Source organism: Equus caballus, chromosome 1 (genome assembly GCF_041296265.1).
Source record: "Equus caballus isolate H_3958 breed thoroughbred chromosome 1, TB-T2T, whole genome shotgun sequence".
NCBI classification, from domain to species: Eukaryota; Metazoa; Chordata; class Mammalia; order Perissodactyla; family Equidae; genus Equus; species Equus caballus.
Window position 1 is genome coordinate 170,856,191 of NC_091684.1, and position 144,179 is coordinate 171,000,369.

General features: G+C 41.9%; 4 protein-coding genes, 2 long non-coding RNA genes and 1 pseudogene across 24 annotated transcripts; 3 read left to right on the plus strand and 4 right to left on the minus strand.

Annotated features, from left to right (window-relative positions):
- Nucleotides 1-1,974: 1,974 nt before the first annotated feature.
- On the plus strand, nt 1,975-17,146 carry RNASE6 (ribonuclease A family member 6). 2 transcript variants are annotated; one of them, XR_001379085.3, is made up of 4 exons: nt 1,975-2,081; nt 7,901-9,375; nt 9,758-10,558; nt 15,469-17,146. XR_001379085.3 is itself a non-coding variant. In XM_005603185.4 (2 exons), exon 2 carries the CDS (start codon nt 9,763-9,765, stop codon nt 10,225-10,227), a length of 465 nt encoding a protein of 154 aa, XP_005603242.1. In that variant the 5' UTR covers nt 9,236-9,375; nt 9,758-9,762; the 3' UTR covers nt 10,228-10,553. The 2 variants fall into 2 exon arrangements, 1 of the variants encoding a protein (XP_005603242.1); XM_005603185.4 differs by lacking the exons at nt 1,975-2,081; nt 15,469-17,146 and having other exon boundaries at nt 9,236-9,375; nt 9,758-10,553.
- Nucleotides 17,147-28,429: 11,283 nt separating this feature from the next.
- On the minus strand, nt 28,430-71,709 carry RNASE1 (ribonuclease A family member 1, pancreatic). 14 transcript variants are annotated; one of them, XM_070264825.1, is made up of 5 exons: nt 71,644-71,698; nt 67,737-67,899; nt 37,956-38,044; nt 30,043-30,116; nt 28,566-29,317 (listed from the first exon to the last, which is right to left on the minus strand). In XM_070264825.1, the coding sequence occupies exons 2-5, from the start codon at nt 67,836-67,838 to the stop codon at nt 28,818-28,820; spliced, it is 765 nt and encodes a 254-aa protein (XP_070120926.1). In that variant the 5' UTR covers nt 67,839-67,899; nt 71,644-71,698; the 3' UTR covers nt 28,566-28,817.
- Nucleotides 71,710-74,452: 2,743 nt separating this feature from the next.
- Nucleotides 74,453-76,739, minus strand: EDDM3B (epididymal protein 3B). 2 transcript variants are annotated; one of them, XM_003363535.5, is made up of 2 exons: nt 76,583-76,739; nt 74,453-75,265 (listed from the first exon to the last, which is right to left on the minus strand). In XM_003363535.5, exon 2 carries the CDS (start codon nt 75,245-75,247, stop codon nt 74,810-74,812), a length of 438 nt encoding a protein of 145 aa, XP_003363583.2. In that variant the 5' UTR covers nt 75,248-75,265; nt 76,583-76,739; the 3' UTR covers nt 74,453-74,809. The 2 variants fall into 2 exon arrangements, with proteins under 2 accessions (XP_003363583.2, XP_070095893.1); XM_070239792.1 differs by having other exon boundaries at nt 76,561-76,737.
- Nucleotides 76,740-82,745: 6,006 nt separating this feature from the next.
- Nucleotides 82,746-85,424, minus strand: LOC100072691 (ribonuclease 4-like; annotated as a pseudogene).
- A 5,274-nt stretch (nt 85,425-90,698) lies between these two features.
- LOC106782198 (uncharacterized) lies at nt 90,699-132,730 on the minus strand. 4 transcript variants are annotated; one of them, XR_011427803.1, is made up of 5 exons: nt 132,479-132,730; nt 130,222-130,559; nt 129,125-129,698; nt 121,967-128,729; nt 90,699-93,297 (listed from the first exon to the last, which is right to left on the minus strand). It is a non-coding gene; the product is annotated as an uncharacterized lncRNA (long non-coding RNA). The 4 variants fall into 4 exon arrangements; XR_011427802.1 differs by lacking the exon at nt 90,699-93,297 and adding an exon at nt 121,074-121,340; XR_011427801.1 differs by lacking the exon at nt 90,699-93,297 and adding an exon at nt 121,074-121,381.
- On the plus strand, nt 108,523-109,167 carry RNASE2 (ribonuclease A family member 2). The gene is given in 1 exon segment (XM_023635782.2): nt 108,523-109,167. A coding segment is annotated over 1 exon segment (474 nt). The 3' UTR covers nt 108,997-109,167.
- On the plus strand, nt 132,013-143,689 carry LOC138918411 (uncharacterized). The gene is made up of 3 exons (XR_011427804.1): nt 132,013-132,251; nt 142,654-142,798; nt 143,022-143,689. It is a non-coding gene; the product is annotated as an uncharacterized lncRNA (long non-coding RNA).
- Nucleotides 143,690-144,179: the final 490 nt, after the last annotated feature.

Consider the following 144,179-nt stretch of genomic DNA (forward strand, 5'->3'; position numbering starts at 1 on the left):
ATGTAGCATTTTCCTTGCTCATGGTAGATGCTCAGTCAATACCTGTTTTCTTCCCTTCCAATCCTTTGGCTGGTACTTTAATTTGGACTTTGATAAAACAAACAAGACCAGTGCCCATGGATCATCTCCTCTCCTTGGCTCCAGAAGATGGGAATTTCTAATATAAAAATACAGTAGCTGTCATCTGTATAGAAGCTATAAATTCCCAGGATTAAAAAGGACTTTCTCTATCAGCCACAGACTGACAGAGGTCCCTACTAGAGTCATTCATTAAGAATGTCTCTAAGTAGGCTAATGCATTTTAGATGGGTTAAGGCATTACCTTTCCTGAGGAATAACACATTAAGTAGAAGATATTAGTACAAATGAGTTTATCTGATAATAGCTGTTTTCACTTAGCAAAGAAATAGGGTGGGGTTAGACATCTTTAAAATGCAACTCTCCTCAAGAATGGAGCTTAAGATAAATTTTGTAAGAGGGAAGGGCAAGTAAATTGGAGATGGAAATGTTGAGGACACAGGTTCACAGAGTCCGTGAGAATTCTGTTTGCTAAGTGCAGGAGAGAGATACAGAGTAAGAGAAACATTCGCTTCACACAATTTGCCTAGTGCAGGGATGAGGAGAAAGAAATACTAAACATTAAAGTACCTTGTGCTTCTCAGCCTCCTGCCTTGTTGAATGACTCCAGCCTTGAAACAATTCGAGAAAAGACCAAGGTATCATCATTTTCAATTAAGTGACTGCACACCTTCCTAGAACTCTGACCTCAATGAGTAACCAAAAATCTAGGTTGGTCATTATGTTTCAGGGGCAGCTCCGTAGCTTTGCAAGTTTTCAGTACACCTGGGAATGAATAGACACCTGGGAGATGATGACCTATACCAACCAAACTCACAAGACATTAATGTTAAATCAGTAGTTCTTCATCAAAGATCAATTTACACATAGGGAATACTGATATTTTTTCTCACATTAACTACCGCTTCAAAATGTAGTGTAGGACAGGAAAAAAATCTTTTTCTTCTACCCTTCCAGGTTCTAGAGCAGAGAGTGGGAAAGGGTGAGACAGCAAATTTAAAGTTTTCTAACTGAATTTATTTTCAATTATACCAATTTTGGTATAATCGTAATTTAACAATTATAATAGAATGCAATGAGTATTAGTGGAGTCTGAACAGATTAAGGCTGGACAGTTGTTCTGTGCCTAGAGAGGGGGAGAAGGTAGAGGGAAAGCCCAGAAGAGAAGACATTTGAGCACAGCCTTGCAAGATGGGTAGGAAACCAAGCTGACTAGGTTAGAAAGGCTATTCCAGGAAAAGGAAATAACACCTGTAAAAGTATGAAGTGTTAAAGTATAATTTTTTCTAAATGTTAAAAATGTGACTATCATGAAAGTTTTAAAAAATGAACCCATGATATTGAATAAACTCATAAATAAATCCATTTTATTCAACTCATTCAGTAATGAGGAAATCAGTAATATGTTAAAACCATTTCCAATGTAATTTTGGTTTACAGAAATTTATATCCTCTGCCAGGCAAAACTCGTTTGCATTGCTATGAACAGCAAACATCTGGGTTGTTATCAGTTTTGTATGATTTCATTTCTACCCTGCAAGTTGATCAAAGGTATGCTCCTTGGTAGTGTCTGTTTATCCCCAGTGGGTCTGCAAGACAACATCCATGAAGGGACATCTGGTAATCTCTTTTGTCTATTTCCAAGTCTTGGACAATTTTTCCCTTCAGATGGCATGGAAACCTTATGACTTGTGCCGGAAATTATACAGAGCTTCTCATAACTGGTGTGGAAAGGAAGAAAGGCATTGTAAGAAATAGTATGATGTAACAATTAGACAAAAAAAAATGGTATCACATGCTCAAGTTAGTCAAAGGGCTAAGGATTGGGGCCATTTTGAGTTTCAGGCCTTCAGCTCTGCAGAAACAAGAAAATTAAACCTCACAAAGGAACCTAGAACTCATCACTTAGCATCAGCCTCTGACTCACTGTTCTGGCCACTCATTGGTCAGATGCCTGACACAGAAATACCTCAGCAACCATGGAAGAGGGAGTGTTCTAAGAGGTCTGAATATGGTTCATAATTGTTATAAATAAGTAACTGTTTGGTTAAAGATATTAATCTTCTGTTACTTCAGTGACAAGAGTTTGGGACTATTACTTTTGCAGTCAGCAAGCATATAAAGATCTAGGGAAAGGAATAGACCAAATGGCAGGCCTTAGACCTAATCTCTTCCAGCCAAGTAGGAGTGTGGAGAAGACACAGGTGTGTTTAAATAGAGACTCCCTAATGGACACACCTCATATGCCTTGAACTTGCTTTAGAAGTGTAGGACTGGCACAAGGGCCAAGCCAACCACCAGGGTTCATTCCCTACACAGCTTCTGACTGCACTCAGGACATCCTACTCCAGAATATGGCACCTTGACATATTGACTATTTCAAGCTGAAGGAATTTGAGAAATGGCAGGTGCAGGAAGAACTTTCTCACCTTCCCCGGAAGCAGGTCATAAGATCATTGTGTGAGAGGTGCCCTCCCTATCCAGAGGAAAGGCGCATCCTTATCTCCAAAGACGGAGAGATGCTGAGGGGAATCTGAACAGACAGGCCTTGCTAAGTTTCCCCCAGTTTGTTACACTTAGCTCATACCCTTTGTTCTAGCACATCTTTCCATGACTTTCTACTCTTCATCAAACCTAGAATGAAAACGCTCAGATTTAACTGCTTCTTCGGGTCTTCATTTCCTTAGGAAGCTTCCTGTGTCATGTAAAACACATTAAATAAATTAATATGCTTTTCTCGTTAATCTATCTTTTGTTACAGGGGCCGCCAACTCAGAACTTAGAAGGGTAGAAGGAAAACATATTTTTCTTCCCCCACAGTTCCAAGATTTGGGATAATTTAAAAGAGATAGATAAGAGAAGTAAATTCTCCCATTCATGCCCTCCTCCATCTGTCTTGCACCTCACTCATGGTGGCAAGACAGGAATTCACCTGCCTGAATTACGATAAAGTGGAAATTTCATCTCAGGAGTCAGGCAGAAGCCCAATCTTGAGAACTTGGACATTGGGTGAAAATCAGTGTCAGACAAGAAAAATGATTCTCAAATAGGAATGGATATCAGAATCACTGTTCTGGGGTTGGCCCCATGGCCCAGTGGTTAAGTTCGTGTGCTCTGCTTCGGCAGCCCAGGGTTTGGCCATTTCAGATCCTGGGCGCAGATATGGCACACTCTTCAAGCCTTGCTGAGGCAGCGTCCCACATGGTGCAACCAGAAGGACCTACAACTAGAATATACAATTATGTACTAGGGGCCTTTGGGGAGAAGAAGAAGAAGAAAAAAAGTTTGGCAACAGATGTTAGCTCAGGTGCCAATCTTAAAAAAAAAATTCTAAAAAAAAAAATCACTATGGAGCTTATTAAACATGGACATGCAAAAACCTCACACCCCAAGATTCTGATTCAGTCGGCCTGGGATCCTGGCATTTTTAAAAGTTCCACGGGCAATTCTGAAGTGAGGCCAGGGTTGAGGCCCCTACCTAAGGACATGGGTGACTTGAACTGTTTTCCTCTGGTAGTGGGCTTGAGGTACTGTCAAGTTGTGGAACTGCGGAGAGAAAGGGGACTATTCTAAAACATCAAGCTGTAGAATAGTATATATGAGCACTAAGCAGACAGACAATTTTTTTTTAATTAATAGACATATTTGTTCAGAGTAGTTCCAGGTTTACAGAAAAATTGAACAGAAAGTACAGAGTTCCCATATGCCTCTTCTCCCCTCCCTCCTAACCACAAGGCACACAGTTTTCCTGTTATTTATGTCTTGCATTAGTGTGGTACTTTTGTTACAGTTGATGAACCAGTATTGATACATTATGATTAACTAAAGTCTACAATTTACATTAGGATTCACTCTTTGTGTTGTATGGTCCTATGGGTTTTGACAAATGCAAAATGTCATTGTAGGGGAGGAAAAAGTTTTCCTCGACCCTCTTAGGGTCCCTGACTGGGTCTGAAAATTAAACTGGCAAAGACAGATTAACAGGAGAAAAGCATATAAACTATTAAATTTTTACAAGTACATGGGAGCCTTCACAAGAGAATGAAGACTCAAATAAGTGACCAGAGCAGGAAGATTTTATACCTTTTAGACAAAGAAACAATCAATTTGTAAAGAATTGACAAGACAAAGGGGTTTGGTCTATGCATAGCAGATGGTGAAGAAGTAGCAAGGTTTGTTTATACGGTCTTCTTGGCCCTAGATTCCCTGACTCTGGTGATACAGATGCTTCCCTTCCTCCTACAGGGAGGGTACCTTTCACATGGGAGATTTATCTCCCGCTTTCAGGGAAGAAGGGCAAGGGGGGGATGTAAGAGTGACCTTCCTGTTTCTGCTGTTTTCTTAAACTCCTTCAGCTTAAGATGTTCAACATGCCAAGGTGCCATGTTTTGAGGTGGCTCATCCTGAACCCCATCACCATGTTTCCGCAATTACAGTATCATACAGGATAGTTTTGTGACTCTAAGAATCCCCCACGCTGTCCCTATTCACCCATCCCTCACACCATCTCCCAACCCTGGAAAGCACTCATCTTTTTACCTTCTCCATAGTTTTGCTTTCCCAGGAAGTGAAATTATAAATAGCCATAGAGTATGTAGCTTTTCAGGCTTGCTTCTTTCATTTAGCAATGTGCATTTAAGGTTCCTCTATGGTTTTTTGTAGCTTGATAGCTCTTTTTTTTTTTTTAACGTTGAGTAACATTCCATCATCTGCATGCACCACAGTTTGGTTATCCATTCATTTATTGAAGGACGTCTTGGTTGCCTCCAATTTTTAGCAATTATGCATAAAGCTGCTATAAATATTTGCATACATACTTTTATGTGGACATAAGTTTCCAATTCATTTGTATAGATACCGAGGAGCTTGACTTCTGGATCTTATGGTAAGAATGTGTTTAGCTTTGTAAGAAACTGACAGGTTGTCTTCCAAAGTGGCTATACCATTTTGTACTCCCATCAGCAATGAATGAAAGTTCCTGTTGCTCCACATCCTCGTGAGCATTGGTGTTACTGAACCAGGTTCGTTTTTGCCCGCCACACGGTATGCCAATCACCAAGACAACAAGTTTGCAGCAGAGAAAGTGTTTATTCGTGAGACAGCCAAGCAAAGAGATGGGAGAACAAGTCTCAAATCTGCCTCCCCAAAAAAGGGGGATTAGTGATTGTTAGAGGATAGAGAGGAGGAGTAGTTTGAAGTGTGGAATAGACAATTGGAGGTAGGGAGAAGTGAGATAATTGATGATCTGTACAAGCATAGTCAAGCTTCACTGCTTTTCGTAGGACGTACGTTCACAAAATGGTGGTGTTAGCATGATAGGAAGGTGGAGTTTTCAGTCCCCTGATGTCAGATGATCACCATAGATCATTCACACAGGCCCGGTTGATGAGTCAGTGGTCTTAACTGGCCAGAACTGGACAAAGAGTTGACTCAGTTCCTGAAAAACTGAACCACCTGTTACCACGGTGACCCAAGCGTCAGAGATCAATGGAGTGTGCATTAGTAATGCATTATCTAACTACTTTTGCAAACAGACAACTAACTGAGTATAGTTAAAACAAGATGGCCTCCAGTTTTACTTGGAGTTGTCAATTTTTTGGACTTCAGTCATTCTAATAGGAGTGTAGTAAAGCTGCATTGTTGTTTTAATTTGCAGTCTCTAATGACATATCAAAGGGATTACCAGCCCACTAAAATGGTCTGAAAATTATTTTAAACTGAAACATCAGAACAGACAGCAGCCAGAGAAACAAATATTATCTGAACTTAAGCAGAACCCACAAACTACAGCTACCACTGCCCTGAGGGATTTTCCCGTTTGAAAGAAGACTGACTTTTAGCACCAGGAAGTGTGAATTCAGCAGTTATAAACTCCCCTATGGGGAAACTTTCAGCCAGGAAGAAGACAGGGTACCCCTTCCATTAACATCAAAAAGCCCAGGAGAACCTTCCTTACTTACCCATTGAAGCCCCTAAAAACCCTCCCACCCTTTTATTAAGTTGGCGTTTAAACCTTTACCCTCTGACTATCAGCTGAAATACTAAGTAAATAAACCTTGTCTTTTCTCCTGTTAAGATGTGTTTTTAAAAAGTTAATTTGCAAGCCACCCCATCCTTCACTCTTCAAATCTAATATGGTTGAGAAAAAGTTTTTCTCCCAAAAATGTGACTTTGAATATCTTTTTATATGCTTATTTGCCATCCGTTTGTCTTTGGTGAAGTGTTTATTTGGATCTTTTGCCCATTTTTTTTTAACTGGGTTGTTTGATTTCTTATTGTTGAGTTTTAAGAGTTCTTTGTGTATTTTCCTAATAGTCCTTTATTAGATATGTCTTTTGCAAATATTTTCTCCCAGTCTGTGGCTTGACTTTTCATTCCCTTAACAGTTTCTGTTGCAGAGCAGAAGTTTTTAACTTAAATAAATAAATAAATAAAGTTCAACTTACACAGTTTTTCTTTCATGGATTGTGCTTTTGGTGTTATATCTAAAATGTCATTGTCAAACCCAAGATCACCTAGATTTTCTTCTATGTTATCCTCTAGAAGTTTAATAGTTTTGCATCAACATTTAGATCTGTGATTCAGTTTGAGTTAATTTTTGTGAAAGATGTAAAGTCTATGTCTAGATTCACTTTTTTACAAGTGGGTGTCCAGTTGTTCCAGCACAATTTGTTGAAAAAAATATCTTTTCTGTATTGTATTGTTTTTGCTCCTTTGTCAAAGATCAGTTCACTATATTTGTATGGGGCTATTTCTGGACTTACTATTCTGTTCCATTGATCTATTTGTCTATTCTTTCAGCAATAGCACATTGTCTTAATTACTGTAGCTTTATAGTAAGTCTTGAAGTTGGGTAGTGCCAGTCCTCTTTCTTTGTTCTTTTTCAGTATTGGGTTGGTTATTCTGGATTTTTTGCCTTTCTGTATAAACTTCAGAATCAATTTGTCCAAATCCACAAAATAACTTGCTGGATAATAGTTGGGATTGCATTGAATCTATAGATCAAGTTGGGAAGAACTGACATCTTAACAATACTGGTTCTTCCTATGCATTGTAGGGGAGGAGAAAGATTTCCTTGACCTTCTTTGGGTCGCTGGTTGAGGCTGAAAATTAAATTGACAAAGACTAACAGAAGAAAAGCATACAAATGTTTGCTAAACATTTGTAAACTAAATGTTTACATATACATGGGAGGCTTCACAAGAGAATGAAGACCCAAAGAAGTGATCAGAGCAGGAAGTTTTAAACCTTTTAGATAAAGAACGAATAAATTTGTGAAAAATCGACAAGACAAAGGGTTTGAGCCAGTGGTAGTCCAACTAGGGCCTAGTTAGGGAAGATAAGGATTAGTTTAACAAGGGTTGTTTGGAGATTCCTTTGGTGCCATCTCTGGGCTGATAAGCGTCTATCTCCAGGAAAAGGAGAAGTTATTTCCTGCCTTTAGGCAGAAAAGGGGAAGCTTTTTCTGCATCCACTATTTCTTAATTGCCTTCAGCTCAAAATAATTTTTATGTCAAAGAGCCATATTTTGGGGTGACATATTTTGGTTTCATTCAGCACGAACACAGAATATCTCTCCATTTATTGAGATATTGATTTCTTTCATCAGAGTTTTATAGTTTTCCTCATAGTGATCTGGTGCATATGTTATTAGATTTATACCTAAGTATTTCGTTTTTCTTTGGTGCTAATGCAATTGTTTGTGTTTTTAATTTCAAACTCCAAATGATCATTGCTGGTATATAAGAAAGCAAATGAATTTCATATATTAACCTTGTATGCTGCAACTTTGCTATAAACAGACATCTTTTTTATCCTGTAGATAATTAGAGCCATTAAAAGCACTGGGCAAGAGTGTTCCACTATTATATTGATGCTCAAGGAAGACTAATCTGGAAGTTATATATAGAATGAATTGGAAGGAAAACAGACTGGAGTCAGGCCATGCATGGAGGAGGCTTTCATGTGAGCCCTCCATGACAGAATGAGGTTTTGAATAAGGGTATTGCAGCACCAATGGAAAGGTAAGAACAGATTCAAGAGGCAAATGCATGGGTCTCTTCACATACAGTTCCCTCTTTGGGATGTCCTTACCATCCTCTTCACCTAACTTCTAATTAATCCCCAAAACTCAGTTCAAGTATTATGCTTCCAATCATCTTTCTTCTCTACTACCTCCTCACAGTTTCCTGTAGTTTCCTCTGTCAATGGAAAATGACCAATAACCATTCTATAGATAAGAGAAATAAGGTGAATTTTACTTGAGCCAGAGTGAGGATTGTAACCCAGGAAGGCTCTTTCAGAAAGGAAGAAAGTGTTCTGGAGAAGCGTGGTTTTCAGTACAGTCTTAGATCTTTGTAGAACAAACAACATACATTAAACACACCCACGATACATTTTCAAAGTTTCAAAGAGGTAGTTAGTTGCAAACTAGCGGGTCAACATGACCCTGATGTTGCAAGAGGGACTAATCTGGTCGTTACCAATAGGTGTTACCAATAGGGTGTTAACAATAGGGTGTTAACAATAGGGTGTAGGAGGGAAAGTATATATTCTTATCTTAAGAGAGTGCATTCTTCACTTTAATGGTTATAGCAGATGTACAATGTATGTTTGATAGGCAAAAAGTCAGGCTTTTTTGGTTCAGGTTGAATCAGTTTTGAACCCGAATAGTTATCCCGTATACCTCAATATGTGAAAATCTTTTGACACCTCGGACACAGCTGTAAGTGCTATTAATATTTATTAATATGTATGGTATTTATACATTTACCAGATGGTCTCTTTCATTAGATCATGAGCTCCTGAATCTGAGTAACGCAGTATCTGACTCAATAAATGTATGCATAAATGAGTGGTTCATTCAACTTTGTTGTTGGAGCTCACAACATTACCAAGTATATTGCAGCTGTTATATCAGATTTACATGGTATGTTTTCTTCTGGGGAACTGAAGTCATAGAACTTCAAAAAACTGAAGCTTCAGATCAGAAAGGAAGTAACTCAGATCAGGAAGTGATCAGTTCCTCAAAACTGTGGGTTTTGAGTCACATTTTTTCTGTAAGTAGACTATTTCTTCCTGTGTATACAGCAATATTGATTCTATTTTAAAGAGCAAGCTAAGAGTCTCATCAACACTGTGCACAAGAAATTCATCCGCCAAGCCCTAGGTTTCTGTTTCCTCTGCTACACGCTGGCAGCTCTAGTATGCCTGGGAAAGAAGCAGCAGACAAAAGACTTTGAGCCTGGGACTACCTCCCTCTTCTGTTCTCAGCAGGAGCCTCAGCACAGAGACCTGGTAAGAGAAGAAGCCTCAGGGCTGGGGAGATTAGGGCAGTGAAGGTGGCTGGGAGGCCCAGGTCAAATAGGTGGAGGGTAAATATTTCAGGAGGGAAGAGGGAAGAGACAGAGTTTCTGACATGGCCATCAAAGGCATGAGTACAGGACATAGAGTAGAATGGGATCTGCTAATCAGAGGAAGGTTTTCCTTACTTCGTACTCCTCCTCACTGGGCTTCAAGTTCTTCATAGAATGGTGAGACTCAGTGAGAAAGAAAATGGTTTAAAAAAAAAAAGAGCGAAGAAACCTTAAGAAGAACAAGGAAAATCTAAATGGTTACAAATAATGATTTTGCACTTATTGGTCCTATTACCACAATTATGTTCCTTCTTCCCACACAGAAAAGATGGTGCTAAGTCTCCTGGGACGCTGTCCTCTGTTCCTATTGCTGCTGGGACTATGGGTGCTGGTGCATCCACTTTGTGCTTGGCCTAAGTCTCTCACCCAGGCTCGCTGGTTTGAAATTCAGCATATACAGCCAATCCCTCTCCAATGCAACAAGGCAATGAATGGTGTCAATAATTATACCAAGCACTGTAAACCTGAAAACACCTTTCTACATGACTCCTTCCAGAACGTGGCTTCTGTCTGCAATTTGCGCAGCATCATCTGCAAGAATGGCCAGAAAAACTGCCACCAGAGTTCCAGGCCTGTTCACATGACCCAGTGCAGTCTCACATCAGGGACGTATCCTAACTGCCGCTACAGGGATGCTGCCCCATACAAGTTCTTCATTGTTGCCTGTGAACCCCCTCAGCAGGGTGACCCTCCATATCACTTGGTTCCTGTACACTTAGATAGTATTGTTTAAAGTTTCCACCATTTTCCCCTCACTTGGCACAGGTTCTCTTATAATCTCCTCTGCTTTTTTTTTTTTTTCTTTTATTGATTTTCCTGGTTCCCATAGAAGAAAGAAGGAAGATATTGGGAAAATTAGATTGCCTAAGACACCAGACCAGAGTTGGGACAAAAAGAAATGGGATCTTTTCTGCTTTGGAGCTTTGTGTGTTTTGAAGGAAGGCAACAAGGAAGAGGGCAAAGAAAGATCCAGGACTCTGTATTTTTAACCTTGGAACTTCTGCCAAGATTTGTAGCTCTCTGTTCACAGCAATAAAACTACTTTCTTCTGCATTCTAATGAGTGTGAGTATGACTGTGTTTGAGATCCCTTTCACATCGTTGTCAGCCTGGAGCAATCTAGGCCTACATTTGCCAGTATTCCAAAGAAAGCTATTTTAGCTCTGGCAACCTTTGAGATTATTTTGTTCCCTGGGGCCTCTGCTACTTCCCTTGCCCTTGTGTCTTTGGGACTTTGGAACAAGAAAGTCCTTCATCCCTTCAAACTCTGCTCATGGCTTTATATATTTCCCTTGAAACCATTGTCTATTGTGGGGGACTGGAATTAGCCACCCAAAGATATGTCTCTTTGGCATGAGGATTATTTGGGGCTCCTCACTTTTAAAAAACTGCAGACAGGAAAGAAGCTCTAAAAAGTAGAATTTATTTAGCCTTTGTTAAGAGACATTTACATTTGTAAAGGAAATCTCCATCTGTAAAGGTGTCTCCCTCTCTATACCAGGAAGAAGGAGGGATGACCTTATCTCTAGAAACTCTTAATCAATGTGGAAGGCAAGCACTGTAGACTGCATAATAACCTGATTTATGTTTACTGTACTTTTCTGGTAATCTCCCATAACTGACTCCCTCCACCCCCAACATCCTTCTTTGTCTTTAGCTGAGGATAGTATTTAAGATGAGGACTTCTGCCATTTTGGCAAGTTGCTCTTTTTGCCTGAGCCTCTCCCATGTATACATGTTACAAAGCTTTGTTTAATTTTCTCCTGTTATTCTGTCTCATGTGAATTTAATTCATTTTCTGGCAAGAAGGCCCCAGAGCAGGTAGAGGAAAGGTCTTCTTCCCCTGCACTATCTTTAGTTAGAGGTGGCACTGGTACCTCATAGAGTGTTAATGGAACATTCACATCCAGATTCCAAGACTTGCAGCTGAGGCATCCTAGATATTTACTGCTTGTTTCTACATTTAATCAGATAATGTTTTAAATATAAGTAGTAGTAGGAATAGTGATCCACAGTAGCCTGAGAGTTAATTCGTCCATTATCTATTGGAATGGGTGAAAAGCATAGATCAAGAAAAAAAAACCTCGAGAAACTACAAAAATTCTTGGCCTGCCTAAATAATGAAATAGCACAGAGACATTGGGGTTTGGGAACAGGTACTGAATCTATAAAATGAAGGACTAGGATTAAGAATTTGTCAGGGATTAAGAATTTCATTCTTAGGGGCTGGTCCCGTAGCCAAGTGGATAGGTTTGTGTGCTCTGTTTGGTGGCCTAGGGTTTCACCAGTTGGGATCCTGGGCACAGACGTGGCACCACTCATCAGGCCATGCTGAGGCAGCATCCCACGTAACACAACCAGAGGCACTCACAACTAGAATAGACAACTATGTACTGGGGGTATTTAGGGGGAAGAAGAGGAAAAAAAGGGAGATTGGCAACAGTTGTTAGCTCAGGTGCCAATCTTTAAAAAAAAAGAAAAGAAAAAGAATTTAGGTCCTAGATATAAGGAAGGAAAAATAATTTTCCCTCTACATTCTAGGTTCTTGGCTGAGAACCTCTGTAACAAAAGGACAGATTAACAGGAGAAAAACAATTTTAATTACATACATACATACAGGAGCCCCACAAAGATATGATACTCAAAAGGCAGCCACACAATTGAGGCTTCTTTACCACCCTGAGCTAAGGAAAGGGATAGGGGTTTGGGGTTTCAAAGTGGGGAAGACAATTCACAGGAAGATGAGAAGAGGAAATACAAAGTAAACAATGTTTGCCCCGCCCTGCAGATTAGTCTCTCAGATGAAAAAATGATCTCTGGTAATAGCTCTTTTTCCTGGTACAGGCCTCTTTTCTAATGTAAATTTCCCTTACAAAAGAGTGACTTCCATTCTGTTTTCAGAGCTTCTCCTGTGTCTACAGTTTCTCAAAATAATTACTAAGCCAAAGAGGCCTACGAAGGGGTGGCATATTCTGCTACCCTTCACAGGTCACTTTCACAGATGGAGTGTCAGTTTCCTTGTCAACCTCTAGAGTTATTGGGTTAATGGTCCATCGTAAGTCAAAGTGCTTTGTAGAGTGATCAGTTTTTGAGTAGCAGCCAAAGACAACGCGCATTGGACATGCCACATATTGAAGTAGTTACAAGTGTGTCAGTTATCTGTGCCACAGGATGGTTCTTTCCAAACCAAACTATGCCTTTAATAGATGTATTAATTAGGCTCACCTCCCTTCATGCCACATATTTCTGTCATGTCTTAGGAACAAAGAACAGAATATGAAGTTTCAGGTTTTAGGAGCCTGGATTCCAGGCATGATAGATATTCAAGAGGCCCTACCTTGGGAAGAGATAAGCAGACCAGGGCAACTTGGCTCCTGAGAAGGTAGGTACCCAGTAGGGGAAACTCTATGTTGGGACTTGACTCCTCCAACTTAGAGCAGCTTTCAAAAGTATTCACCTTTAAGCTGTGTTGCATTTATGTTTTATAGTTTCAGAGTGTTTAAGTAAAGTCTGTGGGGAGTTGACAGAAGGATCTGTACTCATGTTTGATGTGAACAAGTGTGGGAAAGTAGCAGCATTCTCAGGGAAAAGGGCCTTCAGATGGCATTCTTACTGAGCAAGGGCTCACAGCCTGACATGCATAGAAGCCAGTACTATGGCACTGACTTTTGAGAAAAGAAAGAGCTTTATTGCAAGGTCGACCAGCAAGGAGACAGGAGACAGGGCTCAAATCTGTCTCCCTGACCCAGGGTTTGGGGTAAAATTTAAGGGATTAGGGAGGCCAGGCTGGTATGCAGAAGTATTGGCAGGACAGACTTCATTGGAAGGACTTTAAACAAGGCAATTTATGGTAAGGTATGAAAACGAGCTTTAACACTGGATCTTCCTGGACAATGGACCCCTTGCTTTTGAAAAGGTCCCAGCTTTTGAGTTCCAGTCATGTCCTAAACCTTTGGTTCCATGGAGAGGAAGAAACTTTGGTTCAGAGTGTTATTTCAGGTCAAAATTTCCTCCTCTGTGCATGCTTCAGCTATATGACTTACAGTTTTGGCTTGTCACTCCTGTAAGATAACTTTGACATTCTGTTCTTGATGTGATAAGGCCAGTTTGAACCAGTCCTATGGTTATGGTCCTGAGTTGATCTGAGTGGTAAATGGATTTATGTATCATATAAGTAAAACCTGGAAATTTCCAGAAATTCCTGGAGAAATTAACCCAGTAAAAGATTGAACTTTCTTTCATCAAACAACTCAATTACTCATACTATTGTTATTTATTGATTAAAAGGAACTAGTGGATTGAAGAAATCTGTGCTACAAAAATTTTTGAATTGTCAGAAACATTAGAAAATATAAAATAGTACTTTAAAATAATGAAATTCATTGTGAGGTGTACATTGTATTTCATTTTTTTCTGTGACCTAAATATACCGCAAATATTTTGCAACAAAAGGTTAAAAACAAAAACACAAGTGTCGTTTTCTAGAGAATTGCAGCAATATCTAACCTTCTTCCTCCTCCCCTCCACCTCCCCCTCTCCCCCAACACTGTAGTCACTTTTTGTCGCTGAAGAACGAGGGAGCAAAAGGGTAACTTTGGGATGATATTTTACCAAATTCGTAGGTGTTAGTTCTAAATAAATGGACTAGGCTGTGATGTAGACTCTCTCAGATTTCTTTTCTTTTCAACATGCAGTTATGTATTGTGGGAGAGTAAAGATAACTGACTAAATCAGGAGTTCATTTAGCTATATTCCTAAATCAGCTTAAACGACCTGACAAACATTATAGAATGATTCAAAAGTAGGCAAAGCTTAGAAATCAATTCAGTAAATGTTCCAGCAGCTCTCAACTCTGGTTTCATATTAAATTCATCTGGGAGTTTTCAGAAAAATATCAGTGACTGGATCCCTGTGAGATAATAGAAAATATATATTGGTCTCTGCTCCCTGTTGCTGGCACAGAGCTCCTGAAAGCCTTGTAATTTACCAAGTGATAGGAGCACTAGGAGCATCTTTCGTTCCAAGGAGACAACTCTAGATGGGCTCCTGGATGGGGACTGGTCACCAGAAAGACCAAGCCATGATTAGAAGCTTAGAATTTTCAGTCCCACACCCCCATTCTCCAGAGAGGGGAGAGGGGATGCAAATGGAGTTAATAATTGATCCTGCCTATGTGAGGAAGCCCCATAAAATCCCAATAGCAGGGGATTTGGAAAGCTTCCAGGCTGGTGAACACATCTACACTAGGAGAGTGACGCTCCCCAGCTCCACAGGGACAGTAGCTTCTGCACTTAAGACCCTCCCAGAGATACCCTGGGTATCTCTTCATCTGGCTATTCATCTGTATCCTTTATCATATCCTTTAATAAACTGGTAAATGTAAGTGTTTCCCTGAGTTTTATGAGTTGCTCTAGCAAATTAATCAAACTAGAGGAGGGGGGTGTGGGAATCTCAGATACATAGTTAATTGATCAGAACTGCAGGTGACAACTTGGACTTGCATTGGCCTCTGGAGTCAGGTGAAAGCAGTCTTGTGAGACCAAGACCTTAACCTGTGGGATCTGATGCTGTTTCCAGGTAGGTAATATCTACCTGGATATTAGAGCTGAGTTAAATTGTAGGACACCCAGCTAGTGTTACAGAGAGTTGCTTGATGGAGGAAAACCCCCACACGTCTGAGGTCAGAAGTATTGTGAGTATGGTAGTAGTGTGAGAGGAAAGGAGAAACACACAAGTGAGACTCAATCCCATTGAATGAATTTTATGAGCATTTAACAAACAATTAAATGAATTTCTAGGAGTGAGTCCTGGGCATTACGGGATGTTTTTAAAGGATCCTCATGTGAATGTAATGGGCAGACTGCAATGGGAACCACCGGAGATCTAGGAGTACGCAAAGCTATACCCTGCGGAGTGTCTGGCCTGAAGCCTGTTTTGGACTGTCTGGAGCAATATCGGTTTTACATTTTCAACAGGAAGAAGAAGGAGAAACAGGAGGAGCAGAAGAAGCAGATGCAGAAGCAGCAGATGGAGGAGGAGGAGAAGAAGGAGAAAGAGAAGGAGAGGAAGGGGAAGGGGAAGGGGAAAGGGAAGGGGAAGGGGAAAGGGAAGGGGAAGGAGAAGAAGAGAAAAGAAGAGGCGGGGAAGGAAGAGGAGGAGGAAGGAGAAGAGACAGAGACCATGTGTGGCCCACAAAGGTGAGATATTTCCAGAAAAGGTGTGCTGACTTCTGGTCTACCAGACTGCTCAATGGAACTCGTCCTCTGGCTGTGGCTGAGGCAGGGGCTTGGAATTCAGCAGGAGGGAAGATACCCCGCAGGCTGAGAGTTTTTAGCTGGAGCCTCAGGAAAGTAATGGAATCAGGACAGGAAAAATATTTGGCCTTTCTCTGTCTCTCGTTAATCTTCTTTTCTGTGCATTATTTCAGTCCTTCTGCAACATACTCGTTTTCCTCTGCTTTTCTGTTTCACACAGTAAGTAGACGTTCATCTCACTTTCTATTTTTCTCTTAAATACAGTTTATTGGTGAAGGGTATCTGACTGACCTACCTGGATCAGTCAATCATACACTTGGACAGAGTCCAATTGCACAAAATAGATCTCAAGAGGCTTTTGTTTTTTTGTAAACCACGCAGAATATAGGATTAGAGACAGAACTGCAAGTGGAGTCTGCCCTGGCAGACAACTTAGGGACCCCCTCACACTATGGAACATTTTTTAAGCTTTCAACATTTTTTGTCTTCCTGCAGTGGCTTAAGTAGGCCAGGGCCAGCAGTGCCTGGACTGAGACCTACATGGGCTGCCATCCTGTTTCTCCTCTTTGACATTTTCTCTGATCCTCTACCCTCCCTCCCAGCACAGGAAGTCCTGAGGAACTTCAGGATCCATGTCTATATTGGCATCTCTGGGCCACTTTCCACATCTGGTTCCGGGAGAGTTAGCCCTGGGTTAGAGATGTCGGTGTTCAGAGAAAATGAGTTGAATAGACAATTCAACACAAGTCCCATACCCACTCAGTGTGGAAACAGAATTTGAGTATCAGTCCAATGACTGTACTTTTAAAGAACAAAAGGAAATTTATATTGACTAGAGATGTGGAGCCAGTAAAAACATTATGCCACTCTACAGTTTTACTTACTGTCTTAGGTCAATACTTTAATTAGTTCCAGTGGGGGAAAAAAGTATATAATCTAGAGCTGTTTCTATTCTCTAATTTAATACTGTGAATATTTTGCCTTCAAGTCACCTTTTTAATTTGTAAAGTTATTTTTGAAAATACCATACTATCTAGGCCGTGCTAATAAAAATAGAGAAACTGTTGTGTGTCAAAGTTTTCCTTTGAGAAAAGCCTGTAAACAAAAGCCCCGGTGTGGGAGTGGCATAAGCAGGGCCAAACAGCCTCTCAGGACAGGAGAAGCAGAAGCTCATGAGGACAGGAATTCTTCTGGAGCTCTTCACGCTTCCTGATGGATTTTATAGAACCTTCCTCTGGCCCTCTCTCATGCGCTCATTTCATTTTTAATGTGATTAATTACTTTTGAAAAATTAAACGACGTAGATAAATACAAACCAGTATACATCACTCAAAATAAATAAGTATTGTTTATCATATGCTTAAAATTTTTAAAGTAAATAAAATATAAAAACATTGGAGTCCATTTTCTTCCTCTCTCCATTTTCATGCCTCTTAACTCTTCTCAGATGAAATCATAAATTTGGAGTGTGTCTAGTCCTATCTTTACATTTTTACTTCATATATAATATATTTACAAACAAAATATAGTGTTTCTGTGTGCAATTTTAAAATACCTTTATATAAATACTATCATATGGTACAAATCATTCTGAAACTTGCTTTTTTGGTTCACTCAACAGGGCTTTTAGACTCATCAGTATTAAAATACATATTTCCTATTTCCTTCTGTCCATGGATATTTGGAATGTTTTCAAATTTTCACTCTTACAAGCAGTGTTGCCATAAATATATTTGTCCATTTCTCTGTGTGCACATGTGGAAAATTTTTACCAAAGTATATGTGGATGTGGAATTGCCAAGTTGTGTATATTTTCAGTTTTATCAAATATTGCCATATTTTCTTCAAACTGATTTTAGCAGACTGTATTTTCCAAAGATGTTACACCAACATATCCCAGTTTGTATGCTCTTCTTATAGTGTGGTGTTGACTCTTCTCTACCAAAGGCAGGGTCTACGTTCCCTTTCCTTGAGTATGGGGATGTCGTAGGAACTCACTTCTAATGAACAGAGTGGAGTGAAAGTGACACTGCATGACTTCCAAGGCTAGGTCATAAAAGGTGATACAGTTTCTACCTGGCTCTCCCTCTCTGTCTTGCGACACCCACTCTTGGACTCAATCATCATGCTGTGAGGAAGCCCGTGCCATCTGGAGAGACCTTGTATAAATATCCCAGCCAACAGGCCCAGCTGAGGTCTCAGCCGGTATCGACCACTCAACATGTGGGTAAATGAGCCTTCAGATGATTCCAGCTCTCAACCTCTGAGTCTTCAACTGCAGCCTCAAACATTGGAACAGAGACGAGTTGCCCCCACTGGGCCCTATCTGAACTCCTGGGGAGAGTAATAAATTATTGTTTTATGCCACCAAGTTTTGGGTAATTTGTTACACAGGTATAGTCACTGCAGCATTGATTTTACAATTTTACATTCTCAGCAGAAACTGTGGTATGTGAGTTTTTGTTTCTCTATGTCCTGTCTCTGGCAAACCATGACAGCGTCATGCTCCTACATTTTTGCCAATCTGATGGGTATGAAACAGCACACTATTATTGTTGAGTAGGCAAAAAGACAGATGTTTCCATTCTTAGATCCTCAGTTCCTAGCATAATGCCTGGCACTAGTGGGTTTTAATAAATATTTGTTGAATGTAGGAATTAATAAATGCCTACTGTTTGCAAACTCTAAGTGGTTTACATAATTTGTTTCATTTAATCTGCATACCAACTTCAATATGCATACTTATCTTTATTTTATAAATATTAAATAGTTTCCAAGAGATGAAGTGATTTAACTGAGGTCACTTTTGTAAGTTGCACTTAAATTGGCAGAACCTGAATTAGAGGCAAAGCCCCTGTGCCTTCCCTCTTACATTAATGCCCAGAGGAGCTTGCAAATCACATAACAATAGGAATTTTTTTTAATTTTATTTTATTCTACTTCCTACTTCATTTTTACAGTCCTTCACCAAATATTTTCCCTTTATGGATCAGTCAGACTGCCATTACACATTTCACATTAAAATTGGTCTGGAACTAATTGATAGCCCCTTTAAGAAACAAGCTAATTACGTATCAGAAGATTCTAGGTTTGTCTCTTGGCTGGCTGGAGGCGTACTTTTTGGGGCCAGCCCGGTGGCGCAGTGGTTAAGTGCGCACGTTCCGTTTTGGCTGCCTGGGGTTCGCAGGCCCGGATCCCGGGTCATGGCACCACTTGGCACACCATGCTGTGGTAGGCATCCCACATATATAGTAGAGCAAGATGGGCATGGATGTTAGCTCAGGGCGAGTCTTCCTCGGTGAAAAGAGGAGGATTGGCAACAGTTAGCTCAGGGATAATCTTCCTCAAAAAAAGAAAAAAAGAAACAAGCTGTTATAAGATACCTGGTTCCTATCATTTGAATGGTGGAATGGCTCAAAGCAGGCCAGTGTTTTTAAGACAGCTGCAAGTTTCATTTAATCATTTAATTCATTTAATCACTTATTCATCAGTCACTTATTTACTCAAAAACATGCCAAGTGATGATGATGTGTCAGGCTGCATTGGGTACTACTGATATAGTGATAGACATGTCATGGTCTGTGCTTTCATGGAATTTAGGGTCTAGTGGGGGAAATAGATATTAACCAAATAATCACCCAATTTGATGTATAACTACAAACTAAATCAATGCTAGGAAGAAAGAGTATACAGAATGATGAGACCGTTGACAAGGAGTTTGAGTCGCTGTAAGGGGTCAGGGATGACTTTCCTGAGGAAATGATGTGGCTTGATTTGAGACATGAAGAACCAACACTGTTGCTGGGCAGTTGTCATCATCAGTTTATAGATGAAGAAGCTGAGATTCAGAAAGAAACTTGCTTAAATTACAAAACTAGTAAAGGGGAGACCCGTGATTTGAAACCAGATCAGGTTGAATTAAAAATTCAAACTTTTTCCACATTTATAACAAAAAACCCCAAAGAAGGGAAATTTCTCACACCAATCTCATAAGCAAAATATTGAGCAATATAACAGCCTATGGCCCCAGTTTTTACCACAAAAGCAGAAATTTCTTACTTTCCTCTTCTTGTGGTCATGTTTTATAGTACCCTCCTAACAACAGTTAACTAACAACAGTTGATAAACTAACACTAGGCAAGATTTCATTGCAGGCTGTTACTCAGTGTCTGGAATTCCACCAATGCTACTATTTCAATCAAAGGAGCCCACCATGTGGAAGTCCTAAGTGTTCACTACCAAGGACAGAGTAAGGCAGGGAAGTGTTTTGGTTGTTTTACTTATTATTATTATTATCAAAAAAATCCATACTTGATTCAGATTTTCTTAGGTTTACTAATGTCTTTTTTCTGTTCCAGGGTTCCATCAGGATACAACTTTACATTTAGTTGTCATATCTCCTTACACTCCTCTTGACTATGACAGTTTCTCAAACCATCCTTGTTTTTGATAACCATGACAGTTTTGTAGAGAACTGGTCAGGTATTTTGTAAAAGGTGATTATCGTATTTTTAAACCAATTTCTCTTTAAAGTCGTCATTAATCATTAGGCCCAAGCATTCAGAATTTCTCGTGTAGGCAAGGGGGAGTAGTTGCTTATCGTACTGAGAAGATATGTAGTAAGAGTAAATAAGGAAATCTCCTTGGAAGTGGGTTTGAAGGTCTTTTAGTACATGCTTTCTCAAGGGGAGTGACAATCCCCCTAAGGAGGCAAAAATTAGTTCTTGAGGGGCAGAAAAATCTTACATATTTCTATGGTTGGTGACCCTTCAAACTCAACCCTACTCAACAAAACATTATGCCTTAATTTTTATTTCATAGGGTAGGGGGCATGTTTAGGAAAGAAATATCTAAAAAGAATCCATGAGGGACTGATAGAAAAACAAGATTGAGATATACTGATTTGGTAGAAACAGGAAGGCAATGCCTGGACTAGGCATTGTCTTCACCTATCTTTAGACTTTTCATGAGCATTTTTACTACAGATGCTGTGTATACATCTTTCCAATTAGAATAGAAAGTTTTAGGGGACTATATTATGTTTAATTCATTTTTGTATTGGCAACACATAAAGGCACGTATGTCTCATGATGATCACACAATAAAAGCTAATTATGTGTATGATGAAACTATAGGCTCTGCTACTGGGCTTGTCCAAGTCAATATTTTGATTTCTTTGGTGAGGACATCAATGGCATACTGATGTGGGGGATCAGAATTTGCCAACCCAAAATGTGTCTCTTTGGCTTGATAATTTTTAAAAGCAAAAGACTCAGAAAAAATTTGGACCTTCCCTCTTAACTACCTAAAAAAATTTAAGATAGAAAGCCTGTTCCAGGAGGGAGCTAGACCCTAAGATAACTATAGTATAATGTAAACTAGGTGTGGTAGACAGGGAGGAACTCAACAAGGGCCATTGGATCAAAGTCCTCTCCATGTGTCATTGTTTTTATAAGGCATGGTCAACATTTGCTTAACATTTGCTTTTCCATCTCCATGTAAATCGCCTTCCTCCCTTTTGAGATCCCAAAACACTACCCCCCAACATCTTCTTTAGTCTTTAGCTGAAGATGGCATTTAAGGTGGTGGCTTCAGCTATTTTGGTAAGTTATTCAGATTTCCTGGGTTTCTCCCATGTATACATTTATAAAGCTTTGTTTGATTTTCTCCTGTTATTCTGTCTCATGTCAATTTAATTCTCAGATCAGCCACAAGGATCTAAAGGGTAAAAGAATTGTCTTCCTCCCCTATATATTTAAAGAGTACAATTTGTTAAGTTTTGACATATGTATGTACTCATGAAACCATCACCATAATCAGGATGGTAACCATATCCATCCTCCCCCTAAATTTTTCTCCTACTACTTTGTATCCCTCTGCCTTGATTTACTGCCCCTGTCCTGCCCAAACGTTATAGTAAGTTTTGAAATCAAGTAGTGCTAGCCTTCCAACTTTGTTCTTTTTCAAAGTTGTTTTAGCTGTTCTAGGTCCTTTGCATTTCCATATGAATTTTAGAATTAGCTTGTCCTCCAGGGATTTTGATTAGGATTAAGTTGAATCTACAGATCAATTTGGGGAGAATTAACATAATAATATTAAATCTTTGGACCCATGAACATGTTATATCTCTCCATTTACTTAGGTTGTCTTTCAATTCTCCTGGCAAATTTTTTGGTTTTTAATATTGACAGGGTTCAGGCTGTGCTATCCCAAAATATGGCACCTTGGCGTAATGAAAGTGGTCCTCATCAACTTGTTCCCATTCCTGGGATGAAGAGGTAAAGGATGGAGCCTTCCCTTCTGTCCTCACTAACAGCAAGCTCCAATGTTTTAGTCCAAGACGTATCATGGGACAACAAGTTGCTTAGGAGATAAGGGGATAAAGGGTGGTACATAGAATGCTGATCCAAGAAATGAGAAGATTCAGTTCAAGAGAACTGGAAGAATTGGTGAGCAGCTGCACTAGTCTGCTAGGGTTGCCATAACACAATACCACAAACTGAGTGGTTTAAATAACAGAACTTTACTTTCTCACAGTTCTGGAGCCTAGAAGTCCAAGATCAACGCTTTGGCACATTCAGTTTCTTCTGAGGCCTCTTTCCTTGGCTTGCAGATGGCTGCCTTCTTGCTATGTCCTCACATGGTCTTTTCTCCATGTGCACCCATCCCTGGTCTCTCTCTGTGTTTTCGAATTTCTACTTCTTTTAAGGACACCAGTCAGATTGGACTAGGGCCCACCCTAAAGGCCTCATTTTAACTAAAACACTTCTATAAAGGCCCTAACTTCAAATACAGTCACATTCTGAGATACAGTCACATTTCTGAGAAGTTAAGGTTTCAGCATATAAATTTTGGGAGAACACAATTCAGTCCATAACAGAGGATATAAGGAGAAGGTTCATAAGAGCCCCCAAGGACCCAAGCAATGGTGTGAGGCATTCATATATTTCCATCTCTAATTGTGACTTGGCTACTTTTCTGAGGTGAGGATACAACAGATAAAGTTAACCTGTACCCTGCTCTGATGACAACTGTTCATCTGGGGCCTACCAATGGTATTGGGGATTTCACAGACAGTAGTTTTGTAAAGTAACATATTGAGGAAAGAACTGATGGTTTTACATCTCCGATTACCTTGGCTGATCACAGGAACCGCAAGAGTACACGGAGGTTGTAGAAACTGCACATCCTGGACATCACACTGCTGAGCTTAGGGAAAATATCAAGGCTTGCCATAGAGTGGGCCCACCATGCCCAAAAGCCCAAGAAAAGAAGGAAGAATTCTGGAAAAATGGAGCCACATTTGCTGTGAGAAAAAACTAGATTTTCCTCCTACTCCTGTGTGACCTGATCGATTATAACCTTCCAGACCAGGCAGTCAACAGAAACAAGGGAACTATGCACCCAATTATGCCGTCCTTTCTGATCTTGTTTTCTCATCCCTTTTTACCTCCTAGTCTCAACCACACTTACTTCCTTGACACTACATCCATAATTCCCTCTACCTTCCTTCTTCTAACCTCCTCTGCCTTCTTCATTGCCTGCTCTGTCCCAACCTCTGGGCTCACCTTTAATCAGTGTCTGGCTGAGAACAGATCTGACTGGTGAGTCTAGGACTTAGAAGAATATCGTAGGTTTCTCCACCGATACAGAGCTGCCTCTGTGGAGAGAGTGGGCAGGGGAAGGCAGATTTAGGGTCTGGAAGTTTTGGGGATTTTTTGCATATGGATATTCAATTGCCATTTGTTGAAAAGATTATCCTTTCTTCCTAGAATTGCTTTTCACCTTTGTCAAAAATCATTTGACCATATTTGTGTGGGTCCGATTCTGGGCTCTCTATGCTGTTTCATTATCTATATGTCTATTATTCCACCAATTCACACAGAAATAGGTACGCAGATGTTTAAAGCAGCTGTCTTCATAATTACTCAAAATGGAAATAACTCAAATGTCCTTCAGTGGGTGAATAGATAAACAAGCTGTGGGCATCCATGCAGTGGAATACTACTCAGCAATAAAAAGGAATGAACTATTGATCCACGAAATAACTTGGATAAATTTCAAAGGCACTATGCTGAGTGAAAAACGCCAGTCTTGGAAGTGTCAATCAAATACAAGTTAGACTTTGATAGACTTAAACAGAAAGAAGTTTATTTGAGGTTCCTTAGGACCACAGCCTGGGAACAGAGATTCAAGTGCTACCTGAATTGTGTTCCAGCCATTCACAGGCGAGGGAAGGTTTTATAGTTGTGGCTACCAAAGGTAAAGAAAAAAAAAGGGAGAGGAAAGCCTTTATAACAAATTCTAGGTGCAAAGTACTCATTGGGGTGAGGGTTGGTTGAAACCAGCCATTAAAACTTAGGAATGCAGAAGATGACCCTGACGGGAATGAGGTCTCTGTCCTGATAATCTTGTCTTCCTTGAGAAGACTTGCAGATGCATTCCAGGCATCTGATGAGTTCAGAGTTCATCCTGAAGGAGGAATTTGTTGACTATAAAGAGACATCATAAGGGGATTTGGGGGTGATGGAACTGTTCTGCGTCCTGGTTGTGATAATGATTATGCAACTCTATACAAGTTATAATTCCTAGAATTATACGCCATAAGATCAACTTTATTGTATGATGATTTTTCTTTCTTTTTTTCTTTCGTTTTTGTTTTGATGAGGAAGTTTTGCCCTGAGCTAACATCCATTGCCAATCTTCCTCTTTTTCTTTTCTTTTCTTTTTTTTTTTTTTTGCTTGAGAAAGATTAGCCCCAACTAACGTCTGTGACTGTCTACTTCTACTTTGTATGTGGGATGCCTCCACAGCATGGCTGATGAGTGGAGTATGTCCTTGCCTCGGATCTGAACCTGTGAACGTGGGCCGCCAAAGCAGAGCGTGCAGAACTTTAACCATTCAGCCACGGGCCAGGCCCTCATTATATAATTTTTTTTTTTTAAGAAAATTTGGAGGCAAAGCATAAAAGCTCACACTCCGGGAATCAACAGATCTGGTTTTCTTCATTCCATTCTTGGTTTCATGCTTCAATTTCTCTATCTTTAAGATGAAAGGTTTAGAGCCAGGCCACAAAAGGTCCTCCCTACTCTGATGTTCCTTCATTTCACAGATCTACAAACATTATCACATGTATATCTAGTTAGGTGCACACACACTCATGGTCCCATGCAAACAGATTTTGTCCCTATGTTACAATAGCCCAAGATCCCCTTATCCCAGAGCCCTCCCTCCCCTTAATCGTTCAGTGGTGTTTGTGGGACAGGCAGGAGGAGCTTGAGAGAGGTAGGGAAGAGAGGCTACCAAGCATGCTGGCCTGAAGCAGGGCCCAGCTGTCAACCTCTGTTAGACATGTTTCCAATGAAGCTCAGGGAATTCCTGATCCCTCCAGCATTCTCTTGTTGCTGGCCTGACCTGGCCTCCACATTCCTCTCCCCTCTCTGTGGGCTCTGAGCCAAGCTAAAAATCTCCATGGACTCTCAGGGTCCCAGAAGCCTAACAAGCTCTTGCAGAGGCTAGCTGCCAGCTTTGACTCTCAGAGGCGGTCTAAAGTTGCCTGAGAGGAAAATCTGACCTAGAAGAGTGTTTGAAGTCTGCTAGGATGATCCAGACCCCTAAACGTGGCTTTGTGTTGTGAGAAGAGCTCTGAACTAAACCAGATCTGAATGATGTGACTGTTCCAGAGATGCCTACTCACATGTAACCAGAAACTGCGTGCAACTGCCCAGCTCTGCTGGAAGGAGAGTAGATGCTCATCTGAAAAGTCATAACTGTAAGAGGACTTTGAGATTAACAAATCCATTCCCCTGGTTTTACAATTAGAAAACTATGATCTAGAGAGGGCTACAGACTTGCCTCAGGGGCTCAGGGAGCTGATAGTAGGGCTAGGACTAAACCAGGTGCCCTGGCCCAATTATCCACCCATTGCATACGCAGGGAAGGTGGAAAAGGAAGGAAACTGACCCTGAGTGTAGATCCTACCCAGATGTGTAGCAGAAGAAACTAAAGAATGACGTATAGGCGTGATGAGCTTTAAATACAGTCACCACATTCTGGTAAAACATGTGCAGTGTGACTCTGTCCATTCAGATGAACAAATCCTTCTTCATTGTTAATAAAGAAGAAAATAAGGGAGTGGAAAGGGACGTAAGCATTGAAGGGGGAAGCTGAACCTTCCCGCCTACACTTACTGCAAGCCACAAAGAAACCCAAAGTAATGTGAATCTATTGAGTGATTTGCAGAGGTACTATGCAGTTTGCCCCCTAGAAAGTGGAAACAGTTTTGAGATGCTTCCAGGTGTGCCACTATGTAGTCTTCAGGAGGTACAATTTCATTCTGCACCTTCTATGTAAATCCTCCATCATGAATCATGAATCATGCACGTGGAGGGCTGTCCCACCTTCATGATCGATTTCCAGGAGCAATGTTGGAGTGCTTTCCACCGTGGGTGGATAGACTCAGAGCCCCCTTACTGTTTGCATTTGCTCTGTGAGGTCTGAATCAGTCTAAGAAGGCAGGAGCGGGGATGGGAAGCAGCCTTTCATTTTACAGTTAGAGAGAAATCCCAAAGCACACATCCTGATGAGGCAGCACTTGGAAAGAAAGAGAAAGAACATGATGCCATTATCATTTACTCTGTTAATTGAAGGACTCATTTTAGGTGCAGATAACTGATCTGTTTGATGTGGGGTAGTGCTGGGCTGGGGGACTATTGGCGGCCAGCATCAAAGGGAGCATTTACCACAAGGAGAAGCAGGAGAGGATCAGCACGCCAGAAGAGGCAGAAGACACTATGATTTTGTCAGTATGCAAGCTTCGGGGGTAAAGGTGGAGCTGGGACACTAATATGTGTTTACCTGTCCATTGAGAATGCAGAATTCCTGAAGCTTGTTTGGTTTTAAGAATCTTCTGAAAATTAACCTTATCCTTCTTAGAAGAGTCACTGCATATGATCTTTTCTGCTTCCAAGCAGAAACCCATCTTCACATATTAACACCTCAATTTTAAGGTTAATCTGCCTGGGTTAGTCTCCTGGAAGGGGTTAGTACTCCTTCATTTCTGGGGTAGCAATAGTCTCCCTACCGAATAGAGACCTCTGATTTGTCTCCAGAAGACCGAAGTGTTTCACTCCCTGATGGTGCCTGACCCTCTCCAGGAGAGGACTCAGTCTTACCTCTCTTGGGGTCCTCCTGTTCAGACAACTTCCCCTCCCTACTGGCTCTCTGGCTGGGCACATCTGCGCCTGAACCATCCATCATCACCTATCGCTTTATTCCCCAGAAGGAGGCCCCCAGTGGTCCTGTGGGCCAGAAGGTGCGGGGAGCCAGAAGCCAGGGCTGGCGAACGTGCAGATAGAGATGAAGCAAAACTCCAAGTGAGTGTTCTCAAAAGCTCCACTAACACGTTCTCTTAGCACTAGCAGGAGGGAAAATGAAGAGTTTTGGGTTTGGGAACAAAGGTCAGATGATCTTAAGAAAAATTCTGGCTAAAGGAAACATCTAGAAACTTAAAGTTTCCCTTTGTTCCTCCTCCATCCTCACTGCTAGTAAGGAGTGAGAGCCCCGTTACCACAGAAATGCAGGGGTGAATGGCTGTCCTCACCTGCAGGACTTCTTCCTCACGCAGAAGACCCCGGGAGTGAGGATTCACTTTACATAAGAAAAACACGTAGCTTCCAACATTTATAAATGCAATCTATAAAGACAATGACAGAACTGGTCAAACTGGTTGGAAGTAGGACCTTTCTCTAGTTCTATGACCTTGTCTGGAGCCAGATGTGACTGTAAAGAGGGGGTCAAATGAAATGATTAAGTGATGACAGAAGCCAAGTCTAGTCTTTCCAGTGGCTGTAAGGAAGGGTCGCCAAGAACCGAGCAGACTCACAGGCCAAGCACTTTGGGAACCTGAGAGGGAGCTACCAGCAAGCTCAGGCAGAGAGCCGTGACTCCACAGCACTTCGGGAAGGAGAGAGACTGGGGCATGTTCTTCCTGACTAGACGCTAGTAGCAAAACAAACAATGAGTGGGGATCCAGGAGGCCAGGGGTCTAGTCCCAGCTGCACCACTAAGCAGCAGCGGCCCTGAGCCAGTCACCTAATGCTTCTGAGATTCAGGCTGCTCCTCTGTAAAAGGCGGGGTTACATTAGGTCATGGATGGCAGAGGGGTGGCACACACACCCTTACCTCTCTCATGCCTTCGGTAGGGGTTACGGTTCAACCACATCGCTGTTTGGAAGTTTTTCTACAGCATTCTAGGCAGGCACTTCCAATCAGAGTTGGTACACAAACTGAAATCTACTTATTCTCCCTCAATCTGATGATCTCAAAAGGCCATTCCAGCTCTTAAATTGAAGCTGGAAGGTTCCAACTTGCCAAGTAAGAGACAACCATTTATCTGATTTAGTCATAACTCACTCAAAAAAAGGAAAATGGAAATTTAGGGTCATACTTTCTTACACTTCTCCTCCCCACCCTGAGGTTGAGTAGGATCTTCCTGAGGTCACACTGTCCTTCTTTCTGCGCCAGAGATTTTCATAATTAAGCTTCGCCCTCTGTCAGTTCACCCAGCATGACAGTGTCCCAGACCGCAGCTCCCTTTTATCTAAAATAGCCCACACTTAAAAGCTTTATATTTGTCTTCAAGGAATCTACAAGGAAAAGAATTATCTCAGGTTACTAAAAGCCCAGAATCAGAAGAGGAGGCATTTAATGATTCCGTTTGCTGCTCACCAAAGCCAACCACATTAACAGTTCTCCGCCCTGGCAGGAAAGCAATGACACAAACAGTACCTTGATGGGGACAGCTTCAGGAATCCAGGTGGTTGCAACTGTGTTTTATTGAAAGAAGCAGTGAAGTGGTTAACATGGGGCCCACCTCACAACCCACCCCTCACCCCCAAACCACTACAGGGGCAAGCCTCAGGCCAGGGAAGCACGTGGTGGGGTGGGGGGTGAGGTGGGGGGGAAGAGAGAGAGTTGAAATTTGAATTATTTCCCCCAGGGCAAGGAAGGAAGAGGGGAGAGGCAGGTGCCACCATGATGAGGTGGTGGGGCATCTGCTGCTCCCGGCCTCAAGTGGAGACCTCCACAGAAGCGTCGAAGTGGACTGGCACATACGGGTTCCCCTCACAGGCCACGATGATGTGTCTCTCTTTCTGGCTGGTCTGGTATGCACAGTTAGGGTACTTGGAGCCGCTTGTGAGGCGGCAGTCTGTAATGTGCATGCTGGAGCTGCTCTGGTAGCAGTTGGACTGCCCGTTCTTGCAGGTTATGTTTTTCTGGAGGCAGATGGCCTGGACATCTGCCAGGGGCTCATGCACAAAGGTGTTCACGGGCTTGCACCATCCCTGTGTCATATTCCGTCGCTTCATCATTTGGTTGCAATAGGTGGGGTTACTGCTGGAGGTGCTGCCTGAGTCCATGTGCTGCCGCTCAAACTTCATGGCCGGTGATTCCTTGCCGAGGGAAAGCTGGACACACCCCAGCACCAGCAGCACCAGGACCAGCAGTGGGAACAGGATGAGAGACTTCTCCTGAGCCATGGTGGCCTCACTACCCCTGAGGAGCCTAGCTGGGAAAGAGAGAGGAGGAAAAGCATCGCCTTAGAAACAGAAGCTCCGCTCCCACCTATAGCTTCTCACCTTACAGTCTCCCTTCCACCTTCCAGTCAGCCAGAAAGACTTCCCTCTTCCTGCGTGCTTTTCCAAGTAATGAGACACTCACATGTACTCTTCTCCAAGAAGATTTGACTCCCACTCGCTACAGGGAGGCCATCCTCCCCTCCGGGGGTGACCCCAGATGTGACCCCAAATCCTGAAAGTCCTGCCTTTGAATACTGGAGGAGTTTTTATCGCAAATACATTTGAAAAGTAAAATATGTTTGTACCCAGTGATCAAATGTGTGCTCAAAAGTGCCTCCTTAGAAGATCCTTTTGAATAAACCATTAAATAAATAAGACAAATTTTGAATTGGCCAAACTACACCCCTGAGATACCAGCAAGTAGTCAATGAGGATCACGGTTGACAGAGCCCTGTTGTCCTACAACACAAGGGAAACTCAGCCCGGTGCCTGACACTGGCATCATAAAGGGACGCTATTGTATTCAAAGAGAGATGCTCGCCTCCCCCAACCTAGGCGCTGCTTCTTCTCCAGCGCCGTGGGTTCTCTGCAGCTCTGCCCGCAGCTGATGTTTGCCTGGCCCAAGCTTTCTCAGTTTTAGCCTCACCCAGCTGGCTCCCTCCTCTACAATCCTCAAACAGAAGCAGCTCCTGAGACCACTTCTTGGGCTGCTTACCTGGGTCTCTAGCTTGGTCTCTGAGACAGCTGAAAGGCCAGTTTCTGCAATCACTCAATCCCTGGAATGCGGACCTTAAACAGATTACAAAGGGGTTTGGCCTCCAAGAAGAGAAGGGTGGGAGGAGCATCTGGGGCTGAGTCCAGAGGAAAACAAGGCCATTGTGAGAAAGAGATAGGGAGTCACCCAGGCCACCCTCTTTTCAAGGCAGCTGGGGAGAGTGAGTCTTTGCCCACAGGAGCCTTTCTTACCATATGAATCTCATCTGTCTGCTGGTTCACAAGTAACAGCAGAGAAAGCCACTACAGCACCCATGTGTGAACCCCAACTGAATCCCTGTTACCTCTTTGAGGGCCATTTTCACCAAATAGCCCCTGGAGGTGTAGCAAAGTACACTTAACATGTGATCACAGGAGAGAGAGGAAAAGGGAGATCCTCTCTCTCCCCAGGAGTCCTGGAGCACCTTTGGCTGTGTTAATGCAAAATAACCAATAACCATTCTATAGATAAGAGAGATAGGTGAGTTTCACTTGAGCCAGAGGGAGGATTATAACGCCAGGAAGAACTTTTCCAGAAAGGAAGAAAGTGTTCCAGAGAAGCGTGGTTTTCAGTACAGCCTAATATCTCTTCAGAACAAAGAATATACATTAAACACACCTGGGATATGTATTCATCAAAGTTTCAAAGAGATGTTCAGCTGCAAATTAGCAGATCAGCACGATCCTGAAGTTGGGGGGTGGGAAGGGACAGACAGGGACAGGAGGATGGTGCATTCTTATCTTAAGAGAGCACATTCTTTACTGTAATGGTTAAAGCAGATGTACAATGTATGTTTGATAGGCCATAAGTCAGGCTTCTTTAGTTCGAGTCCAATTAGTCTTGAACCCGAATAGTTATCCCATATCCCCAATATGTGAACATCTCTTGTCAGATGGAATTCCACATTTCTCCCCAGCACCTCTCCTAGGGGCAGGGGGCAGGGGTGTCCAGCTGTCCACAGCTGGAAGGCTTCTCAGATCTGGAGGAGGGAGAGAGTGCCCAAATAGGGAGGAGAAGAAGGAAGCCTCCACAAGACATCACCCAGTTCTGGCCACCCAGTTCAGACCACACTAGTTCTTATCTACAGTGACCACTTATCTGGTAGGTGAGAGTTGAGTAGAAGAACTAAAGATAAACCAAAACCCAAATACCTTTTGGGGAAAGATAGAGAACATCATATTTCTCATCAGCAGCATCTCCTCCTAGAAAGGGATCTGTTTTTACTGGGTGACAATTTTGATACCTCTGGAGTGAGAATTATCAAAATATCGCCCTATGCTCTGGATTTAAGCTGTCTCAATTCAAATTCTGGTTTAGCACCTGAAGAGCTGGGCAAGTTACAGAACTTAATTTATTTCCCTGTTCCTCAGTTTCCTCATCTTAAAAATGGGGATAATAATATATACCTCTTAGATTTGTTTTTAGGAAGAAATAAGGTAAGATGTGCACAGGGCTTAGAATAGTGCTTTGAAAGCATCTATAAATGTAAATGCTGGGTCTCATGATTGTTCCCCCAGGGTGGTGTTGATGATGAGGATTTTTAGGCTGCTTAATTTTAAAATGGTTTATGATGAGGATTTTAGGCTGGTTACTTTTAAAACTACAGATGAGAAGCAGGCTCCGAGGACTGGAATTTTGCTTGCCCTTCTGAGAGACATTTGCATTTGTGAAGGAAGGGGGGGTAACCTTGTAGGGACCGGAAATTGGCCACCCCAGGATATGTCTCTTTGGCATCAGGATTGTTTTGGGCTGATTGCTTTCGATAAACTGGGACAGGGAAGGAGGCTCTGGAGAATGGAACTTGCCCTTGTTGGGACACATTTACATTTGTAAGGTAAATCTCTATCTGTAAAAGGTGCCTCCCTCTCTGTACCAGGAAGAAGAAGAGAGATGACCTTATCCCTAGAAATTCTTAATGGGGAAGGCAAGAACTTAAGTTGGTTGCTGTCTGGCAATCTCATGTAATTGGTTTAGGGTGGTGGCGTCTAACCTTTCTAACCTTTACTTAATCCAATTTGATTCTTGTCTAAAAGTCATGGGATCACCCAATGACCAGACCCCACCTGCACTGATACCATTTTAACTTTTTTTCATGTTCTTTCCTTTGTCTTCGTAAAGAGATGACTCACATACCTATGCCTTAAATTTAGCCCTAACCCTCAACTCGGGGCAGCAGCAGGAGCTCTGACTGCCCATGGGTCCAGTCCCCATGCACCAGCTCTGCCTGCCCATGGGTCCTGTCCCCATGCCAGCGGGGGCAGCAGCAGCAGCCCTGCCTGCCCATGGGCCCTGTCCCCATGCCAGCGGGGGCAGCAGAAGCAGCGGCAGCAGGAGCTCTGACTGCCCGTGGGTCCTGTCCCCACGCACCAGCTCTGCCTGCCCATGGGTCCTGTCCCCATGCCAGCGGGGGCAGCAGCAGCAGCCCTGCCTGCCCATGGGCCCTGTCCCCATGCCAGCGGGGGCAGCAGAAGCAGCGGCAGCAGGAGCTCTGACTGCCCGTGGGTCCTGTCCCCATGCACCAGCTCTGCCTGCCCATGGGTCCTGTCCCCATGCTAGCGGGGGCAGCAGCAGCGGCTCTGCCTGCCCATGGGCCCTGTCCCCCTGCCAGCGGGGGCAGCAGAAGCAGTGGCAGCAGAAACTCTGACTGCCCATGGGTCCTGTCCCCATGCTATTCTACTCTCTAAATAAAAGAGCACTGCTGCCAGATCTTAAGAGTCTAAGAAATCTTTCTTTCGACTCCTCGGCTCACCGACCCCGCATCATTTCAATCCCGCCAAGAAGTCTGTTTCAATAACACCGGGTGATCTCTGAATTGCTTTCTACAGGGGATGGAGTCAAGGAACTGCCGGGCTTTTGCTTTACTAAAAACCTGGGCTGAAAATAGCAGGCAGTTTTGAAGCCCTGGAGAGGGAAAGAGAGGGGAAGAGGAGAGAAGAGAGGGAGCTTGGAGGGAAGAACAGAATTCTTTAAAGGGAAATTTTAACATTGTTTTGCCATGCGATATCCAAGAAATTTTTAGTAAAGTAACATTATTTGTCAATGTATATGAATTTGGGAGAAGTGGGGCTAAGGAGGACATGGTGTGGCCGAGCTCTTAGTTTCATGTCCTCACAGTTCACCCACCACCCCACCCTCCATCCAGGTTTTGTTTGTCTCTTAGTCCTTAGATAGTACTCATATCATCTGGAGTGGTGTTGGGTGGGAAACTTTTCCTCTACCCACTTATGTTCTTGGTCAGGAGGCCTGCAAATTAGCTTACAAAAGACAGGTGAACAGGAGAATGGACAAAGTTTATTCACATGCATATGAAAGCACACAAAAAAAGTTGTTCCCTGAATAGCTAGGGATAAGGGTTTATATACCAACTTAATAGGGGAAAGAAGGGAGGTGGGTGTGAATAGGGGCTCTATAGAAAATAAATGGATTTTTTTAAAGAAAGATTAATGAGCTTTTAGGGGAACAAATGGGAGGTAAGATAGTTTGTGATGCTGTTTGTTTATGCAAAGGCGAGTGGTCAATATTCTTGCTGGCTGTAAAACTCCCAGGAGAGGGGATTTATGACAGCTTCACTCTCAGAAGACACTGCCTTTAGTCTTCTGCATCTGCATCTGCATGAAAAGGCTTCTTCTGCATCTACTGGGTCTCAAATGTCTTCAGTTTAAAATAACCTTCAATCGACTCTGGGGATCTGAGTAGGTCCCTACAGTGGTCAATTTAGAATTTGTTCATTCACTCATTCATTCATTCATTCAGCAGTGGGGGCACAGAGATAAATAAGTCACAGGGCCTGCCCTCAAGGTGCCTGATGGGACAGTTTGTAGTATTAGTCAGGTGAGTTCCACCAAGGTGTTGGGCATGGCTACACAAAAGTAGCCATTCTTTTGGTACCTTTCTAGTGTCAGAAGAATTTTAGGGAGTTTGTCCAAGAAGGAGATTTCAGAATCACAATTCAGATATGAATAGGCCTTCTGCAACCCGGATAAAGTTCTTCAATAGCCTCCTTCCCTCAGCGTCCCTAACTATAAGAAGCCATCTTGCCTATTTGTGCATGGCAATCCAGACAAGCCCTTGGGGTTTTAATTCACTTCAAGGGAACCATCAAAAACCCATCTTTACTAGAGCCTTACCCTTGACCCAGTTGCAAAGGCATGTCCCCCTTGTCTTAGGGCAATAGCTGCCACTGTGAAACGTATTGATGCTTCTGCTGAACTAGTTCTAGGCTGCGCGCTGGACTTCATGGTTCCTCATGCAGTGAGATGTTACTACTGACTGAGAACACACAACACTTTTCCACCAGCCAAGTAACCCCTTAGAAGATTCTATTACTGTCTCTCTCTCAAATACTGTCAATCTTGGAAACACCTGAATCCTGCCACTCTCCTGCTCCTACCGGAAGAAGGGGAGCTTCATGATCGTCTTATCACAGGTAGGGAAAATTCTGCATCTCACTCAGATTTATTCAAGACTCCTCTTGAGAAGCCTGACCTAATATTACTTGTTGATGGATCATACCTCAAAACTGAACCGAGGTTAACAAGTAGGACATGCTATCACTAACCTAAACTCATCAGAATGTAGTCTTCTATTTGAGGTAAATCAGCCCAGATGGCAGAACTTATTGCACTTACAAGAGCTTCTCAACTAGCCGAAGACCAGAGAGTAGATATATACAGACAGCAGGTATGCTTTTGGAGAAGCATCTGACTTTGGGATGCTTTGGAAATAAGCATCAAAATGGACAGCAAGTTAAGGAACTTTTAGATGCAGTCCTACTTCCTAGAGAGGTGGCTATTACAAAGAGTGAGGCCCACATTAAAAGAGATGATATGGACACCTATCTAATTCCTGGGAGGATTTTTTAATCTGCTTGCTTATAATTCTTATTATTTCCTATAGACCTTTTGTTGTCATCCACCCATAATGAGCCTTTTTCTTTTTTCTTCCTTCTTTATTATAAATGTTAGATCAAAACATACTCATTCTAAAAAGGTAAATATGTGATGTGATGGATATTTTAATTAACTCAGTGGGGGGAATCCTTTTACAATGTATACATATATCAAATCATCATGTTGTACACTTTAAATATCTTACAATTTTATTTGTCAATTATACCTAAATAAAGCTGGAAAAAAACCCCAAAAAGAACAAACTCATTCTAATGCTATTTTTAGATTATCCCAAACAGTAGCCACTGCCCTCAATCTTACTGACTGCTAAATAAGCCACCCACCACCAGATCACCATGATAAAAACCTCTGGGCAATTCTGATAGAATTAAACGAGACCCTAGGCAATCACAGCTGATGGTGTTTCCACTTTTGCACTTGCACTTACATGGACAATTGACTCTAAATAAGCCAACCTGTGACTTTGCCAGTATCCCTCTCTCCCAGAAATAGAGCCAATTATTACAATCTATTGTTCAGACCCTAATTCTAAATTTGAATTCAACAACCTCCCTGGGGCGATGAGCTGAACTCTTGGCAGCTGGAAGAGACTAGTAACGATCCAAATATGGAAGTAAGGCCTTGGTTCTAACTTCGTGTCACGGACAACACCTTTTTTCCTGGATCTCCCTGTGCTTCTACTGATACTTCTTCCTTTGTGGTCAGGATGCCTGATCCTGCTTGCTCAGACTAAAACCTCGTGAACCTTAGGTATGGTATTCCAAGACTTGTCTGTACACAGAGACCCTAAGCCTATAAATCACCAAGCCTGGAAATTCCAACTCAGACATGAGGGCCAAACTGAGGCCATTTTCGATTATTCAGGCACACTACTTGAGTGAATCACTGACTCAATTTTTATGTGAGTAAATCAGAGCAGTGTTCCTGTCAGTGGGAATCATACAAATAGAAAAGACTTTAAGAAACCTATCACTAACTCTGGTAGAAGTTATTAATGATACCTCCTCTGCCCTAAGTGGAATACATTGGTCTCAATTCATTAGCACAAGTAGTGATAGACAATCGTATTGCTTTAGAAGTTTTGTTGGCTAGTCATGGTGATGTCTGTGCCATTGCTAATACTTTTTGTTGTAGTTGTCAATGAAACAGGTATGTTATAACAGGCTATATATTGCCTTAAAGAAAAAGCAATTTGGGTGTCTAAGGTCGATCCTCATTGCCTATAGAATTTGTTCTCTTAGCCTGGGTTGAGCATTCGGGCTTCCTGGTTTCAAAGCATCTCACAGGGGCTCTTCTTGTTTTAGTGATAATGGTCATTATGCTGGTCTGTTGCATTGAGTCTTAAAAGCTTCTATGCAGCCCCTGTCTTATCAGATAATCACCATGATGATACAACAGAAAAATCAAGAAGATCTTGCAATACAGTTAACCGTGAAGATAACTGAACAATTTCTGAGCAGTGAAGATCTGGAATCCTAGCTTTCCCCAAATTCGTCAACCTCTTGGAAGCGAGAGAATAAACAAAAAGAGAGACTGAGAGACTGAATGTACAAACAGACAATAGGCAGACTATATATAAAGATAAACCTGTGACCCACAATCTGTAGGAGCGGCAGGACGCACAGTAAGCCCAGGAAGCCAACCCACTGTATACAGCAAACCGTCCAGGAAGCCAAACAATAACCACTGAAGCATTTGGCCCAAAACAATTGAAACTTGATTAATAACTGAAAGCCTCCATGATTTTTGTCCCCACTTCCCCAACTTAGGACAAACCAGAGAAAGCCAAATACGTACCCCTAACCAATTACATAGATTGTTCTGCTCCTAGTTAGCCTGCCTCCAGCTTCCCCAAGCCAACAGCCTCCAATCAGGGCACACTGGAAGGCTTCCCTTTCCTCCACCACAAAGCTTTCCCACTTCCCTGCCTTTGAGTCTCTGCCAAACACAAGTGATGGTGACTGACTTTCTTCTTTAGCAAACTCTGATGAAGTAGACTTTATTCTCATTTGAGTGATTTTGTTCATTTCCACACGATCTTCAAAAGAGCAAAGAAAGGGGTATGTACAGGGTATGGATGTTTTTACATGGAAAGGTCAGAAAATCTCAAGGATGTTCTGCATTAGTCTGGCTCAACACAGCCCCTGAAACACTCAAACACACACACACACACACACACACACACACACACACACGTGATCATATTCCGGAGTTTGTTGTCAAATCCAGAAACTAAGGAAGCAGAAAAAAATCAGAACAGGAAAAGACAGAAGAGTGGAGGCAGGCAAAGGGAGGTAAGCAGTGATTGAAAGGGGAGGGAAGAAAGGGGAAAGGATGGAGGAAATACCCAAAAATATATCTGAGCCAGTGCTGCCCCTGATATCCCCTGCCCTGGTTTCCTACAACCCAGATGCCCACAGAGGTGAAATAGGGTAACTGACAAGATGACATCCTTCAACTCATTTTTTCTATCCAGAAACCCCACATGTGATTCTAAACCCAAGATTTAAGATTGGTTTTTAAAGACTGATTAGATGGGCAGTGGAAGGGACAGGGGTGGAGGTTAAGCTGAGATAATGAGCAGCACTTCTCCCACCTCTAGCTCTTCCTGCCTTGTAGAAAGCTCCAGCCTGGCCTGCAGGGTCCTCTTCCCTAACTCTGCACTTAAGCCACTCCCTGGCTAATGCTGACCTATGACAGGTCATGGAGCAGAACTGGGCAAGAGGCTACAGGGAGGGAGGCAGAGTCAGACATCTCCATCTTAAGGTCCCTCTCACTGGGGATCTTCATCTCCCCTCCCTCCCATTGGCCTCAGACACTAAAAGAGTTTGGGACACATATACTTAAGAGTTGATTCTCAAGCAATTACATGTGAGAAAGTATCCTGAGTCTGAGGGCATGTGGGGGCATGTGAGGAGGAGAGACGCAACTTCAGCAAAGATGAGCTTTGTCTTCAGGCCTCACCCTCTCCTTTCTGAGCTTCTTCCCCTTCTCATCTCTTCCATACATCTGTGCAGAATCTCCTTGCCCCTTCTCTTCTTTTGTCTTCCTCCCTAGGAATCCAAAACAATTTAGAACCTAGTTAAATTCAATATATATTTTAAGCTTTATTTCCAAATGTAGAATAAAATGTTTTATCTTCTTATTAAAGCACTTCATTTGATGAGGGTGGATATAGATGGCTTTTATTTTGGAAAAGAGGGAAGCATTTCCTGGCACCCTGAAATCTCTCAGAGGAGCCTGTTGATAAGCCTGAGTGTGAAGGGGATGGTATGTGGGGAGGACATCCAGTTGCAGGCAAATGAGAAACAAGGGGATTGTGTCAAGTGAGTTCCAGAAGGTATGAGTGCAACTGACATACCCAAGCCCTTGGGATCCTGAGCTCATCCTCCTAAAGAAGTGACTGGACAGTGTCAGATTTGCTATGACTTTTTCCAAAATGCCCGCTACTCTTTCTGTCACTGAGCATGGCTCAGCTATCCAGGTCTCAAGTCTGAATTCTTGGGAGGGGTGGAGGGAGGACAAACCTGAGTGTTCAAATCAGGCTCCCAAGACCACATCACATCATGAAGCCACATCAGTGCCTGACCTGATTCTGGGCATGCACCCAGGGAAGTGCATTTTTGCCCCCTCCACAGGATGCCTGGAAATTAATCTCTGAAACCCTCCTAAATTCGAAGGCAGCCCAGGAAGATCAGTACTATACTGCATCGATGGGCTCTGGGCCCAGAGGAGCCTCCTTAGAGAAAGGCTGTGGCAAGGGCCACCCACACATCCCACGCTCTTCTCTCAAGTAGTGCACCTGCCACTCGCTCAAGTTATGCCCAGTTTTCCTGACTCCTCTTCAGGAGTGAGGCTCTGAACTCTCTGGAGTTAACCCCATGGAGACAAAGGGCAATTTGGATTTCAGTATCTCTGGAGACTTTATGCTTTTATGAAGCTAAAGAGTCTCAGGAGACAAATAGTGTGGCCCCTCAAGCCTGTCACAAAGTTATGCATTTATAGGTCTCAATTGAGAAACCCCTCCCCCAGTGAAACATCGTAAAATCTTGTCCCAATTTCAGCTTACTGCCCACAGCCCAACATTTCACCTCATATGACAAATCAACTACAAAAGGGCAAAACGCTTTTAAGGATGTGCAGGTTATTATTCCTGTTGATTTTTCCCATTTTATAAGATTTCTCTTTCTACTCATTACAAATCCATATATCCAACAGCATAAACTGGGAAAGAAAGGGGTTCTAACATCTGAGCCCTTGTTTTAGGCCAACCAGGCACAGGTTGCACTTTCCCAGAGGGCGGATCTGACTTGCCTGTGAGCCCACCAGGTGTAGTCAATAGCCTGGTCTCCAGAACACACAGAGATGGGCCCTATCTCCCGCCTCCACCTCCCAGCCTCCCAACACTATCATTGTTTTCCTCAGCCCCAAGGACACAGCGCAATCTCCATATGTCCTTTCCCACTCCCAAGTACCAGCCCTGGGTCTTCTTAAATGGAGGTCAGATATTGCCCAGGTGTCTGAAGAAAAATGGAGACTTGAGTGTCTGTGATTCCTGATTAGAGAAGACCTAGTTCCCCGTTAACCTGTGTTGTTCAGTGGTCTCTTGGTTTCATCCATTTTAGGGGAGTCTGCCCTTCCCTTGCTTTCCCTCTAGAGCAAGCATCAGTGCCCCCATCCCTTACCTAAGGGATAGCCCACTTGTGCCAGCTCTTCTGATAGTTTATCACGAAGGCGTTAATTATTGACCAGGACTCCTGTGTGAAAGACAACAGCTCATAAGAGAAGAAGGCAGGGCACATGAGGGATCTGGGAGCCTGGAATCTGCAGTCTCCACCAGAGTCACAGACTTTGAGAAGCACGCAGCAATTAAATCATAGACTTTGTTTACAGCCCAAGTGCTGAGAATTCTCCCCAACGGAAGCAGCCCCTAGAGTTGTGATACAAACCAGACCTTGATAAGAGGTCTAGTAGAGGTGAGGTCGGGGTTATTAGGAAACAATAGGAAGAAAGGGATGGAATGGGGGGAATCAGGGAAGGTCTCAGAGCAAAGATGACCTTGGGGAGGACTTTCAAGGATAAACAGATTTTTTTTTCATTAGAGGGGGGGAAGGAAAATTCAGAAAGAAAGAGAAGTAGACACATGGCAGAGCACTGTGTATTTAGAAAATGGCAAGTTCCTCCGTGTAGCTGGGAGGAGGTAGGGGATGGCACAGAAAAAAATTTAGGCCAGAGTAGAAGTATCTTGAAGGCCATGCAAAAGACTCATTATGTAAAATATATAGACAATTACCTTGAACTCAAGGAATAGAAAGACACAAGCAATGGAAGAGACCTTCCTCCAGGCCTCCCGTTATACACGTGAGGAGATTGAGGGCCAGAGCAGACCCAAAGTCAGACAGCACCTTAGCAGCAGAAGCAGAAATCATCCTCATGTCCCTGACTTCCAGCACAGCATTCTCAGTACACTATGCTTCCTGATGTGTCATGGGTGGGGAACCTACCCCTGGGACATGCACCCAAAGGGCAGCAATCTCTCATTGTGAAATGTGAAATCCTCCTTGTGTTTCTCATTGGGAAATCTCTCACTGTGATTTCTTCTTCTAGCTCTTGATTTCCCCCAGAATTCTCCCACGGCTCTTGCAGCTGTGAAGCGTGGTAAGAGAAGGCAGAGATGGCTCTCCTGCTGACCCCATCTGTGGAGTTAGGTGTTGGGGGCACACACTGAGGTACAATCAGGGGCACTTCCATTGAAGCAGCTGGAGTGAGGGGAGAGAAGGCAGGGAGGGGATGAATGGGTCAGGCTCCCAGCTCTCCGGTCCCTGGGGCCCATTTGTTGATTCCACTGGGGACCCTGGGGGAAGGAGAGCCTATTTAGGAAGAAGAGGTCCCCTGGAGGACAGCTACTCCAAGCAGTCCCTCTCTTTAAGAGGCTTCACATGCTGGCTCTGTCAAGGAAGCAAGGTCTTGAGAAAAGTCATTTGCTTAGAAAGTTCTCTGGTCATGCATCTTCCATCTCCTGCTTTCCTCTTTGTGTTAATCAGGACTATAACAATGAGCACAACAGTGCTTCCTTTCCCACAGGTGGAAGATATTGTCAAGGGACAAACCACGTGGATGGGGAAGTCTATGCAGCATATCAAGTGAAGAGAGTTCAGCCATATCCAGTTTAGGAGACAAGTCTCAGATCTACTTGCGTGGAGCCTTTTATCAAGTCACTAAGTCCAACCTTCTCCTGATCCCCTGGCTGACCTGCTTTGAGCTTTGGATCAAACTGTTGAGTTGCCTCATTGCAATCTGATCTGGCCTGAGTTCCCCTCTCCCTGAATATGGGTCTCACTTCTCCAGAAAGGCTAATCTTTAATACCTCTCCGCTTTTCTGGTTCTGCCCCCAAACTCAACTCTACTTTTTTTGTTTTTCTTTTAGTCATTTTATCTCTCATAGAGGAGCCAGAAAAGCAGACCTCAGCAGGGCTATGGTTGTTTTATATGAACAGAAGATGGTATTTCACCCTCAGCATACATATGGGCGAGGAAAATTCCGGTGCCAGACAACACAACTATCTCCACAAACTGGGCCACAAGGCCTCTGTGGGTAGATCATGCAGTGACTGTAGCCAAGTCATGTGACCTCCCTGGGCCTTGGTATTGTTTTCTGAGAAATGAAAGAGTGAAGAAAGATGATCTCTAAGATCACTCCAAGTTAAAACATTGTTTGTTTCTTTCAAAGTATTTTCTTCTTCTAAAAATCTTCCTCTCCATACCTCCCAGGAAGAAAGGTGGGATCTCAATATGAGATCTATTCCTTAAGACTTCCACGTTTTTCACAGAGCCAAAGTCGCTTTCGTGGCTGTATTCACCACTGCCTTTGGTCTAATTGAAAAGCAAACCAATTCACACACCTTAGTCCAGAAACACAGACACACAGAAAGGGAGAGGAAAGCTCTTACCTACAACCACCATCACCCCCCTCCTGAATTCCTGTCAAAGATCAGCAAGAAATGGATTTTTATCCCAATATGGATTTTGCACATTTTCACATTAAACTACAAACTACAAACTCCTATCTTTCCATGAAAAAAATTAAATGTCTTCAGCATAGTCAAATTTGAAGAGTTTAAAACTTTAACTGTATTGCTAAGGTGGCATAAAGCACAAGCATTGTAATTTAATATATTAATATATTATATGCTGATTTCTATAATAGGAAGGAACAATTTCGTCCTGTCTGTGTTTCCATCATCAATTCACTGGGTAAATAGAAAGTTTCAGGAATAGTCTTATCAGAGACCCAGAAATTAGAGATAAATCTAGTAAAAGAGTTTATAATACAGAATTAGGGGGTACTCATTGGGGGTATTGATTGGGAACAATCAACAGTCAGTAATTATTCATCAGGAAGTTCCAATATATGTTTCTCTAAGTTACCAAGGGACCTAGTTGGCAAGTATTAAAAAAGATACAAAATATTAAAATTCCTGAGAGATAAGTAGAAACATATTACTTGTAATTTCGTCACCTAGAAAAACATTATTAACATTTTAGTATGTAATTCTTTACACTTTTGTCTATGCTATGTACATATTTTTATAATATATTGGATAGTATATACTGCTCCAGATTCTGCATTTTCTCTTAAAATGCATCTGGGCTCCTGGCAATATTCAATTTCTTAACCTGGATAGTGGTGAACAAAGATGTGTTCACTTTGGATTATTTATTGAGCTAGATACTTATGATTTGTGCCTTTTTCTGCATGTATGTAATATTTCAACAAAAAAAGTTTACTGAAAAAATACATCATAAACACTTATTCCAAGTCGATAAATCTGCATTATTCTGAATGGCTCTAAGTCTTTCATGTTATGGATGTATCATGATCCATTAAATAAATTCCCTGTTGTTGGACATTTATAACATTTGCCACTTTTTACGTATACACATTCTAAAATAAAAACCCTCTACATTTGCATTTATACTCTTGTATCATAAGTTGGGTTCTACAACAAATAGAAACTGAGATAAATATTTGCATTCAGGAAGTTTATTGGGGAATGGTCTTGGGATTAACACTTATAGAGGGAGTGAAGGAAGCATGACTGGGCAGAAGAAGAAGTTGAATTTTGATGCAGTAACAACAAAGGTCTCAGCCAATCCCAGAGGAAGCTCTAGAGCTACAATGATGCTTCAGAGTCGTCCTGAATTAAAGTAAAGGGGCCAGGCCTTCATACCTACTCATTGACCATTACTTAGATGGGGACCACCTGGGGGAAGAGGCTTTGCCTTAGGTAGGATGGTTCTTTGCCAATGTGAGCAATTGTCAGAGAGGACTTGGCTGAGAGCTGTCTGTCACCACCACTCCAGCAGCTGGAGAATGAGAGCCTTGGTCCTGAAGTGGGGGAACTGGGACATGCACCACAGCATCTACTACACCTTGTCTTATTACTTCCTTGGCATAAATTCTTAGGCATGTTCAGAGGGCATGGACTTCTGATAAGGCTTTAGATATTCTCAATGGTCCTCTATAAAGGCTATTGATATTTCAATTCTAATATGAGATCAAGACAGCAATTTTTTTTCTCTGCCAAACAATACATTACATGTACCTTGTCTGTGATTCCACAGCCTCTCACACATACCTTGATTATACCACTTCTCAAGTTCAATGGGAATCCTTTTTTCTCAGTCTTCCGCAATATACTGTGTGTTTTCAAGGGCAGAGACCATGTCTCGTTCACATTTATGTCTCCTGATCTTGTGCCATGTGCACAGTAGGTCTCCAATAAATACATATTAAATGAATTAATGTCTCATTGTAGAAACCTAGGGTGTCACAAGAGATAGACTGACTAGAAAAAGAGATAACACCATGTGAAATACATCATACATAGTGCGGAATCAAAAGGCGATCTTGGGAAGAATGGAACATGTTTTTCATGAAGAAAGAATTTCACCAATTTACTTTACCTCTCAATTTCCTCATATGTAAAGTGAGGGAGGGAATAAAATAATTAATAAAATGAGGATGTTAGTATGGATTATCTGTAAATTCCCTTTAATTCATTCATTCTAGAATTCTCTGACTCTAAAGGAGCAAAGATTAGCAAATTCCCAGATGTATAGAGCTACCTGGGAAAAGATCTGCCCAATGTTCTAGCTTCTAGAGTCCTCTACTGAAGAAAAGGTGAGCTCATTTCTGTAGTGTGTCCTATCACAGCAGAGCAGGATTCTGAGTTTCTGCTCAAAACCATGCTTGACTCTGTGACAGCAGAAGTAGAAGCTGTGATGTTTAATGGGAAAAAAGGCTGAGAACACATTTTAGGTGCTTAAAGATCTTTCATAATGAAAATGATTCATGGCCAGTGAGAACAAAACAGATATAAATGTATTCAAATGAATTTTTGGGGGGTTACCATTTCTTGAATTGGAAAGAAATTTTTACCATTCTTACCATAGAGCTAATCATGTTGCAACTGAATGCAAGAACTGAGTCTTACACCTAACCATGTACTTCCCACATGGGTCAAACATGATTCTAGGAACAGAGTGGGTAACAAATTTTTCTCAAATTAAATTGAAATTTACCCATAAGTGCAATGCTACAGATCAGAAGTCCAAGGTAACTGATGAATTAGACAATTAAATCTGCCAATAGCCATAGTTTAGGTCAATCTAGATTTTCATTGTCCTTCTCCTTTGGTACGATAGCTTGATAACAGTATCTGAAATTGTTTTTTTGGATAGGACTAGGTTGTGTTGATGACACTCTGTACGAGTTACGTTCTCTGAGGTTCCCCCCCTTTCATAAAACACTATAAGTAGCACTAGATTAGCAGATGTTATCTACCAATTCTTTAAAGTGATTAGGAAGTCCCAGGAGCACATCATCCTCAGAAAAAAACAAACTCATCTTAAAGTACTACGGTTGGTCCTGGTTTGTGTAAATATTCCACCTCTCAAAATGTACAACAGGAGGAAGGTTTTTAATCTCTGGAGTTTGGGGGTGGGGGGAGCGGGGAGTGGGAGCGGAGAGGGACAGGGTGGCGGCGGAGGAGAACCTTATCTTTCTTTTTATCAATTATTTTATAGCCATTGTTTATATCATGGCCAGGTGGAATTCCAGATATGTCTGACCACTTTGGACCCAGAGTTCTGGAATGAGTTTGGCATCCCACTTTGAAGAGCTCAGTATGCTTAGCTTTCGTATGCCAGAGGCTTCAGAGTTTCCACTACAGGGCCACATAAAAATATAGGCAAAAAAGAGGTTGGCGATAAACAGGGGAATTCTAAAACAGTTAGCTGGAGAAACAAACAAACGGAGTGGGCTGGGGGAGGAACGTCTTTAAGTAAAACCTTGCGGGAAGCAGTCGCTGCTGGGAGGGGCAGGTGCACTCAGCAGCTGTGATTACGACCACCCCCACCGCGCTTGGCACCTTCGCAGCCTGCGACCTGGTCAGCGGCCTCCACCGTGCTGGCCGGGAGGGGGCGTCTCGTCGCCTGGACCCCGAGGGCCGAGAGGAGACAAGAACCTTCTCTCTCAGTTCTTGGTAAGGCTGAACTGGGCTGAATCTTTCCAAAGACTGCTATAATTACTGAGAAAACAGCATGGTAATAAACATAGAAGATACAATGGGCATGAAAGTGTCTAGCTCACAAAAGTCAGGGTTTCTGATCTTGTAGCGGCTAAATGGCCCCCAAGGTCCTTGGTCAATTTCGCCTGTTACTTTGCGGTATCTACCCTGCAGTAGACAGCAAAGAGGAAGGTGTGAGGATTGACGTATCTGCTGAGCATCTACGTCTTCCGAGAACATTACACACTTCTACGGCAAACCTGGAGTAAAGATCATGTTTCTGGCTTATTAGTGGAGAATCTGAAGCCCAGACAGAGCAGAAATAACTTGCTCTGTATCACACAGCTGGTAAGTGACAGGGCTGGGAGTTATTTCTCAAATTTTCACAGCAATGTGCAGCTTCCACACAAGCTGTCACAATTTCCAGATATCTTGCCCATCTAGCATTCTTAATTATAAACAGCTAACTAACTTCCATGTGAAAGGAGATGGGAATGTGTCACAAATTCTGAGAACTTCCAGCACCTTCTAATGCCCAATAGTCAAATTTATACTATTTATTTCCATAAACGCTTCTCTCCTTTCTTTGTTCACAGAAGTGGATGCCTTACACCTGTGGGGGATTAGAATTGGCCACCTGAAGATATGTCTCTGGGGCATGAGGATTATTTGGGGCTGGTTACTTTTAAAAACTGCAGACCTGAGAGAAACTCTGAAAAGTAGAAATTACCCTTTGTTAAGAGACATTTACATTTGTAAAGGAAATCTCCATCTGTAAAGGTGTCTCCCTCTCTGTACCAGGAAGAAGGGGGGATGACCGTATCTCTAGAAACTCTTATCAATGCAGAAGGCAAGGACTAAATCTGCATAATAACCTTACTCTTGTTTACTGTACTTTTCTGGTCATCTCCCATAACTGAGCCCCTCCACTCCCAACATCCTCCTTTGTCTTTAGCTGAGGATGGTATTTAAGGTGAGAGCTTCTGCCATTTTGGTGAGTTGCTCAGTTTTCCTGAGTCTCTCCCTTGTATTCATGATGTAAAGCTTTGTTTAATTTTCTCCTGTTATTTTGTCTCATGTCAATTTAATTCATACTCCAGCCAGAAGGACCTAGAATGGCTAGAGGAAATGTCTTCCTACCCTACACACCAAAGATACATTTCCTCATAAAATTGCTCAATTGTTTTCCTTCTTCAAGAAAGAATCAGGGATCCAGAGCCTGGATGATCAGAAATTCTTAGAAACCAGGATCACATCAATAGATTTTTTTAAAGACTTCATAAGATTCAAAATATGCTGATTTTTTTTCAAGCAATGAAACACATGATAACATGATAAAGTATCTAGATCCAGATGACTAGAGTGTTCCTCTGGTGTGCCAAATCTAATCAATTGTGGTAGTTATCTGTAGTGCTCTGTAATCAATCAGTCAAGTCTACTACAAAAAAGAGTGGAAAGGAGCATCAAGTACTTACCAACATTTATCTATCTAGATGTATCCTTCTAAAATTAGAAGCAGATAAGGATATCATCAATATTTACTATTATTTGATATTGTATGGGAAGACCTGGCCAAGTCAATAAGATATGGAAGAAAATGTGAATAGGAGATCTGAGAAGGAAGAAAATTTTATAGCACTGTCTCTAAGTGATATTTTTTAATTAGGAAAAGACATGGATCAGTTTGAAACTTTTAGAATTATAGTAAGAGTTTAGAAATGGCCAGACATAAATGTTTGTATATTATTGTCTTGTTTAAAATAGTTCTACATTCGAAGTAGTTATATATCAATTAGACAATTGTGCTATCAGAGAGTGGAAGATGAAAACACACATATACATATAAACTTAATGTGAGTTATGTTATGAAAATATCATTTTATTTGGAAATTGCTAATATTTGAAAGCAGGCAAGATAAGGATAGAAACGGAAAATGCTTTCTGACTTAGTGCTTGTAATACTCACAATATAGCACTTCCTTTGGTGAATTCACCACACATTATGGTCCCCAGGTTTGCTGGCTCAAAGCTTGATTTTGTTTTTGGGGAAAACAAAATGTAAGTTTAAACAAATTCATAGATCACCCAGATATAATCCAGAATGATAATTTTTAATATGTAAAGGATGATATAACTGTTACAGTTCTTGAAAGGCAGATGTCAGCATGACCGATACAATCTAAAGAAGCCAGATTTTAATAAGAAGGTTACTTGGTGAGCATAGAATAATAAAGAAAGAAGCTGATTAAATAATTGAAATGTTTATTGGCATCAGGTGATAATGGGAATCTATCCGGTGACATATTTGGATCAAGGTACAGCATTCAGTGGACCCACAGCCAATAATACCTCTTTGGTTCCTTGTTTTCATGTTTCATTACTGACTGTCCTTGCCATACGCCATCTGATTCACACATTTTTAAATTTATGTAACAAAAGTTTTGATAAAAGTTCAGGCTAAAATTTAGACAGTGTAGGCATTTCTGACAACCTGGAAAGGCACCATGTTGCATGAAGGACTGAGGATCCCCTTGAAAAGAACTCATGTTAAGGAAAGCAATCAGGCACAAGAGCTTGACGCAGAAACAAGGCCTGAGTCTTTGGAGGGAAGGAATTACTGTGAAGCAATACAAGTCAGTGTCACTGATGTGAGTCTGCTGCAGTCCAGCATACTATGTGGATTTGTGTTTGAATCCTTAGAATGTAGAGAGCAGTAAGTGTCAACCTAACAATCTGTTTCACTAAAAACTTTGTAAAACACTGGGGCATAAGACCTATAGCACTAAAACCTATTTACCAGAGAATCAAGAAACAAGTTGGAGGCCCTTGCCCCACTTCATTGTGGACAGCTATGCAGCTCTGGCACTTTGAATGCACCTCTGCTTTGGTGCCCACTAGGAGATGGCAGCAGAGCTTGGTGGAGACAGTTGTACCTCCTCCTGGGTTCTGCCCTTACCTGGTATCTATCAAAAACCTCTGGCTCCACTTATATCAGCTGGTTCACACTCATGGAGTAAGACACACACATCACTGGTGACCATGAATATTACTAAAATGCTTTCTGAAAAAATGTGACATTATGTATTAAGTGCTATAAAATGTCTGTGCCGTAAGAACCACTAATTCCAAACATTGGATTCTTATATGGAAATAATCCCCAATCAGAAAATGTAATATGTACAAGATGATTTATGACATTGAAATTATAACAACTTAAAACCCCAATAAAAGAGGAACAACAAAAATTCAAGAACCAAGCCAAGGGGCAGAACAAAAGATGAGACAAAATAGAAAACAATTGTGAGAGAGGGTTGAGAGTTTGAGGTACTTTTGACACTGGAGTGCTGCAATGTTTTAAAGACAAATAAAAGTTTTTAAAAGTAAGGAAAAGACCAAAAGGATGGGTAAAGAAAGCATAGAGGAGATTTATTCACTCTAATTAGATTGTCTAGGACCATGAAGGGATTAAAATTACTTTAAACTGAAAACATCAGAACAATCAAAAGCCACAGAAAGAAATGTGATCTAAACTTTAGCAGAAACTCCCAAAAATACAGCTGCCCATTGACCCTCCTCTGAGCTAGTTTCCAGTGGGGCAGAAAGCTGACCCCTTGCTTGGGAAATGTGAATTCAGCTGCACATCAAAAAGCCTGGTAGAACCTTCCATACCTTCCCATTGGAGCACTAATGTCACACCCCCCTTTTTTGTTAAATTGTTGTATAAAACTTTACCCTTGGTTTTTCAGGGAGTAACTTCTGCATGTGTGTATGTGTTAATAAACCCATTTTTTCTCCTGTTAAGCTGTGTATTGTCAGTTAATTCACAGGCCCCTGGCTGAACGTAAGTGAATAGAGGAAAAGTTTTCCTCCCAATGACCATTAGCTCCTGGAGTTCTGTGACTGCTATGCCCAATTTTTTTTTTCATTGAGGTCATAATAGTTTACAACATTGTGAAATTTCACTTGTACATTATTATTTGCTTGTCCCCATGTAAGTTCTCCCCTTCACCATTTGTGCCCACCCTCCAACCCCCTTCCCCCTGGTAACCACTGAACTGTTCTCTTTGTCCGTATATTTGTTTATCCTCCACATATGAGTGAAATCATATAGTGTTTGTCTTTGTCTGGTGTATTTTGCTTAACAGAATATCCTCAAGATCCATCCATGTTGTTGCAAATGGGTCAATTTTGTCATTTTTTTATGGCTGAGTATTATTCCATGGTATATATATACCACATCTTCTTTATCCAGTCATCAGTCGATGGGCACTTGGGTTGCTTTCACATCTTGGCTATTGTGAATAATACTGCAATGAACATAGGGGTGCATAAGTCTCTTTGAATTGTTGATTTTAAGTTCTTTGGATAAATACCCAGTAGTGGGATAGCTGGGTTATACGGTATTTCTATTCTTAATTTTTGAGAAATCTCCGTACTGTTTTCCATAGTGGCTGCACCAGTCTGCATTCCCATCAGCAGTGTATGAGGGTTCCCTTTTCTCCATGACCTCTCCAATGTTTGTTATTTTTTCTCGTGGTGATTATAGCCATCTTAATGGGTATAAGGTGATATCTTATATCTTATATGGTTTTGATTTGCATTTCCCTGATGATTAGTGATGTTGAACATCTTTCATGTTCCCATTGGCCATCGATATATCTTCTTTGGAGGAACATCTATTCATATCCTCTACTCATTTTTTGATCAGGTTATTTGTTTTTCTGTTGTTCAGTAGTGTGAGTTCTTTATATATTATAGAGATTAACCCCTTGTCGGATATTTGATTTGCAAATATTTTCTCCCAGTTGGTGGGTTGTCTTTTTGTTTTGATCCCAGTTTCTTTTGCCTTGCAGAAGCTCTTTAGTCTGATGAACTCCCACTTGTTTATTTTTTCTTTTGTTTCCCTTGTCCAAAAGGACATGGTATTCAAAGAGATCCTTTTAAGACCAATGTCAAAGAGTGTACTACCTATATTGTCTTCTAGAAGTTTTATGGTTTCAGGTCTTACCATCAAGCCTTTGATCCATTTTGAGTTTATTTTTGTGTATGGTGTGAGACAATGGTCTACTTTCATTCTTTTGCATGTGGCTGTCCTATTTTCCCAAAACCATTTGTTGAAGAGACTTTCTTTTCTATGTTGTATGTTCCTAGCACCTTTGTTGAAGACTAGCTGTCCATAAATGTGTGGTTTTATTTCTAGCCTTTCAATTCTGTTCCATTGATCTATGTGTCTGTTTTTATACCAGTACCATGCTGTTTTGATTACTATAGCTTTGTAGTACTTTTTGAAGTCAGGGATTGTGATGCCTCCAGCTTTGCTCTTTTTTCTCAGGATTTCTTTAGCTATTCTGGGTCATTTGTTGCCACATATGAATTTTAGGATTCTTTGTTCTATTTTCATGAAGAATGTCATTGGGATTCTGATTGGGATTGTGTTGAATCTGTAGATTGCTTTGGGTAGTATGGACATTTTAACTATGTTTATTCTTCCAATCCATGTGCCTGGAATATTTTTCCATTTCTTTAAATCATCATCAATTTCTTTCAGTAATGTCTTATAGTTTTCATTGTATATGTCTTTCACCTCCTTGGTTACATTTATTCCTAGATATTTTATTCTTTTTGTTGCTATTGTAAATGGGATGGTATTCTTGAGTTCTCTGTTAGTTTGTTATTAGAGAATAGAAATGCAATTGATTTTTATAAGTTAATTATTTACCCTGCAACTTTACTGTAGTTGTTGATTATTTCTAATAGTTTTCCAATGGATTCTTTAGGGTTTTCTATATATAAAATCATATCTGCAAACAGCAAGAGTTTCATTTCTTCCTTTCCTATTTGGATTCCTTTTATTCCTTTTTCTTGCCTAATTGCTCTGGCCAAAATTTCACTGCTATGTTAAATAAGAGTGGAGAGAGTGGGCCCCCTTGTCTTGTTCCTGTTCTCAGAGAGGTAGCATTCAGTTATTCCCCATTGAGTGTGATGTTGGCTGTGAGTTTGTCATACATGGCTTTTACTATCTTGAGGTAATTTCCTTCTATACCCATTTGGTAAGAGTTTTTGTCATAAATGGATGTTGGATCTTGTTAAATACTTTATGTCTATTGAGATGATCATGTGGTTTTTGTTCCTCATTTTGTTAATGTAGTATATTACATTGATTTATTTGTGGATGTTGAACCATCCCTGTGTCCCTGGTATAAATCCCACTTGATCAGGAAGTATGATATTTTTGATATATTGCTCTATTCAGCTTGTTAATATTTTGTTCAGGATTTTTGCATCTATGTTCATCAGCAATAATGGCCTGTAGTTTTCTTTTTTTGTATTGTACTTGTCAGGCTTTGGTATCATGGTGATGCTGGCTTTGTAGAAAGTGTTAGGAAGTGTTCCATCTTCCCCAATTTTGTGGAAGAGTTTGAGAGGGATAGGTATTAAATCTTCTTTGAATCTTTGGTAGAATTCTTCAGGGAAGCTGTCTGGTCCTGGACTTTTATTTTTGGGGATACTTTTAATTACTGTTTCAATCTCTTTACTTGTGATTGGTCTATTCAGATTCTCTATTTCTTCTTGATTCAGCTTTGGGAGGTTGTAAGAGTCTAAGAATTTATTCATTTCTTGTGGGTTGTCCAATTTGTTGGCATATAGGTTTTCATAGTATGCTCTTGTAATCTTTTTTTATTTCTGTGGTACTTGTTGTAATTTCTCCTCTTTCATTAGTAATTTTATTTATTTGAAACTTCACTCTTTTTTTCTCTGTGAGTCTGGCTAAGAGTTTGTCAATTTTATTTATCTTCTCAAAGAACCAGCTCTTAGTTTCATTGATCCTTTCTACTGTCTTTTTTCTTTCAATTTCATTTATTTCTGCTCTGATTTTTATTATTTCCCTCCTGCTGAGTTTGGGCTTTATTTGTTCTTCTTTTTCTAGGTCTGATAGCTGTAGTTTAAGATTGCTTATTTGAGATTTTTCTTGTTTGTTAAGGTGAGCCTGTATTGCAATGAATTTCCCTCCTAGGAGCACCTTTGCTGCATCCCATATGAGTTGGTGTGGTATGTTTTCATTTTCATTTTTCTCCAGATTTTTTTTTCTCCTTTAATTTCTTCAATGATCCCGTTGGTTGTTCAGTAGCATCTTGTTTAGTCTCCACATCTTTGTCCCTTTCTCAGCTTTTTTCTTGTAGTTAAATTCTAGTTTCATAGTATTATGGTCAGAAAATGCTTGTTATTATTTTTATCTTCTTAAATTTATTGAGACTTGCCTTGTTTCCCAGCATATGATCTATCCTTGAGAATGTTCCATGCACACTTGAGAAGAATGTGTATTCTTCTGTTTTTCACTGGAATGTTCCACATGTATCTATTAAGTCCATCTGGTCTATATTTTCTTTTAATTTTACTATTTCCTTGTTGACTTTCTGTCTGAATGATCTATCCATTGATGTGAGTGGACTGTTGAGGTCCCCTACTATTATTGTGTTGTCATTAATATCTCCTTTTAGGTTTGTTAATAGTTACTTTATGTACTTTGGTGTTCCTGTGTTGGGTGCATAGGTATTTATAATTGTTATGTCTTCTTGGTGGAGTGTTACTTTGATGATTATATACTGCCCCTCTTCGTCTCTCTTTATGTGTTTTATCTTGAAGTTTACTCTGTGTGGTGTAAGTATGGCAACACCTGCTTTCTTTTGTTTGCCATTAGCTTGGAGTATCATCTTCCATCCCTTCACTCTGAACCTGTGTTTGTCATTGGAGCTGAGATGTGTTCCTGGAGGCAGCATATTTTTGGGTCTTGTTTCTTAATCCATCCTGCCACTTTGTGTCTTTTGATTGAAGAATTCAACCCATTTACATTCAAAGTGATTATTGCTGCATGAGGGCTTAATGCTGCCATTTTAGTGCTCGTTTTCCAGTTCTCTTGCATTTCCTTTGTTTCTCATCCCATGCATTTCAGACTACCAATTTGGTTAGGTAGCTTTCTATGCTGGTTTTCTTAGTTTTCTCCTTATTTATTATTTGTATCTATGTTCTACTTATTTGTTTAGTGGTTGCCATGAGGTTTGTATGAAAAATCTCATAGATGGACAGTTCATTTTCTGATAACCTCTTATTTCCTTAGACTAAGCCAATTCTATCCCTTTCCTCTTCTCCTCCTAAGTTGTTTTTGTCATATCTTATTCTATCTTGTGTTGTGAGTTCGTGGTTAAAATGACAAGATTATATTTATTTTTGGTGTTTTCCTTCCCTTTATCTTTAATGTTATGCTTGAGGGTTTGCTAAGCTGTTCTGATGGATAATTACAATTTTCTGATTTTTGTCTACATGTTTATCTCCTTACTCAGGACTTTGTAACCCCTTTCTTCTTTTTTTCAGGTATGAGGACATTCTTAAGGATTTCTTGTGGCTGGGGTGGGAGGGGCAGTCTTGTGGCAATGAACTCCCTTAGCTTTTGTTTATCTGGGAAAGTTTTATTTCTCCATCATATCTGAAGGATATTTTTGCTGGGTAAAGTACTCTTGGTTGAAGGTTTTTATCTTTCAGAGATTTGAATATCTCATTCCACTCTCTCCGAGCTTATAAGGTTTCTGCTGAGAAATCTACTGAAAGCCTGATCCTTTGTAAGTTCTTTTCTTCTGCCTTGCTGCCCTCAGTATTTTTTCTTTGTCTTTCACTTTTACCAGCTTCACTACTACATGCCATGCAGTAGATCTTTTTACATTGATATAGTTAGGAGATATGTTGGTCTCTTTCACTTGCATTTCCAGCTCTTTCCCCAGGTTTGGAAGTTCTCCACTATTATTTCTTTGAACAAGCTTTCTGCTCCATTCTCCTTCTCTTCTCCTTCTTGAATATCTATAATCCTTATATTGCATTTCCTAATTGAGTTGGATATTTCTAGGAGAATTTCTTCATTTCTTTTTAATCTTGGTTCTCTCTCCTCCTCCATCTGAAGCATTTCTATATTTCTGTCCTCAACATTGCTGATTCAGTCCTCTATAATATCAGATCTATTGTTCAGGGAGTCCATATTCTTTATCTCATCCATTGTGTTTTTCGTCTCCAATATTTCTGATTGGTTCTTCTTTATAGTTTCAATCTCTTTTGTGAAATAGCTCCTGAATTCGTTAGAACTGTCTATCTGCATTTTCTTTCAACTCATTTAGTTTTCTTATGATAGCTATTTTGAATTCTCTGTCATTTAGATAATAGATTTCTGTGTCTTCAAGATTGATTTCTGGGTACTTGTCATTTTCCTTCTGGTCTGGTGATTTAATATATTTGTTCATATGCCATATAGCATGGATTTGTGCTTCCTCAATGTGGTAGTATTTGATCGCCACTTCCACTTGCTGCCATTGGGTGGGGTCAAAAGCTTCATATTCATATTCCCCCGCTCAGCTCCCCGCTGCTGATCTGGGGTGCCAGGCGGGGGGTCGGGGGGAAGGGCGTTTTCTTTCTCCTACATGATCTTGGGGGCTTCTCTCTCTGCCCTCCTATCTGCTTTCCTGGGGTGTTGTGATGGAGGCACCCCTGTGATAGCTAGTCACCTCTGTGTGAGGCTTTCTCCTAGCTGTGAGAGACCCCAGAGAGCAATGGTATTCCTGCAGAGGGCCACCCCTTCTCCCCTTTCCTCTCAGAGCCATGCACAGTCACTGGGTCACTGCCCTTGGCAGGAAGGGAAGCTTTCTCTTACTTTGTTCCACTTCCTCAGGGGGGCTCCAGCACCTCCACTTTCTGACCTATGGCTTTGTGGGTCTCTCAGACATCTTTTATGTTGTGTGGATGTCCTCTGTTGGAATATGAATGTCCTTTTTGTTGTTTCTAAAAGGGGAGAATTTATGGGGAGAGCTCACTCCACCATGATGCTGACATCACCCCTCTTCTATACCCAATTTTTAATAAAAGATAGAGAATGAAAAAGATTCTAGAAGACTGGAAATGGGCCTTTAAGGTTCCAGTTTTCAGAAAGTGTGTGCAAACCCATTCCTCTTTTTACCAGGGTTAGATTGGTCAGGGCAGTGTGGGTGGTTCTATGGGGCAAAGGCCAAGAACATCATAAGTATACTAAGGTTCAGACATTAGCAGAACTCTCTTCCCCTCCCTCTCTGAAAGTTTCACTCCTACAACCATTAGATGAGGCACAGCAAAGTGCCTACTTCTGAATAGAGGAGTGACCCGGTGTGGGATGTCAGAGCCACAGTTGAAAGAGGAAGGCATCCACATTGCGGAGGGAGAGGGGAGACCCCATTAGAGGTGTGGGAGCCCACATGGGGTGAAAAGAATATCCACATAAAGGCTAGTTTTTCATGGGGTGTGAAAGACCAAGTGGAACGTAGGGGAGGAAGACAAATCCTCTACCCTCTAGGTCCTTCTGGCTGGGCTATGAATTAAATTGATGTGAGACAGAATAACAGGAGAAAAATCAATCAACTTTAATAACATGTATGCATGGGAGAAACACAGGAAAACTGGGTAACTTGCCAAAATGGCTGAGATTGTCATCTTAAATAGCATCTTCAGCTAAAGCCAAAGGAGGATGTTGGAGGTGGGAGGAGTCAGTTATGGGAGATTACCAGAAAAAAACACAGTAAACAAGAGTAAGGTTATTATGCAGATTTAAGTCCTTGCCTTCTGCATTGATAAGACTTTCTAGAGATAAAGTCATCCTGCTCTTCCTTGTACAGAGAGGAAGATATCTCCACAAATGCAGATTTTCCTTATAAATGTAAATATTTCTTACAAAGGGTAACTTCTACTTGCTTTTCAGAGCTTTTCCTATGTCTTCAGTTTTTAACAAAATAACCAGCCAAAAATAATCCTCATGCCAAAGAGACACATTTTGGGGTGGCCAATTCTGATCCCCCACAGGAGTCAAGAGGGCATCCACATGGGGGAGGGGACAAAGATGGCAATAGGAGATCCATTATACATGATGGGATGTAGAGGAGGAAAGCTTTTCCTCTACCCTCTTAGGGTCAGTGACCTAGGGGAGGAGAGGGGCTTGTGAGTTAAACTGGCAACAGACAGATTAACAGGAGAAAAGGCATACAATTTTATTAATTTTTAATTGTACGTACCCAGGAACATCACAGAAAGTGGTAAACACCCAGAGAAATGGTGAGATTTGAGAGCTTATATTACCATCTTAATAGGGGAAAGGGAGGAGAAGAAAGGCCACTTACAGGAGAGCAAATAAATTTTAGGAAAGATAATGAACCCTTGGGAGAATATATGGGAGATATGATAGATCATGACAATGTCTAGGTGTGGACAACTTCTCTTCTCATCTCCTCTTGTGTGATAAGAGTCAACTTTCCCTAACTGATGAAACTGAAGAGGAAGGGATTTATGACAATTGAGCTATTTTTTGGAGGATTTGTTTTTAGGTAGGTAAGGGGAGTTTGGAAAAAAACCTCTTCCAGTGTTTGTTGATTCTCAAGTATCTTCAGCTCAAAATAATTCTCATGCCATTGTGACACATTATAGATACCTTCAGGGATTTATCAAACAAATAGTCATTTTAAGAAAATCTGCATCCAGTTATCTTATTTAGGAGACAAGAGTTGCAAATGTGGAAGGAAAGAAAACTAGGAGAAAACTTGTAGTGTTGGATTGAAACTGGAAGTAGTACTGTGAAGTCATAGTTTTCAAAATTGATATAAAATAGATATGTAAATGTGTGTGTGAATTTACATTCATATTTTTCCTAGATGTGTTCACTAAGAGAGCATGAGAATAGCAACACTGCAATAGTGACAAGCACACTTAGCACCCAGAACTTGGCTTTTAAATATCATACACTAAACTAAAAAGAACCTTGGAGAAATGGCTGATCCCATTCTGGTGTAAGGATCATAGAAGATGAGCCTAGAACATCTTATTGTGCCAGAAAGCAAGGAAGTACCCAAAGAATGAAAGGAACAAGTCAAAAGGACATAGAAGCCAATTTAAGTGGCCAAATCTGTGACAATTTGAGCATCAAGATAAACAATGATAGTAACAGATTATAACCTGCTTAAAAAAATGAGAAACCATAAGGCCACACTGATATGATAAATAAATGAATAAATTGAAAATTTGATGAGAAATAGGATACTTACGTAGTTTCCCAGTGCTGCCTCCCCCCAACACTAATCACAAAGGAGAAAAGAATAACTTTATAGCAGAGAAGCGTGGCAGACGCTATCTTAATAAATGATCAAAGTGAATACATAAGTAATAAGGCAAGTCTAAATATCATGTGCCACCTAATAAGGCACAACGAGAAGAACACAGTACTACTTCCCTGATATTCCTATCAAAGATACATAACTTGGATTTAATAGTGAGGAAATATCAGGCAAACCGAAACTGAGAGAGATTCTACAAAATAACTGTCAGTCCTGAAAGTCAAGAAAAGACTGGGGAATTGCTACAGATTGAAGAGAAATAAAGAGACACTGCAACTAAAAGCGGCATGTGATTCTGAACCAAAATCTTTTGCTGTAAAAGACACTGTTGAGGCAAGTGGCAAAACTTGAATAGGATCTGAGAATTAGATGGTAGTAATGTATCAATGTTCATTTCCTGATTTTTGTGGCTGTTTGATGATTGTGGTTAAGTAGGAGAATGTCCTTGTTTGTATGAAATACACACTGGTGTATTTGGTGCGGAGAGAGGATGGCAGCAGGTGGTGTGCATCATGTCTTCAATTTGGCTTATGTATCAATTGGTTCAAGAAAAAAAAGCTCTTAGAACTCTACTTGCAACTTTTATGTAAATTTGAAAATTTTTTTTAAAATGAAAAAAAAATCATGTTAAAAAAATAGAACTTTTTTTTTAGAAGTCCAGACAGAGGACTTCTAAATCTAAGAGGACCTGAGTCAAAATTTCAAATGAAAGCATGTTGCATAATAGTCAAAACCAGAGATGAGAATGAGCACAAGAAAGTCGAGGACAAAGGGCATGACTGGGATGGTCTTGAGTGATCACCGAAGATACTTTTAAGGACAGGTGAGGATGTGGTCCTCGGTAGTCTGGCCTGGTAAAGGGCCAGAGGAAGTGAAAACAAAAGAGAAGAAGATGGAGTCCAGAAGCAATACACTAATTCCAAGAAACATTTGTCAACTTAGAAAAAAGAGGAAGCTGCAAAACAAAAGGAGAGCCTTAATTTGGGATCTTAGAATTGCAGTTTGGGGAAACACAGGTTTTGGCAGCAGCCAGAAAAGTACCACCTGAGGAGTAAAGGTCAAGAGTTTTTATTAGCAAAAAGGAGAGCCCAGAACAATCGCCTCAGTTGTTTGTTAGGGAGGACAAATTTACGTTACAGTTCATTGGCTTACACAAGGACATCTTGTTGATATCAGAAAAAGGTTATTTTTGCACAGTCCCTCAGAAGGTCTTTTCTCAGCAAATATCTCCCTTTTGGCAAGTCAGCAAGGTCAGCACAGTTTCATGGTTTTGTGTGGGGAGGGGGTGTTTGGTGAGGAAGATTGACTCTGCGCTAACACCCATGCCAATCTTCCTCTTTTTGCTTGAGGAACATTGTCACTGAGCTAACATCTGTGCCAGTCTTCCTTCACTTTGTATGAGGGACACTGCCACAGCATAGCTTGATGAGCAGTATGTATGTCCACACCCAGGATTTGAACCTGCGAACCCTGTGCTGCGAAGCAGAGTGGGGAAACTTAACCATTATGCCACCAGGCCAGCCCCAATTTTCATGATTTTAGCAAGATAGAGTCCAGAGTACAAAATGGAGTCACTGCCTAAGTACAGGACGGAGGTGAGGGGCTGATGAGTAGCTTATCGGCAGTACCTCTGTTCGTGCTACATTAATTGAGAGCTTTCCCAGTGTAGGGATGTGCTAGGCACTGTGGATACAAGAGTGAATCACACAGAGTTCCTGCCCTCAGTGACCTTGACTCCAGAGGCAGGTATAAACAAGTAAATAGGAAATTAAAATGCTACGAGACAAAGACTACCAGTGCTAAAGAGCACGCAGGAGGAGTGCTTTACCCTACTCTTGTGGGATTCGGAAACGTTTCACAGAGCAAGTCATAGCTGAGTGGGGACCCGAAAGATGAGTAGGAGTAAAGTAATGTTGAGGGAAAGAGTTTTCCAGGCAAAGGCAGCAGCAATTCAAATATCTGTAGATGAGGGAAGGCATGACTCATTGAACCTTGAAAGCTCTGGAGGACCTGTGTGGCTGCAGTCAGAGGCTAGTGCAGCTGGAAAAGACAGCGGGGAAGGACCAGATGCAATTACAGTAAATGACCTAGAGGAAAAGGTGATGGTCTGAAATAAGCAGCAGGAATGAAAAGCAGTAGACAGTTAAAGGTATGAAAGAGGTAAAACTACAGAACTTGGTGATTGATTGTTTTAGGGTGATGAGAGAAAGAGAGACATCAAGTAGAAAACTGGGATTACATTGTCTTACGCAGAAATTTAATTTTTCATTTAATACTCCCAACAACACTAAGAGATATATGTTATTATCACATCTATTTTACAGACGAGGAAACTCAGAGAAGTGAAATAACTTGCCAAAGTTAAGGCTAGAAAGAAATAGATTTGCTATTCAAACGTAGATTAACTAAAATACAGTGGACTGGGCATTTATTTTCATATTTCAGGAGTAAGACATAAATAAGAAATAATAATTTTTAAAATATCAATTCCTGTTTAACCTTAAAAGTTTATGACTCTATCTTAATTTTCTGAGTTTCAAGTTTTTGTCCATAGATGTTCATAGGTGACCAAAATCGCTGACATTTGAATAAGAGGTCTTAGCAAAAGGGCAGATAAAGTGTCTTCCCGGTCCTCCTTTGTTACTAATGGAATATCTAACAGCAAACGGGGCTCAAAAGTCCTGGGAAGCAATGACTCTAGGGATTCTGGCTTAGGTGACCTACTTACAAAGAACACAGGAGGCATATCCAGTACAATGAGAAATATAGACTATGAGGTTTATAAGATTATCTCTACAGGAATGACAGACTGATAGCTGGCTTCCCAATGGAGACTAGGGAAACCAGAAAATAGGGGACTATTAAGTTTAAAGTACTCAAAGAAAATCATTGCCAACCTAGAATTATCTACCTTATTACTTAAAAATGAAGGCAAGATAAAGCATTTTCAAACAAAAGAAAGAAATAAATAAAACCTAATAAAATTTATAACTAGCAATCCTTCACTAAAGGAAATTTCAAAGCATGTATTTCGGGTTGAAGAGAAAAGCTACTAGATAGAAGTCTGGAATTCAGGAAGGAATAACAAACAAAGAGCATAATAAATATGTGAGTAAATGTAAAAACATTTTTGACTATGTAAAACAGTATCTTATTATACAACAAATATGCTATATATATTTATATATAGTGTATTTACTATATAAAACAAAAATGTCTTGAATTAAAAACATAAAATTAAAATTTACATCACTAACATAGTTTGGGAGTGTTCTAAAGTGTCAAGTGTTCAAGAGATGACTAAAGGTATTGATTAACTTTAGACTTTTATATGTTTAGTATGCATTTTGGAATTTCTAAGGTAAATAATGAAAAGAATAGAAACACATCATGTGAATTCCAAACTAACAGAGAGAATAACTGGAACGTGGATCAGTTAGGATAGGCCAAGTTGTGCTGCAGTAAAAAAATACCTCAAAATTTCAGTGGCTTAAAGTTTATTTCTTATTTCTATTACATATCCGTCCTGCTCCAGCCCAGGGGTTCTGCCCACTATAGTCACTTGGAAACACAGGCTGACACAGGCTTCATCTTGACACACACTGTCACAGTCACAGAGGCAGAGGTGAGAGAACAAGGCAACCCCCATGCCAGCTCTTAATCCTTCTGCCAGAAGGGACACCTGTCACTTCTACTTGCACTTCTTTGGCCGGAGATGGTATATCTAAGTACAAGGGACAGGAAGTAGGATCCTTCTAGTTACCTGGAACAAGAGAACTAAACATTTGTGAACAGCCTTAATGGCTATCATAGGATGACTGACAAATACACAACTAATCCAAAAGAAGGGAAGAAAGGAGAGGAGGTAGAATACCAGACAAATGAGACACACAGAAAAGACAAAATAAGGTGGTAGATATACACTGAGGAAGATGAAGATGAATAATTACAATAAATATAAATGGACTAAATGGTCCAGTTAAAAGACAAGATTGATAAATGGGGGGGAGGGGAATCTAACTTTATGTTACTCACAAGAGACACTAAACAACTTACAAACACAGAAAACTTGAGAATGAAAAAATATAAAAAGATATACCGTGCAAATTGTGCCAGGGTTGTGCATTAGAATCCTATAGAGCAATGAAAATGAAAAAATATATCTACTTGTAGTGACAGGAATTGATTTCACAAACATAATGTTCAGTTCAGCCACAAAAAATATGTGCAATGTGATTCTTTTTATATAAAATTCAAGAACAGGCAAAATTAAACTATATTGTCTAAAGATGCATACATAGGGATAAAACTATAAAAAGAAGAAAGGAAATTGCTATTTCAAACATAAATATAATGATTTCTTCTAGGGGAAAAGAGGAGCTTCTGGTCAGGGAAGAGCACATGGCTGGGGGCTTTGGAAATGCTGGCAGCATTCTATTTCTGACCTTAGCTAAAGTGACAAGAGTGTTTGCCTCACAGATATTCTTTAAACTTTATGTATATAAATGTTTTTGGCACTCTGATATAGATATATTATATATATGATATATATGGTGATATCTCTGACATATATATGATGTACCTTACAACTTTAAAAAATGCTTAGGAAGGAATTATTTTATTAGATGATTAGATGCTTAAATTAAGAAATCACTGGGTTATTTGCTAGAGCAGTTTCAGAGCATCCTTATTCCAGTAAATTGAAAGAAAATCAGAGATAAAGAAATGGAGTTAACAAAGAGTCTGACAGTGAAAAGAAGCTATTAGTACACTAGCTTGATAGGGTGGACTGGGGAGAGGTGTGCATTTCCTGAGGAAAAAGTCTAGACAGGAGAAGACACTGAAAATAGACCACAGAGATAGAGCATAGCCCCAAGACTTGGGGAGAGATGGAATCCAGCTCACAGTTAAAGGAACAGGAGACTGTCCTGCCTGTGCGAATGGTGGAAAGGGAGTAGGTAGGTCCCAGATAAGGAAAGGGATGCAGCTGAGAAACCAGGAAGTCGACCAAGAACGTGAGCAGAATAGGAATGTCCTCTTCAGCAGTGGAATATACTTGTACAAGCAAGACTTGAGTCACTTTTCTTCTTTGCCTCAAACCTCTGTTTTGAAACAGGGTTCTGAGAAGGTGTGCATCACCTCTGTTGTTCTCTAGATCATGGGGCAAGTTACCTGGTGTGGAAGGAGTCTGTGACCGATTACTAAGAGGGCTCATTTCCTATGCATTAAATCACAGCTACAGTGTTTATCTTCATTACACATATTAAAATGTGGTATTAATCTCTAGGAATTGTTCTTGAATAACTTGACATACATTACAAGCATAATTTCTTTACACACGTAAAATCTGTTATTTATTTTCATAAATTGCTCTCGAGAATGTGAGTAGAACCAGTAGAGTGACGACACCAAATGTATTAGCTGCAGCTTCATGACTGCTTTGCTACGTTCAGGGAAAATTATTTCACCTCTCTGGACCTTAGTTTCATCATCTGTAAAACAGGCGGAATAATTGGCAAAGCAATAATAAAGGGTAATTTAACTATATATATTGGGGTGGATTTGGACAGGGCTGTGGATTCAGTTCACCTTTTCAATGATTCCTGCAACACTGACTAGCATTTTTCTGGATGACTGCAGATTTATATACAAAAGTCCTGATTTATTATTTTAAAGATCAGTAATTTTTCAACTTCTTTAGTTTGTTTCCTTATCTGTAAGTTGGGGATAATTAAAGCACCTTACTCAAAGGATGCTATGGACTGAAAGTTGTTGCCCCCCCAAAATTCATACGTTAAAACCTAACCCACAATGTGTTGGTATTAAGACGTGGGGCCTTTGGACGGTAATTAGTTCATGAGGATGTAGCCCTCATGGATGGGACTGTGCCCTTATAAACGACATCCCAGAGAGCTCCCTCGCCCCACACTGTGTGAGGTAATAGCAAGAAACAGTGGTTCATAACTACGAAACTGTATGCCCCCGTTGGCCCAGGACCATCCCTCTTTATGCCTGCTCTCTTGGCATAATTAATAACAGTGCTCCTTTTCACTCTCAAAAGTGTCCCAATTCAGACAGTAAATTACACAGTCACCCTATTCAGAGCACATAGTAAGCACTTAATAGATGTCATAATATTATTATTATTACCAGTATTGATATGGTTTCCTAAAGAATCACAGTTAAAAATTCAGTTTCCATTCTGAATTAGTGGGAGTGGCCATGATTGAAGTTTTGATTGAGAGGGAGGGAGGGATAGACTAGCAGGTCTCTAAATTCTATCTTTGTATAGAATTGGAGAGCAGCCCAAATGGAGAAGGACATGTCAGGAAATACAGGGCAGGCAAATCCGGGGTTGGGGAATCTGTTAAGGTCATGAGTCATTGCAGATGCACTGAGATTAACGTTGGCAGAATATGCAACAGGCAGCGAGAAGTTCAACGCCTCTGAGAGAGACTTGGGACTCCAGGTACAATTGAGCATAACTCCGCAGGGGTGATGGCAGGAGCCATGGCAGTGCCTGAGTTTCCTAGGGGAAAAGTGGGACAGAGAAGATTGTAAAAAGGATGTAAAGGGAGAAGATAAAGATCTGAGGAAGGATATCTAAACAAGGCAGTTCTCCTTACACGTGAAGGTTGCCTTTGGACACTACCTTCTGTGTGGTAGACAGAAGAGCGGCTCGGAAGAGGAAGGGAGCAGAGCCAGAGCAGCAGCAGGCTTGCCTGCCTCCTCTGTCAAGCCCTTTCTCCTGAACTCCTTCTCCAGAGTCCATAATCTCTGTTAAGCTCCTTGGAGAAGCTGCCTTATAGCAGCTTCAGATCTCCCAGATGTACCCTGACCTCAGAAAAACAGACCATTGTACGTGGCATTTCAGAGCTGGAAGCTGGTCAGCCAGCTCAGAGGACAGCAACAGCATCTCTCATTCACCTGAATAATAAAATCATTGACTTAAGTTCTCAGCGGACATTGGAGTATTTGTTTAACATTTCTGAGCTGCTGCTGACTGCTCAAGTTCCAGAAAACGCTCTCTTCCAAAGTAAAGCGTTTAAAATTAGATTGGGAATGGGGAGTAGTAGGGGAAGTCTGGGGTTTGCACTGAACTTTCACTGACCTTCCAGCTCCTTAGGGCGTGCTCCTTGTAATCAGTCCATCATGCCTAAGGAAGGAAAAGGGACAGCTCTCCCATGATGGCCAAATGCATCTGCCTGCTTAGCTGTCTGTTATCATCTCAGTCTCTAAACCACTTCCCACTCCTGATTCAATGCCCGTTTAACTCTTCAAGCGTGACTTTGTGGAATACATTGTAGTAGAAAAAAGCACGGGCGTGAATTTGAGCCCCAGTGCCACACAGTGTAACCCAAGGCTAACAACGTTGTGTTGGTTACCTATTGCTGCATAACACACTTACTGAACAAAAGGACTTGTATTACGTCTCCTGATTTTATGGTTTAAGTGTAAATCTGCAGTCTTAAGCAGGGTAGGGGTAAGGGAAAAATTGCAAACACATCTTAAACTTTTTAGTAGTCATGTTTATTATAGTGGTACAAGCAAAGCAATTCTCAAACTATTTCAGATGTATTAGGAGTGAGCAAATGAGAACAAAGGCTAATGCTGTGAAGAACCAGGGTTCGCCCTGTAGAAGAAGGGGCATGTGATTATGGAAGGTGGGGAGGCAATGTTGGGAGGAAGAAAATTTTCCTCGACCCTCTTAGGTTCAGTGCCTGAGGACCTACAAATTAAACTGACAAAAGATTGGTTAAGAAGAGAAAAAACGGATTTAATTATGTACATATGTACAACACGAGAAGTGAACACTGATGTAAGCTACAGACTTGGAGTGATTATGTTATGTCAATGGAGGTTCATGAGTTGCAGTAAATGTACCACTCTGGCAGAAGATGTTGATCGTGGGGAACACTGTGCATCTGGGAGGGGGTCTGGGGTTATATAGGAACTCTGTATTTGCGGCTCAACTTTGCTGTGAATCTAAAACTGCTCTAAAAAGTGAAGTCTATTTAAAAAGAAAAATTAAAAAGGGAGATGCTGATTTCTTCAAAAATTTCAAAGATCAAGAAAGACTGCGGAGCTGTTACAGAGTAAAAGTGGCTAAAGAGATGACTAAATGTAATACCTGACACTAGGCTGGAACCTGCACTAAGGGGAAAAATACACTATGAAGGATATTATTGGGCCAAGTGACAAATTTGTATATAAACAGATAAAAAAATTTGACAAAAGTGTTGCATCAGGGTTAAATTTACCATTCCAGCCGAATTTGTCTATTTACCATTGTCTGACTGTTCCTTTTGAATCACTTGCCATTCTTGCTGTCTGGAGAGATTTTGCCCATCTATTCACCTTCAAACTTGACAGTTACCCCGTGACCACTCAAAAGACCTGCCAACCATTTCAGCCCTGAGTGATCTAATCTTCCTCTGAACGCAGAGCCCCTGTCTCTGCACTGCTCATGTCATGCTTTTCTAGCCCGGCATTTTCAGATGTCTCCCTATATAAATGTATGAGATCTTTCCAACTAAACTGAAAGCAAAGTAATATCAGGAATGTTGCGTTATGCTTCCTTCTACATTATAGACCTTTCTTATGATAGATTTATTTGACATTAATTTATTTGACAATTCTTTATCAAGCAGCTACTATGCACTAGTTATTGTTAATACAAAGATAAATAAGACATGGTCCCCGCCGTCAAGGGACTTACAGTTCTATATGGCGAGCCAAACTATAATTAAATTTTAAATGTGCAAGGAATATAAAGGATTGTTTCAAGGAAGGCTCCATGGAGTAGTTGACACTTAAATTCAGTCTTGAAATGTGCATAAGTGTTCACCAGAAAAGAAACTCTTGGCAAGGTCTCAGTATGGTACACAGCTGGGAAAGTGTAGGTGCCAGAGGAAAGGCTTCCACATAACCTCCAAGTCTATGCCTCCAGGACTTCTGCATGAGAGCCACAAGCCTCACCCCACCCATCCCTATGGCTGCAATGCACATGAAAGGGAGATGGAGGTGGCTGACCTCAAGAGACTAAAGCCATTGCTGTAGAACAGGAGAGGTTATAGTGGGGAAGGGGTCGTTTCAGGGTTTGCCACAAGCAGGGAAATGAGAAGGAAGCCTTGATATTAATCAGGAGCATGTAGACAGTCTGTGAGATAGAGTATGATGAACCCTTCCTGAGAAAAAGCTGTCAGGCACTTGGGCGGGCTGCACACAGTGGCCCTGCACCTATAGCAGACAGACTGTCTGCTTTCTGCACAGACAGACTGATCAGACCATGATAAATGATGCAGATAAAGGAGGAAATTAGGCCACTGAGAAAGAAGGGGAAAATGAAACAGAAGCTCTTTATTCTATCAGTGATATTTCATTATCACTAATGTATGAGATAATTGATTCTTTTAGAGATCAGTGTATCTCTTCCTCTTTTTTGACAGAAAGAGAACTATAGAGAGAGAAACAATGTGAGGTGATTCAACATTTATACTTAGTAATCCACAGAGCATCTCACGGCCCTTCTCTATTGCTCTATAATAATTGCTCTAAATCTCTGTGTTTGCATTTTGAATACAATTCATTTTTCTCCATTCTCAGTACTTATGACGAATTAACATCTGTACAAAATTTGTCAATACTTAACATAATTTGTTGTTGCTGCTGCTGTTATTTCAATGAATATTCCTCCTAATTACTACTGCCAATGTTGGAATACTTAGCATAGCTCCTCCAGGGCAATCGTCACTCAGCTCCTCTTTGTCTAGTAATGAGGCTCTGATATCATTCTTTCCTTTGCAGGAACACCTCAGAACCTCAGAGACAACCCTCCTAGCTTTAAGAGTCTCTGTGGAGAAAGAGCTGTTCACTTCAGATTTTGCTGCTGCTGTTATTCAGGTTGGATCTTGGATAACTCTTTGTTGTAAACCGATCCAAATTTCACTCAAATGATAATCTGCAATGTTGTCTCTTTCTGTAAGAAATTGGAGGTTTCCCTTTACCTGAGGCCATGACAATTCTATAACAGGAAGTCCGTTCCCTGGAGAATCATCTGCTGACTCTTCAGCTGGATTCTTTCTATTACGCATTTCGTCTGTTTCCATCTCTTCGTCATCATCTCGTGCTCACTCACTTCACCCCAGTCACATCCGCCTCTGTAAGTACCTAGAAGATGCCAAGATTTTGCCTGCCTCAGGACTTTAGCACTTTCTGTTCTTTCTGCCTGAAAGTTCTTTTATATGACTGACTCCTTGTCCATCAGGTTCAGTTTAAATTTCCCCTCATCAGAGATTCTTCCCTGACCACCCTGTCTATACTCCTTGTCTTAGTCCGTTCAGGCTGCTACAACAAACTTCCATATACCAAGTGACTTAGAAACGACGGAAATTTATTTCTCACAGTTCTGGAGTCTGGGAAGGCCAAGATCAAGATGTCAGGAGATCTGATGTCTGGTGAGAGCCCACTTCCTGGTTTATAGATGGCTGCCTTTTCACTGTGTCCTCACATGGTGGAAGGGGCCAGGGAACTCTCCAGGATCTCTTTTAAAAGGGCACTAATCCCACTCATGAGGGCTCCACCCTCACGACCTAATCACCTCCCAAAGGCTTCACCTCCTAACACCATCACATTTGGGGCTAGGATTTCAACATCGGAAGTTTGAGAGGACACAAACATTCAGTCTATAACAGTCCTGTTCTACCCGCCAGTGCCTCTATCATATCATCTTATTTTTTTCCTCCATAGCTCTTATTATAATCTGTAATTATTTTTACTTAACATTGCTCTGCCTCTACTACAATATATATTTCAAAAAAGTAGGGTCTTTGTCTGTCTTTTTCACAACTGAGTTACAGTGCCTAACACATTTCCCACATTTCCTGGTGTGGGGGATAAGAATTGCCCACCCCAAAATGTTTGTCTTTGGCTTGATTATCTTTAAGAACAAACGACTCTGAAAGAAGCTTTGATCTACCCCCAACTGCTTAAAAGAAATTCAAGATAAAAGACCAGTCCCCAGGCGAGGCCATCACCACAGATAACTCTGGGTATCTGTAGATTGGGAGGGTCCTCGCTAAGCCCATTCTTATCAAAGTACTGTCTATCGGACATTTGCTTTTCCATTTCCATGTGAATTGTCTTCCTCCCCTTTGAAGTCCCAAACCACTACCCCCTACACCTTCCTTTGTCTTCAGCTGAAGATGATATTTAAAGTGACAGCTTTGGCCATTCTGGCAAGTTACCCAGTTTTCCTGGGTTTCTCCCATGTATACATATTGTAATCAAACTGCGTTTGATTATCTTGTGTTAGTCTGTCTCATGTCAATTTAATTCTTAGGCCAGCCAGAAGGACCTGGAGTGGGTAGAGGAATTGTCTTCTTCCCTCATACCAACTATGTGACTTTCTGGGAAAGGCAAAACTATGGATAAAGTAAAAAGATAAGTGGTTACCAGGGGTTGGGAGGTGGTGGGAGAGATGGGTGAATAGGCAGAGCGTGGGGGATTCTTAGGGTGGTGAAACTATCCTGTATGATACTGTAATTGCGGAAACATGGTGATGGGGTTCAGGATGAGCCACCTCAAAACATGGCACCTTGGCATATTGAACATCTTAAGCTGAAGGAGTTTAAGAAAACAGCAGAAACAGGAAGGTCACTCTTACATCCCCCCCTTGCCCTTCTTCCCTGAAAGCGGGAGATAAATCTCCCATGTGAAAGGTACCCTTCCCGTAGGAGGAAGGGAGATATCCTTGTCACCAGAGTCAGGGAATCTAGGGCCAAGAAGACCGTATAAACACATCTTGCTACTTCTTCACCATCAATTACCCATAGACCAAACCCGTTTGTCTTGTCAGTTCTTCACAAATTGATTGTTTCTTTCTCTAAAAGGTACAAAAGCTTCCTGCTCTGGTTACTTGTTTGGGTCTTCATTCTCCTGTGAAAGCTCCCATGTAATTGTGAAAATTTAATAAAATTTATATGCTTTTCTCCTGTTAATCTATATTTGCCAGTTTAATTTTCAGACCCAGTCAGGGACCCTACAGGGGTCAAGGAAAACTCTTTTCTCCCCTACAATGACATATTGCATTTGTTGAAACCCATAGAACTGTACGGCACAAAAGTGAATCCTAATGTAAATTGTGGGCTTTAGTTAATAATAATGTCTCAATATTGGTTCATCAATTATAACAAAAGTACTACACTAATGCAAGATGTTAATAACAGGAAAATTGTGTGCTGTGTGGTTAGGAGATAAGGGAGAAGAGGATTATGGGAACTCTCTGTAATTCTGCTCAATTTTTCTGTAAAGCTAAAACTGCTCTGAACAAATAAGTCTATTAATTTTTTAAAAAAAGAAAAAAATGGGGCTGGCCCCGTGGCCGAGTGGTTAAGTTCGCAAGCTCCGCTGCAGGCGGCCCAGTGTTTCGTTGGTTCGAATCCTGGGCGCGGACATGGCACTGCTCATCAAACCACGCTGAGGCGGCGTCCCACATGCCACAACTAGAGGAACCCACAACGAAGAATATACAACTATGTACCGGGGGGCTTTGGGGAGAAAAAGGAAATAATAAAATCTTTAAAAAAAAAAAAAAAAAGTGTCTGTTTGCCTAGCACTGGTATATCCTATTCTACAGCCAGATGTATTAGAATAGTCCCCCTTCTCTCTGCAGTTCCACAATTTGAAATTACCCCAAGCCCACAACCAGAGGAAAACAATATCAAATTACCCACGTTCTTAGGCAGGGGTCTCCAATCCCAGCCTCACACCAGAATTGCCTGTGGAACTTTTAAAAATGCTAAGATCCCAGGACAACTGAATCAGAATCTTGGGGAGTGAGGTCTTTGCATGTCCATGTTTAATAAGCTCCAGAGTGATTCTGATACCCATTCCTACTTGAGAACCATTTTTTTTTTGTCTGACACTGATTTTCGCCCAATGCCCAAGTTCTCAAGACTGGGCTTCTGCCTGACTCCTGAGATGAAATTTCTACTTTGTCTTAATTCAGGCAGGTGCATTCCTGTCTTGCTACCATGAGATGCAAGACAGATGGAGGAGGGCATGAACGGGAACTACTTCTCTTATCTATCTCTTTCAAATCATCTCAAATCTTGGAACTGTAGGAGAAGAAGAGTATCTTTTCCTTCTATCCTTCTAAGTTCTCAGCTGGGGATCCCTGTAACAAAATATAGATTAACAAGAGAAAAGCATATAAATTTATTTAATATGTTTTACATGACACACGAGCCTTCCTAAGGAAATGAAGACCTGAAGAAGCAGTTAAATCCGAGCGTTTTTATGCTAGGTTTGATGAAGAGTAGAAAGTCGTGGAAAGATGTCATAGAACAAAAGGTATGAGCTAAGCGTAACAAACTGGGGGAAACTTAGCAAGGCCTGTCTGTTCAGATTCCCCTCAGCATCTCTCCGTCTTTGGAGATAAGGATGCACCTTTCCTCTGGATAGGGAGGGCACCTCTCACACAATGATCTTATGACCTGCTTCAGGGGAAGGTGGGAAAGTTCTTCCTGCACCTGCCATTTCTCAAATTTCTTCAGCTTGAAATAGTCAATATGTCAAGGTGCCATATTCTGGAGTAGGATGTCCTGAGTGCAGTCAGAAGCTCCCTGTGTAGCAAATGGACCCTGGTGGTTGGCTTGGCCCTTGTGCCAGCCCTACACTTCTAAAGCAAGTTCATGGCATATGAGGTGTGTCTATTAGGGACTCTCTATTTAAACACACCTGTGTCTTCTCCACACGCTCAACTATTATTTAGTCTATTCCTTTCCCTAGATTTTTATATATGCTTTTGACTGCAAAAGTAATGGCCCAAATCCATTGTCATAGGAATAACAGAAGATTAGTATCTTAAACTAAACAGTTACTTATTATAACAATTATCAGGCATATTCAGACCTCTTAGAACACTCCCTCTTCCATGGTTGCTGAGGTATTTCTGTGTCAGGCATCTGACCAATGAGTGGCCAGAACAGTGAGTCAGAGGCTGATGCTAAGTGATGAGTTCTAAGTTCCTTTGTGAGGTTTAGTTTTCTTGTTTCTGCAGAGCTGAAGGCCTAACACTCAAAATGGCCCCAATTCTTAGCCCATTGGCCAATTTGGGCATGTGATACCATTTTTTTTTGGTCCAATTGCATACTATTTCTTACAATGCCTTTCTTCCTTTCCATACCAGCCTTAGGAGCTGTATTTATTTTCCTGCACAAGTCATAAGTTTTCCATATTACCTGAAGGGAAAAATTGTCCAAGACTTGGAAATAGACAAAAGAGATTACTAGATGTCCTTTCATTGAAGTGCTGGGAGTTATCTCACAGACCCACTGGGGATGAACAGATACTACTGAGGAGCATACCTTTGATCAACATGCAGGGTAGAAATGAAATCATACAAAACCGATAACAACCCAGATGTTTCCTGTTTGTAGTAATGCAAAGGAATTATGTCTGGCAGAAAATATAAATTTTTGTAAACCAAAATTACATTGGAACTGTTTTAACTCGTTACTGATTTCCTCATTACTGAATGAGTTGAATAAAATGAATTTATTTATGAGTTTATTCAGTATCATGGGTTTATTTCTTTTTTTTTCCTTTTTCTCCCCAAAGCCGCCCAGTACATAGTTGTATATTCTTCGTTGTAGGTCCTTCTTGTTGCGGCATGTGGGATGCTGCCTCAGCGTGGTTTGAAGAGCAGTGCCATGTCCGCGCCCAGGATTCGAACCAATGAAACACTGGGCTGCCTGCAGCGGAGCTTGCGAACTTAACCACTCGGCCACGGGGCCAGCCCCTTGGGTTTATTTCTTAAAACTTTCATGATAGTCATGTTTTTAACTTTTAGAAAAAATTATACTTTAACACTTCATACTTTTACAGGTGTAATTTCCTTTTCCTGGGATAGCTTTTCTAACCTAATCAGCTTGGTTTCCTATCCATCTTGCAAGGCTGTGCTCAGATGTCCTGTCTTCTAAGCTTTCCCTCTTCCTTCTCCCCCTCTCTAGGCACAGAACAACTGTCCAGCCTTAATTTGTTCAGACTCTACCAGCACTCATTGCATTCTATTATAATTGTCAAAGTATATTATAATTATGCCAAAATTGGTATAATTGAAGAGTAAATTCAGTTAGAAAACTTCAAACCTGCTGTCTCATCTCCCACTCTCTGCTCTAGAACCTGGAAGGGTAGAAGAAAAAGATTTTTTTCCTGTCCTACACTACATTTTGAAGTGGTATTTAATGTGAAAAAATATTGGTATTCTCTATATGTAAATTGATTGTTGATGAAGAACTACTGGCTTAACACTAATGTCTTGTGAGTTTGGTTGGTATAGGTCATCATCTCCCAGGTGTCTATTCATTCCCGGGTGCATGGAAAACTTGCAAAGCTACGGAGCTGCCCCTGGATCATAATGATCAACCTAGATTTGTTGGCTGCTCATTGAGGCCCAGAGTTCTAGGAAGGTGTGCAGTCACTTAATTGAAAATGGTGATACCATGGTCTTTTCTCGAATTGTTTCACAGCTGGAGTCATTCAACAGTACAGGAGGCTGAAGAACACAAGGTACTTTAATGTTTAGTATTTCTTCCTCCCCATCCCTGCCCTGGGCAAATTATGTGGAGTGACCATTTCTCTTACTCTGTATCTCTCTCTTGCGCATAACAAACAGAAGTCTCATGGACTCTGGTTACTTGTGTCCTCAAGATTTCCTGCTCCAATTTACTTCCTCTTTCCTCCTACAAAGTTTGTCTTAAGCCCAATTCTTGAGGAGAGCTGCATTTTAAAGTTCTCTAACCCCGCCCTATTTCTCTGCCAAAGGAAAATGGTTATTATCAGATAAACTCAATTATGCTGAAATCTTCTACTAATGTGTTATCCCTCAGGAAAGGTAATGCCTTAACCTATCCAAAATGCATTAGCCTCCTTAGAGACATTCTTAATGAAAGTGCAGTAGGGACCTCTGTCAGTCTGTGGCTGATAGAGAAAGTCCTTTTTAATCCTTGGAATTTATAGCTTCCATACAGATGAAAGCACCTGCATTTTTTTCTTTCTTTTTTTTTTTTCTTGCTAGGGAAGATTATCCGTGAGCTAACATCTGCCACCAATCTTCCTCTACTTGGTATGTGGGTTGCTGCCACAGCATGAGTGACTAGTGGTGTAGGTCTGTGCCTGGGATCTGAACCCCTGAACCCAGGCCACTGAAGTAGAGCACACCAAACTTAACCACTATGCCATGAGGCTGGCCCTGTATTTTTATATTAGAAATCCCCATCTTCTGGTGCTAGGTAGAGGAGATGATTGATGGGCACTGGTCATGCTTGTTTTATCAAAGTCAAAATTAAAGTACCAGCCGAAGGATGGGAAAGGAAGAAAACCAATATTGACTGAGCATCTACTGTGGAGCAGGAAAATGCTGCATATTTTATACCCAGTCAGCTCTGCCTACGCCTCTCAACCTGGGTGGAACTCAGCATGTCACCACAATCAATGCCTAGGTCACAACTTTTCCCCAGCTTACCACATAAATAGTTACACTGTCATCATACACGTAAGCACATTACACACATTAGACACACACATATAATGCACACCTTAAACCTACAAACAGCACAAATCACATCCAAGCATAATCTATATCAGACACACCTATAACACCTATACCAATCACATAGCACATACGTGGCTCACATAACAAATATAAATGTCACACACATTGGAATGATTTAATTTATTTAGGGGAGGGAAGATCATTCAGTTTAAGTAGGTACAAGGAGAGTCAATATCAGGAAAATTCCTCAGTTAGTCAAAAAGAGATGCCAGATGAGCTGAATCTTTTAAAAAAATATAAAAAAAATCAGGGGAGTGAGGACAAAAGGATACACCAGGCAGAGAAACAACATAGGCAAAGTTATGCTATCAAGAAACCATGTGGTACATAATTCTAAGCAGTTGGAAAACATTGGTGCATAAATGCAAAGTAGGGAGTAGCAGGAGCTATTGATGCAGGCAGGAGTCACCCTTCAGAAGCATTGAATACTCTACTAGAAACCTGGGGGTGTGGGTAGACATTCTAGTTGCTAATCTCTAACAACCGGATGTCCTCTATGCTATCAACAAACCCATTCATGCCACAGTGGAATTCAATGTGACTATAGCTCCTGTGCTCTTTGTAGCTCTGTTTGTTATTCCTCTGGTAGCACCTGAGTATTTTGAAGGGATACTGGGCCCACACGTAGACGTTTCTGTAGCGATCTCTCCAGTTCCTGATGCATGCATGCTCAATTTTGTGCCAAAAGGTATAGATGAAGATGTGATAGTTCTTGCCTCTGAGAGCTTCTCTTTTTCTCATGAGGTCATTACATCTGTACTCACTGAATTCCAAGCTTGTGCTCAGATGATGCTGTTTCATGAATTCCTTCCAGGAAAGGTTCTCGCTGTGTACAAGGAGCCCACATAGAGGGAACATCAGGGCCAGGAGAGGGCCTAGAACCTTTAGAGAGGATGCCATCTCAGTCACCAAGGCCACCTTTGAGTCCACAGGGAAGAGAGAGGAAAGCATTATCTCGACGTGGCCCTAAAACCTGAGTTCCATCTTAAAATTCCTTTCCCTGCCAATGTAGGCACTTGGGCTCAATTTTACCATTTGGTTGCCAGACTAGAAGATGATAAGTCTCACTAGATAAGAAGAGTTAAAAGAACTGAAAATATTCTAAAACCTGACTGAGACAAACACAAAATTGTAATAAACAGATGAAGTTTATTTTCAGAATTCCATACACCTCCTGTCCACCTTCTCTTCCACCCAAACTGAGGAACCAGTCACCCTCTAGCTAGCTCTGTTTTATAGTCCAGGTCAGTTCTCACAAGAGCATGTATCCAAAAGAGAATGCTACTTGAAGTTTCATGTTTGTGAGTGGAAAGAGTTGTCACCTTTCAAAGGAATGTAGAAGATGAATAAAGACTTGGGAGAGTTTTTCCGAACGGGAAGTCTTTGGTTCCCCAAAATCCCAGGCTGCAGTTACACTGACTCTGCAAGATGGTGCTTATCTGACCTTGACTTCCTTATAACACTTCCCCAAAGCCTGTGTGAAACACTTAGCACTTCTGACTATGCACACCCCTTCTCAGAGGCCATTTCCTTAATTACCATCATTATAAATGATCTTGATTTGTCACTTAGAATGTCATCATAAAGGAACTCCAGTTTTGAAATATTGCTCAAGCACCAAGATTGAAACTGCCCTCACAGGAGCTACTCTGGTCAAAAGTTAGAGCATGGATTTGTTTGAAAAAGTCTTCCTTTTAAACTAGCTCTCTGTCCTCATTTACCATAAGGAGTGGAGCTGGCCCTACCGGACCTCCAACCTGATTCTCAACTCTCTGAGCACTGGTGTCCTTAAATGGGGCTAATAATAGCTCCCTCACAGACCTGTGAGAGTCTAGTGAGATACATGTGTGCCAGCAATTCTGAGGGTGTCAAATGCTACATCAGGCACAGCTCAAGGGGTAGGCACTTTCTCATTTCTGGCACCCTATCCCTGGTCCAAGGCTTAAACAGGATGAGAAGATCAGGATTCAAGCTGCTTCGGTGTGCTATGCTTGGGAAGATTCAGGAGGAAGCCTGGTGAGGGGATTGGGAGGTGGCAAGGGAGAAGGGACTGTATCAGTGAGATTAATGCTGAGTTGAATTCAGGCATTTGCTTCCTACAAGTTGGATCACATTCCATTCTTAACTCTACCATTTAGAGGTTCAATCAAGCCCCTTCAGGTGTTCCTGGGCCTTTCCCCCAAGCATCCTCAGCAACAACCCTTCTAACTCACTCAATTCAGATCCAACACTCACGTCACTGGTTGTAGTGGGGATCAGTATGTGAATCTGAAGAGCAGGGAGTCTGTGTCCTTCCCCTTTTCTCAGAACCAAGAAGTCTACAGCAGTGGAGAAAGGAGTAGCTGTTGGAGGTACAGTGCTCCGACTGATTGGCAGTGGTTGGGTGGGGAGAGGGGACAATATTACTGTGTGAACCTGTTCCCATATCTTCTCATCTAGAACACTTGGGTTCACACTGAGAATAGCCTGGAGCAAAGGTGCTAAACATCAAAGACTGACTTCTGGGCACAAACGCGAGTTGCAAGGCTCTGAGGAGAGGTAACCCCAGAGAAGAGTTATCTGGAGTTAACAGGAGGCAACCAGAGATCTGGCTCCTAAATTCACTTCCCGACAAACTTCTAGGGGAAAGTCCCTGAATAGCTAGGCTATCTTTTATGGGAATTTCAATGGGGAAAATCACTTCTGGAGTTGTGAACTGTGGGTCCTTCTTTGAGAGGTGAAAAAGTATCTGGTCAAAGGTGCAATTTATGGATAAACTGAGATCCTTGAATGTGTTTTCTATCAACATATTTTTTTAAGGGCTGTTTCTAGCTAAGCCATCTAGGTTGAGTTTCTCACTGGGCCACCTTGTTATCAAAATGTCATGAAGAGTAGCAGAATATGCCACCCCAAAATATGCCTCTTTGGCATTAGGATTACTTCTAGCTGGCTGTTTTTGAGAAACAGCAGACACAGAAGTTCTGAAAGCCTAGTAGAAGTTACCCTTTTGTAAGGGACATTTATGCTTATAAGAGACATCTCCATCTGTAAGTGTGTCTCCCTCTCAGTATACTCTCTGTACCAGGAAGAAGATGACTTTAAATCACAAGAAACTCTTATCAGTGGAGAAGGCAAGGACTTAAATCTGCATAATAACCTTATGCTTGTTTGTTGTGCTTTTTCTGGTCATCTGCCATAACTGGTCTCCCCACCCCCACCATGCTTCTTTTGTCTTTAGCTGAAGATGGTATTTAAGGTGGTAGCTTGTGCCATTTTTGGGGAGTTTTCTGGGTATATCCCATGTGTATAGGACATATACATGACATTAAACTTCTGTTTGCTTTAATCTTGTTAATCTGTTTTTTATTATGGGGCGGGATGGGTCTCAGCCAAGAACCTAGAAGCATAGAGGGAAAATTATTTTTCCTGCCCTATAGTCAGGATATTCATTTTATATCCAGAACTTATCTTCAAAGCATGATTAGTATAGAGGAGGAAGACAACTCCTCTATTCTCTAGGTCTTTCTGGCTGGTCTACAAATTAAATTGACATGAGACAGAATAATGGGAGAAAATCTAGCAAAGCTTTATGACATGTTTACATGGGAGAAAGCTAGAAAAACTGAGCAACTCGCCAGAATGGCTGAAGTTGCCAGCTTAAATACCATCTTCAGCTAAAGACAAAGGAGTATGTTGGAGGTGGGGGGAGTCAGTTGTGGGAGATTACCAGGAAAAGCACAGTAAACAAGAGTAAGGTTATTATGTAGGTTTAAGTCCTTGCCTTTTGCACTGGCAAGAGTTTATAGAGATAAGGTCAACCCCTCTTTCTAGTACAGAGAGGGAGACATCTTTACAAATGGAGATTTTCCTTACAAATGTAAATATATCTTATAAAGAATTACTTCTACTTGATTTTCAGAGCTTCTCCTCTGTCTGCTGTTTCTTCAAAGTAACCAGCCCAAAATAATCCTCATGCCAAAGAAACACATCTTGAGGTGGCAAATTCTACTCCCCTACAGTAACAATGCCATCCCATTTTATAATCTCTTGGTCTTCTCTTTGGATTGGAAATATGTCATCTGGATTAGATAGGGACATGTTGGTGAAGGAATTCAGAATGAGCCTCCCCAAAATATGCCACTTTGGCATGTGGATTATGTTGACTTCAAGTTAATCAAGGCCCAAAGACTCATGAAGACCGTTTTACTCTCCCTTAACTGACTCAAAGAATTTAGATAGACGAGCTGGTCCAGGAAGAGAAGTATCACCAGAGATAACTACAAAGAGTACGGACTAGGTGTGATAAACTGGAGGGAGTCCACCTGGGCCTGTTTGTTCAAAGTCCTCTCTGTATCCTATTGTTTCTGCAAGGCATGGTAAACATTTGTTTACCAAACATTTGCTCTTCCCATCTTCCCGTGAATTGTCTTCCTTCCTTTTGAAGCCCCAAACCCCTATCCCCTTCTCCTTAGCTCAGATTGGCATATAAGCCTCAATTACTTGACTGTTGGAGAACCTCTCGTGGGCTCCCCGTACATACAAAATTAAATTTGTATTTCTCATATTAATCTGTCTTCTGTCAATTTAATTATTAGGCCAACCAGAAGAACCTAGAAGGGTAGAAGAAGAGTTTTCCTGCCCCACATTGGCATTTTAAGGGACATGTTGGTATTTACAGAAACTCTGGTACACTTTAAACCCCAGCTCATGTCAAACACTCCTTGAATAATAGGTAATCATGTACTGACAGACTGGGTGGGAGTTGTCTCAGAGTACACTCTGTAAATCCAACTACTCTCTAGTTTTTTGGGCGAAGAGGGAGACTAAAAGGGAAGGAATTCTGGGCACTTGGGTTTGGAGGATTTGAGAGATGACTCTGAGAAAAAGTAAGGTGGGGCCATCATGTGCCCATACATACATCCAGAACCCTTCCTAACAAGTTTGTGCTATCTACAAGACTTAAATCAAATAGTGACTCAATGAATGTAGAGAGAGGCAGGAGAGAGAAGCTACCAGGGCTAATGTGTGAAAGGGCAAGCTAAGAAAGAGGTCCATAGTTTTCAAGGCATCCTATTTTAGCATAGACTATCAGGGAGTATTTTTGAGAATTATTTGAAACAATGCATGTGAAAGTAGTTTTTTAAATGATAAAGTGTTATGCTGACATCAACTGTTGATAATATTATCACAAGGTTGTTCTAGCCCAGTTATTTCCAGTGTCAACTAGGTAATCCAGTGTTTCTCAAATGTGTGATATTCTACTCTCAATTTGGAAAAAAAATTATTATGAACCCATAGCATACAACCATGAACTCTACCATGAACTAAGCCAAAACTTATAAGACCTCTCTAATATGAAGTCAAATAGGAAGCAACCTAAACTAAACTGTGGGAACACTATCTCTTTACATCTGCAGAATGAGCAACTACCTGAGCAGACCAGGGAGGTAAGTTAACCACTGTTTCTGGAAGCTGCTTATTGGGTCTGCTTCCTATAACTCTATCTACCAGCTTTTGTAACAGAAGCTGCTTGGGTTGTGGCTTCTGATTTGAGCTCCTAAGGAGTTATCCTTTGAATACAAATTTAAAAGCATTTCCTAATCATATTCTTTCTTTAAACATTTTCCTTGACTTAAACTCCTTTCTATTAATTCCTTGATATTTACTTTTGTTAACCCTATTCTGTTCTTCAATTTTTTGGAACAACTGTTTCTCAAAACCATAATAAGTAACAGATTTCCTCACACAGATGGTAATAATGTCTCAAGGTGACTTAACCTGGGATCCCTGGGCTTCCAAGGACCCCATGGATGGAATTGATAGGGTCCACGAACTGGTACAGGGAAAAAAATTACATTTTTATTTTCATTAACCTGCAGCATAAATTTAGCAATTCCTTCACTTATGAATGTAGAAAGCAATAAAAACCACAGATACTTTCATATCAGTTTATAGTTGTTGCAAATATCTCAAAATATTTTATATCGTTCACTACTTCAAAACTACAGTAGTAAGTAGGCTCACAGTTAGATCTTATTATTTAGTGCATTACTAAACATATGTGTTACTATATCACAAACTTTAAATGTTTCATTTGATTTCCTTTATAATCCAATGCATTTTATTTTGTGCATTTAATAGTATTGTTCTGAGAACAATTACTATTGCTCTCTTGTTTTCAATTGTTGTTATTAGTCTCAATTATCCTTTGGCTTCACCAGAATGCCAAAGGGGTGCATGACACCACAAAGCTTATCACCTCTCTCTAGGGGCTGGCAGAGGAACACAATGGAAGAAATAGGATTCCTGAGTAATTTGCACCACTTACCTAGGAATTCTTACATGAGAAGGAAGTAAAATTCTTCGTTCTTAAACTACGGTAGTATTTTCACAACTTAGCCTTTCCCTAACTAACCCATTTTGATTGCCTGGACGGTTGTGAGAAATGTTATCTTTTATTGTTGATAATGTTATAATTCAAATCTGCCTTAACTATTTTAACCAGAGAGAAAAAGAACACAAGTATTTCAAAGAAAAAAAACAGACAATGCATTAGTTATTTTTATTAGGCTTTGGATGAATTTCCGAAGTCCCAGTAAAGTCACAATCAGGCAGACAGACTCTTGTACCCTCATAATTCTCTGACTCCTAAGTTTAGTTCTAATGGTCTCTCTTTCTTACTCTCACTCTCTTTCTCTCAGTGAGGTCCAACACTTGGGAAGAAGTTAAGGAAAGGACATGACCATAGACTTTCTCTGGAAGTTAGGTGTTGAGAGAATGCCCAGAATGATCATGTATCATCAAAATACCACCAGGCAATCAAACACATCATGGAAGACCCGAGAGCAAGTTCCAGTTATGCTGTCTGTATTATGGTAGGAATGAAGGATGTTAAAAACCAAAATTCAACTGAGTAAGTTTTAAAGATCTTATTGGCTTTATTCTACACTTCATGAATCCTTTCCACCTGTAAAAGTCTTTCATTTTGTACATCTTCTTGAAGCTCCTTTTTATCTGCAAGATTGGATGCTGCCCGATACATGAACCATTGAAGAGGCCAATAAGATCTTAAAAATTTACTCTATTGAACATTGTTGTTTTTTAATAGGTAGCAATACAATCTTATATAATTGAAATTTGCTAATGGGGTAAATCCTAAGTGTTCTCACCACACACTCAAAAGGGTAACCATGGGAGGTGATAGATATGTTAATTAGCTTGATTGTCGTGATTATTTTACAATGTATATGTATACCAAATCAAGTTATACACTTTAAATACAATAGATATCTGCTGTAATTTAAATGTTTCAGTTTAGTCCTTCCACACACATGCTTTCCTTCTTTATCAGCTAGGGTCTTCATACATCTCTGTTCCCCAATTTGTTTCTATATATTCAAGGGGAAAAGGAGGGTGTAAGCATTAACTTTGAGAGGAATCATTCCCTCTGGAGTAAATGAAACTAAGTTTTCTGTGTTGTGGCCATTGATCCAACGGGTGTTAGTCTCGGACCAGAGTTTATGAGGATATTGAGGAGTGTGCATGTTTATAAACTAGAGAGGAATTAAAAGGGGATAGTAAGGAAAAAAAAAGAATAGGAGAAAAAGAAATAATCCCCCACGCAAGAACCTCAGCACAGTCTTCTCAGATACATGCAGTTTAAGTCCTTTGTTACAGGGAAAACATGAAAGGGAGACTGAATGATTCTTAATGACCTAGTACATTTTTAATCCTCTGACTTACTAGGGTGATTCAACAGTTTAGGAAGAGAAAAAGAAAATTCCTTGTATCATTTCTTGATCTTATTAGATCCAAACAAAACGAAGTTGCCAAATTATATAGATAGAGCTCTCATTTAGCCAATAGATATTTCCAAATTTATAATGCTTCCCCCAAGAGCTGAATTTTGAGAATAACAATTTAAAAAAAAGATACTTTCAAAACATACCTTGTCATGAAATAGAAAAAAACCTGGATTAGTAGTCGGTTAAACAGGATTTTTGTCGCAGTATTTCCATCACTTCATGGTCTCCAGCAGATCCCTTAACTTCAGGCTTCTCTATATGACAACATCAGCAGCAGAATTACAGGGTGCTGTGGCATTAAAATGAGATAATTTAGATGAAATCACTTTGAAATGCTTGAAATACTACATAAATACAGATAATGACTAAACTCCAAAAGAAAGGACCTGAGAGAGCTAAGTTGACCAGTATGATAAAAGGAAGGTTGTTACAGAAAAGTCCAGACTTATTATAGGTTTATGTCCCCATTTCTCTTTGATATTATTTAACAGAATGGGTATATAGAGAAAAAGAATAAGAAATAAACAGAGGAGACGGAGCCTGGACAGCTCAAATGCATTACTCATTGCTATTCGAGGAGTAACTTAAAGGCTAACCGCTGGGCCATAACCCCTCTAGAGTGGCGTCTGTCTATCAAAGTGCACAAGCACCTCCGGGTTTCCCTCACAGGCAATGACAACACGCCTAGCGCTGGCCAAGACCTGATATCTGCAGTCGGGGGCCCTGGAGCTTCCTGTCTCCCTGCAGGCTGGGACCTTCACTACACCCTCATGGCAGTTCATCCTCCGTTCTTGCACTGGATGCCGGGAGTGCTGCAGATACTACGAATGTCCCAGAAGTCTTCACGGATGAAGGCGTTGCAGCCCTTGCACTGATATGAGTCCTCTTCCATCTTTGCATCATCAAGTTGCAGTAGCCATCACTGCCACCTGTCACCTCAGGGTCTATGTGTTGCCACAGGAATCGTTGGTACATGTGATCCTGGCCATAGGAGGGTTGTACCAGCAACAGACCCAGCATGGTCAGCAGCAAGAGCAGAAGCAATGACAGGGTCCTCTGGAGAGCCACTGATACCTCAGAGGTATCTAGGGAGAAACCAAGGGGCAGGAGAAAGGAAGGTAAGAATTGGGCAGTGGAGAGAGGTGTTGAGAATGGCAAGCTGACATTTCCTCAGCTCTGAAGTCTCTTCTTTCCTCCTTCTTCTATGTACCATCTCTTCACTCTTCTCTGCTCACAGCTTTTCCCACTCTTGCTTTCCCAAGAGTGAATAGTTTGCAAACATGGTCTTCTCTGAAAGCAAGAGCCTTTCTCTTTTCTAGAGAAGTTGCTGTAGCCAATGACCCAGGGCAGGTGACTGTCCAGGTGTATATGGCCTATATGGTCAGGGTTTGAAAAGAGAGAAGATCTTTAAATGAAACTGGAGCTGTCTGTTTCTTGAGATAATTCTCAAGTTATGTGATCTCTGGAGAATGTTTGCTTCTCTTGAGACTCAGATTCCCAAGAGTTTGGATAGACTGAGGATATGTCAAAGAAAGTTTAGGAGCTGACTTTAACTCCTTACATCTGGGAATTAAGGAAGGTGGCACAAAAAGGATAGAGTAACAGTCAGGTTTAACCTTTCCTCTCATGTGGCTATTCTTCTAACGGTATTAAAATCAAATCTTTTGGGAATATTGTTAATCCTATAAAAAACAAAAACAGAGGTTACACAACAGTGCTCTGAAGAAAGTAAATATTGGTTTAATGAGCCAATAAATGAAATAAGCTGGCTAATGAACAAAGGAAATGAATTGGGTATAGAGAGTGAAAGTGTTGTGGAATTGAATGATAAGAAAAGCTAAGAAACATGTAAAAGATAAATCTAAACAGCACAATCTCCACAATAGAAGACTTGGATTATGTCTTTTTTCCTTGCTGTTTCTATGCACAACCTAAAAACCTAGGCCCTGGTGATATATTCCATAGTCATGCATCTATCCTTGATGCTCTGCCTGTCTTGCCAATGGCTGTTGGTAGTTGTCTGTCTTCTCTAGTTTCAGGATCATTGTATTGGTACTACTTGGCAGTAGAAGAAAACCGTACATTTAACAGAGTTAAAAAACAAACAAAAACTTCCAGAGCAACAACAAAGAAAGCACTGCCATGTAGGAATCCAGAACTATCTGATAAAATCTGTGCCCTTTCCACATCCTCTGCTGCCTCTCTCATCCCTCTCCCCAAATATCCAGGGTATTAGTCTATGCTCAGAGTTGCTTCTCTAGCATCAGAGTTTAATCAGGGGTGGAAGAGAGTGGGAGTGGAGGTGGGGTCATTCATCAACACTAACTAGCCAGAGGCTGCCATCTGGCCGTCACTCCTGGGATTGACATGAACTCATGGACTGTGAACCCACTTGACTCTTGCGGTGAGGGAGGGTTGACTCATTAGAGCAAAGAAAAATCATCCCTGATTCAACAGCAAGTGAGCAACCCAAAGTAGCAAGCACAATTTTTTGAGAGTTGGACAGGCCCATATCTACATGTGCAGTCCAAGGGCTGGCCCCAGCTGAACTCCTGGTTTGATGTATACGAGTACTACTGTCCTTGTTTTCAAAGATGCTTTCATAACACTCTCTGAGAGAAATGGGTGATGAGGGACAGCCCATTTGTTCCAACTAAAGCTTGGTTGGTGACAAGGACCAGTATCAAAAATAAATTGATTCTTTTAAATGCTGCCTCCTACATTCATAGCCACCTTTTGCCTGCACACAGAAAGATACAAAGCTCTATGGCACATTCCTGTGACTGCAGCTGTAGATACAAGATACGAAGTTAGGAAGAGAGGGAAGTGTAGGGGTTATGGGAAGAAGGGTGCCAGGGAGAAATGATGCTTGATTCACTCCTCAGCCAAGACCAATGGATGCACCTTGTGAAGGTACACTTAGCACTTAGGTGACAGCTTCATTGCAACGATGTACTCTGGGTTGTTTTTCCCAAATCTAATCTTGTGCCTCTCATCTTGCACAGTTCTATCTACTTTTTCTCATCCTGTTTCCTTGTGCCCAAGAATGTGGTTTAGTAAGATAAGTGGCTACAGTGAAGACTTAAACTATTCACGCAGAGCACATCCATGACCTCAGCCACACTAACCAACTGATTTAACAAAACATGGAAAAATATTTGCAAAAAGAAAAGTCCAATGTGGACATCAATGGGTGCATCTCAAGGCTCCAGCTACAACAGAAAATGAAATGATTCCTTAATCACCCTCACACGTACTTTTTGTTCAGCTCTTGCCCCGAAGGCTTTCTCCATTGCACCACATTCACTCTCAATAAGAACTTCATATGATGACCCCAAAGACCTAGCTCTGCCACACCAGCTGTGTGACCGTGGGGAAATTACTTAACCTCTCTCAGCGTATTTCCTATAAGTAAAATGAACATAATAATAATACCTACCTCTTAGAATAAATGAAAAAATCAATGTAAAGTGCTAATCACAATGCTGAACCCAGTAAACGTTGGCAATTATTTTTACAACTTTACTTTTCTTGGTTTCCTTTGCTCCCCTCAATCTGATAAAATAATGAATGGCTACATTGAATTGCATATATTATTGATCCCCCGTTTATTTTGTAGAGTATCCGTATTCCCAAAAAGTTAGAAGGCTGTTTTTAAGCTGAAATATCTCAGCTACTAGGATTTATCCTGTGTCCCTAGAGAAATTTTTTCTCTCCAAATTGCGTGGAATGTTCTTCATTCCATTTTGCCACTCTTCAAAGGACTTGACAGTTTAGGGTTTTTCTTCTCTTTTCCTCGCAAAGTCAACAAAGCACAGCTGACCAGCACTTGGATTCCTCAAGCGCTTGAGATAAAATGACTTGTCTGTGACTTGACGTTTCATTATAAACAGCTTTTGGTTGTGAGAGAACAAGAGATGCAGAGCAAAAAGTACTGGATTGGCTACCCAGCTGCTAGCTCCATCAGCAGGTCGGGATGCACTCCTACTCCACGGCTATGTGATTTCTTAGGAAGTAGTCATTTGCCCTAACGCTAGAGCAGGGTGTGCAATGATAATGCTCTAAAGCAGATGTTTGGAGAAGATGTGAGTTTTCACAGCTATGGCGAGATCAATATAATAACGGTCCAGGCTTTGACCTTCCCCATCAAGACTTTGAATGGGACAATGATCTGTATGGAAGTCACTTTGCCTCATATCAGGGAGATATGGTTGGAGAACCTGAGAAAAGGGTTCAAATATTATACCAAAAACTGATACTTTCTCACTTCCTAAGGGCTTTTGAGATTTTATGATAAGGCAAATTTTCTAAGAAGAGAGGTTTGGAAAACTCTTCTCCTCACCTTCTTAGGAAATGACAGTGTTTTCAATTTTGAAATAGATTAACTCAAGGCAGACAGATTCACGTCCTAGTGTGCACCAGTAAGCTACTCCTCCTTCCCTTCCTCCAGAAATTGGAATACTTTCAGTGAGGCTGGGCTCTCCCAGGTGGCACCTGGACACTGGTCTATAACCCAGATATTGAGGAACCAGGGCTTTTGGCCCACTTCGGGGCAATCAAGGCAGCAGGAGAGGCCACTTTCGGGAATACTGTGACCACTACAGTCATGTATTCACAAGATGGCAAAACTAGTGATTTATAACTGTAATTTTTAACTACTTTCTACATAAAATATCCAGGCATCTGTTGATGTGAATTAGGTAACAAGAAGTTAACCACTGAACCTGTGGATTGATTAGTATATTTTACAAAGAGGGTGTCTGTTAACCTAAGTTTATGTTTACTTGAAAATAAACCCAGTTGAAGAAGAATGAGGGATAAGCTTGGAATATTTCTATGACTTCCCTAAGATCTCACAGTTGCCAGACATCAGTTGATAAAGTAAAAGATTAGAGAAAATAATATAATCAAATTTTTTGATCTTTATATAAAATAACCATGAGAATATCCTGGGAGCATTCCATTCAAAGCAACATCAAAATTACCTCTTGCTTAAGATATGAGGTGGCCACCCTGAATGGATTTTGGTATTCACGTAGGATTACATGCATGTGCATGTGTGTGTGTGAGAGGGAGAGACAGAGAGTGAAAGTCTAAGGAAACTGTTGGTATTAAGTTCTAAACTCTTCTCCTTAAGGTTTAACATTTGTAAAAGTAACACTGGCTTTTTATTTGACAGCAAAAATAATTTACCCCTCCTGAAAATTCTTCTCAGTGGCCATGAGCCCTGGAGTTTTGCCAGCTGTCTCTGTAAGATGAATTTAACATCCTCACCTTCACAGAAAGGTGAAGTCCCCCTCCCTACTGACTGATAAGGACCTGACTGATAAAGAAAAAGGCGTTTCTATCCCATCCAATCCTCTCAGGAGACAGCCGAGTAGAGAAAACGGAGAAAGATCAATAGGCCAAGAACCAGTGAGAAGACTTTGATTCTTACTAATTTCAGAGACATTTTTATTTGTTAAACATACGGTAAAACAGACAACAAAAGATCCAGGAGGCTCATTTTCTGGGCAAAGAGTAGGCATTTAAATAATAGCTGATGAATGAACGAATGAATGAATGGTGAAAATTACCTTCCATTAACTCTCTGACAAGTGATTCTGCAGTTAATTTCTTCAATCAGTTTTATGAAATCAATGTAATCCTTGATTAGAACTAGATCAAGGCTTCTAATAATTATTGACGATAGAGTCATGCATGGCTTAGTGATGGGGATGCATTCTGAGAAATGTGCTGTTAGGTGATTTCATCATCGTGTGAACATCATAGAGTACACTGAAGAAGAATAAAATTTGCCACCCTAAAATATGTCTCTTTAACATGGGGATTATTTTAGGCTGGTTATTTTTAAGAAATAAAAGACTCAGAAAGTTTTTCTTGTTAATTCCCCCTTAACTGCCTGAAAGAATTCATATTAAAAAACCCATCTCGGGAAGCAAGCTATTATCTTAGCATAACATAAACTATGTGGTAGACAGGGAAGAACCTAGAAAAGCCTGTTTGTTGGGCTCCTCTCTGTGTTCTTCTGTTTCTGTGTGACCAAACACTTGTTTTCCAAACATTTTCTCCTTTTCACCTACCTGTGAATTGCCTTCCTCCCCTTTGAAGTCCCTGACTTTCCTCACTCCCAACATCTTCTTTTGTCTTTTGCTGAGTATGATATTACAAATGAGGGGAGCTGACCCCCTGTGGCCGAGTGGTTAGAGTTCCATGCACTTTGCTTCAGTGGCCCAGGTTGGCAGGTTCAGATCCTGGGTGCAGACCTACTCCACTCATCAGCCACGCTGTGGACGCATCCCATATACAAAGTACAGGATGATTGGCACAGATATTAGCTCAGGGCTAATCTTCCTCACAAAAAAAAAGAAAAAACAACTTGAAAAAAGATGAGAGCTTCAGCCATTTTGGTGAGTTTCTTGGTTTTCCTGGGTTTCTCCCATGTATACATGTTGTTAAACTTTTGTTTGTTTATCTCCTGTTAATCTGTCTCACGTCAATTTAGTTCTTGGAACAGCCAGAAGAACCTGGAAGGGTAGAGGAAAATGTCTTCCTCCCCAATATTTACACAAACCTAGATGGTATAGCTACTACACACCTAGGCTATATGGTACTAATCTTATGGGACCACCATCATATATGCAGTCTGTCATTGACTAAAACGTCTTTATACAGTGCATGACTGTATTCTCTTTTTAAACTAGAAGCAGACACTTAAAAGACAGAAACTATATCTAATTCACATAATCATAATATAGCCTACATGAATCCTACAACTATAAATATTAAAATCATTCAATTATAGTTGAAACCAACAGGGGTTTTTTTCAATTATTAGTAGGCCTCACTAAGCCTGGAGGCCTTAGAAGTCTTTCTGAGTTTTCCTTATACTCTTCTGATCTCCCCACTCCCCCACCACCACCACACACGTACTTTGATGTGCTGATTCATTCCTTATCCTAAGAGAAGATAAGTTAGCATGTAGTTCTAGGGGGAAAATATCCTTATCTTTTATTAGTTCAGAAGGAGAGGAAGATACAGAAACTCTGATAGAAAAAGTGAGGATTATATACACACTCTTCACATAAGACTGGATCTGGGACAAGCATCTTATTCTAGAACTTTCCTTGGAAGAAAAATGGTAATGGGACGAATTGGTGTGCATATCTGTTAGGGGTTCCCATGAGAGAGTCTGATAAAAAGAAAGGACCCCTGGGTTCGGTGCCTGAGAAGTTGCTTCTTTCACAATGTGGTGCAACTGCGGTGACCTTAGGACGAGCGGGCTATGCTGCATTGGCATCATTACTATATTTGTGTTTGCTAGGTTTAATTTAGGCCTTTGTTTTTCCTTTGTTAGTAAAGATAGTTCCCAAAATGCCAGATGGATTTTCCATCCACAGTGGGGTCTGTGGGGTTTATTGTGGGCGAGGAAAAATGAGACAGAGGTAAATGAAAACCTGGGGCTGAGTTTATGGGTCTCCAGCCTGATTTGATTAAACCTGGAAGAATTCTTTTCAAGGAAGTAATCCTTTATACCTCTAATAATAAATAAATCTAAAACTTTACTAAATTGTTAGGTTCTAGGTAACTGAACAAGACTTTAAAATCATATTTGTTTTACAATTTTTATGCATCAAGCCCCTCTACTCAGAGAAAGCCATCCCTTTGACTGTCCTCCCCTGGATTGCTTGAGTCTGCAAATAGAGACCCATACAGCTGTGGAACCTTAAGAAGAGGCTTTCTGGACCTGGACTGCTCACTGGCACCAGGGAATAGCTGCATGTCAAGGAAGAAAGTTTCCACAAAATTTCACATGGGCTAACTTCTTCATTCTGCAACCTCATTCACAAGGCCCTCTCAGTTCAGACTCTTCCCATCATTCCAGCCATCCACATCTCAGAAGAAACATGGAGAATTTTACCAGAAGAGCAGGAATTAGCTTTCATCCTTATCCTGGAGAGGGAGGGCTCCTGTGACCTATTAGCACCATAAATTCTGTTCACAACTGTGTGTCCTCCCTCTTGTTAAGGCTCACTGTCCAGTGTGACACCAGGATTACATTGACATTGAAAAGCAAACACGAGAAGGTAAAGAATCCAGCATCCAAAGAGGATCGTGAAATATTTCAAGAGCATTTCCCAAAGTTTCTCAGGAGTCATGAGGAAAAGGAGTTCTAGGGCCCAAACATTTGGGAAGAAAGAACAAAGTAAAGTTAAGTAGCATTTATAACAGAGCTTTTCATGTTCTCACATGGATTGTAAATATCTTAGAACCAGCTATGGTAAACAGATCTTTTAAAGATTGGCACCTGAGCTAACTTCTGTTGCCAATCTCCCCCCCCCGCCCCCGCCAAAGCAGAGTGCACGAACTTAACCACTCAGCCATGGGGCCGGCCTCCAGATTTTTTAAATCTTCCTTAACCCATAGGAGCTACTCTTTCTCCTCAACAAAGCATCCAGTGGGACTAGTGTTTATGCAATACCGGTCCTTTAAGATACAAGAGGATTAGAGATCCTTAAAAGTCATTATCAGAAAAACAAAAAGGAAAAGAAATGAAGGTGAAAGGGAGAGATGGCTTATTCACTTTTACCTCCTCTGAATGGCCTTAGTGACGGTTTTAATGATTCTTCTTAAAGCCTTAACCTGTAACTATTGACCAACGTGAATCACTAAACTTACTTGATCCCTGTCTCTCCCCTACAGCATCTTGTGGAACCTTCATTCCTGCAATACTGATCTTCTAAAATGACGGGGAATTTAAGACCTTCAAAATTCACTATTCAGGAGAAGAAAAAACATGCAAACCAAATGGTTGTGATGGTTCCATTTTAATTCCCTTGGAAGGTTCTGCTGACTTTTTAGATGGTCCTTTGTAAAGCCCTCTTAACCGTAGTAGCCATACATTAATGTGGGTTAGAACCAAACATTCCATTGCACCACCAGTTTTTGGAGGATTCATTAGGATACCTAAGATTCTCACAAATGCATTTTCAACTTTCTTTCTATCATGTCCCCACTTGACTGGTGGTCACATGGAAGCCCCTGAGATAGGCGACTGAGTCAAAGAAGAAGCCAGTTCTTGTCATGATATACTGGACCGGCTAAAGAGATTCCCAAGGAGAGTGGCCAGGAGTCCAAAGTAAAACGCCCAGTTAATTCAGGCTGATGTCAGAATTCTAGAAGAACCAATCCAGTGGGAGGGCAGGTCCTACTGGAGGTTTCAAGCATTGGCTGACATGGTGGGAGCCATGGTAATGTTTGCAGTGAACAGTCCATTGGGAGAAGGCTCCTGTTAGCAGCTGGAGGGTCTGGGAAGCAGGAGTCAGCCCTCAACTGGCTATCCATAGTACCCAAAAGTGACCTACAGATCCAATGTAATTCTTATCAAAACCTCAAAGACACTTTTTTACAGAAATAGAAAAAGCAATCCTAAAATTCATATGGAATCACAAAAGACCCCAAATAGCCAAAGCAACCTTGATCAAGAAGAACAAAGCTGGAGACTTCACTCTTCCTGATTTCAAAATATATTACAAAGCTAGAGTAATAAAATCAGTATGGTAGTGGCATAAAAATAAGTGTGATTTAAAGTTTCTACTTACTTTCTGAGTTTCAGACTAAATAATTCAATTTCTTTCCCCGTTTTCCCCATCATCATAGACTTATAAATAATTCAATTCCCTTTCTCCATTTGCCCCATTTTCATGAGCTTACTTAACTCCAGGTGTCCAGTGCCCCGGGTAAGGATGACTGTCCAACAAGCTTCTTTCCTCTGGGCACTCAGTTCAGTGTGTGCTTGTGTGTGTGTGCGTGCACACATGTGTATGTATGTGTGGTTTGGGGTAAGACCAGTGCTCTAGCTGGATGAGGAGATGGGGAAATTCACTTCAGTAAATAAACCGGAAAGCCTGCTTTGTGTCAAACACAGATCCAGGTGCTGGAGATACATAGATGAATATGCACGGGCCTTTCTCCTGATGATCTCTCAGTTAAATTGAAGCTGAGGATCTGGACATGGCAGACTTAAAGAGAGTGTATTATCCGTAAAATATATATGGGTAAAATATATACGAGTATACCCTGTAGTTACCTCTCTCTGCCCCATAATTCTATATAAAAGAAAGCTCATATTGTCTTCATAAACACTGAAGGGTGAAAATACATCAGATCTGGCATTGTTTAGCATTGGCATTGGCAGGTTTAGCATTGCTGTCTAAAAGAGCTATTGTCATGCTTACTTTTTCACAGCTATAATGTTAATTCCATCACACAATGTGATATTTGTATGTATGGCTTTATCTCCCATATAGTCATGAACTTTGTGGGGCAAGGCAACCTGGATTGGGCCCTATTCTTGCATTTGCCTGCACTGGAAGTTTAACAATTTCCCTTGCCTTTTATGGTGCTTGAAAGACTTCGTCTCGAAGGGCCCCCTATAGCTAACGCAGGCTCTCTGCATGCTCTTCGGTGGCTCAAAAGGTGCCCGCCCCTTGGTCAAGGTCTCATAGTTTAAAAGTACCAAGACTTTTAATGAAACTTTTAATGATACATATATCTGTCTTCATACCAAGCTCATGCTTTCTTCCTAACACCAAGCTTTGCCTTCTTCAGAAAGAATGGCAGGAGATCAAGCGAGGAGTCAATGATAATTCTTTTTAGAGAAAAATATTGTTGTATCAAAAATAGGGTTGCTTTGGGGCAGCCCAGTGAAGTAGTGGTTAAGTCTGACACATTCCACTTCAGTGGCCCAGGTTCCCAGGTTCGGATCCCAGGCGCGGACCTACAACACTCATTCAGCCATGCTGCAGAAGCAATCCACATACAAAATAGAAGACTGGCACAGATGTTAGCTCAGAGACAATCTTCCTCAAGCAAAAAAGGAAGAAGATTGGCAACAGATGCTAGCTCAGAGCGAATCTTCCTCACAAAAAAAAAAAATAAGGGTGCCCTACAAGGCACGAGGAATGGTTGTATCAACTATGAAGAGCCATCCGTATGGTGTTAAATGACTGAGGACATTCCCAGTGTGCCCAGAGCCCCATGCCTTCCCATGGGAGACTGCATGTGTTAGCACGAAGGCCTCCTAGGTTCTCTTGTCACAGCACCTTTCCCAGCTGGTCTCTCTTGGATGATGTTTGCCATCAGCATTCACCAGATAAACTTGCTCTAAAAAAAATAAAAATAAAAATAAAAATAAATAAGGGTACCCTGGATGGTGTGTGTTACCAAGCATCCTCCTGAAAGAAGAAAAGAGAAAATTGCAGTTATCCAGAGAGTGAAGCATTTTTCTTGAAGGGCTCTTGGGGAGAAAGAAGTGAATTTATCCCATAAAAATTAGGAATTCTCTGAGCAAACTCTAGGATTCCAAACGTTCCTCTATCAGTATCACCTACCTGCAGGAGGAGTCCAAAATTCTAGGTGGGTGTACGGTCCCCACTGCAGCGAGAAGAGGGGTCTTGTGGGGTTGGAAAAGACCTCAGAATGTCTGATTTAAAGAGTCAATATTTTAAATAACATTTAAAAGTATTTTCTAATTAAAGAAGTAACACATGTTCAATACAGTAATGTTAGGAAATTTAGAAAAATCACAAATCTAAAAAAAAAAACTAGTCAACTATAATCTCACCAACCAAAGATAAATTCTCTTCATATTTACAAATTTCCAACCAGTATTTTTCTGATTATATTTAAAACTAAAATGTGTGATATGATGCATATTATGTTCTACTTTTTCTGCTTAACAATATAAAGGGAATGTTTTTCTTTAGTGTTTCCTTTGCATTCCTAAGCATATAATTTATAGTGGCAGTATGGTTTCCCATTCTAGAGATGTGCCATGATTTATTTATCCTTTCTCTTATTGCTGAGTATTTCAGTTATTTTCCACACTCAGGACAACAGCCTGAGAGCTGATAACTGGGCTTGACATTTTGCCCTCAGTGGTGGTGGCCTTTCCCAATGAGCTATTTCAAGTGCATATGACTACGAGGGTGGGGACTTGTTCTCTTTAAAGCTCCTGTTCTTTGTTTCAGTTTAGAGTGTTAACATACCTCACTGCTGGCAAAACAAAGATGCAAAGACCCTTATTTATCAACTCATGGGAGGACAGCTGGGCCAGCCTAAAGGGCTGCTGGTATTTTACAGATGAAAAAATGAAAGAGCAGAAGGAGCAAGAACAACCCCAGATTTATGATGTGCTTGCTTGACTTGACCTATCTACAATTTCATTCTTCTAAAACTTTTCTTGAAGTGAGCATAAAACATAATGGATACACCATTCCAGAATTTTCCTTTACCTATTTTATACAGTTGGTCACTATTTTCACTTGCTGCCAGATTTCAGAGCTGACAACCCAGCTTGACTCAGTAAGTGGTCTCCTCTAGTGTAGAGATGTTGCCGCAGGCCCCATAGGAAGGGAATACTCCTTGTGTTCTTTCTCTCCTATTGGTGAGGCTCTGCTCTAAGCCACTCACGTTCCATCACTCAGGTTTCCTTTAGGTGATGACAGGGAGCCAGGGATGGAAACTCAGTTCCCTGGAAGGAATCTGGCCAGCCCAGGTTGTGGTCCTCACTTCATGGAAAGATTGAGTATCAAGAAAAAGTGACAAGTATTGAGGATAGCAAAGAATATTTAACATATGGATGACAGAAATTCCTGAAGAAGATACACAAAGCAAAGGTGGAAGGAAATACTAAAAGCCGTAATTCAACAAAGCAACTGAAAATTTTTAAAAAGCTTTGTAAGCACAAGTTGAAATTAAACACCACATAACATAACTGAGAATATCAGTGTAAAATGAGCAGTATCAAGACATAGTTTAGTGAAATGATGAAATTAATGAATAAGAAAAAGTCATTTGAGCAGCTAGAGATAAAGAAATGTGACTTATAAGAAAAAGAAATGTAAGATATTCAAGGAAAGACATCTTAAGCCAATATATATTTTTTTAATTTGGAGATAGTTTTACTGTGTTTGACATTTATTAAAAGGGTAAATAAAACTACATTATCAGAGCTTCTGCCTTAGAAAATAAACATATTTCTTCATGTAGAACAAAACTCAGTATTTTAGAATTATAACTCAAAACTTTCAAAGCTATTTCCATGCACTATTTCCAGCAACTATTCACAGTGTCATGTAGTTACAATTTCCACTGTCCTTCATTCCTTGTGTAGATTCCTATTTCTATCTGGTGTCATTTTTTCTCTTCCAGAAGGACTTCCTTCAGGGAATAAATTCTTTTAGCTTTTGTATATCTGAAAAAGTCTTTGAAGGGGCTCAAGAAATACCAACTTTCACTTATAAGTGGACATAATAAGCAATAGGAATGTAATGCACAGCATGGTGACTATAGTTAACAATATTGTATTGTATATTTGGAAGTTCCTAGGAGAGTAGATCTTAAAAGTTCTCATTACAAGAAAAGAATTTTTGTAACTATGTTTGGTGATGGATGTTAACTAGACTTACGGTGGTGATCATTTCTCAATATATACAAATATCAAATCACTATATTTTACACCTGAAACTAATATAATGTTATATGTCAGTTATACCTCAATAAAAAAGTCTTGGTCTAGTAAATCTAATAAGAGAGACACATCTCATAAGTTTTATCAATAAAAATGTTACAAATAAAATGTCAGAATAGAATAGGATGTAAAAACAGATGCTGAAAATATTAAACAGATTATAAATTTGTTCCAATATATTTTAAAACTTTAGATGAAATAGACAAATTCCTAGAAAAAAATGCAACCTCCCAAAACTATCTCAAGAAGAAATAGAAAACTCAGCATCTCTATAACTGTTAAAAAATTTTGAAACAAAGTTAAAAATAGTCTCAAAGAAAACAGCCTTACTGACGAGTTCTGTAAATAATAAAATAACTGTAATTCCAAGTATAGAAAATAGAGGAAGCCTCAGCTTGTTTCTGAAGGCTAACTTATAACCTGGATACCAAAATCAGACAAAATAGTACAAAAAAAAAATTACAGATCAATTTCATTCATGAACATAAATGAAAAAAAAATCTTTAACTAAATATTAGCAAACTAAATTCAATTATATATAAAAAAGACAATATAGTGTAACCAAGTGGGTTTATCTCAAAGTTGGTTTAATATTCTAAAATCAATGCAATTCACCCCACTAACTGATTAGGAGAGAAATACTATATCATCTTATTATTAAATGTAGAAAAATCATTCAATAAGATTCACAATCTATTCAAGAGTGGAAACCAGGAGTGGAGGGGAAGGGAAGTTTCCCATCCTGAAAATGGGAGTCTAAACATCCATTTAGACCAGAGCACCAACAGGACCTCACAATGGCCCATTAAAGATTTGTTGGAAGCACTTTTCTAGCAAGCGCTAGGGGCTGAAAGTCCCAAGAGAAGACAACACAGCCACAGCTCCTGGCATCAGGGGAAAAGCTAAAAGTAAGAGTATCCAGTTTTGCCATCATTATTCCAGGAGGGTAAAACCCCCACACCAGTTTACTCCATGGGCGCTGGGCCAGTCCATCCATCGATGGCTGCCCTAGAGTCAGGTGCCTCTGATTCAAAGCCTTGTCACCATTTTGTCAGAGTCACAGAGTACAGAACATGGTCACCCATGGCTGCTCTCTCGTGGGTAGAAAAACTTCCTTCAGAAGGGACTTGTATAATGGATTCCAAAAAAGAAATAAGCTCTTTTCCAGGGCAGCCAAACTGTAAAGCTTCTAGATATGTAGGTGCTCTGTACATATCTTACTTCCTTTCCTGAATACCTGCCGAGCTGGAGTGTCAATCTGAAAATGACAAGTTAAATACTAACAAGCACGACAGCATGAAGGTTGTGGTAAACGCAGAAATCTGTTCCTTGAAAATTAGGCTGTATTAACGCTGGCTGAATTTTCTGTTTACTTGCCTATTATCCTCCAGCCCTCTGTGAGTACACAAGAAACTTCCAGCCCATCTCCCGCTGTCTTAAGGGCAATCCAGAAATGAGTTTGGGTCTCCGCTTGGCCCGCTGGATCCAGGAGGTGCAGAGCCCCCTGCTGGCCCATGTGGTGGCCGTGGCACCAGCGGGAGACGCCCCAGGCCGACGCACTGTGTGCAATCGCAGAGCTCTGTCACCTCTCCTCCAGGCGGCCACTCCTTCGAGTGCTGTGCCTCAGATATCAGGGATTTGTTTCTATAAGGGAAGTGGGTGTTGCTCTCGGATGTCGTCCCAATCCCCTCTGCAGGATGCCACTGGAGAGAAGGGAGCTGAAAGTCCAGCAGAAGGACCCTGCAAGCCCAGACACTGGGGGCTGCCCAGCAGGAGCGCCATCAGGAGTTGGTGTTAGGGCAGCTGCTGGACCAGTCAGCCCAGACAGCCCGGGCTTGTGTAGCAAGGTTTTGCCAGAGTAGATGCCCATAACGCGGGCTCCCTCCCCTCAACGCTTCCCCTCCCCTCAACTCTTCCCCTCCCATCTGGTCTTGCACCAAAAACCCTTGGCAGGAGTATGGGGTGGGGTGTAGAGCTGGGGTTGGGGGGAGAGGCTGTGAGAGAGATGCAGGAGTGTGCGTGACTGGGAAAAATGAGGGAGCCATATCTAAGGGAGGTCTAGAAGGAGCCTAGCCATCCAGGTGAACAGGTGCCCTCCCTCACAGCCCACCCAGATGGGCCTGGTGGAGTCCTTGTTATGGTAGTGGCAGTAAGAAGGTCAGGGCCCTGTACTGGCAGAGCAGTCAGTGACGTTGACATCATGAGTCGTGTTGTGGAAGTTGTGCATGGAGCAACTGTCGGTGCAGGGCACTGATGGAATGCTGCAGAAATCTGCTATGGTGGCCAAATCCTCCTGAATGAATGTATTGATCAGCTTGCATTTATCCTTATGGATCAGCCACCTTCGCCTCATCATCACACCCCTTCTTTTCTCTGGGCAAGAGGTGAAGAGAAAAGTACTTGTCAATAGAGGAAGTGCCTACCACCCATTCTCGTCTTTATGGGCCTCTCATACACAGTTATTTCCAAACCCTAAAGTGATTCTTGCTCCTTAGTTGAGCAGACCAGTTAACCTAAAAACTTACATCTCTAAAGTGTCTGTATCCATCAGTCATATGATACCACAGCCTGTGGTGAGGCAAGTGTCACTGCCAACCCTTTTCTACAATGGGCTAGCTAGCTCAGGAGGGAATTGACAAATCCATATGCTTTGCATCATAGAAAATAGTTTCACTTCCTTAAATATGTATTCCTGTTTGAAACATTGTTAAAAATAAAACATAAGCATTTCAATTTTAAGGAAGTAGACCATGTTTCCCCCACATATTTCTCTGTCTCCGAATAAAGATTCCCAACTCTTCCATAGGGCTCGTCATCAGGAAACTTCCCAACTGGTGATCAGAGTTTCTGAGTAATGACAGTGTGTCAGGTTCCTGTCTCTGGGTCTAATATTCTTGCTCCTTTTTTGAATACCTGGGAGTCCTATGGAAGGGTTTTTGTAGAGCAGATGACATTCACAGTGATAGATACATTCCTCTCAGAGGTGGATATTCCAAGAAAAATGGAATATCCATTGCCTCTCTCCTGCCTCTAGTCCTGTAGAAATGATGTTGTGGATATTTTCTTCCCAGACCTTAGGGTGAAAGCCATGTAGAAAACTCTCGGGTTTGTAAATGATCTTAAACAAATTGCCTAGTAGGAATAACTTTATGTTTACCATTTCGCATCCAAATTGTTTAACAGCATCACACAGGGTGCCAGAACAACACTACAAATATGAAGAAAGAAACCTGCAGTTTGGTGCCTGTCTGTCACAAACTTGCTATTGGAGGTTGGCAAATCACCTCGTCTTTCTACTTCTCATCTCTAAAGTGAAGCTTATAGACTAAAGATCTCTTTCAGCTCTGTCATCCTCTGTCTTTCACCCCCTAACTACGCATTACTTGTGTGTTTGAGTCCATTGTATGATTTTGTGTGCGTGCATATTGATTTATATGTGTCAGGTAAGGAGACATATTTTGTTTGCAAAGTAGGTTTTGATTTGAGAATTGCTAATCCAATTAAGTCCACTTTTTCTTAAAAGCAATTGTTGGTAAGTTTAGGCAAAAAAAAATCAATCGCTTTTATGTAAATATTGCATTGTTTTTGTCTCCACAATTAAAATTCTGAGCATTCACATGACAGGAGAAGCTGCCTGAGACTTGGGTCTGCATTTCAGTAAGGCAGGGGAAGAAATCAGTACACATGCCCAGGACTCTCAAATCAGCTGGGTTAGGGAACTTGCTAGTGAAGGTGGTGGGAGGTGTACATACAGCCTATCTACAAGTTGTAACGTAAGTAGATTTCATAGCTCTTATCTTGGTAGGTCTCCCAGGCAGATAGTCCTCAAAAACCTTTTGTCTAATTAGGCCACAGGGCAAAAGCTGACAAATATCTGGCAAGAAACTGAATATCAATGTTTCAATCTCCTTTAATTTCTATTTACTTTATAATTGGCCAAGAAAAGAGGAACTATGTCTTTGGAACTTTGCTATCCTCAATCATTCTTGTTTATTTCATACAACAGTTCTGACAACTGTGAGTTGTTATTTACAGATATCCCGATTTTGAGTGTTCATGGCCCTGCATAACTGGCCATTGGGCTTAAAGTATCCAACCTCTGGTGTGCACCACTTAGCCAAGTAGTGTGTATAGGGTCTTGTTACTCCAAAGTCATAAAGATTTGATTCAAACCAATGCCCTTTATCTGACCTTAACTTTCTGAAGGTGGTATATGGCAGGCAGCAGGACAAGGAAAGATTTAGAAATTTATCTCCATGAAAAAAATTTGTCTTTATATTGAGGAGAAAGTTACCTTTGTAGTGTGAGGCTAACCTAGTCCTCTGAAGACAACCAAGGGGACAAAGCACATTATGTAAAATTAGTAACTGTGACTAGTGGCAGTTACTAGACAATATATAGCTTAGCTAACAAAAATTTATGTGAGGAGATTTAGTTTAAGATAAGTATGTTTGCTTATCTGAAAATGTATTCTAATAAATTGAACATGGAAGAGTGTTTCTATAGTAACATGGTGACTCACCATGAAGGTAGGAATAATGTGTGGAATATATGTGGTGTTGCTGATTTCCACCTTTGTCATAGATAGAAGAGGAGCAGAGACAGTAAAGTTAAGATACTAAAGTAGAGAGAGATCTAGCAAAGAGTTTGCAAAAATGAGTTAAATGAAACCCAGGAACATTTACAAACTTTTATCAATGATTGATACCAGCGTCAACAACTTCATAAGGAGAAAAAAAGGTCAACCAAAAAATTGAACTTAAAACAGTTTATCTCATTAGAAAAGACAATAATATCAAAAATAATACCTTTCAATATCATATTTAGAAATATAAGCCAAAGAAGTGGAACGTGGGAATTAGAAATGAGTCCTAGGACCTGTGATAATTGGGTCTTGGTTGCTTGAGAGAGACTGAGTATCAGAAGAACATCTATCATGGAGGACAGTCTAAAAATACACATGAGCACACATTTAAGGAAGCCTGCTCTGTGCTTAGCAAGCAGCTGGGAGTCGGGACACAAAGATAATCAAGATATAGCCCCTTTCTCTCAGGCACTTTCAGTCCAGGAATGAGAGGGGAAGGATAGACGGTGTGCAGGTGGATGAAGTGTGCAGAGAGCTGTGACCCACTGGAGGATGGTCCCAGAACAAAGAGCGGGGTAGGGAACGTTAGTTGTGTGGGATGAGCCAGTCTTCACTTCCTCTTTTGGAAACTATGTTCCAGTTTTTTTTTGAAAACCAACACTCCACCCTGCCCAGTCTGTGGTTTGGGTGGACTGGTTCCACCACAGCTCCAGTGATGAGCTTATCAGTGCTTATATCTCATTTCTCAGGCCACAGTGGTTACTTCTGAGATGGGCGCTTGACCCAGTCAGACACATCTACTAGGAATATTACGGGATGAAGTCAGGGGCTATTTTCTGCTGCACTTAATTCTGAGAGAATGTGAGATTTGGAGTTGCTGCCGCCATATTACAAATATATGAAGGATGTCTCCCTGATAATGGAGCTATGATGGAGAAAAAAGAAACAAAAAAAAAAAAACAGAGAGAAACTAGGTTCTGTTTTCATCATCTGAGTTCTGATAAGCTGCCCATTAATCCATAACAATTCTTTACTGCTTAAGACATTTTAACTGTACATTCAGATTCTTAAGATGTTAGAAAGACCAAGTACTTGGAGGGAAGGGGGTTTGAGCTGCACTAAGTGGCAGAAAGAAGATTATAGTGAATTTTGGATTAGAAATCCATACAGTGATATTTATTGATTTCCACAAGGGTAATATTTGTAAGTAAAATAGTCAGAGTAGGTATCTTGAAAAAATGACTGTTGAGCAAAGAATTAGAGTGAGGAAGTTAGCCATGCACACAGCGGGTGAGGTGGGGCAGGGTTGACCCTAACATGGGGATATGCCTGGTGTCTTCAAGGAACAGCAAAGAGGCCAGGGAACAAGAGAAGACTGAGTAAGAGGGAGACTATTACAGAATTCATTCTGAGAACTAAGGGATTTAGGAAGCTAGATCATGTAAGAACACATGAGCTTTTGCAAGAATTCTAACTTTTACTCCAAGTGAGTGAAGAAACACTAAAGGACTTTGAGCAGAGTTGCATGATCTAAGTTATATTTTGAAAGGATAATTCTGGCTCCTCTCGGGAAGGGGGTCCAGAGTAGAAGCAGGAAGCCCAGTGATAACACTTTTCCAGTAATCCCAGTAAGAGGAGACAGTGGCTCAGATTAAGGGGTAACAGGGAAGGCGATGGGAGCTGGTCAGGTTCTGCATGTATTTTGAAGATAGAAATAACATACTTCACTGATAGGTCGGAAGTGAGATGTAAGAGGAAGGAAGAACATTCAAGAACTGGAGACGATGGAGTTACCTTCACCTGAGAAGACGAATGTTGAGGGAGGGGCAAGTGAGGGGGAAGAGTAGGAGAGATGATCACTATTTCCACTGGGAATGTGTTAGTTTGATATACTTATTAATAAGACATCCAAAAGGGGATGTTGAGTGGGAAGTTGCTGTACAAGTCTAGGGTCCAAGAGAGAGAGCTGGGCTGAAAATTTGGGCATTGTTAAAAAACTGATGGTGTTTGAAACCATGAGACTAGATATGATCATGAAGGGAGTGTGTGTAGATATAACAGAGAAAGGATAACTTATCTCTGTGAATCTCCAACATCAAGAGACCAGGGAGAAAGGGAAGATCTGATGAAGGAGAGTGAGAACAAGACCCAGTGATACAAGGGGAAAAAATCAGGAAAGGGTGGTGTACTATAAGCCAACACACATCCTCAACATGGCTATCAGTCCTGAGTGCCTCAGATTGATCTCATGAGTTTTTCATCACTGCTTCTGTCACAAAAAGCTCGTTCCCAGGACCCTCATCAAGGAGCAGGAGTTATCAGCTCTGTCAAATGCTGCTGAGCATGAAGAATCAACCCTATCAACGGGTGGGGGGTGTCTTACTCCAAACACAAGGGCCTCCCCATTACTCCTGTTGATGGCGCTAAGGAGTCTGGGGAATTGATTGAAAAGATATCTAAATTTCTGGGTTTAGAAAGACAGTCTTGTCCAGGAGATGAGTAGGAAGAGGGTTCACGTCTGAGACATGTCTCTGTCCTAGAGGAGAGAATGAAGACACGAGAGTCGGGCATCTGCATTTACTTCTGCTGAGACACTGTTCTTCCCTTATCCATACCCCAGACCCTCCCTACTTCACTTTCTCTGTGTTTGTCTCCATCTTGTCTCACTTCTCTGAGTACTCATCTAAGCAACGTACTCGATCACATCCTTCTTCCTTCTCACACATCCATCTCTACCTCCTCCTTGTTTTCTTCCCTCCTGTCTCATTGCCCTGGCCCAGTAGGTTCTCTTGTACACTTCTATAGATTACAGATAGACCCATCTCATTTTTGGAAGAGCACAGTGTACGAATAGAATTCTCAGAGCAAGAAGAAATGTTTTGCAATTCCCAGTTCTATCATTAATTTTTTAAATAATCTTGACATATCATCCTACTTTTACCGTTCCTCAGCTGGAAAGTGAGGGGTTTAGTATAAATGTCTTTAGGACTTGTTTTCAGCTCAGACTCTATTTATAAATCTAATACCCTGATTGAGGAGTATAAGGGTGTGTTTGGCAGGGGGTGAGGGGTTTGTGTATGAGAAGGTCCATGGGAAATTTGGTTGACACTCGTGTATTGTTTGTCTATGTAAATCTGATTTTCCCAAATCATTACAAATTTAGACAGAAAAATTATGATTATCTGAAGTAAAAGAGTTCTTATATAATGATTGCATCATTATTTTAAGACTGTGCAAACAATTTTTTGACTGATTTTATTGTAAGGAAGATGCTAAGGCCTGTCTCTCAGAACTGTCATTCAACTGAGCAAGAGAAAAGATCGGCAGAAAAGCCAACATGATGATTTCAAGCCTCTGAGACATCTAGATCAGAGGACTGGTAAATACACTGGGAGACACCTCTCAGTCAGCAAACATCAATGTAATGTAGTTCCCATCCTTGGCAATCTCTCATAAGGCTTCTTCCTTCACTAACCTTTGGTCTAATAGGCAGTCAAGAGGCTTCAAACTTATTACACTCAAGAGGAAACTTTGTTTAACAGGTGCTGTATATCCTAAGATATCTTGGCTTCACTCACCATTTATATGCATTAGAATTTTCCACTGAGCATTGGAAATGAAGGAACCCAACACCACCTGGGTGGACCTCTTACATTCTAGACAGCTTTATTAAGAATAACAATGACGCCATCCTGTAGGTAACCCTCTCCTCCACTTTTCTAGAGATGGCATAGACTTTTACCTGTGCTCAGGATCCAGGGTGACCCACCATCAGAATTAGGATGTCTGTGTATTATAAAGAATTACACCATTTCCCTGATAGAAAAGGGAAGACAAGCTGCTTCTCTGCAGCCATGTGGTTGGTGAATAGCAGAGCTGTGGGTCAAACTCTGATCTGTCTTTTTTAAAAGCCCATACACTTTAACAGAAAACCAAGCTAGTCTCTCTTGAGGGAAGGATGTGAGGCAAGTAGGAGACCACCGTGGAGGAGGAGTGATGCTCCATGCAGGGAAATATCCCAGCTGTGGAGGAAGAACATGCCTTGACAGTGTAAGAGGCCAAGGATCCCTCTGAAGAAAAGACATCATTTACTAAAAATGTGAGCAATAATGACTATTGTTGAGAAAAAAGTGGATTAGCACAAAGTAACAAATTCAGGCAAGTAGACTGTAGACCTAGGCAAATCTGACTCTTTATGTCAGGGTTTTCTAGAAGTCGGGCTTCCCTGACCACAGCTCCATCCCACCTGTGCAATTACTATTATCCATTATATCAACTCATGCTTTTATACGACTTGGTCCTCAGCAGTAATATACATGAAATTATGGACTGATGTGTTAATTACACACATAGCACATGTCAAGGAACACTTTTAAATATCCGTCTGTGTACCCTCTAATGTCAATCATCTAATTTCCCATGTGTTGTATGCATTTTGTAATTTGTACACAGCTTTATGTAGAGCTGTAACTCAAAAATTCTACCTTGAAAAATGTTTTCACAAGAGAATAAAGGACCCAAGGAGAATAGAAAAAACAAAGCCCAGGGTCAACGATTTGGCCATATTTATCATATTCTACACAAAAGAGAGACTAAATCATGCAGGTACTGTGTTTTCATCATTATGAAAAGGTGTTCTAATTGTTTCTAAGAGCATGCCTCAAATTTTCCACTGAACTGAAGAAAGATGTAATTCTTGTGATCTCCTATTTCTCTTTACTCTAATTTCATGAGTAAAGCTCTAATTTCATGAGTTGAAAGGTGATGTCTTCTATTTCATTTTGGGTAAGAGTTCTGAGAAATAGGGAGTGGCCAATGAGTTGCTGTGCACCTGAGCAGGACTTGGTCAAAAGAGATGACACCATGAGTTGTAGTTCTAATGTCTTCACCTGTGGGAGTATAAAAAACAAACAAGCTGTTCTGGCTCACTGTGAACATCTCAGAGGGATTAGAGCAGTACTGGGCCCACATTGACGCCTTTATGTGTAGAATTGACGTTCCTTATTGAGATAATTTTTACCTTATGCAATGCTCTATACTACATATTTTACACACATACATATATATTACAACATTAAATTTCCCCCACAAACCTGTTGTGTACATATTATTATTATCTGTATTTTGCAGATTAGAAGACAGAGGCATAGAGAGGATGAGTAACTGATCAACTCTTACAGTAAGAGTCAGAACTGGTACCTGGACAAGATACCTGGACTGTCCCACAAAATTTGTATAATCATTTTACTTACAAAGATGCCAACCTCTAGATGTAATTAATTAATTTCCTGCGAGCCCTGAGATCTCAGTTAACACCTCCACATGCTCAATATGCAATGGGTCAATTTCACTTGAAGGCGACATTTCAATATCCTAGGAAAACACTTTGTATCATCCGTCTTCAGACATGCCTCTCCATTATTCCATCTGAGTTCTTTCTCCCCCTGCAGGAAGGGTAAGAACTTGTTACAACTGAGGAAAAGAAGAAAAGCTCAGTCCTTTCCTAGTTCATTCCAGAAACTTGATCAAAAAGGTCAAGTTCTGCTTTTGTTCAATGGTCTTCAGTGGAGATATGTAGGAACTCCACACAAGAAGGCGGTGGGCCTGGGGCCACCTTGCTGACTCCCAGAGACCAAGGAGAACAAATGTCTTTTGAACTTAGTTTACTTAATCTCACTCCATTCACTGCAATTAAGTTAACGTGCACCATGTTATTAGGACAGTCCTTCAAGTGGTACCAGCAAGCAGTGTGCATCGTCATTCCCATAGACAGAAGCAGCATTAGGAAAGCCATGTGCGGGAAGGTAATGACCGCTGGCATCTCTCTAATAGCAGACGTTGCAAGAGTACTATAGCTGAAGCAATTGCAAACATAAGACATCACATTTTTTAACATGGGCCTTGTAAATGGAGACATTGATCAGCCCTGAGGACAGTGTTCTCAGCAGTGGTTTTAGCACAAATGCAGAAATCTTTTCCTGGGACAGTATCTTACAGCGTTCCTAGATTCCAAACAATGACTTAATAAGAGTAGGGCATAATTCTGGCTATCCCTCTCAGTGGAAGTATGGATCAGGTCCAGAAATGTGCCACTGAATTTCGCTGCAAGGGAGGTTATGCTACTGAAACAACAGAAAGAGCCCATAAGAAGTGGTTTTTGTCTTTTAAAGGTAAAATCATGCTGAACTTACACTGTACTTTGATTAATATAGGTTTATATTTATTCCTGCTTTATATAAAGAAGTGTTCTCCAAAAGGTCTCAAATACCAAACTGGTTCATTTGTACCAGTCCTGGAGACAAAGAGGGCTGTTGAAAAGGTTTAGAGGAAACAATCAGAAAAATCTGAGAAGGTGTGCTCTGAATACATTTTAAAGGAGAAACATGGTTGCAAATTAGGCAGAGCATTGTGTGAGTTGCTTCTCAGGACATGTGTAACAATCCTGATGGGTCTTAAACACAGTTGTCTACAGGAGGCAGGCAGGTATCATCACTGAGTGAATCAGTAGGTAGGAGCAGAGTCGGTAGAGACCCCTGAACTATTGCCCCCTTCAACAGAAGTTGTGGCTACGCAGCTCTAATTGATCTCTTGTGGTAATGGAGACTCAGTGAGCCAATCAACACTTCCTGATTTTTTAAAATAAGACAGGAATGCAAATTTTTATGTGAACTATCCCAAGTTGAAAAGTTAACACCCAAAACCCAATATTATTAGTAACACTGTATATGCTAATCAGAACAAGTTTTTGACCCAGATACACCCCTTGTGACTGCAGTATATGTGTTTTTCCTCATATTATAGACACTTAAGTACAGGTCTTTCTACCCGGTGAGGCTGTCGGGAACACAGAGGAGTGACATTGCATCTAATTAAGTTTTTACATCCTCATCACTTATAAAAATGATTTCCACAAAATGTACACTAAAAAAAACTTGCTTCATGATAAAAGATATTAATGAGTTTCAGTAACAGGATTTTAAGGCACAGTGCTATTCACTCTGCACTGAGTCCTGACCAGGTCACTGTTATGTCCCTGTTGACAAGAAGACATCAACAGTAAAATTATTGCATTTCCAGATGATGGTAATATAGAAAGGTAGTAAGAAATTTGTGGATTAATTTTGTTGGAAGGTTGTATGATACCATTTAAGGGTCTCATTCAGTTTTCTAACCTAGAAGCTGACCCAGAGATTTAACATCTCTCAGCTTGAGGGCTTCCCACCACGATACCTGTTCCCCCCTCTGCACAATCTCTTTTATAGGACACCGTTGTTCATTCTCTGGCAGGTTTTACAGAAAGACTTTCCTGTAGGTGTTTTCAGGTTATGCTGCTTCACAGGAAGTGAAGGCAATAGTCAGGCCAGTGTTGAAACAAGAGAAAGTGAATTCAATGCAAGGGGAGCAGAAGAAACAACAAAGAGCACCTCAAAGATACATGACAAGGTACTTTAATTTGCTAAAGTATTTTGAGCAGCAGGAAATTCAGAGCTCAACTTTCTGGGAGAAAGAGGTGATGACATGGAGAACATTTGGTCGGAGGAAACCAGGGAGATACTAACATGAAAGGGGGACCTAGGTTCCTCCTGTGCCAATAGCCCTCCCTGGTTCCATTTGTTCCAAGTCCCAGGCCTGCGTTTACGTACTTCAGTCCCTCAGTGCCCTACCCCAAGTTGAGTTATAAAATCTATGGCCATTCTGCAGCCAGCGTATATTTTTCATCAGCAGAGACCAGAACCACTGAGAGAGCTCTGCCCTACACAGGCTGCCTGGAATTAGATTTGTTACAACAGGAACAGCAACGGTGCTCTCCCTGGGCGTGCATTGATTGGAAAATGATCAAAGATGCTCATTCTAGAAGTGGGCCATGTGCCGATCTGTGGGTTTCTTCATGTCCTAGATTCACAACCCTCTTGGCTCTGCTGGCTCCACCCACAGGGGCTGCTCTATATCTTCAGCTCCAAGTAGCAGGGAGACCAGCTGTCCCTGAGCCCCAGGACGACCAGCTGAGTCTGTTCTCACAGGAGCCACAGTACAGAGACTGGGTAAGACAATGAGCCCTAGAGCTGGGACGGGAGGGACAGCGATGGGGCAGAAACTGCAGGAGGGCTGAGCTCAAGTTAGTGACCAGGACACATGACAGATTTGGGGGAGGGGAGGGGAAAGGAAATAAGATCCAGAGTGACAAAGAGGGGCCTGCGGGGTGAGTGAGGAGGGAGTGTGTCACTACTGAGCCAGGTGGAGGGGATACTTCTCTTTTATTGTTACAGGAAACATGGTTCCAACACAGCAGGATTCTCGGCTTTGTCTCCTTCCGCTGTTGGGGATCCTGGGAATGGTGACCTCATTCCATGACCCACCGGCTAGTTTAACCAGGGCTCAGTAGTTTGAAACTCAGCACATAAATATGACCCACCATCCATGCGATAATGCAATGCAGGTGGTTAACCGTTATACGAAGAGGTGCAAAAATATAAACACTTTTCTCGACGCAATGTTTGCTTTTGTAGCTAACGTTTGTAACACCACAAATGTAACCTGCCCTATGACTGGCTACATGAATTGTCATAATAGCTCAGTTCAGGACGTAACAGACTGCAACCTCACCTCAGTACCACGGCCATATAGGAACTGCAGATGTGGACAGACCAGGGCACGGAAGTACTTCATTGTTGCCTGTAACAACAGTCAACCAGGGGACAATGCCGCCTATTCAGTGATTCCAGTTCACTTGGATTGGATCTTCTAAGCTCTGGGTCAGCGCTTTACGCCAAGCTCATCTGCCACGCTGCACAGTCACAGCTATGGTCCCATCCCACAATCCACCCCAGATATCGGCATCAGTCATCATCGTGCAAGCCCCCAACCTCCTCTAAGCTTTGCTCAGCTGAAGCTCCTTGTTCTTCTTGAAATAAACTTCTTCACAAAATCATCTCAAAGACCATGTGTCTGTTTTTGCCTCTCTTCTGTCATTTAATCGCAATTGATTTACAGGTCTTTCCAACCACTTAATCTGAGATTTGTGGGATATAGAGAGAAGAAGATAAGAAGCTCCTTGTGTCATGAAGCAGCACAGAATTTTCACTCTCTCTCCTTTAAGCTGTGAGGCTGAGGCCTCAGTTGGTATCTGCCTCTTTGCTTCCCAACAGGTAAAGGCCCAGAGAATAATTACAAGGCAAATGTGATTGATTCTGTCTGATTAAGGAATCATAAATTTAAGTTAGAAGGGAACCTGGTTGTACAAGAAAGAAAGGAAAGGACAAAAAGAATGTCATCAATATCACGAGATCAAAAACAACTCACCCTCAGTGTTATTTTTTAAAAATTGGTGCATCAAATCTCCAAGTATGAGTAATTTTACTAAGGGTGACCCATGGTCCAAATCAAATGTGGAATAGAACAAATTGTCCAGAAGCAATGGGTACTATTCTAGTATTACGGGGAGATGAAGTGGGAATCTTTCCCAGCAAATTCTATGTCCTGGAGAAAGGAGTAGCCAGTCACCTGGGGGAAGAAGGGAAAGGAGGAGGACATGGAATTGGGTCTCATGAGGGGTGAGTCACTCTTGCCCATTCTGGCCTCCCCTACTGTCCCCAAGGGTGAAGTGTAGCTCCTGCACGCTCAGGTCAGGAAGGGGCACAGGCTCCAGGATTAGGGAATTGTAGACCCACAGAAAGAAGGGGTCAATAAAGACGAATCCCTTTCCCCACCTCCATCACAAGGCTGCACTCAAGAATCAGTGAGGAACTGGAAAGGAAAGCCCCTTGCAGGCTGTGGTCAGATGCAGCATTCAAGGGTGGTGATGGTGTGGGTTTTTTGGAGTGCGTGACTCAGAAGACAACTCAGGTAGCATGGCATCAAATCTGTACTTTTGTCCTTGGCCTTGGGAGTCCTCACCTCCCTGACCAGAGGTACTGTCTCCATCCCAATCACCACTCCACAATGGCTTAAGTCTTGCTCTTGTTAGTACTACAGACAGCAACTGCATTTGAGCATCTCCTTTGGAGAAGCTATTGCACATCCAGGTATGTCTTTTGAGCGAAGATATTGTACAGGAACTTTGGTTTTGGGAAATTGCGGTACTCGACAGAACCCATTGACTTTAGGTAAAATGAGTCATGGCATAATTATGTTCATCCTTCACATAGACACAGAACAGCAGGAGACATGGGACACAGCAAAGATGGAATCACATGTCCTGTGAAGGACATGGTCACTTCAGTCACCAGAGCATATGCCTCCTCCCAGTCAGGGACCAGCATCTCCCACATCCAGTAGGACCAGAGCATTGATAATCATGAGCATTAATGATGGAGACTAATGAGATTCAAACCCTTCAGGGCTGTGGAGACCTCGGTCAAGAGGGGTTTCGAAATGAGGATCAAATGGACTGTTTAAGTAGTAGATTAAAGTGATTTGAGATTAATTTGGCTGCTGTGTAAAAAATGAATATTTCCTCACCTTTTCCCTGGGATGTAGCTTGTGATGGAATTCAAATCCAGACTCAATCTCTTTCTGATTTCTCTAAGGGATCCTGACGCTCACTCAACCCTTAAAACAACTATACATTCCTAAAATATGTGAATTTTCCATCTATACCTATTACATTCCATTTTGATCAGATTGCATTTGACTAAGAGGCATTGAAACATGGTCGTGAAAAAGTCCTGACTGATCAATAGTCCCAACATCCTATAAACAAAGTGGGAATAAAGGGTCAGTTGAATTGCCCTAAAGAAAGAAGCTCTGCACCCTCCTTTAGTCACTGTTCCCCTGTTCGCCCCCCATGTTCTCCATAAGTGCTTGTCGACTCTGCCATAAACCTCCTCTCATTCTTCGACACAGAACTTTTCCCCTTTTCCTAGCTGGAAGGAAGAGGTGGGTTGACTAATACATATAACTTATTCTGTTCAAGTGTGTTCTCTAATATCATATTTACATCATTACTTAAAGCTCCACAGTTGAAAGTATGAATATTTGGAGTTTAAATAAGTAGAACCTTAAGTCTTCCCTTTTATAACTCTGACCGAAAAAGTATTTCAAGTTTCTCCATGAGAACAGTCCATCATTACACATAATTCCCATTGCACCCAGTCCTAAATTGGATGCCTGGCAAACAAGTTTCTCATCTCTGTGCCTTGATCTGGTTTCTCTTTGGTCTCACCAGTGGCCCAAATGGAGGAAAGCAGTATACACTGAGACTCACAGACAGCTGTAGATCAAACACAGTCACTTCAGCAAACATCAAGCTCCTGCCACAACCTCAGAGCAGAGGGAGGCTTTGGGAGTGGGGAGATAAAGTCAAGATGGCTCTTACAGCTTCGGGGGTACTGAGAAAAGACTGAGAATCCCTGACAGCTTATGTTTGAAGGAGTCCTTCCTGTGGTTATGGATACTCACAGCAGAAGTAAAACCTGAGTCTCTTGTCTCCCTCTCTAATCCTGGAGAACAGACATTGTGCAAAGACCCTACACAGGTAGTTGGATGGTGAGCCATGATGAAAGCACATGAGAACTAGCGATTTCCCTGGACAAATTGCCTACAAGGAATCATTTCATGATATTATTTCACAGAACACAGTGCATGTCCGTATTTATGATTGTGGTGTTGGGCCATGACATGATCTCAACTAAGGCAATAGAATTCCCAGGGCAAGGAGCTGTGGGATTTAGTCCAGATCTTCCACTACCTGGCTGTGGAATTTGGGAATGCTGGGGTGCCAACATTCTTTTCTTCATCTACAAACGATGGGCTCATACAAAATGATCGTCCAGCTCAGATACTTTGCAGTTCTTTGAGTTCATAAGTAAGGAATGATTTTCTGGGTGCAGGTGTCTATGCTATTAAAGAGGTGTGAATGTGGTATTTGGGTCCATATTTGTCAATTGTTTGATGATTTAAATTGACTTTTTCTTATAAGATTCATGAATTTGATAGAAAAGGCATGACTAATTTAAACTAAATAATTGCATATGAATAGTTTATTATTACTTTAAGACTCCACAGTAAAATTTAAATATATTTACAGTAGGGAAGCTGTTTTGGTCTGACCCTCAAAACTGTCTTTGCATTTGAGTGAGATTGAAAACTAGCACAAAAACTTGAGGGGTTATTTCAGGAATACCCAGGAAAAAGAGAGTGAGACCACCTGGGTTAGTGGTCTTGTGGAAAACCTAAAGAGATCAGTCACTCACCAAGTAAAAATTTACCAGATATCCCTGGGACAGAAACGCTCTTTCTGTTTTCAACTGTGTTTAGCCAAATAGAAAAGAAAGAGGGCAAACAATCTTTTTCTGAAAAAGAAGCCACAGGTAAGCGGTATCCATAGAGCCCCACACTCAGGTCACTCAGTCTGTTTCACTGCGACATTTCAGAACAATCCCTAAGGACAAATAGCCAACCTTGTTTCACAATAAATTATATGATCAAACATAATAACAAACCCATAAGTAGCTCATTCTGCCAACATGCTTGTAGAGTACCACACGTGAAAAACTTTCTATGGCTCAATAGTTTCTATTACAATCACCTGCAGAAGTTTTCACACTGTGAATTCTTGCTCCATCCAGATGTACTGACACAGAATGTCTGGATGTGGAGCTCAGGATTCAGCACATCCAAAGCTTTCTTCACATGGTTCTGATATAACCTGTCTGCAGTCTGGCATTTGAGACCCACTTTTATCTGACCCTGACTTCAGAAGCCTATGATGGAAATTGGTAGCGTCTTGGTATTGGGGCAATTCCAAGGTGAGAGAAAGTGGAGGTATCATTGGCCTTGGGGCCCCAAGACAAGTCCAGCTACAAATACTTCTAATCAAGCACCTCTACCCAAGGATAGGCCTCTGTTAACTTCACCCAATTAGCACACGAGTGCACAGAACTGACCTACATGTCATAGAGATGTTTTCCCATTAAGTGAAGGGAGAAGTGGTTGAAGGAATTGGCTGAGACCCACTATGGGGAATAAAATGCATCAGCCTCATTGCTATATCAAATGTGCCCAGAATGGTACCTGATACTGAGCCGATGCTCAAATAAAGCTGTTGAACAAATGAAGAGAGATGGATTGTATTAAATTTTTTTTGTATAATAACTTAGCAGCTTAAAAGTAACATACGATTATTATCTCAAGTTTTTGCGGGTTCAGGAATCTAGGCACACTTATCTGGGTCCTCTGCTCAGGGTCTCACAAGGCTGCAATCAAGGTATTAGCCAGGCTGCTTTCTCATCTAGAGGCTCCATTAAGGGAGAATCTCTTCCCAAGTTCATTCAGATTGTTGGCAGAATTTATTTCCTTGCCGCTGCATGACCAAAGGACCATTCTCTTGCTGGTTGTCAGGAGGGAACCACATTCAGCTATTAGAGGCTGTCAACAATGTCTTGTCTGTGACCCTTCTCCACAATCCCTCTTACAACGTGGCAGCTTAGTTGACAAAACCAGCAAATGTGAATCTTTCCTTCCCATTTGCTAAGACACAATCTTACATAAACAAACATGACCACAAGTGTGACATCCCATCACTTTTGCTCTATTCTATTGGCTAGAAGCAAATTGATAGTCCCACCCACACTCAAGGGAGGAGATTATACAAAGGTATAAATACTAGAAGGCAGAAATTGTTGGAGGTCACATAGCCACATAGCCAAGGAGCTAAAGAGCCAAGGGAAATGGAAAGTAGTTTCTCCAGGCCGAAGAGAGGTGCTGTCAAGTGGCTGGCAAGAGATAGAATGAAGGTGTAGCCACGTCTCCAAGCAGTGAATGATGTTTCACAAGGAGATTATCAGATTGAAGCTTTCATTCCTTCTGGAAGAGGAAGATGAGGTAAAGCTCCAGTTATCCATAAGTGGAGGAAGCCGTTGTTAAAGGTCTGCCATTAGGTGAATGGTGGACTGCAAAAACAGGTGAATTTTCAATCTTCTCTGTCTCCCTCTCTCTCTCTCCCCCCCTACCAGACAAAACACCCCTAAACTCAGTGACCCGTAACAACTGTGCATTATTTCTCACCATTCTGTGGGTTAGCTAGGCTCAGCAGAGAGGCTCGTTTGGCTTCATGTAGTCTCAGCTGGGCTTGCTACTGAATCTCTAGTTTAGGCTATAGAATTCAGGATGACATCACTCTCATGTCTAGTCCATCAGCTGGAAGGGCTGCAACACAGGGGCCTCCTCTCTTCATGGTCATTTGCCACATAGGGCTTCTCCCCCAAACCTCCACCATGAACTCTACAGCAGAAATTTACTACGTTCAATTATTCTTGTTTAATTCACCCAACAGTTTCGACAAGTGTGTGTTATTACATACAGATTTCCCAAGTTTGAGTGTTCATGGCCCTGCAAACTGTCCATTGGGCTTAAAGTATCCAAGCTCTGGTGTGCTCCACTTGGCCAAGTAGTATGCATAAGGTCTCGTTACTTATAAGTAGTACAGCTCTGATTCTAACCAAAGTCCTTCACTTGGGAACTGAGTTTCGATTCCCGGCTTCCTGTCATCAACCTAAAGGAAAGCTGGGTGATGCAATGTGATTTGCTTAGAGCAGAATCTCACCAATTAGAGACAAAGGACCTAGGAGTATTCCCTTCCCATGGGGCCTGCAGCAACATCTCTACACCACAAGACGCCACTTACTGAGTCAATCTGGGAAAAGGGCACAGGGGTTGAGGAAGCTTGAAAACTCTTCCACATAAATTCTCTGGTGACTATTCCAACTAGCTTCTCCTCTTATCTTTTTTCCCATCTTGTGTATTTTCCCTCCTCTTTTTATTTTTCAACTCTCGTGATTCTTATTTTCTTCAGTTCCAACCTTTCTCTCTAGGTTGAATGAATCAAGGTTCACTCCTGACTCTGGCTTCTGAGATGTGGTGACTACCACATCCCAGCTAACTCAGCTCTCCCTCTTGTCCTGTGGTTCTCATTCCATCCTTCCTCATTTCAAGCTCATTCAGAAATCTCATTCATCTTCTGCTCCCTTATAGTCCTATCCGGCTCCTTGATAGGGCTTCATATCTTTTGAAAATGATCAAGACCATTCATTTTCCTGATCCTGATGTTCCCTTAATGGAGCCATTCTCCAACTTCATTCCTCCTCCTGATACAATACGGTTTAAACTAAAGATGGCAAACAAAAGAAAGAAGATGTTGCCATACTTATATCAGACAAAACAGATTTCAAGATAAAAAACACAATGAGAGACAAAGAAGGGAAGAATATACTGATAAAAGGGACATCCCACCAAAAGGACATAACACTTATGAATATATATGCACCTAACACAGGAGCACCAAAGTACATAAAGCAACTATTAACAGAACTAAAGAGAGAAATTAACAGCAACACAATAACAGTAGGGGACCTCAACACCCCCACTTACATCAATGGATAGACCATCTAGAAAGAAAGTCAAGAAGGGAATAGTGGAATCAAAAAAAAACTAGAGTCTTGTCCTGTGGCTGAATGGTTAAGTTTGCACCCTCCACTTTGGCAGCCCAGGGTTTTGCCAGTTCTAATCTTGGGCATGGACCTATCACTGCTCATCAAGCTATGCTGAGGTGGTGTCACACACAGCAGAACTACAAGGATCTGTTACTAGAATATACAAGTATGTACTAGGGGGCTTTGGGGAGAAGAAGGAAAAAAAAGATTGGCACAGATGATAGCTCAGGGCCAATTTTAAAAAAAGAAAGAGAGAGAGAGAGACAAGAAAGAAAGAAAAGAAAGAAAGAAAGGAAGGAAGGAAGGAAGGAAGGAAGGAAGGAAGGAAGGAAGAAAGGAAGAAAGGAAGGAAGGAAGGAAGGAAGGAAGAAAGGAAGAAAGGAAGGAAGGAAGAAAGGAAGAAAGAAAGAAAAATTAGACCAGATGGACTTAATAGATATACATAGAACATTCCATCCAAAATCAGCAGACCGCACATTCTTCTCAAGTGCACATGGAGCATTCTCAAAGATATACCATATGTTGGGAAACAAGGCAAGCCTCAATACATTTAAGAAGATTGAAATCATATCAAGCATCTTTTCCGACCCTAATGCTATGAAACTAGAAATCAATTACAAGAAAAAAGCTTGGAAAGACACAAACATGTGGAGACTAAACAACGTGCTACTGAACAACCATTGGGTCAGTGAAGAAATCAAAAGAGAAATCAAAAAACGTCTGGAGACAAACAAAAATGAAAATACACCATACCAACTCTTATGGGATGCAGTGAAAGAGGTTCTAAGAGAGAAATTCATAGCAAAACAGGCCCACCTCTACAAACAAGATAAATCTCAAGTAATCTTAAACTACACCTAACACAACTAGAAAAACAGGAACAAAGTCCAAAGTCAGTAGAAGGAGTGAAATGATAAAAATTAGAGCAGAAATAAATGAAATAGAAACCAAAAAATCAGTAGAAAAACTCAATGAAACTAAGAGCTGGTTCTTTGAGAAGATAAACAAAATTGAAAAATTCAGCCAGACTCACTAAGAAAACAGAGACAAGGCTCAAATAAATAAAATTAGAAATGAAAGAGGAGAAATTACAATTGATACCACAGAAATACAAAAGCGTTATAAGAGAATACTATGAAAAACAATACACCAACAAATTGGATAACCTAGAAGAAATGCATAAATTCTTAGACTCATACAACCTCCCATAACTGAAGACAAAATAGAGAATACGAATAGAACAATCATAAGTAAAGAGATTGAAGCAGTAATCAAAAACCTCCCGAAAAATAAACGTCCAGGACCAGATGGCTTCTCTGGAGAATTCTACCAAACAGTCAAAGAAGATTTAATACCTATCCTTCTCAAACTATTCCAAAAAATTGAAGAAGATAGAATGCTTCCTAACACATTCTATGAGGCCAACACCACCCTGATCCCAAAACTAAACAAAGACAACAAAAAGAAGGAAAATTACAGGCCAATATCGTTGGTGAACATAGATGCAAAAATCCTCAACAAAATATTGGCAAACTGAATACAGTAATACATTAAAAGCACCACACACCATGATCAAGTAGGATTTATACCCGGGATTCAGGGATGGTTCAATACCCACAAATCAATCAATGTGATACACCACATTAACAAAATGAGGAATAAAAATCACGTGATATCTCAACAGACACAGAGAAGACATCTGACAAGATCCAATATCCATTTATGATAAAAACTCTCAATAAAATGTGTATAGAAGGAAAGTACCTCAACACAATAAAGGCCATATGTGAAAAAACCACAACCAACAGCATACTCAAAGGGGAAAAACTGAACGCCATCCCTCTGAGAACAGGAACAGGACAAGAGGGCCCACGCCACTCTTATTCAACATGGTACTGGAGGTTTTGGCCAGACCAATTAGGCAAGAAAAAGAAACAAATGATATCAAAATCGGAAAGGAAGAAGTGAAACTCTTGCATTTTGCAGATGACATGATCCTATATATGGAAAACCCTAAAGAATCCATCAGAAAACTACTAGAAATAATCAACAACTACAGCAAAATTGCAGGGTACAAAATCAACTTACAAAAATCAGTCACATTTCTATACTCTAATAATGAACTAGCAGAAAGAGAACTCAAGAATCAATCCCATTTACAAATGCAACAGAAAGAATAAAATATCCAGGAATAAATTTAACCAAGAAGGTGAAAGACCTATACAATGAAAACTACAAGACATTATCGAAAGAAATCAGAGATGACATAAAGAAATGGAAAGATATTTCATGCACATGGATTGGAAGAATAAACATAAAATATTCATATTACCTAAAGCAATCTACAGATTCAGTGCACTCCCAATCAGGATGCCAATGACATTCTTCACAGAAATAGAACAAAGAATCCCAAAATTTATATGGAACAACAAAAGACACCAAATAGCAAAAGCAATCCTGAGAAAAAAGAACAAAGCTGGAGGCATCATAATCCCTGACTTCAAAATACACTACAAAGCTATGGTAATCAAAACAGCATGGTTCTGGCACAAAAACAGACATCTGGATCAATGGAACAGAATTGAAAGCCCAAAAATAAAACCACACATCTACGGACAGCTAATCTTTGAAAAGGAGCCAAGAACATACAAAGGAGAAAGGAAATTCTCTTCAATAAATGGTGTTGGGAAAGCTGGACAGCCACATGCAAAAGAATGAAAGTAGACCGTTATTCATACACCATACACAAAAATTAACTCAAAATGGATTAAAGACTTGAAGGTAAGATCAGAAACCATAAAACTCCTAGAATAAAATATAGGCAGTACACTCTTTGACATCAGTTTTAGCAGCACCTTTTCAAATACCATGTCTATTCAGGAAAGGGAAACAAAAGAAAAAATAAACAAATGGGACTACATTAGACTAAAAGACCTTCTGCAAGGCAAAGGAACCACAAACAAAATGAAAAGACAATCCACTGACTGAAGGAAAACATTTTCAAATCATATATCTGACAAGAGGTTAATCTCCAAAATATGTAAAGAACTCATACAGATTGATAACAAAAAAATGAACACTCCAATCAATAATGGGCAGAGGATATGAATAGACATTTTTCCAAAGAAGATATACAGATGTCAAGGAGGTACATTAAAAGATGTTCAACATCACTAATCATTAGGGAAATGCAAATCAAAACAACACTAAGATATCACCTTGCACCCATTAAAATGGCTATAATCACAAAGACAAAAAATAGCAAATGTTGGAGAGGTCATGAAGAAAAGGGAACCCTTATACACTGCTGGTGTGAATGCAAACTGCTGCAGCCACTATGAAAGACAGTATGGAGATTTCTCAAAAAGTTAAGAATAAAAATAACATATTACCCAGCTATCCCACTACTGGGTATTTATCCAAAGAACTTGAAGTTGACAACTCAAAGAGACTTATGCACCCCTATGTTCATTGCAGCACCATTCACAACATCCAAGACATGAAAGCAACCCAAGTGCCCGTTGACTGATGACCGGATAAAGAAGATGTGGTATATATAGACAATGGCATACTACTCAGCCATAAAGAAATGACAAAATCATTCCATTCACAACAGGGATGGACCTTGAGGGTATTATGTTAAGTGAAATAAGCCGGACAGAGAAAGGCAAATTGCATGATTTCACTCATATGCAGAAGATAACAAATACATGGATAAAGAGAACAGATTAGTGGTTACCAGAGAGGAAGGGGGTTATAGGGCAAAACATGCAAAGGGGCACATACATATGGTGATGGATAACAATTAGACTATTGGATCAGGGCTGGCCCTCTGGCATAGTGGTTAAGTTTGGTGCACTCTGCTTCGGTGGCCTGGGTTCATGGGTTCAAATCCCATGCCGAGACCTACACCACTCCTCAGCCGTGTTGTGGCAGTGACCCACATATAAAGTGGAGGAAGATTGGCACAGATGCTAATTCAGGACTAACTTTTCTTAAGCAAAAAAAGAGGAGGATTGGCCGCAGATTTTAGCTCAGGGCTAATCTTCCTCAACAGCAACAACAAAAAAGTTAGACGGTGGTGAGCACGATACAGTCTATACAGAATACCAATAAATAATAATGTACACCTGAAATTTCACGAAGCTGTAAACTGTTATGATTTCAATGAAATAATAAAAATTAAAAAACAAGTTTAAAAACAAGATTTACACAAAGATGTTTATGAGATTTCTTAAGAGCAATAAGCTTATAATTTGACAAAGTGAGGTGAAAACCCTCTGTCAAAACAAATTCACTTCAGTGGGGGATGAGGCATGTTTTAAAAATACTTTAACCAATCACAACAGGTGTCCAGTATTAGTTGACTGGCATCCCTCTGATTTGTCCCATGTGCCTTAGCGCTATAAGCAGTCTCCTATCATTACTCAATCTGTCCATCAGCCAAGGACCACAACCTGGGCTGGCCAGATTCCTTCCAGGGAACTGAGTTTCCATTCTTGCTTCCCTGTCATTTCCTAAAGGAAACCTGAGTGATGGAATGTGAGTGGCTTAGAGCAGAGCCTCACCAATAGGAGAAAATAATGCAAGGAGTATTCCCTTCCCATGGGGCCTGCGGCAACATCTCTCCAGCAAAGGACACCACTTACTGAGTTAAGCTGGGCTGTTGGCTCTGAAATCTGGCAGAAAGTGAAAATAGTGACTAATTGTATAAAATGGGTAAAGGAAAATTCTGGAATACTATATACATTTTGTTCTGTGCTCACTTCAAGAAAAGTTTTAGAAGAATAAAATTGTAAGTAGGTCAAGTCAAGCAAGCAGATCATAAGTCTAGGGTTATTCTTGCTCTTCCTGTACTTTCACTTTTTCATCTGTAAAATACCAGCAGCCATATAGGCTGGCCCAGCTCTCCTCCCATAGGTTGATAAATGAGGGTCTTTGGTTAGAAGAGCAGGCATTTTTGTTTTTCCAGCAGTGAAGTATGCTGATACTCTAAACTGAAACAAAGAACAAGAACTTTAATGAAAAGAAGTGTCCAACCTGGTAATCATATGCATTTGAAACAGCTCATCAGAAAAGTCCACCACCACTGAGGGCAAAATGTCAAGAACAGTTAAGAGCTCTTAGGCTGTTGTCATGAGTGTGGAAAATAACTGAAATATTCCGCTATGAGAGAAAAGATAAATAAATGATGGCACATCTCTAGGATGGAAAACCATGTTGGCATTATAAATTACACTCTACGAGAAAGTTTATGGGAATAGGAAAGCATTCCCTTTATATTGTGAAGCAAAAAAAGTAGACCATAAGATGATGTATAATATCGATACTAAACCTCTAAATCTCAAGTTTGTGTGCCTGATGCATAATAAGCCAATCACTGAAACACCAATGCTTGGAGATGGAGAAAGATTTATTCAAATTGGCCCAAACAAGAAGGTGGGACGATAGGTTCTTTCAAGTCCATCTTAAGGAAAGAAGAAAGCAAGCCGTCTTTATAGAGCTAAGGGGCTTGGGGGGAGGAGTTTCAGAGAAATGAGGGGCAAGTCCATGTTTCTTTCCCTCCAGATAGGCTCTTAGGCAACCAGACTTCTGGGCATCAATGGTAGCTGGGGGCTGGTTATCTGGCGGTGGTAACTTCCTTAAAGGCATTCTTTTTCTTCTGAAAAACAAGCTCATAAATCCTTGTGACTCTTGAGTCACCTTTCAGGTTAAACAAGAAAACAGCAAATTAAAATTAACTTCTTTTGTCCATGTCGGCAGTGGGAAGAAGGTCGAAGTGGAATCATGTTCTTAATTAATATTTACAGTAACCCTCAGGTACTCAGATTCAATATTACACATTTTAGTTTTAAACATAACCAGAAAAAAATACTGGTTGGAAATTTATAAACATGAAGAGAATTTATCTCTGGTTGATGAGATTACAGCTGTGGTTTTGTGTGTGTGTGTGTGATTTTTTCCAGTTTTCTGACATTTGTGTATTGAATTTGTATTACTTCCGTAATAAGAAAAAATAAGAATGTTAATTAAAATTTTGGCTCCTTAAATCAGATATTCTGATGTCTTTTCCAGCCCCACAAGATCCCTCTTCTCACTGCAGTGGGGACCACACACTCACCTAGAATCTTTGATTCCTCCTCCAGGTGTATGATGCTGATAGAGGAATTTTTGGAAACCTAGGGTTTGCTCTGAGAATTCTTGACTGACTTTTATGGGATAATTCCACTTCTTTTCCCCTAGCACCCCTCAAGAAGAATGCTTCACTCTCTGCACAACTGGAATTACCTTTTTGTTGTCTTTCAGAGGGCTGCTTAGTAACACATAACATCCAGGGAAACTCTTCTTGCTATAAGAATATTTTTCTCCAAGATGAATCATCATGTACTTCTCCCTTGGTCTCCTGCCATTCGTTCTTAGGAAGGCAAAGCTTGGCATCAGAAAGAACATGTGAGTTTAGAATGAGGACAGATAGAGTATCATTAAAAGCCCTGACTTTTTTTTTAATATGTTAGAGCACACATTTTTTTATTTTCATTATTTTTTTTATTTTTCATTATAACAACTCTACCATTATTGCCACTTTTGCTATCTTTCCATAACCAATTTCTTAAGGGTAAGGACTTAACACATTTTTTAAAGAATGCTTTTTTTTTTTGAGGAAGATTAGCCCTGAGCTAACATCTGCTGCCAATCCTCCTCTTTTTTTGCTGAGGAAGATTGGCCCTGAGTTAACATCTGAAGCCAATCCTCCTCTTTTTTTGCTGAGGAATATTGGCCCTGAGCTAACATCCGTGCCCATCTTCCTCTGCTTTATATGTGGGACGCCTACCACAGCATGGCTTGTCAAGTGGTGCCATGTCCCCACCCGGGATCTGAACCGGAGACCCCAGGGCCTCCAAAGCAGAACGTGTGAACTTAACCACTGCACCACCAGGTCAGCCCCAGCCCTGATATTTTTAAGCTGTGGTAAAACATGAAGAAAAGGCAAAATACCCAACAAGCATCACCTTTGACCAGCAATACTGCTGCTCTGCATGGTGGAAGGGAAGCCAGGTCTTCCCAGCACATTTACCTACACAGGTAACACTGTTAGCAGAGCAATCTTCAAAAGAGGGAAAAGATTACATTTGTGTGTACATACGTGAGTGCGTGTGTATGTATCCGTCATGGAGGTGGTATGTGAAATGGGTGGTGACTGTGTGTGTCTCTCTCCTATAGATGTCCCCGCATAAGAAACCCAAGAGTTAGGCAGAGAGAGAGAGAGATGCTCTCTCCTGGGAGCAAGGGAGAGGGGGTTTGCCGTCCTTGACTGACCTCTCTGTTGGTCCTGGAGATTCCAATTTAGCCCATGGGGACACAGTGCCCCCCTGTGGTCGGCATGGTTCTTCCTAACTTTCCCCAGTTCCAGCTCTCTTCCTAAATCTCCCATCGTTCTTTGTGATTCTAGAATAAGCTACATAGGGAGGGCCTGATACCATGGTCTGTGGCTCCTGCTCACTCTCAAGATCAGAGCTCAGAAGCTCAGAGGAGAGGTGGGGTGACTTCATAGAAGCTGAGCCACAAACTCCCTACATTTTGTCTCTGTTTCAGCCTTAGGACTCCTGTTTCTCTCTTCCTCTCATTCTCAAGGAATTTGTTTCCTCGACTTTAGGGACAGAAGCCCGAGATAGCTAAGAGAGGGTTCAGTGGGAAGGAGAATAAAACTAGAAGAACACACGATGAGAGACTTGTGGTTGCAGCTTGAAAATTCTGGAACTCACGAAGAGATGCTAAAGGGTGATTCTCTGAAGGCACACACAATGCAGTGGGGCTGTAGCAGGGGGGATGGAGGCTAAGCTTCCGAGAGCACTCCTCAAAGAGTTAAGGGAAGTGCCAGAGGGGGGATGTCACCTTTCTGGAGAGACTTTAGGGCCAACTGGAAAGGGAGAGTCAGTTCTGACCAGAGGCCAGGGGTGTGGTCAGGGTAAATGGTGCCCAGAGCAATGTAAGTTGTTTGCATCCTCTCTCCTCGCCAACATCAGAATTTCCCCCAAACTGGGTACATATATAGTAAAAGTAGAAAGCATTCTTTATTTGACATTCAACAAATCTGAAGCTAGCAACTTAGAACAAAACTGAAATAAAAACGAAATGATCTACAAGTGGTGTTTTTAAGCATCCCCACAGACTGGGCCTTGGAGGCGTAACCCCTGGCTGCACCCCTTTTGTGTCACCTTTGCTAGTGGCCAGGAACTCCTCCCTCAGGTCAGTTGGGGGATGTCAGGGCCCCTGGCTGGTTGGCACACTCACATATACCAACCCACTCCAATTCCAGCAGCTGTTCCTTGTGCTCCATCAGACCAGAGCCAGGAGCCAGGGACTGTTTCCTATAGTGAGAGAGGCAAGACATGGGGATCTGCCTTCAGGGGAGGGCTGAGCTGGCAGGAATTGTCTCTGGAGCTCTTAGGCTTTTGTTCCTCGGTGTGTCTGGATCCCATGTTGGTCTCTGACTGACCACGTCCTTCCCTGCTCTGGGATAGTCCCTAACTCTGGTTTCTCTTTGGTGTTGTTCCCCATCTCCCTTTCTTCTCAAATTATCATTATAGAACCGTAATATCCAACCAAATCTCAGCTTGTGAGCAGTGGAAAGGTAGGGGAGCTCCAAAGTGTTACTTCAGAGAACGATCTATTGGCGGCAAAATATGAAAAGGTGGCTCCAGGTGGGAGGGCTGTTGGAGGTCCCATTATCTCAGGCGGCGGGCGGGGGGGGGGGGGTTCTATTTAAATATATGAAAAATACATGTGTAGGAGTGGATACTGAGGGGTGAGGGAGGCGCAAAAGGGCTGAGGAGACTTGAAAATTCTTCCACATAGATTCTCTTGTGATTCCAACTAGCTTTCCCTCTTATCTTTTTTCCATCCTGCATATCTCCCATCCTAATTTTATTTTTATTTTTCAACTCTGGTGATTCTAATTTTCTTCATTTGCAAACTATCTCTCAAGGTTGAGTAAATCAAGGTTCACTCCTGAATATGGCTTCTAGTCACTACACCCCAGCTAACTCAGCTCTCCCTCCTGTCCAGTGGTTCTCATTCCATCCTTCCTCATTTCAAGATCATTCAGAAATCACGTTCATCTTCTGCTCCCTTACAGCCCTCTCTCAGTCCTTGCTGGTGATTCATATCTTCTAAAAATGATCAAGATTTTTCCTTTTCCTGACCCTGATGTTCCCTTGATGGAGCCATTCTCTAGCTTTATCCCACTTCTTGATATTATAGGCCTCAAGCTGAAAACGGTCTTGGTCTTGGTGTAAGGATCTTGGGGAAGGGATTGGAAATAGTCACGGGAAGAAAAGAAAGCTTTAATGACTGAAAGCAGAGGCAGCTGAAGAGGACCCTAAGGGCTCCTGGGATGGGAGGGCACAAAAAGTGCATGACTCACTCTTGCTTGAAATCTCCCAACTCTGTGCATTACATTAAATGCTGATAGCATCGGTGACTCAGAAATATATGAAGAGCCCTGGAATCTAATGTACTTCTCCTCAAGCCTCCTTTCTATAGTCACACAAACCCTCTGTACCAGGAACAGCTCTCTAATGTCTACATAATCTTCTCCATACCAGTTGATCGCTTGCAAACTCCTGTATTGTTACAGTCTAGATTTTCACATAACTTACGTTCTTCTGACAGCTTTGGATGTCAAATGTTTCTTAAGTAATTATAGTTATTAGATAGTTTTTTAAAAATTAATTTCAATTTGAAGGTATTTCACACTGTTAAAGCCATGGCAACTGGTATTGTCAGTACAATTTTGAATCAATATTTAGATTTGGGAATAAATTGTGAATTTTACATATCATGGTCTACCATTGGAATGGGGTTGCATGTGTTAAATTAATATGATCACAGGAAATATTATTGATTATTTTAACTTTATCATATGAAGTGCTATGACTTATATTGAAATTTTTACCACTTCTTAAAGCTCTATCTAGATACATAAAGTATTTAAAGAGTGGCAAATTTCATACATGCTGTCCAAACCTACAAATATATCAATTTAAGACTAAAATTGTTGAATATTGCAAAATACGCCTCAGCTGCCCTGTACAACTGTTGGCGATATTGTGCTAATTTGTGAGTACCTTCAGAAATGTGCACTGGAACATGAAGGGAAAGAAGGAAATAGATGCTTGGCATCATGATCATAATGTTAAAATGCATCGCAGTCATGCTATCTGAGAGGAAGAATTTAACGTTAGTCTTTTCTTTACCAATCTGCCCCTGCTGCCAGATCCTCCCAGCACTTGGAAGCTTTGTCTGTCTCTAGTCCTGATAGAGGCACAATCTACAAGCAGTCTCGTCATTCAGACATAGTCATCTTTTAAGGATCTTGGGCAAGAGATGTGGAGAAGTGTTTCCCTTGCACTAGATCCAGGGCAGTCATGAAAGCAAAGATTTAGCATCATGGGTTGCACCAGATCCCAAGGGACAGAGGGACCTCTGTATTTTCTAGTAAATTTATTATTTCATATGTTCTGGCTCCAAGGGTAGCTCTGGCTGTATCTTCGGCACTTAGGCAAAATCAGGTACATAGTCATGGTGGGTTCCTAGTAAGTATCTGAACAAATATTTTTGGAGTGACTGGAATGAGTGCCTGAAAAAGATGTGTTGCTGGGTCCTTGGATGTCCTAGAGTTGGCGAATTTTAAGAAGAGTTTCATTAGGGTACAGATAAGGGAGAGACAGCTTCACGGCAGGAGAAGTTTAGAACTGTTGGCCACAAAGAGACTAGTTTGGAAAGGTTCTCTAAACGTAGCAGACAAACTCTTGAGTTGGCTTTGCATGGACATAAGGAAGGTAGTTTCTACTTGAGCCATGAAGGCTGGGCCCAGAGTTCAGACTGAAAGAAGCCTGCTTCTTCAGAGATCAGGGGATAAATAGCTGTGGCCTGCAACGGGGACTGGCAGTACGTGTGAACTTTGAGATGAACCAGAGCAGGCTTCAAAGCCCCATGAGACTGTGCCAAGCTGAGCTGTGTGGAGTGAGCTAGTGTCTATGAATTTTCTCTAATGCTATCAAGTATGTACTGTGAAAAGTCATTGTCACGTGGTAAAATAGTATGTGTTCTTTCCATAAGTGCCCATCAGAGGAAACGAGGAGACCCATACCGAGGAGGCAGAGGGATAGAACAGGACCTCAGGCTACACTTTTTAGGGAAAAGGACTTCGTCCTTTAAATTCATATCACAACAAGTTAACCAACTGACCGCAAAGCTGGCTAAGGAGTTCTCAGTGTGGACATGTCCTTGAGCTCTGCTCTGACGATGCCACTTCCTCCTACTCCTGCTCTCCCTGTCCATCCAGAGGCTTAAGGGGAGAAGTTCTAGAGAACAGACTTGGTGAATTTCAAGGGCTAGCAGGAAAGGGTCATTTTTATAGACTTGCACTTTTCCAGAAATTTTAAGGATCTGTTGAAAAAAGTCAGACTGTATTTCTTATCTATAGCTCCTGCCAAGAAAATAGAGTCTGTAGTGTGGAAATCTTAACTGTCTAAGGCCTGAAAGCAAACTTAGATTGTAAACTGCCTTCTGGGCACACTGATATGCATCTACATAGTTTAGGGGAAAAGTCCTCCATTCGAAGAGCCTGTGGCTCCTTGCTTAGGGGGAGAAAGAAATTTGGCTGAAGCTTTAGCAAGCTGTCAGAAAATGATTACTGGGATATAAAGAGACAATTCACAACAGAGATTTAGGACTAATGACGTGAACATTGGGGAGATATGACTAGTAGTGATATGCATGTTAAAACACTAGGACACAATTTCTCCTAATAAAATAGCAAGGTTGCAGTGAAACCTATATTCTATGCATAGCAGATGGCATTGTAAATAGGTGTAAACCTTTTGGAAGGCAGTTTGCAACATGTCAAGAGCCAAAAGGATATTCATGTCCTTTGATCCATTGAAGCCAATATTGTTATTCTGTAAACATTTACAGAGTCCCTTCCATATGACAAATAACATTCTAAGCCGAGGCATCAGAGATTGAGGCTGTAGATTGTGCCCTTCAGGAACTGACAGTCTGCTGGGGGAAAACATACCTATAATTGGATAATAACAATACAAAAGTGAGAAGGGAAGTGGCCTCACTGCAGGTCTGTGTTGAGTGTAGCAGGGGACAGGATAGGTTTCCTGCAGGAGATGACACCAAACTGAATCTGGAAGGATCAAATAATTCTAGGGGATAATTTCCATAGAAGACGAAGTGGGGAGGGATGTTCCAGGCAGAGCCAGAATAAGACCTGGAGGTGGCTGTGCATGGCTGGAGGATAGGCCTGGAAGAGATTTCAGGAAGTTATTCAGCCATTCTCTAGGCTCACTTTCGAAAACTTTACACACATTTAGTTTCTTTCCCTTGACTCTGGTTTTCATTTTCTGCCCAGAGGCACATATTCATCCCTTCGCTTCCCTGGGACAGACATAGGCAAATCCTGCCACCTTGGCCACAGACTCCGCTGTGGTAGCAACTGGCAACCATGAGCTGTGCTCCCCGGGTTCCTTTAGCAGCAGGCAGGACTTCATGACCCCTGAGCTCCTAAGAGGAAGCAGAGATGACTCCCTGGGTAGGAAAGACTGGCAGCTGGAGCCACAGGGCACAGAACAGACAGCACTCCATGGTCCTTTTCTTTTTCCGTAGCATCTCCATCTGGCAAGGGGCCCCTGGTGCCTTGGGGTGGAGGCTGGCTTGTTGCTCAGGCTGGGTTGCATTTGGCCAAAGGACTTATGCTTTCTAGTTAGTGTGTTCCTCCTTAGCCACTGCCCTTCTGGATAAAACAGTACAAGAGGACCCCTTCTTCATATGATCTGTGGCAAAAAAGAGGCTCAAGGAGTCAAGACAATTATTTGGGGAGCCCAGCAGTTGGAGCTGCCTTCCATTTACTTCTCTTCACCCTGCAGGCCATGTGTGGGTCTGATTTCCCCAAGGACCACTGGGCTCCTGCTGTGCAGCCTCCCCACACATTGCTTGAGGTCTATTGGAGTGTCAGGACTCAAAGTCTCAACTTTCATCCCTGGAAGATAATGGGGCAGTACCCGTTACTCAGCCCCACTGCCTCCAGTCCCTCCCTACTACTGGGGGCTATACAATACACTTGGAGCAGAGAGCCTCAACACCCATCCAGCCACAGACCCCCAACTCTAACCCCATGCGATCCTCAGCCCAGGGCCTAGCAAAGGGGGCCACGTGCACAGGACCACGACTCTGAATGTGAGGATTCTCACTGGAGGGGTAGAGAGAGCTGTGGTGACCCTTCTGTGGTCCCAGGGAGAAGAGTGGGTAAGGGGCCAAGTGAGGTAGTTATAAATCAGGTGAAGTGAGCGAAGAGAGAGATGCTTTCTTAGTTTGCAGCATGAAGCAGGTTTCTAATGGTGGAGACTTGGTTTTTATTTAATTTGAAGGGCTCACCATTATTCTAGGCTGCTTCTCACTTAGGAGCTCTCTGACTTTGGGCAGGTCATTGAAACTTCCCGAGACAGCTCCTTCCATCTCAGTTCCTGGAAGGAATCTAGACACAAGAAATATGATTAGGACTGTGCTGGGCCAGGGCAGAGGGATGGGAATAAAGGAAGGAGAAGCTCTGGAGAAGAAAAGGTAGGAGGAGGGTCAAGTAGAAGAGGGTGTGACCCAGTGAGTTTTCGAGAGAGTGCAAAAGAGAGTGTAGAAAAAGTCAGGTGGAGGGTGGAGACAATTTGCAATACTGCATTTCTGGACTGGGAGGCGGGAAAGATAGGTGTCTCAGGAAGGGACTGATCCCCACTTCATGTCTTTCACAGAAAACGTGGTTCTGACATGGGCCATCCTCCAGTTCTGCTACTAGATCAAACTATTTTCTCCAGGCCCTGGGCTTGTACAGCGCCCTCACGACTACCTGAGGCCCAGGATCCTGCATGGGTCCCGTCAGCAAGGCCACGTGACGACGCAGCGCAGGGGAATGGTCTCCAGGGGCTGCCAGCGCTCCAATACCTTCATTCCCCAGAGCCTAGGAAGGATAAATGACACATACAGCGCCACACCTCCGTGGTCTGAGAATCCTGCAGTGGACAACTGACACTTGAGCCTCTGAAAACTCGAGATCACCCAGGACATGGTATCCCCGGGTCCTGGCTCCCTGACTGTCCTCACAGGTCTAGGATCTGTTCCCAGAGCATCTGCGTGGCCTTTGCAGAACCAGGTGGTTCATCTGGACGGTAGGACTCCAAGGCCACGAGGCCCTACAGGCGGTCTGGTGACCCCAGCGCCCTAACTGGATTGCCTTCTGTGGTCTCCCCCTCATTCGACTTCTTCCCGGAATCTCCACCCCTCACTGACCCCAGCCCGCCAGCTCTCTCAGGGTGCCTCATGTGGCAGGGGGTGGGAGTGAGGAGACATGGGTGGACCACGGGAGAAGAGCTGCTCTCTCTCCTCCAGCGCAACTGCCCTTCCTGCCAGACGAGTGCAGGGGCCCCTGAGACTTCCTAGGCTGACTTGGCTCTTTTCCAGCTTTCCCTTAGTTCGCCTTTCACCTGAGCAATCTTCGCTGCGTGCGCAGTGCGGGGTGTGGGCGTGTGGGATCGGCCAGCCTTGATCCCACCCTAGGTTGATGCTCTCTGAATCGCGGAGCCAATTTATTCACTAGCTGCTCCAGTAAAACTCCCAGAGTCGCCGATCCTGATCCAGGTTGGATGCGTCTTTCTCTGGCGGCCCCGCCCTCTTCTTCCGGGGAGGGGCGGCCCCCTCACTGGCCGGCAGGGGGCGCGATGCTGCTGGCTCCTCGCAAGCCCAGAGGGCGCCAGATCTTTCCCTCTCGGCTCTACTTAGCAAGGCTGAGACCGGCTTTATCTTTTAAAAGCCTTTTCGAGCCCTAAGGAAAACAACAAAGAAATAGACCCATAAGATTTAAGTATCTCAAAGCAGAATTAGGTCTGAAAGCACAAGATTTTTACCCTTTCGTAGCAAACTCCCCCAAGCTGTGTTTCATTCTACCTGTTACCTTGGGAGAGTCGCACTCCTTTCCAAAAACAGAACGGGAGCAACAGACAGGTCTAATGAGCTTCCACTGTGTGCCATGAGCCTCCAACAGTGGAGTGAAGACAGAGGAGAACGAGGGGAGGAGTGAGAGAGTCTCGGCAGAGCTCGTAACTTTTCTGCTCCAAGAGCAAAGGTTCTCCGTGAGGAGATGATAGATAGATAGATAGATAGATAGATAGATAATGATAGTACATGCATATCGTAAAAGTGTAAACTCAGACATTAGGGAGGGGTATACAATATACAGGAAAAGATATCTTCCTCTAATCTTTGTCTTTCAGATGCCAGTTTCATTTATAAAAGCAACAAGTATTCATTTGCATTGTATCCTAACACAGTCTATACATAATATCCAAGCCTGTAAACATATATAAGCTTATGGGTATGTAAAAAGGTTTGTGTGTGTTTGTGTGAATCACCTCCATTTTACCTCACATATAGTAGCATCCTATACACAGTGTTCTCCACCTTATTTTTTCATTACTAACAATATATTTTGACAAAGGATGTACCACACTGTGGGCCGCCCAGTGGCATAGTGGTTAAGTTCGCCCACTCTACTTCGGCAGCCAGGGGTTTGCAGGCCAGGATCCCAGTGTAGAACTACACACTGCTCATCAAGCCATGCTGTGGCAGCATCCCACGTCGAAAGTAGAGGAAGATTTGCACAGATGTTAGCTCAGGGAAAATCTTCCTCACGAAAGAAAGACAGAAGTGGGGGCATGGAGAGACTGAGAGAGCTAGAGAGAGAGAGACTGCGGATGAGCTAGACAGAAGAGATACAGTGAGAGCATCCAAGGAGGAGGCGGAGCAGGAGACAGAGATGGAGAGGCCGAGTGTTCAGGAAGGACGCCCCAGGGCCGTGGGTGCCCAGCGCGATGGCGTGACAGCGTGCATGCTGGTCGGCCTCTGGAACTTGCCCTGGACGGCTCTCCGTGGGCCCACCTGTGTGGCAGGGAGCTTGCTGTGCAGGTATACGGAGCAAAGCGGTGCGGTGGTGGCAGAGGCGGCGCTGGGAAGCGGGAGTGGGAGCAGGAGGGCTGGGTGAAGAAAAGGGGAAAGGGCGAGGCATTTGGTGGGGGCCGCCCCGAATGGCGGGAGCAGGTGGGACGCATTATGAGATAAAGGGCATGGGTGTGTGTGTGTGTGTGTGTGTGTGTGTGTGTGTGTGTGTGTGGAGTGCGGGCAGGAGGTGCACGTGTGCTCCCTGGTGACAACAGGCCGGCCAGCCCCGCCTCGCCCCGCCCCGTCCAGTCCCTGTGTCGGTGGAAGGGAGAGGCTTTCCTGGCTTTGGCCTGGGAGAGGGAGGCGGCTGCGATGCTGCAGGGGGGCCCAAGGGCAGGGGCAGCAGCGGTGGGGCTGGGCGCCGGGCGCTAGCGCCCCTCCTGATGCAGGATGGGGCAAAAGCTGTCAGGCACCTCCTTCGAGCCGGAATTGAACCAGCGACCTAAGGATGTCCACACGAGTCCAGGCTACAGTCCTCCGCTCTACCAGCTGAGCTATCGAAGGGTGCACGCCTCCAAAGGTGGGGCACTGCTTTTCCTGGAAATGACGGGGCCCAGGACACTGGGCCGCCCCGGGGGCCAACACACGCGGGGTGGTCGAAGCCCCTTTGGTGGCAAGAGAGCCGCGCGCAAGCCTGGGCTTGGTAGCGGCCGGGCTTCCCTGGCCGGCGACTTGCGAGAGGCCTGGGCGAGCCCCGCCCGCGCCCGCCTCCGCGCCCTTGCCCGCGCCCCAACCCGGGGCTCTCACCTGTTGCCCTATCGCCCCTCCCCGCAGCCCTGTCTCCAGGCGGGGAGGACAGGCGCAGCCACGAGGGGCCAGAGAGCCGGCTACAGAGCGAGGGCAGAGGGGCGTTGGCGGAACGGATGCGCGTGTCCGCTGGAGGAGGGCTTGCTGAGGAAAGGGAAGGAGGAGAAGCCGCCCGAAAGGGCACGGCCTGGGCGTGCGGCTGCCATGGGCAGGCGCCAGGTGCCCCGGAGGTCCCTCAAGGAGCCCGGTCTCTAAGCGCCGCGCCCCGCCCACCTCCTCCCCGCCGCGCCCCCGCAGGCCGCGCCCCGCGCCCCACCGACTCCCCGTCGTCCCCACCGCCCCGGGGTCCGCGCCCAGCTTTTGACTCGTCCCCCCAGCCCCCGCCACCCGGCCCAGCTGCCCACCACCGCCTGGCTTTTGCCATCCCAGGGATGCGGGAACGCTCTCGGGCCAGGCCCGGAGAGCACGCCCACCTGTCCCCAGCCAGCGCCGCCAGTCCCGCGGCTCGCCTCCCCTCCTCTGCCCAGCGGCCCACCGCCATTCCCTTGGCAGAGGCGGTGGCTCCGCGGAGCAGCTCGAGGTTCTGTGGGCTTCCTGCAGAGGACCAGGGACCAAGGGAAAGGGGCAGCGCAGACCCGGGTCCGGCTCGGACCCCTTGTCCCGGCTCCAGGGCTTCCACAAACCTTGCAGATCCCCCCTGGCATTTGCCCGCCACCCCGAGACCGCTCCCTCAGCCTTCCACGGTCCCAGAGAGGCATGGCAAGCCACGTCCAAGTGACATGCCATGGAATGAGCGTGTCGCCACCCACCTCCCGCCCTGGAGACACGCGTGTCTGCACCCGCCAAGATGAGGGCCCTGCTGCCCTCGGGGAGGCCCCAGGCAGGAAGAGTCGAATGTGCCCCGGGGGCGGGGGCAGGGGCGGAGTCTCACCCTCGGGGTGCCGGGCGCCAGGGCCCACAGCTGCCGGCCCTCGCCCCCCACCTCCCCGCCGCCCTTCCCCCAAAGCACCCAAGCAGCTGGCCCAAGGCTCCGGCACCTTCCGCGTCCCGTCAGGGGGCGTATCCGAGGAAGGCCCAAGGTTCTGCCCTGGCTCCCTGGCCACTGGTCTCCTCCCATGGGGCCCTTCAAGGCTGGCGACCCTCTGTGGCTGCAGAGCCAACCCTTGCTCCCGAGGGCCACCTGGGAGGCTACAAGGGCACGGCACCCTGGGCCCGCACCTGTGGAGACTCCACGGCCCGGGGCTCAGCCCGGCTCAGTGGGCGGTGGTGGGAGAGAAGGGAAGGCTCAGACCGCCCCCCCTCTCCGGCCCCCTCTCCGGCCCCCGGGGGGAGACTGGGGGCGGCATGGCAGGAGAGGAAGAGGACGGGGAAGCCCGGGCTCCGGTTGCCCAAAGCCACCTGTGGGCTCAGGGCTCGCGCGAGAGAGGCTGCTCGGTTGGCCCCAGGGCCTTCCTCTCGCTTCAGCTGGCGGTCCTCTCGCTGAGGAGCTCCAGCTGTCCGTGGGGTCTCCGGAGTCTCCTTGCCGCAGGAGGGCAGAGACCAAGGACCACTCCCTGGCCGCCTTCCGTGTGCCCAGACTGCCCGCCACGCCCAGCCACAGCCCTGGAACCCAGCTCCATCCACAAGGCAGAGAGCAGAGAGTTGCCTTCTGTCTCTGGGTCTGTCTGGCTGTCTCCCTCCACCTCTCCCTCTCGCTCTCTTTCTCTCCGTCTCTCCCTCGACTTCCACGGCTGTCTGTCCAGGTCAGGAGGAGCAGGGGCATCGAGGCAGGTGGCTGCGACACCACGCAGCAGAGCAGGATCAGTCACCGCTCTTTCCGAAGGAACTCAACCCCTCCCGTGGCGACAGGAAAGGGTGTGAAGGCGAGCGAAAGTCAGACGGACAGGACAGCTGACCCGGCCCGCAGAGGTTCTCAAGCCGGCTCTCAAGGCCCACCAAGAGCCCTGCCACCTGCTGCTCCTGCCCAAGTCAGCCTCCCCCGGGGCAGCTGCGCAATTGGCAATGGCTGGAAATGTCTCAGGGTGGTGCTTATGTCCCACAACTAGGTAAAGCGGGGCAGGAAAGAGGGTTTTCTGTCTCTGTAGGCGTACGTGTTGATGGACCCATCAACAGAGAGACAGAGAAAGAGCGCCAGAGACAGACAGAGAGAGAGAGAAAGAAAGAAAGAATAAGGATGTACCACACTCTAGTTAATGGCTACATGGTATTCTATTCTTTGGCTACTTAATCATTTCTTTAACCAGTCCCTTATTCAGGGGCATACAGTTTGTTCCAATCTTGTACTGCTATAAACAACCTGGTATGTGTATCCTGGAACAAATAGCAACAATAAAGCCTGTGTATTTAGCCGATGACAAGCTCACTCCCATGCACTATGAGTGTTCCTAAGACCTGGCATACTGAAGCTCCTGTATGGTATGGGGTGGGGGAGCAGTGGGTTGGCAACACCAAATCTTCCAGATGCACGTGGGTGTCACTGGCCCCAAGGAATCCTGGGAGAATATTGTCTTCCAGAATATAAACATGACCAGCAGAATGCTTTCTTGTAAAGAGAGACCAGTAACGTTTCTGCACATAGAAGTCAGCATTATTATTTGAAAGTTCAGGTCTTTGAATACCGGAGAGAGAGAAAGTAATACCTGTTTATATGTGTTAGATAAACTTAGATACAAGTAAAGAGAACAAATTTAGATTCTGATCACATACAGAAAATTTTAGAGCAAATTGCAAGCTCTCATTTTCAAGCAGCTTCTATGGGGTAAACATTTTACTTAAAGTGAGTAATTTAACCCTCACAATGACCCACAAGGTAGACACTATTATCCTCATTTTAAAAATGAGCAGAGGCCCACAGAGTTACCATACAGTAGTGGCAGAACCGGGAGTATCTCCCTCAAAAGCTGGAGTGTACCTGCTTATTCCAGCCAGCTCTTAGAGGGAGCTGGGTGCACAGCACATTTAGGGTAAAGCCTTTCCTTCTTGTTCCTTCTGTTTCTTCAACTCTGAAATAGGAAAAGTGGTCCAGGATAACCTATCTGTATTATCCGTTTCATTTTCTAGGTGATAATGTCATTTCCATAATAAACTATGTGTTCTAGAATGTGAGAGATGGAAGGAGGTCTTCATTCTGGTGATTCTCACCCTTTACATCCTCCAGGACCCCTGTCATTATCCCTGCCTGTGAAATACATGTTTGTAGAACATACTAAGTAACCTAGTATGTTTACTTTTGGCCATTTTTACTGGTCACATATGTATATGGTTCTGGTTACCTGATTTAAATGGTATTATCTCTACAAAACTACTTACGTTCAAATGCTTCGTTAGCTCATCCCATTCATCTGTAATGTCAGTAAATGTGCATTTTCATTAAGGTTTTGGAAATATTAGCTAATATATTAGTTTTATCAAGCATAGCATCCTCAGGCAGAGAGGAAGGGTTTTTCCACAGTGGCATCTAATTTCATAGCTTTCTGACAGCTGCCTCTCTGTCCTTCCACTCTTTAAGGCTGAAAATCCAACATGGTTATCCATTATCAGCCTATTATCCAAGGCAGTAGGAGGAAGATGTTAGGTGGTGTCAACCCAAACATCTCGGTTAGTCACTTGATCAGTGACTTTTCCTAAAGGTACATGTGGCAGCTATTGCATTAAGGAGTCAAGTCAAGTTGGATTCTAGGAGGATTTTTTGAGTATTTGCTAGGACACCTAAGAAGACTTTAAACTTATGTGGTGATCACTAATATATAATCCTACGTTCCCCTGATTCATAAAGATTCCCATGTTAAGTGAGTCTTTCCTTTTCTTCTACTGTGTTTTGGAAATCGCAGAATTTAGAGGCTTTGGAGGTATTTTTGTTATTGCCCTGCCCTCAGGAAGGATGAAAATCGACTGTCTTTATAAAGCCCTTCATTGCTAGAGAGACCGTGGGGAGACAGAGGCCCTGGAGGTTGAAAGATTGTGAGGAGAAAGAGCTTATTTATGATATGGAAATTATTTTTCATTTCTGAATTAGTGGAATTCTTCACTGACTGCATTAGATGTGCCAGGAGAAGAGTGGAATGTGTTATGGGAAGTGGTCTCTTCTTTTCTTGCACAAATCTTCTTCCAAATTTACGCTTTGAACTTAATAAGATGCCTTTATCCAAGCTCTAAAGATATATGGATATCAGACATCAACAAAATCTCCTAAGATTCTACAGGCCAGTTCAGTCTCCGCCCCTCTTCCCTTCTTCTTTTTAATCTTACTCCAGCCCACCAAAGGGCCATGAGACATAAAGAGGGACCCAATATTTGGAACAAATACAGCCTGGGAGGGCTGTTTGCAAAGAAGGAACCCAGCTTCCTCTCTGGTTTTAGTGATATCCTTGGTTTTCTTGTCACACAAACAATCTCCATCTCATCACCTCCTTGTTCTGGAAACTTGAGTGTTTGAATCTCTTGCTGCTCAAAAATCTGCAGAGGGTTAAAGTGACTTGTTAAATTCTTCTGAGTTTTTTCCTGTGTTCCACTTGCATTGGATTTACTTTTTCTAATTTTTAGCCTTGACCTGATTATTGCCTCCCCTTTGTGTCAACTAACAACTTGAAAAAACACAGAGGTCTTTCTGTAGAATCTGTAAAAGAGTGAATATCCGGTGTTGTATAAATGACTCCAACCTAGGTTTCTAGAGTCTTGCATTCATTCACACCTGTGCTGTTTTCTACACAACTGACATTTACATTCCCAGTGCTTGTATTTCATTACATAAAATGGGAATTTTATCTTTATATATAAACCAGCATTTATGGACTATTCACTTTATTCCTGAAACTGTGTCAATCACAGAGTATATTAAGATACATGAAATGTGGTCTTGATCCCCAAGTAGCTTATGGAAAAATAGAGAAACTAAACATGTGATAGAAGTAATAACACTTGTATGAACATAGTTTTATGGGAGTTCAGGGGATGGAGGAAGTTACTTTCCCTGATGTGTCCAGGAAGGCTTCCAGAAGGAGGTTCTATCTGAGCAGGGCTGTGAGGATGAACAGGGATTTGCTGGGGCATTAGGGAAAGGATGGGCATTCTAGACAAGGGATTGGTGTGGAAAAGCACACAAAGGTGGGGAAGGCCTGAGTGTAAGAGATAGATTTTAAATCCCTGGACCAGCTTCTAAATGAGAAAAGTGGGAATTAGACTCTTGACCTGATATAATATCATCTTCCAATAAAATTAATTCACCTAATTTTTTGCTATCTTTCCATATTCTTGTTACCTGAAAATGGGATCATGCTACTGTTCATGTCCTGTTATAAATGTGGACTCAAATGGTTACCTGGTCAGGACTGAGCTAATGGCTCTTGGCTTTGTCATCTTGTTTTGTGAAATTCCTTATTTCCTTCAATTATTAAGAAATTTTTGCATATTAATTGTGTGTGAAGCATTTTTATAGATGATGAGGAGGTAAAAATGCATTAGGTCTAGTGTCGCCCCTCACTGGTGCTTATCCATAGTCTCAATGGGTAGAGAGAGCTGTACTCAAGTGCTTATAATATGAGGTAAGACCCACATACTGCAGTCTGGTGGGTACACCTGGCTCAAGAGCTGCTCTGATTGGCCTCTACAGTGGGTTTGTTGTTGTTGTTTGTTTTTAAAATAATTTTTGGAGTTGGTAGTAATCTTTCCAAATCCGGATTCTCACACAGAAAATTTGGATTCCTCGCTTGCCTTAAAAATAGCCCAAAATGTGACCAGCATTACCTCAATGCAATCATCAGCTAGGGCTGAGCAGCAGCCGCTGCTTCTTAAAGCTCAGGAGGTCTTCACTGATTCCACTCCTCCCTCCTGACACCCATCCTGCCTGTTCACTCAGCGATGATACCCGCCTGGCTCCTGTAGACATTTGTGTTTATGACCCGGCAGACTTCGTGTGTGTCCTAACAGAGGTCTAGATGATACCCTACCCAATCCTTAACCTTTCTCCTGTAAACTGTGTTCAGAGAACATCCCCAAACACATTTTCTGATAGTTTCTCCTTCCAAAGCTTCCCTCTGCACATTTTTAACTGCCCTCCATTGCCTCCACTTAAATCCAAATGGCTAGTTGACAGCAAAGATCTTGGGCTGAGGACCTGTTTATTTGTTGCAGGAATCAATATAACCCACGTTAATGAAAGTACACCGGATTCTCTGCGTGATTTTGTCCTTGGTATCAAAAGACTGCTAAATGTGAGCTTGTTCTGTTATTTCATTAGTTTAATCACCACATCAGTGTCACAGCAGCCACTGAATTATCAGCTAATGTCATTATGCCACTATTTGTAATCAAAAGACTTTGTAAGATGTGGTCCCAAGAGAAAATCTTCTGCATTGTGGTAAGAACTCCTGATGAGGACATTGGCCACAGGGTTGCTCAAAGCCTTCTCAATGTCCAGCACTTGCAATTTCTTCAGCCCCTGGGTACTCTTGCAGTTTCTGCCCTTAACCTGATGATAAGGAGATGCCAACCGTCAATACCTTCCTGCACAGTAAGAGCTCTGTCAAATGCTGCTGAGCACAAAGAAGCAACCCTGTCAGGAGACTGGGGGGGGGGGGGTCTTACTCCAAATGCAAGGGCCTCTCCATTACTCCTATTGATGGAGCTGAGGAGTCTGGGGAATTGATTGATGAGATATCCAAATTTCTGGGTTTAGAAAGACAGTCTTGTCCAGCAGATGAGTAGGAAGGCGCTCCACATCGGAGTCATGTCTGTCCCAGAGGAGAGAATGAAGACACGAGGGTAGGGCATCTGCATTTACTTCTGCTGAGACCTTGTTCTCTCGTTATTCATACCCCAGACCCTCCGTACTTCAATGCTCTGTGTTTGTCTCCATCTCTCCTCACTCCTCTAAGTACTTATCTGAGCAACATACTCCATCACATCCTCCTTCCTTCTCACACATCCATCTCTACCACCCCCTTCTTTTCTTTTCTCCCGTCTCATCACCCTGGCCAAGAAGGTTCTCTTGGAGATCTCTATGAATTACAGATAGACCCATTTCATTTTGGATTGCCTCGTGTGGTAATAGAGTTCTCAGAGTAAGAAGACATGTTTTTCAATTCCCAGTTCTATTATTAATGTTTTAAATGAACTTGATATATCATCCTACTTTTACTGTTCCTCAGCTGGAAAGTGAGGGGTTTGGTATGAATGTCTATAGGACTTCTTTTCAGCTCAGACTCTATTTAGAAATCTAATACCTTGATTAAGAGGTATGGGGGGGGTGTAAATGTGTGCATGTAGGAGAAAGTTTATGGGAAATTTGGCTGATAATTATGCATTATTCGTCTATGTAAATTTGATTTTCCTAAATCATTATGAATGTAGGCAGAAAAAATATAATTATCTGAAGTAAAAGTGTTCTTATATAATAATTGCATCCTTATTTTAAGACTATGCAAACAATATTTTAAGTGATTTTATTGTAGGGAAGATGCTAAGGCCTATCGCTCAGAAGTGTCATTCAACTGAACCAGAGAAAAGACCAGCACAAAAGACAACGTGATGATTTCAAGCCTCTGAGACATCTAGATCAGAGGACTGGTAAATACACTGGGAGACACCTCTCAGTCAGCAAACATCAATGTAGTAGTTCCCATCTTGGTAATCTCTGATAAGGCTTCTTCCTTCACCAACGTTTGGTCTAATAGGCAGTCAAGAGGCCCCAAACTTATTAGACCCAAGAGGAAACTTTGTTTGACAGCTGCTGTGTATCCTAAGATATCTTGGCTTCATTCACCATTTATGTACATTATAATTTTCCATTGAGCTTTGGAAATGAAGGAGCCCAACACCACAAGGGTGTACCGATTTCATTCTAGACATTTTTATTAAACCTCACAACAATGCCGTCCTGCAGGTAACCCTCTCCTCGACTTTTCTAGAGATGGCATAGACTTTTACCTGTGCTCAAGATCCAGGATATGCTGTGACCCACCGTCAGACTTAGCATGTCTGTGCCGTATAAAGAATTATACTATTTCCTTGGTAGAAAAGACAAGCTGCTTCTCTGCAGCCACGTGGTTGGTGAATAGCAGAGCTGTGGGTCAAACTCTGATCTGTCTTTTTTAAAAGCCCATACACTTTAACAGAAAGCCAAGCTAGTCTCTCTTGAGGGAAGGATGTGAGGCAAGTAGGAGACCACCATGGAGGAGAAGTGATGCTCCATGCAGGGAAATATCCCAGCTGTGGAGGAAGAACATGCCTTGACAGTTAAGAGGCCAAGGATCCCTCTGAAAGAAAGAGATTTTTACTAAAAATATCAGCAATAATGACTATTATTGAGAAAAAAGTGGATTGGCACAAACTGAGAAATTCAGGCAAGTAGACTGTAGACCTAGGCAAGTCTGACTGTTTATGTTAGGGTTTTCTAGAAGTCAGGCATCCCTGACCACAGCTCCATCCCACCTCTACAATTAATATTATCCGTTTTATCAACTCACGCTTTTATACGACTTGGTCCTCAGCAGTAATGTACATGAAATTATGGACTGATGTGTTAATTACACACAAAACACATGACAATGAATACTATTAACTATTTATCTGTGTACTCTCTAACATCAATCATCTCATTTCCCACGTGTTGTACACATTTCATAATTTGTACACAGCTTTATCTAGAGCTGTAACTCCAAAAATTCTACCTTCAAAAATGTTTTCACAGAGGAATAAAGGACCCAAAGACAGTAGGAAACATGAAGCCCAGGGTCAATGGCTTGGCCATATTCATCATATTCTATGCAAAAGAGAGACTAAATCATGCAGGTACTGTATTTTCATCATTACGAAAGGGTGCTCTAATTGTTTGCTAAAAGTTCCTCAAATTTTCCACTGAACTGAAGAAAAATGTAATTCTTGTGATCATCTATTTCTCTTTGCTCTGATTTCATGAATAAAGCAAGATGTTAAGAGGTGATGTCTCGTATTTCAGTTTGGGTAAGTGTCCCTGAGAAATAGTGAGTTGCCAATGAGGTGCCGTGCACCTGAGCAGGACTTGGTCAAAAGAGATGAAACCCTGAGTTGTAGTTCTAATGCCTTCACCTTTGGGAGTCAGGAAAACAAACAAGATTTTTCTGGCTGGTTGTGAACATCACAGAGGGGTTAGAACAGTACTGGATCCACATTACATTTTTACATCCTCATCGCTTATAAAAATGATTTCCACAAAACGTACATTAAAAAACTTACTTCATGATAAAAGATATTAATGAATTTCAGCAAGAACAGGATTTTAAGGCAAGGTGCTATTAGCTCTGTACTGAGTCCTGACCAGGTCATCATTGTGTCCCTGTTGACATGAAGTCATCAACAGTAACATTATCACATTTCCAGAAGACAGTGATAGAGAAAGGTAGGAAAAAGTGACATGGGTTAATTTTGTTGGAATGTTGTATGATACCATTTAAGGGTCTAACAGCTTTCTAACCTAGAAGCTTGGCCAGAGATTTAACATCTCTCATCTCAAAGTTTTTCCCACCTCGATACACATCCCCTCTCTAAACGATCTCCTTTACAGGTTACCAAAAGTTCATCTCTGGAAGGTTTTACAGAAAGACTCTCCTTTAAGTTTTTCAGGTTCTGCTCCTTCACAGGAAGAGAAGGGATAAATCAGACCAGTGTTAAAGCAAGAGAAAGTGAATTCAATGCAAGGGGAGCAGAAGAAACAACAACAAGCAACTCAAAGATACACATCAAACTACTTTAATTCCCAGGAGGATTTTGAGCCGCAGGAAATTCAGAGCTCAGGCTTCCAGCACAGGGAGGTGATGAGTTGGAGAACATTTGGTGGGAGGAAACCAGGGAGATACAAACATGAAAGGGGGACCTGGGTCCTTCTGTGCCAATAGCCCTCTCTATCTCCATTTGTTCCGAGTCCTGGGCCTGTCCTTATGTACTTCAGTCCCTCAGTGCTCTACCCCAAGTTGAGTTATAAAATCTATGGCTATTCTGCAGCCAGCGTATATTTTTAATCAGTAGAGACCAAAACCACTGAGAGAGCTCTGCCCTGCACAGGCTGCCTGGAATTAGATTTGTTACAACAGAAGCAGCAACGGTGCTCTCCCTGGGCGTGCATTGATTGGAAAATGATCAAACAAAGAGGCTCATTGCACAAGAGGGCCGTGTGCCAATCTGTGGGTTTCTTCATGTCCTAGATTCACAACCCTCTTGGCTCTGCTGGCTCCACCCACAGGGGCTGCTCTATATCTTCAGCTCCAAGTAGCAGGGAGACCAGCTGTCCCTGAGCCCCAGGATGACCAGCTGAGTCTGTTCTCACAGGAGCCACAGCACAGAGACTGGGTAAGACAATGAGCCCTAGAGCTGGGACGGGAGGGACAGCCATGGGGCAGCAACTGCAGGAGGGCTGAGCTCAAGTTAGTGACCAGGACACATGACAGATTTGGGGGAGGGGAGGGGAAAGGAAATAAGATCCAGAGTGACAAAGAGGGGCCTGCGGGGTGAGTGAGGAGAGTGTGTCACTACCGAGCCAGGTGGAGGGGATGCTTCTCTTCTCTTGTTACAGGAAGCATGGTTCCAACACAGCGGGATTCTCGGCTTTGTCTCCTTCTGCTGCTGGGGATCTTGGGAATGGTGATCTCATACCATGCCACACCGGCTGGTTTAACCAGGGCTCAGTGGTTTGAAATTCAGCACATAAAAAATATGACCCACCGTCGATGCAATAATGAAATGCTGAGGGTTAACAATTATACGAAGAGGTGCAAAAATATAAACACTTTTCTCCACACGACGTTTGCTTTTGTAGCTAGTGTTTGTAACACCCCAAATGTAACCTGCCCTACGACTCGCTACATGAATTGTCATAATAGCTCAGTGCAGGTAGACATAACAGACTGCAACCTCACCTCAGCACCACAGCCATATAAGAACTGCAACTATAGACAGACCAGCGCACGGAAGTACTTCATTGTTGCCTGTAACAACAGTCAACCAGGGGACAATGCCACCTATTCAGTGGTTCCAGTTCACTTGGATTGGATCTCCTAAGCTCTGGGTCAGCGCTTTACACCAAGCTCATCTGCCACGCTGCACAGTCACAGCTATGGTCCCATCCCACAATCCACCCCAGATATCAGCATCACTCATCATCGCGCCAGCCCCAATCCCCTTTAAGCTTTGCTGAGCTGAAGCTCCTTGTGCTTCTTGCAATAAACTTCTTCATAGAATCAACTCAAAGACCATGTGTCTGTTTTTGCCCTTCTTCTGTCATTTAGTCACAATTGGCTTATAGGTCTTTTCCAACCCCCTAATCTGAGATTTGTGGGATATAGAGAGAAATGAAGATAAGAAGCTCCTTGAGTCATGAAGCAGCAAAGATTTTCCACTGTCTCTGACTGAGAGGCTGAGGCCTCAATTGGTATCTGCCTCTTTGCTTCCCAAGAGGTAAAGGCCCACAGAGAATAATTACAAGGCAAATGTGATTGATTCTGTCTCATTAATGAATCATAAGTTTAAGTTAGAAGGGATCTTGGTTGTACAAAAAAGAAAGGAAAGGACAAAAAGAATGCCATCAATATGAGATCAAGAAAATTTCAGGGGCTGGCCTGGTGGTGCAGTGGTTAAGTGCACACATTCTGCTTCAGCAGTCTGGGGTTCGCTGGTTCGGATCCTTGGTGGAGACATGGCACTGCTTGGCAAGCCAGGCTGTGGTAGGCGTCCC

Bases quoted from the DNA above. Each gene is read 5' to 3' on its own strand.
- EDDM3B (XM_003363535.5), bottom strand. From the start codon at position 75,247: ATGGCATCCTCTCTAAAGGTTCTAGGCCCTCTCCTGGCCCTGATGTTC.
- RNASE1 (XM_070264825.1), bottom strand. From the start codon at position 67,838: ATGGAAACAGACGAAATGCGTAATAGAAAGAATCCAGCTGAAGAGTCA. The intron at 38,045-67,736 runs GTAAAGGGAAAC...TTGGATTCCTAG, and splicing joins TAGAATTGTCATGGCCTCAG to GGAGGAAGACAAAAGAAGAG. The intron at 30,117-37,955 runs GTGAGGCCTGAA...AATCTGTTTAAG, and splicing joins AGAAGCTCAGAAAGGAGAGG to GTCCGCATTCCAGGGATTGA.
- RNASE6 (XM_005603185.4), top strand. From the start codon at position 9,763: ATGGTGCTAAGTCTCCTGGGACGCTGTCCTCTGTTCCTATTGCTGCTG.